This window comes from Salmo salar, chromosome 20 (genome assembly GCF_965601325.2).
Source record: "Salmo salar chromosome 20, fSalSal1, whole genome shotgun sequence".
NCBI lineage: Eukaryota > Metazoa > Chordata > Actinopteri > Salmoniformes > Salmonidae > Salmo > Salmo salar.
Genome location: NC_138310.1, coordinates 58464035 through 58585930, shown reverse-complemented (window position 1 = coordinate 58585930; position 121896 = coordinate 58464035). Strand labels below are relative to the sequence as shown.

At 44.4% G+C, this 121896-nt stretch overlaps 3 protein-coding genes across 9 annotated transcripts; 1 reads left to right on the top strand and 2 right to left on the bottom strand.

The window, feature by feature from the left end:
* Positions 1-7416: 7416 nt before the first annotated feature.
* On the top strand, positions 7417-26954 carry LOC106580943 (uncharacterized). 6 transcript variants are annotated; one of them, XM_045703687.2, is made up of 16 exons: positions 7417-7785; positions 13583-13614; positions 15736-15795; positions 15897-15923; positions 16079-16114; positions 16273-16320; positions 16547-16593; positions 16724-16776; positions 16979-17456; positions 18389-18514; positions 20803-20938; positions 21018-21065; positions 21232-21357; positions 24452-24617; positions 24839-24960; positions 25112-26954. In XM_045703687.2, the coding sequence occupies exons 1-16, from the start codon at positions 7733-7735 to the stop codon at positions 25138-25140; spliced, it is 1587 nt and encodes a 528-aa protein (XP_045559643.1). In that variant the 5' UTR covers positions 7417-7732; the 3' UTR covers positions 25141-26954. The 6 variants fall into 6 exon arrangements, with proteins under 6 accessions (XP_045559643.1, XP_045559646.1, XP_045559642.1 ...); XM_045703690.2 differs by having other exon boundaries at positions 16076-16114; positions 21232-21303; XM_045703686.2 differs by having other exon boundaries at positions 16076-16114.
* Positions 26955-32525: 5571 nt separating this feature from the next.
* il12a (interleukin 12a) lies at positions 32526-34594 on the bottom strand. Its single transcript, XM_045704225.2, has 6 exons — positions 34424-34594; positions 34045-34199; positions 33799-33894; positions 33595-33636; positions 33244-33393; positions 32526-32994 (listed from the first exon to the last, which is right to left on the bottom strand). The coding sequence occupies exons 1-6, from the start codon at positions 34443-34445 to the stop codon at positions 32854-32856; spliced, it is 606 nt and encodes a 201-aa protein (XP_045560181.1). The 5' UTR covers positions 34446-34594; the 3' UTR covers positions 32526-32853.
* A 1643-nt stretch (positions 34595-36237) lies between these two features.
* LOC106580942 (schwannomin-interacting protein 1) lies at positions 36238-87025 on the bottom strand. Of its 2 annotated transcripts, XM_014162527.3 has the most exons (8): positions 86498-87025; positions 79289-80122; positions 46838-46956; positions 44407-44524; positions 43548-43745; positions 38259-38382; positions 37360-37453; positions 36238-37047 (listed from the first exon to the last, which is right to left on the bottom strand). In XM_014162527.3, exons 1-8 carry the CDS (start codon positions 86501-86503, stop codon positions 36996-36998), a joined length of 1545 nt encoding a protein of 514 aa, XP_014018002.1. In that variant the 5' UTR covers positions 86504-87025; the 3' UTR covers positions 36238-36995. The 2 variants fall into 2 exon arrangements, with proteins under 2 accessions (XP_014018002.1, XP_014018004.1); XM_014162529.3 differs by lacking the exons at positions 79289-80122; positions 86498-87025 and adding an exon at positions 58416-58813.
* Between the last annotated feature and the right edge of the window lie 34871 nt (positions 87026-121896).

Genomic DNA, 121896 nt, shown 5'->3' with positions numbered 1-121896 from the left:
CCCCAACTCACGCCCTGACCAAACCAAAATAGAGACATAAAAAGGAACTCTAAGGTCAGGGCGTGACATGACCTGGTTTATCACATTGGCTAGAACAACGTCTACAGTGTAGGTAGTCCTCTTAGGCTATAGCCTACTGTAATACTATCATATTAAGTGTTGGTAATCTCAGGCTCAGTTGACCGTATTGTGGAATAGGCCTAAATAAATATGAATAATAAATTAGTCTTCAAGTCAAAGAGCCTTAAACATATTAATTTTGTTTAGGATTCCTTGCTTCAAGTTTCTATAGAAGCCAGTTCAAACAAATCTATTTTTGTATTTCTAAAAGACTACTAGCCCACCAGTCCGTTTCTCATAAACAATGGCTAATGCACAATGTGCCAAATTCAATTACTGGAGCATTATGATGTGAATTCAGTGGAAGGTGAACATCAACGAGACTAATTTATGCAGCCTCATATTTCTAGCCGTAACTGGCCTCTATTATGGATATGTGATACCAGGGTCCTCTGCTTTAAACAGATAAACAAATACACAATCAATAGCAGCTTAGTGGCCTGTACAGTCATATCAGGATTAGGCCCTGCTATGACCATTAGAGTAACAATCATACTGTTCCTGGTTCGTCGAGTTACTCATCCAAAACCATAGCTAGATAAAATCGTTGAAATTCCTTAAAATGTTGGCTTGCTTTGTAATTGTCCAAAAAGTGCTTATTCATGAATATCTTAAATTAATCCCACAGAGTATTTTAAATAAATGAAAAAATACCTGCACTTGTCTTTTCCTACTAGCATTGACTTTGCTGCAAACTACTTTTTTGCTATGCCTGAGATATGTAGTTGTGTCACCTAGCTATCTTAAGATGCCTGAGATATGTAGTTGTGTCACCTAGCTATCTTAAGATGACTGCACTAATTGTAAGTCGCTCTGAATAAGAGCGTCTACTAAATGATTAAAATGCAAAATGTCTTGACTTGTCAGAAGTTCACATTTCCCCTCCCCTCTCTCATTTTGCCTCTTATCTATTACTCTTTTACTGTTTCTCCTCCTCTCCATCATCTATCATTTCTACCACTTCCTGCATCAGTCTCGCCCACTCGCTGTCTTTCCCTGAAACCCACCACAAAGTGCTGCATGCTCTTCACCAGTCAGTGTAAATAAATGAGCCCTCAGCTCTCCCCCTCTGTTTCGCTCTCCCACTGACTGTTTCTCTCTCCCCCTGTATGTTTCTCTCCCCGTCTCTACTGTTTCTCTATATTTCTCTCTCCATCTCTGTCTCTAGAGAGCTTTCAACCAACAGATCACACAAATTGGGAACATCAAGTATTTTTTATGAAAAATCAAAAAAAGAGGTACTCTGATGTTAATTTTCTGGAAGTAATTTTTTGGGGGGCTGAATATAGTGTTCCTGGCCTGCACTGAGTAAGAGAGAAAGAGAGAGATAATGTACACACTTGAGAGGTGGGTTGGGGGGCAGAGTAAGTTTAAAGCCGGACTGAGTTCGGGGGGGGGGGGCACCGTTTGGGAACCGCTGGACTATTCTGTCTAATGAGTGAACAGAGAACAAATCACTCCCCTAAACATAAGTGCTATTCATTTGACACAAGGGCCTCTTGTGCTGTACTTGATAATGCAGCCTTACAGGGTCCATTACCCCCATTATTGATGTATAGTCCGCTCCACGTTCCATGGCACGCTTATCACGTCTGCATTAATTATGTGTCTCTCTCTGTTCTAATCCTGCCCATAGGCACAGATCTAGGATCAGCGCATCCTCTCCAAATCCTGACATTAAATCAAGGGGGGAAATGGAAACATGAGTTCAGATCAGTGTCTCAGGACAACATCATCCTACTTCCTTTGGTCAACTGAAGGACCCCAGAATACAGCACTACTCTGGATGAATGGAGTACTGTACTTTACTCTGCTAATGCTTCTGTGTTCACCCTGAGATCTCTGTCAGACGGGCCTGGTGTGTGTGTGAACATGTGTTGAGCATATGTGTAGAGAATCTGTGTTTGTTTAAGATCATTCAACATGCATTATGTGTGTTTATATTGTATGTATCTGTTTCTGTGTTTCATGTGGGTTTGCTTCGCTTGTTCTGTGTGTGTGTGTGTGTGTGTGTGTGTGTGTGTGTGTGTGTGTGTGTGTGTGTGTGTGTGTGTGTGTGTGTGTGTGTGTGTGTGTGTGTGTGTGTGTGTGTGTGTGTGTGTGTGATGTGTGTGTGATGTGTGTGTGATGTCTGTGCTACATTAAGTAAAGAATGGCAGGATGCTGTGTGTGAATACAGCGTTCACGGATTCCCATTAGTTTAGACTGTAATAAATAGGACCTGCATTTAAAAAACACAGAGTAAATTGTGTGAATCCAGAAAGTCCCACACCACAGCTATTTCACACCCACATACTTCCCTATTCTTATCGCCCTGCCGGCTCAGAGCTTTGGGCTGTGTGTACATGTGTGTGTGTGTGTGTGTGTGTGTGTGTGTGTGTGTGTGTGTGTGTGTGTGTGTGCGCGCATGCGCACGTGTGTGTGTGGTGTGTGTTTGTTGCTCTTCCACTCACATTTGTGTGTTTCTTGGCTTGGAGATTAATCAAAGCTTGGCCTTCCTTTGAAGAGAGAAGCTAAACTCTCTCTTTTCATAAAAGAGGAAGCTAAAATCTTGTTATAGAAGTGAGAAGGGGAGGGAGCAGGGGTTCAACTTAGGCAGAGCAGTTGCCACTAGATGCTGATCTAAGTTCAGCTTTGCATTTTACACCAACATGGTGAGGGTTAGGAGTCGGACTAGGGGGAAGTCAACTGATCATTTCTGCTTTGTGATTGGTCTCATCAGAGCTACCATTCATCTGAATGTATGGCTTCATGTTTAGTCATGATTGTGGCAGTTTCCTTACAGTTAGGTATATTGACGACATGTTGTTGTGAGCAGAAGCGATAGCTTGACATTCAGTAAAAGTCTCTCTGCCGCTCTTCCTATATCTCTGTGGTTTCCTTTCTCTTGATCTCTGCTGTAAGATACACTACCATGCTCTCCTCCTAACAGAGCTGTGGAGGGGAAAACCTAGAAGATAAAACTTCCCATGTAAAACACATTTCTCTTTCAATAAAGAACCATTACAGTCTCTCTCTCTCTCTCTCTCTCTCTCTCTCTCTCTCTCTCTCGCACACACGCACACACACATATACACCCTCTATCTCTGTCTACTGGTTTCTCTCTCTTTTAGTGTGACAATTCCCTCTGGCCCACACCCTTCCTATGTTATTCCTTCTCTCTGCCTTCCTGGCACATCTGGCCATTCAGTTTTTACATATACACATACACACTATAACACACACACACACCTGCCACACCTGTCTGTTCTGTCCACCCCTTACTCGCCTCTCTCGCTCCCATTCTCCCTTGTCTCCCAGGTTTGTTTGGGTTGCCAGCACCAGGCAACCAGTGTCTGCCAGGAATCACAGACCAGTTGGGGGAAGACTCTTTGAAGATTTCCTCCCCGATCCACAGAGTACAAGCTCATTGTCTCTCAAACAGGCATTTTTCTGTCAGGGAAAGCTGTTCATTTGGACCCATATTAAACATTGAATAAGTTTGTTTGTAAATGTTGTTTTTTCAATTTGAGAATACTGTACTTTGAATTATTTTCTCACATTTAAAGAAGCAGAACATACTCACAGTAAAATTAAACTCAAAGACAGTCCATGATGGTAAAATAGGTGATTGTGTCTGACCTGATGACATAATCTGTGGTCATGTGTCAAGGATCAAAGGTCATTGTTCCTGCACATTGAATAGGGTAAGATGATGCAATTTCCTACATATCAGCCACCCTATTAGTCTCCTCACTGAGTGGAGAGTCACTACCTAAGGGGAGGGAGGGGGAACACAGGGAGAGAGACATGCTCATCAGGTCTTCTTAATTGCTGAAGCTCTCTCATCCACAGAGTAAGGTAAGACCTACCGGGGGGGATTCCATGGCCTGGAGAAACAATTCACAAACTCACAGACACTAGATTTAGTGGGGGAAAATCCTGTCAGAGGGAGTTGAGTGGGCAGAAGTAGACGCAACCGGCCTGGGGCGTAGAAAGCCCCTAAAACCACCCGAGCACAGGGACACCCTCACCCCCCTGTCAGACACCCTGGCAGTCCATCCACACGCCCAGCTGCAGATGACTCAGTGCTTAGGCTACACACATAATCGCATGCATATATAAACTCTCGCTTACACGCATTCTCTCTGCTGTAGATAGTTACCTTTTGCGTACACTCTAACATATACACACATGCACGAGCGTGCACACACACACAAACACACACACAGCTCTCGCCACAGAGCCAGGTGGTTAAATATAGGATATTCTTCCCCATGTGCTAGGATTCAAGATGGTGTGTGTGTGGGGGTGGTGATAGGGGGGCTGGGGGACTTTTGAACCCCTGCCTACGCTGAGTTAACTCACACATGGAGGGAGGGGGGAGGGGGGGTCCAGGGTGCCAGACTGCGTTCTTCATCCGTGTCTCATCCTCCCAACGCCCACGCCCCATACTGGGACTCATCCCACGGTCGCCTCTGTGAATGCACCAACTTCCCTGAAGGCTCAGAAACATAGAATCAACAACAGAGAGAGAGAGAGAGAGAGATACAGTGGGAAAAAGGGGGAAAAATGTAAGTTGTTTGTGATGGAGGGTGAGAGAGGGGTGAGTTACTCACATCAAAGTTCCCTTGGGACCATGCTGACTTGCATTTCTCTCTTTTTTCTTCCTTCCTAAATTACTGTCTCCATCCTTCCATCCCATTTTTACGGATGCCAAGAGACAGGAAATCTGTTAATATGTGAGAATGCACAACAATTAAAGCCAGTCCTCTGTGGTGGGAGAGAGACTGTTGCCAAAGTCTAGATCTCTCTTTAGTAACAGTGTGTAGGTGTCATATCCACACACACGCAGCCCTTGGGACACACATATAACTGCATGAATGCCACAAGTCAGCCCCATTAACATAAAGTTGACATATGAAAGATAACTTAAAGATGATCTGGGGACCGACTCTGGAATCTCACTTAAAGAGCCCATGCATGGGCCTGCACACTTAAAATGTGTACTGTATCTCTCTCTCTCTCTCTCTCTTTTTCTCTCTCTTTTGTTATGGGGATATTTTAACCGGTAAACTTCAGTACTGTGAGACATGACTCAACGGCTCATCTCTAGACTGAAGAGACTGGATCCTGTCCAGACCCTGTCAGACAGTCTATAGCTAGATGTGTTTAGGGGTGCAGCAGACCTGCATATTTTGTTCACTGTTCTATGATCATTAACCCTGAGCCTATTGAAATGGAACTGAGTTGAGAGGAAACCACATCCCTTGTCTCCACAGTAAGAGGATACCTCGTTATATATAATGCGTGTGTGTGTGTGTGTGTGTGTGTGTGTGTGTGTGTGTGTGTGTGTGTGTGTGTGTGTGTGTGTGTGTGATAATGGGATAGCGGCCCTCACCCCAGAACAACAAGGGTCAAATTAACCCCCTAGAGTAGGTGACATCATTCTTTCCAAACTGGTCTGTCTATCCTAAAAAGCCCTGTCTTACCCACCGCTGCTTTAGCATTCAAACAAAGAAAGGCTTATTCCTTGTTCCAGGGACCCTGTCTCAATGCATTATACTTATCTACTCACATACTTAGTTGTTGGAATCCAGTCCACATGGCCAGGGACAGGGTATGTTGGTATTTTGACATTGATTTACATAAACATTTGCAATCTTACTGTTGTGTTTCACCAGACCAACAGATACTAGGGGTGTCCCCCCAGACAACTGTGACTGTGTGTTTGACAGGTGGATTTCCCTGAGTGAGCATCAGGTGTGGGAGTGGATGAGAACGACTTCACTAGATTAAGACCCAGCCTGTGTGTATAATCCTCTCTCCAGTTCCTCTACACCAGAGGAGAAGTATGAATGGATGAGAGTGCAATTTCAGTGGATTGAGAGTCCTCTCCCCTGCCCCTGTACATCAACACAGATTACAGAGCACTCAGAGGCCTCTTTCTCTCTCTCCCCCAGGTCTCCACTCAGGTCTCCTCTCCTCTCTGGCTTCCCCCAGCACAGCAGCTCAGGCAGGCCTCAGCTCAATGTGTGTCTTGTCCCTGCATTGAGGGGCTGAGTTCTCACTGTAGGGTTGTAGACCTGTATAATTCATCTGTGGTCACCCGGTTTGTCCCAACTCTCTGTCACTGTCTGTTGCCGCACACATATATATACACACACACACAGACACAGACACACACATACACAAACACATCATGCACACCATGTGTAAGTAACTGTAGTCCCGGAGAGGGGGAGATGGGAGACGAGATCCACTCATCCACTCCAAATGAGCACCAGATCGATAGGAAAGCCCTTGATCCTGCACTCATTCCTCTGTCCCTGGACATCACACAGAGAATGACAGGAAAGAGAAATAGCTGGGGAGGGGGGCACCCACACACAGTACACTGTCACTCTGTAGAATAGACTAGAGATAGGCCTATGATTAGTTACTGATGTTCTGATCATCACCATTGACAGCTGTTGACTTATATCAGGCAGAGCGTTTTCATTTCAAGTAAAGATGAACTGGCCAATAGACGTGATCAAGAAATAGTTAACTGGGAACTTCTCTGGCAACAGAACATTGTGGTTTTCTTATTGTAGATTGCGATATCTAGTGGTTGGTTTCGTGTACTGCAGACTTACGGGTTTATATTTTCCCGCTAAAAAATGAACTTTTGACACGAGACCATTGACTTGACCTACTTTGGATACTTTTGGTTATGTAACATTTATTTAACTAGACATTCAGTTAAGAACAAATTCGTACTTACAATGACGACCTACACCGGCCAAATCCGGACGATGCTGGGCCAATTGTGCACCGCCCCATGGGACTCCCAATCACGGCCGGTTGTGATACCCTGGTTCGTATCCAGGCTGTGTCTATAGTGACGCCTCAAGTACTGCGATGCAGTGCATTAGACCGCTGCGCCATTCGGGAGTCCCCTAGATATAGATACAATGTTACAAAGAAAGGGTGAGAAATATCTACAACGTAACGCCTGGATATCAAAAGGTCTGACCATTTAATACAATGTGGCAGCAGTATGACAATTTATTTTAGTATCAGTAGCCGTATTTTAGCATGAAAACTGTAAACTTTAGTCATCTTCAATAATTAAAATCATATTGGCAGCCCAGATAATCTTCCTTATGGTACATATTTTATATCCCCGCCATAGTAATCAGAGTTCTCATTGATCAGAATTGACGGGAAAGAAACCCAGAAGCGCCATGCAGCCAGGCGTCTTGTTTCAATGAAAAAAGCGGACTAGAGTTATGTAAATCATTGGCGGGATAATATACTCCTCCCACTGAGCTGTTCTTGCGCACTTTTATTGCTCCAGGGCTGTGCTTTTGCAGCTATTTGTAAATCATTTGCAATTGTAAACAATGAGACCTCCATTTACCACATGGTAGTCAAATCAGCATATTTTAGCCTAAACTAAACCTATGCCTACTATGGGAGAGTGTATTTGTTTTGAGAGCTTACATCGTCCTATTTGATGTAAAGTCAAGGTATCATTTTAAAAGGAAATGATTTCTGACAGAGAGACGGGCAGGTGCTATCACGGAACATCACGACCGTGAAGCAAAAACGACCAAATCAAAACCTAAGGTGAAAGTTCCTCAGGCACATGATGGTGGCGAGGATGGCGAGCTGCGGAGCCGCTTGTAACCTGGATGAAGGGTAAGCATCTTAAATACATAGCCAAATAATGGCGAGATTTAGTCTTGCACGTAGCCTATATATGCATGAGGTTGCATTCACACTGACAAAGATGTGCGCCGCAATGTTCTGTCGAATCCGGAAAGAGCTGTTCCTTTGTTGTTGCTGCTTGCTACCCTTAGCTGGTAACTTAGTTCTCGATTTATAAAAAAAACATATAAGACCCAAAATAGTTGCAACCATGTATTTTTATTTTATTGAAGACATACCCCAAAAGTGAGAGGGGACGCCATGATCGCTTTGTAACGCACAAGATGCTGTGTTGTTGACTGATCATAACACAAACATGCCCATCGCCCAAGTAATATGGCTATACCGCGAGTTACAACCAAAGAACGATGTTATTCTGTAGGCCAACCCAATGCAACAATACTTTTTGGGTTCTCAATAAAACCGTCTCTTTTAACTTGAAAACGAAACCACTTGCGTGTATCCGTCCTTCACCACTGCATTTTCCACTGCCATAGTTAGGCTATTTTGTCTCAAGATGCATTGTTTCAGCAGTTTAAAAGCGTGCCAGCCAGGTCGTTCTTCATTAGACACCTGCAATGTGAAAGTGCTAGTAAAGGTAAACTAGCTTCGTTGTTATATGTATAAGAGCATCTATGTACCAAATATTATACCATACCATGTATCATATAATCATCTTGAACTAGGCTATTGGGACTTTTTCCCAGTGAAGCTTGATAGTCAAGGACTATTTATTTTTTAACCCATATCACTTCTGTAACCACAGTGTTACTACAATCATGGTAATGTTTTACACATTTTAGTCATTTAGCAGATGCTCTTATCCAGAGCGACTTACAGTAGTGAATGCATACATTTCATACATTTCTTTCTCCATACTGGTCCCCCGTGGGAATCGAACCCACAACCCTGGTGTTGCAAACACCATGCTCTACCAACTGAGCCACACGGGAGCCTGTTATACTGTAAAATGTAGTTGTAGAAATGTAGAAAACGTTCTACATTGTCCCGTTTGTGTAGTAAATAATGAATAGTGTTTGTGTGGTGAGTAACCATGAACCCCAGTGCAGTTAAAGGTGATAGATGGTGACTTATATCCAAGGGGAACACTAGGTCAATAGTTATTGTGGTTTCCTGGTTTTCTATCACACCACAGGCTGCTGGAGAAACAAGACACATTTGGCACCTTGCCACCATGCCACACCCTTTTGCCACTGACTTAAATTATCAAAATTCTGGTTAGACAATTCAACGCTCAAATCACTGAAGAGGCTTGAGTGTCACCGAAGTGCTGACATATATACAGTACCAGTCAAAAGTTTGACACACCAGCTCATTCAAGGGTTTTTCTTTATTTGTACTATTTTCTAGGTTGTAGAATAATAGTTAAGACATCAAAACTATGAAATAACACATGGAATCATGTTGTAACCCAAAAAGTGTTAAACAATGTCACGGATCCCTCTGGAACTTTCATTGCGCACACCTGGCCCCTATTCCCACTGATTGTATTTGTATATACAGTATGTGCCCATTGTTCACCATGGTGCTGTCGATTATTGTTACTATGTCCGTTGGTGCGTGTGAGTACCTGTGCTGTGTGTTTTGCTTTCGTGCCATTGTGGATTGAGCAGATGATTTCGGGTCTCGTCCCGTGTGATAATCATTGTGCGCTAGTGTCATTTATTCGAGGTTCTCTTCGCTCTTTTGTTTGGGTTTCAACCCTGTGTTTTTGTTACGTGTTTGTTTGGTCTTCGTCGCCGTAATTTGGGGCATAATAAAAACCCATATTACGAATTCCTGCGTCTGCCTCCTGAATCATTCATATCAACGTGACAAACAAAAAAATATTTTAGATTCTTCAAAGTAGCCACCCTTTGTCTCGATGATAGCTTTGCACACTCTTGGCATTCTCTCAACCAGCTTCACCTGGAATGCTTTTCCAACTGTCTTGAAGGAGTTCCCTCATATGCTGAGCACTTGATGGCTGCTTTTCCTTCACTCTGAGGTCCAAGTCATTCGAAACCATCTCAATTGGGTTGAGGTCGGGTGATTGTGGAGGCCAGGTCATCTGATGCAGCACTCCATCACACTCCTTCTTGGTCAAATAGCCCTTACACAGCCTGGAGGGGTGTTGGGTCATTGTCCTGTTGAAAAACAATTGATAGTGCAAACCAGATGGGATGGCGTATTGCTGCAGAATGCTGTGGTAGCCATGCTGGTTAAGTGTGCCTTGAATTCTAAATAAATCACTGACAGTGTCACCACCAAAGCAACCCCACACCATCACACCTCCGCCTCCATGCTTCACGGTGGGAACCACACATGTGGAGATCATCCGTTCACCTACTCTGTCTCACAAAGACACAGCGGTTGGAACCATAAATCTCAAATTTGGACTCATCAGACCAAAGGACAGATTTCCACCGGTCTAATGTCCATTGCTCGTGTTTCTTGGCCCAAGTAAGTCTCTTCTTCTCATTGGTGTCCTTTAGTAGTGGTTTCTTGGCAGCAATTTCGACCATGAAGGCCTGATTGACGCAGTCTCCTCTGAACAGTTGATGTTGAGATGTGTCTGTTACTTGAACTCTGTGAAGCATTTATTTGGGCTGCAATTTCTGAGGCTGGTAACTCTAATGAATTTATTTTCTGCAGCAGAGTTAACTCTGGGTCTTCCTTTCCTGTGGCGGTCCTCATGAGAGCCAGTTTCATCATACTGTAGCACTTGATGGTTTTTGCGATTGCACTTGAAGAAACTTTCAAAGTTCTTGAAATGTTCTGTATTGACTGACCTTCCTGTCTTAAAGTAATGATGGACTGTCATTTCTCTTTGCCTATTTGAGCTGTTCTTGGCATAATATGGACTTGGTCTTTTACCAAATAGGGCTATCTTCTGTACTGTAGATATTCAATTATACTGAACAAAAACATAAACGCAACATGTAAAGTGTTGGTCCGATGTTTCATGAGCTGAAAAAAAAGATCCCAGAAATGTTTCATTAACAAAAAAGCTTATTTCTCTCAAAGTTTGTGCACAAATTTGTTTACATCCCTGTTAGAGCATTTCTCCTTTGCCAAGATAATCCATCCACCTGACAGGTGTGGCATATCAAGAAGCCGATTAAACCGCATGATCATTACATAGGTGCACCATGTGCTGGGGACAATAAAAGGCCACTCTAAAATGTGCAGTTTTGTCACACAACACAATGCCACATGTCTCAAGTTTTGAGGGAGTGTGTAATTGGCATGCTGACTGCAGGAATGTCCACCAGAGCTGTTGCCAGAGAATTGAATGTTCATTTCTTTAACATAAGTTGTTTTAGAGAATTTGGCAGTACGGTCAAGCGGCATCACAACTGCAGACCACATGTAGCCAGCCCAGGGCCACCACATCTGCCTTCTTCACCTGCGGGATCATCTGATTGGCTGGGCCTGGATCCCCAGTGGGTGGTCCTTGCAAGCTCCCTGCAGGAATGTCCACCAGAGCTGTTGCCAGAGAATTGAATGTTAATTTCTCTACCATAAGCTGCCTCCAACGTTGTTTTGGAGAATTTGGCAGTATGTCCAACCGGCCTCACAACCGCAGACCTTGTGTAACCACGCCAGCCCAGGACCTCCACATCTGGCTTCTTCACCTGTGGGATCATCTGAGACCAGCCACACGGACAGCTGATGAAACTGAGGAGTATTTCTGTCTGTAATAAAGACCTTTTGTGGGGAAAAACTAATTCTGATTGGCTAGGCCTGTTTCCCCAGTCGGTGGTCCTTGCTCCCGAGTGGGTGGGCCTAAATGTATTTATTTAAATTGACTGATTTCCTTATATGAACTGTAACTCAGTAAAATCGTTGAAATGTTGAGTTTATGTTTTTGTTCAGTATACCTAAAAATACAATGCACAATACCTGCAGAATATATGACCCCTCATGAAGGCATAACGTTTTATCCTCATACTTGACAGTTTAGTGTATCATTAATGTTGTGACTGATGGTGTGTGATATGTTAACCTACTGAGGTACACAAGGCTGAATTGGAGCTGTGACAAAACCTATAGCACTAGAACTAACTGACTATTGCCTATCTCTTGTTCACAGGCTTTCAGTGTGTTCATGTAAGGCTGTAGGAAACATGCTAAAACTGTGGCCTTATCACACCACAGAGACACAGACAGAGAGAGAAGGGGTGAGAGAGACAAGAAAGGAAGGGGAGGGTTTTGTTTTGTATGAGTGGGAGAGAAGAGATGGTGAGAGGCCAGGGTTGAAGAGAGGGCAAAGAGAAAGAATTGACAGAGAAATGGATAGAGGCTGAAAGTATAACAACACAGGGCGAGACCCGGATGCAGACACAGGAGGCAGACGGTTTGAGTCTCTGATATTTATTAAACAACAAGGGGCAGGTCGAGGACAGGCAAAAGTTCATAACCAGGTCAGAGTTCCAAACGGTACAGGGAGGCAGGGAGGCTCAAAGTCAGGGCAGGCAAAAGGTCAGAACCAGGAGGACTAGAAAAACACAGACAAGGAAAAAGCAGAAGCACGGAAAACCACGATGGTTGACTAAACAAGACAAGGTGACCTGACAACAGACAAACAGAACACAGGAATAAATACCCTGGGAATAATGGGGAAAACGTGTGACACCTGGAGGTGGGTGGAGACAATCACAAAGACAGGTGAAACAGATCAGGGCGTGACAGAAAGTCACGGGCAGAGTACATGTGTGAATATGACTGCCATGGAAATGTATAACCGTTGTGTTGTGATACAGAAACCTGTTGGCTGTGTCGAACATTGACCTTGAAAAGTTAACAGTCTTTCCTGTACTCCTGTCTGAGGACAATGAGGATGAGGACCACTAGCTTATCAGGTTTCATTAAATCTAAAAGAGTGACAATATTCTAATGATGTCACGACACAGAACTAGAAATAGCTTATGCATTTTGGTCACCGTTCAATCGTTGTTTCAGGACCTTATCTGCAGGTACCATGCACAGTTATCATGATTAATTACTTTCTTATTATCAAAGAGGTTGTAAACACATGCCAATTTAGTAAAGTGTTTCTACTGTATTCCTAATCTCCTCTGTGGTAAAGGACTAAAGACTACACTTGAGTCAACTCTGGCTTTTGATCACCTAAAGCGCAGTATTTTTACGATGGAGTAAAATAAAAAATAAATACTGTTGACCTAGTTCTCTGTGCATGCTGAACTTGTTCACACAGGTCACAGACTGAATGACCAAGCGGCACGCTTTGTCTGAGGCTGAGAGACAACCTCTGGATGATACACATTATTATGGGTTATATAAACCTGTAACACTGCTAACTGCAAAACCCTTCCCTTTGTGTCTTGATGTTAGATCAACTTTTGATGTTCTTTGATACTGTCTCTTTAAGAACTTACGGTTTATAATCATAAGCACTATTATCGGCCAGTACCTTTCCATGGTTTTGCAGTACCAGCCGTGTTGTGTAAAACTGGGTCAGGATGTAGGGGGTGGGGGTTCCACACCACACTGGAGGATGGGCTGATGTCATGAACGTGAGATTTTGGCAGCTTCTCCACTTCCTGTTTTTGTGCCTCAGTTGAATGAGCGTTTGTGTGTACATCGGAGAGAGGAAGTGAAGACAGAGATGGGTCTGCAGCTGGACAGTTCAGCTCCACCCCCTCTTCTCCACACCCATAATCCCCTCCCCCACTGGTCCTTAAACTGAAGTTGTATTCTCTTAACTCCATTTTGATAACGTCTTGGGATGCCCTTATCATTTCCTTTCTCTTTTAACCCACAGAGATGGAGACATCCCTGCCCCTGACCAGAAGGGTAAGCACCGTTTCGCTCTTTGTTTGATTGTGCATGAAATGTTTTGTTTTGTCTCATGTGGCAAAAAGTTCTGAATTAATGTGATCTTTAATTAGACCAGCAGATGGCAGTCAAAACCAGTTAAAAGGTGTGTGTGTGTGTGTGTGTGTGTGTGTGTGTGTGTGTGTGTGTGTGTGTGTGTGTGTGTGTGTGTGTGTGTGTGTGTGTGTGTGTGTGTGTGTGTGTGTGTGTGTGTGTGTGTGTGTGTGTGTGTGTGTGAGATGTCTGAGTGGATGTTAGATGAGGCAGAGAGCGATTGGAGGCATATGAGGACACAGATGGAGAGATGGGGGGGAAGAGATAAGGGGAGAGGGAGGGAGAACGAGCAAGAGAGAGGGACGTTTGTAGAGCAGAGAGAGAGAGAGAGAGAGACCTGGCTGATTCTCAGTCTGAGATGAGGCTCCCTGCCCCAGAGAGGACAGGCTCCATCTATTAGCTTCCCCTCTGCCAATGCCAGGCTTTCAGCTAGAAGGCCTGACCCAGACTCACTCCTGCTGGGTACAGATACCCCAGGAGCTAGCCATGTCTGTACACCAGGGCACCAGTTCACTTCACTCTATCTTACCAGGTAGGCCGTAGTTTCACTTTAGATTTGGACAATTATTGACAATAACCGTGAACATTTTTTTATTCTTAATACATTAATTTTAAGATGGGGGGGGATTTAACTTTATTTTCAAGTAGATATAGTTTACCCAGTAGCAGTTTTTTTCATTTTTACATGAAAAGGGTAAAGTTGGTAATCATTTTACAATGATTTGGGTGGAGAAGCTTGATTTACAGAAGTTCCAAGAAGTCAAAAACATTTGCTTTTGAGAATTATTTTCGCCAAAGCTGTGTTGTATTCATTAGATATCCCGTAGCTTATTTTCAAAGATGCATTTTGATGCATTACAAAATATATACAAATTCTACAAAAATGACAATCATAACAATAATCGTGACCATTTGCATGGCAATTAATCGTTACACAATCATCACAGCCCTACTTTAGATGCACTTACAGTATGAAGCATACAATTTATAAGTCATTCTGAATTTCTGAAGGAGAATATCTGCTTCTGTAAAGTTACAGCTCTGACACAGGGGCCCTCAGCACTATACATAGAAAAACCACAGACATATCACCGAATTACAATACGCTCATATACATACTGTATCCAGTTTGCATTCATCTACATTAGTGAGGAATCAGAGTGGAAGTTTCAGATGAGCAATGTGGTGTGATGTGAGTGAAGAGGGTATACACTGATGAGCTCATCAGAATGAACTTAGTCACAGTTTGACAACAGAAGTGCAACATTTAGATAATGCTCAGTCAGACAGTAAATAAAAGGCTACAAATCGATAATGTATGATATTCTTTTTCTGCCATTTCTTAGTAATGGGCCTAGGGTAGAGACCCTTCAGAAAACTCTCAGGGGATGGGCTGGAGTTGTTTGGGGCGGGTCCCACAGAGGGCCAGTCCCTTCGTTTTTTTATTTTTTTATTTAGCTAGCCAAGTCAGTTAAGAACAAATTCTTATTTACAATGACGGACTACACGGGGAACAGTGGGTTAACTGCCTTGTTCACAGGTAGAACGGCCAATTTTTACCATGTCAGCTCAGGGATTCCATCCAGCAACCTTTTGGTTCCAAGCCCAACGCTCTAACCACTAGGCTACCTGCTGCCCCAGGTTACTGTAAACCTCTCTGCATTATGGGTAAAGTGGGGTGGAAAGATGGAGAGTTCCTAATTCCATATTAACCCCTTACCCAAGACATCTCTAATCCAAGTTCAGTTGTTACAGATAATCTGACTGAAAATGATAACAGTGGCTCAGGTGGACACACCTTTGCAGTATGTTTGTATTTTCCTCTGTACAGAGTGAGATTTCACTCAAGAGAAATCCCCCCACCCCGTGAACACTACTCAAACAGAACGCTAATGGTCACTGAGCTGCATATAGGCCTCTCAAGTCATGTTTGAACTACCAATCAATTTCCCTCACCCCTCTTTATTTGAAAGTACACTTAGAATGAGAAACGTTTTCAAAGTTCATCCCTCCATGTCCTATGGATTTTTCTGACAAACAATGCAGGGACATCTACAGAGGAGAGTTCTGAAGAAGAGGAGGACGAAGAGGAGGAGGAGGATTCTGGTGAGCGGCTGCTAGAGATCAAAATCTCTCCATCACAGTATGAATCTTCAGGCTTTATCCCACCCTCTAACATAACCTTCTCTCTCTTTGTCTTTCAACAGACGGCTCTGCTGAGAAAGAAGAAGAAGGTGAGAAAAACACAGCCCTTGTTCTCTCAGCTTCATCAAAACAATTTACAATCTGTGATGATACACGGTCACACCAGCACCTGGCTTGTGTCTTTACTCAGTCAGTTAGGATCTTTTTAGAAATAATTGTATTCTTTTTTGGCTTGTCCCAGTAGAATCCAAGGAGCCTGATGTTGAGGGTTCCTGTAATGGTGAGTTGGAACTAAAACGTCAGACACAATGCCTATATCTGCCTTATCCTGCCTCTGAAATACAGATCAATAGCCTCTTCCACCTCAGAATGTCCTGAGTAGAATGATTGCTCCTCTCCCCCAACTTCCTTCATGAGGAGTAACTTCTCTCTCCACAGAGTCAGAGTCGGCTCCTCAACCTGATGCAGAGGTTTCCCTTGCTAAAGGTATCCTCAGTTTGGCAAAAGTCATTCTACTACCAAGTGTTTCGCTTTTTCCACAAAATGTCGGGCTATCCTAGACAAAGGAGATTGTAATGGTTGAAAGGCTAGAGAGAAGATATCTGGGTGCATTCATAGGTTTATGAAAATGTGTCTGCAAATCATAGTCTGAGAGGTAGAGTACTCCCCAAGAGGGAGTGCCTAGTTTGACTTTTGCGATCTCCTTTGTCAGATGTGCCCCCCAAGCCATGCTGTGAAAAATGCAAGGCTGTCCAGTGGGTAAGTACATTTGTTTGATTGTGGAATTGAATGATAGTTGTGTAATAAAGCTTCAGAGACGTACAGTATGGCTGTAGACTCACTAGAGGAACAGGGGCTAATCTTAGTACCATGTCTGTTTCTCTATCAGAGTCAAGGCAATGAACTGGTTACTCCCAGGAGGATCTCTAAAGGACGCCTACAGTGAGTAGGTCTTCTACCTGTAGCCTTGTTCATTCTCTCTCTCTCTTTTCTCCATCTCTAAATCTCTTACTCTCTTGCTTACTTAGTATCTCTACCTCTCTTTTTTAATAAAAAAGAAAATTCCCAAACCACTAATGCCTCTCCTGCTGAGTGTCTGTCTGACTGGTATGAGTCTGTCCATCTCTCTGGTTCTGTGTGTCAGGGTGCAGCTGGAGGGAGAGGGGACATATGAGTGCTCCGTCACCGGCCTGGTGTTTGAGGTGTCGGGGAGAGTCCTGATCCGCTACTCGGTCCTGTCCTGGTCCAAGTTCGGCATGTTTCTCAGGGACTCCTGGAGGTTCGCTGGGCCCATCTTCAATGTGGACTGTGTCAACAGCCCCTCATCCATCCTCACCTCCATCCAGTTCCCTCACTCCCTCTGCCTCGCTGACCCCGACAGTGAAATGACCTTCAGTGTCCTGCATATGAAGGACAGCTGTCCGGTGATCGAGCCCTCGGTAGACCACTCTGGCAGCCATGTAAAGTGGCGTGTGTCGTCCCTGTCCCCAGTGGGGCCCATTGTCCAGAGCAGCAAGCCTGTAGAGCACCACGGTGTGGTCCTGGTGTATAAGGAACTGGCTCTGAACAACTCCTACTCCTTTCGCATCTACCTGGCCACCAACAACTCCTCCGACATTAAGGTGAGAGGGACACGGGGTGTGTGTGTGGATCATTACAGTAACATCTTACTGATTCAGAGCAAAGAGGTGAACATGATCAGAGGGATTGTAATGCCCACTGGCCTGACCTCCTGGCACTCTGACTCACACTGTGGTCTCTACTGAGGGAAATCACATGTCACACTGGAAGTCTGCGGTCTGTTCATTTGTGTGTATGTGTGTGTGGTGATCAAGATGAGTTCATTCATCACTGTATCAGAAGGCATTGGTGCATATTAATGAACAGATGATTTTGTATTGATTTGTTTATCTGTGTCTAGGAACAACTCAGATTGAAACCCCAAACCTCATACATTAGATCTGAATCTAGCCCAGTGGGCAACACTGGTTAAAATGACAATGTTTTTCCAACTGGTAGGTTTATATTGGGATAGTAACACCATGTGATATCAAATATAGACCTCAGTCAATTTTTACTCTGTGATATTACACCGTCTCTTAGGTCACACGTCACCCAGTTCCTGAAATGTGGTTTGAGTGCTGGTAGTGTGTAGAATCAGTGGAGTGTGTATTAGTGTGATAGTAGTATCAGTGGTGAGGGGAATGGCTGAGTGATTGAATGGCTGAGTGATTGAATGCCTGAACTCAGCAGAGACCCACATCAGAGCACTCAGCTTCAGAACAGTCCATTTGACCCTGCCTAACTGGCCAGGGAAAGGAGTTGTTGACCGTTAGTCAACAATAAGAAAGATTTTCCATCACACACCAAATTGACCATGGAAACCATCTCCGTCCACCAGCTCCCAGGTTTCCTGAACAGGGAATAGTCATCCCCGCTATTGTTACCATTATTGGAATCTCTCGCTTACCTATGGTAAATCACTGGTCCACTTCTATCTATTCATTTGTCTCTCTGCCTTTCTTTCTCCTCCTCTACCCCTCCCTCACTCCAGGACATAGGGAAGGAGGTGCGTTGCTCCAAGAGGCGTTACCTGAAGGTAGAGAAGCCTCCCACCTGTAAGCTGGATGAGAGTAGGTACCGCCTCATGAGTGAACCAGAGGGAGACATCAGCCCTGCGGTGAGGGTTCATTCACCCATTACTGCATAACCAGTAAGCACTGACCTACAGTACAGTTGAACTCAGAAGTTTACATACACCTTAGCCAAATACATTTAAACTCAGTTTTTCACAATTCCTGACATTTTAATCCTAGTAAAAATTCCCTGTCTTAGGTCTGTTAGGATCACCACTTTATTTTAAGAATGTGAAATGTCAGAATAATAGTAGAGAGAATGATTTATTTCAGCTTTTATTTCTTTCATCACATTCCCAGTGGGTCAGATGTTTACATACACTCAATTAGTATTTGGTAGCATTGCCTTTAAATTGTTTAACTTGGGTCAAACGTTTCGGGTAGTCTTCCACAAGCTTTCCACAATAAGTTGTGTGAATTTTGGCCCATTCCTCCTGACAGAGCTGGTGTAACTGAGTCAGGTTTGTAGGCCTCCATGCTCGCACACGCTTTTTCAATTCTGCCCACAAATGTTCTATAGGATTGAGGTCAGGGCTTTGTGATGGCCACTCCAATACCTTGACTTTTTTGTCCTTAAGCCATTTTGCCACAACTTTGGAAGTATGCTTGGGGTCATTGTCCATTTGGAAGACTCATTTGCGACCAAGCTTTAACTTCCTGACTGATGTCTTGAGATGTTGCTTCAAAATATCCACATAATTTTCCTGCCTCATTATGCCATCTATTTTGTGAAGTGCACCAGTCCCTCCTGCAGCAAAGCACCCCCACATCATGATGCTGCCACCCCCGTGCTTCACGATTGAGATGGTGTTCTTCAGCTTGCAAGCCTCCCCCTTTTTTCCCCAGACATAACGATGGTTATTATGGCCAAACAGTTCTATTTTTGTTTCATCAGACCAGAGGACATTTCTCCGAAAAGTACAATCTTTGTCCCCATGTGCAGTTGCAAACTGTAGTCTGGCTTTTTTTATAGCGGTTTTGGAGCAGTGGCTTCTTCCTTGCTCAGCGGCCTTTCAGGTTATGTCGATATAGGACTTGTTTTACTGTGGATATAGATACTTTTGTACCTGTTTCCTCCAGCATCTTCACAAGGTCCTTTGCTGTTGTTCTGGGATTGATTTGCACTTTTCGCACCAAAGTACGTTCATCTCTAGGAGACAGAACGTGTCTCCTTCCTGAGCGGTATGACGGCTGCATGGTTCCATGGTGTTTATACTTGTGTACTATTGTTTGCACAGATGAACGTGGCGTTTAGAAATTGCTCCCAAGGATGAACCAGACTAAGGTCTACAAAAAAAGAATTCTGAGGTCTTGGCTGATTTCTTTTGATTTTCCCATGATGTCGAACAAAGAGGCACTGAGTTTGAAGGTAGACATTGAAATACATTCACAGGTACACCTCCAATTGACTCAAATTATGTAAATTAGCCTATCAGAAGCTTCTAAAGCCATGACATAATTTTCGGGAATTTTCCAAGCTGTTTAAAGGCATATTCAACTTTGTGTATGTAAACCTCTGACCCACTGGAATTGTGATTCAGTGAATTATAAATGAAATAATCTGTCTGTAAACAATTGTTGGAAAATGACTTGTGTCATGCACAAAGTAGATGTCCTAACCGACTTGTCAAAACTATAGTTTGTTAAAGTTTGTTAACAAGAAATTTGTGGAGTGGTTGAAAAACGAGTTTTAATGACTGCAACATAAGTGTATGTAAACTTCCAACTTCAACTGTATGTACGGTACATTGAGTGTACAAAACGTTAAGAACACCTTCCTAATATTGAGTTACACCCCCTTTTTACCTCAGAACAACCTGAATTCGTCGAGGCAGGGACTCTACAAGATGTCGATAACGTACCACAGGGATGCTGGTCTATGTTAACTCCAATACTTCCCACAGATGTGTCAAGTTGGCTGGATGTCATTTGGGTGGTTGACCGTTCTTGATACACATGGGAAACTGTTGAGCGTGAAAAACAAGGCAGCATTGCAGTTCTTGACTACTACCATACCCTGTTGAAAGGCACTTAAATATTTTGTCTTGCTCATTCACCCTCTGAATGGTACACATACACAATCCATGTCTCAATTGTCTCTAGGCTGAAAAATCATTCTTTGACCTGTCTCCTCCCCTTCATTTAGACTGATTGAAGTGGATTTAACAAGTGACATCATTAAGGGATCATAGCTTTCACCTAGATTCACCTGGTCACTCTGTGTCATGGAAAAAGCAGGTGTTCTTAATGTTTTGTATACTCAGTGTATGTACAGTATGTACTAAGTGCGTTTATTCATATGTCTGTGTTGTGTGTATTTGGTGTCCTGCAGGACTTGCCGTTCACGCTGGCCGTGACTAAATTGAAGGGATATTTTGAGGTGTTCTTTGAGCAGCCCCCTCCTTTCAAGGTCTCCCTCGTAGAGACAGAGTCTGACCAGACTGTGTGGTCAGCCACCATCAGAGAAGGTACGTACACACCTGCTGTGTGTCTGTCTGTAATGTGTTGTGGGTTAAGGAGCAGGATATTAATTTATCTTCCTCTCAGGTGACTGTGTGGACAGTACAGTTGAAAAGTCAAGGAAACTGACAGATAGTAAGTTTGTCATTTTTGTTTGCCCCTCTCAATATCGGCATCAAGAGTTCACTTTATTCCAGTGTATGTTCTAGATATCAAGTTTTCTGTGCACAAGCACTTTTCATCCAATCATAACAAAGTAGCTTTTGATTGACAAAGTAGCTTTTTTTCTCCTCTTCTGTAGACAGGAAGAGAAGCACCAGCACATCAGAGGAAGAGTTGCCCAAAAAGAGACGTCGATGTGCAGATGAGTCGGGTGATGGTGTGAACACATCCATTGTGTCGTCTGCTGTTAACTTCTCTGGGCTAGGTGGGACGTGACCGTCCCACACTATTCAACAGCCAGTGAAATAGCATGGCGCGAAATACAAAACAGCAAAAATCTCATAATTAGATTTTCTCAGCCAATCAACTATTTTACACCATTTTAAAGATAAGACTCTCGTTAATCTAACCACATTGTCCGATTTCAAAAAGGCTTTAGGGCGAAAGCATAAAATTAGATTATGTTAGGACATAAACTTCACAAGAAAATCCACACAGCCATTTTGGACATGCATCATAAAAACCAAATGTACAGCTAAAATATTCACTAACCTTTGATGATCTTCATCAGATGGCACTCATAGGACTTCATGTTATACAATACATAAATGTTTTGCTCGATAAAGTTCATATTTATATCCAAAAACAGCATTTTACATTGGCGCGTGATGTTCAGAAAATGTATTCCCACCAAACCTCTGGTGAATGTGCACATCAGTTTACAAAAATACTCATCATAAACGTTGATAACATTTACAACAGTTATTGAAAGAATTATAGATACACTACTCCTTGACGCAACCGCTTTGTCAGATTTCAAAATAACTTTACGGAGAAAGCACATTGTTCAATATTCTGAGTACATAGCTCAGCCATCGAAGCAAGCTATACAGCTACCCGCCAAGTTCTGGCATCAACAAAACTCTGAATTAGTATTATAAATATTCTCTTACCTTTGCTGATCTTCGTCAGAATGCACTCCGAGGACTCCTATTTCCACAAGAAATGTTTATTTTGTTCGAAATACTCCATATTTATGTCCAAATACCTCCGTTTTATTCGTGCGTTCAGGTCACTATCCAAAGGCATAACGCGCGAGCGCAGTACCAGAGACGAAAAGTCAAAATGTTCCATTACTGGTTGTAGAAACATGTGAAACGTTGTTTACAATCAATCCTTAGGGTATTTTTAACATAAAATGTCGATAATATTCCAACCGGTCAATAGCGTATTCATTACAGAAGAAAAAGGAGGAGGGGCGCGCTCGCGGGATCACGCATCACCAAGTCCTTTGTCCATAGGCAGTCCACTCATTGACTGAGCTACTATTCTCTGCCCAGTAACAGGAGAAAGATGGAAAAACTTTCTGAAGGCTGTTGGCAGCCAATGGAAGCCTTAGGAAGTGCAACGTGACCCCACAGACACTGTAGTTTCGATAGGGATTCAAAAGAAGAACTATACTGCTCAAAAAAATAAAGGGAACACTTAAACAACACATCCTAGATCTGATTGAAAGAAATAATCTTATTAAATACTTTTTTCTTTACATAGTTGAATGTGCTGACAACAAAATCACACAAAAAGAATCAATGGAAATCCAATTTATAAACCCATGGAGGTCTGGATTTGGAGTCACACTCAAAATTAAAGTGGAAAACCACACTACAGGCTGATCCAACTTTGATGTAATGTCCTTAAAACAAGTCAAAATGAGGCTCATTAGTGTGTGTGGCCTCCACGTGCCTGTATGACCTCCCTACAACGCCTGGGCATGCTCCTGATGAGGTGGCGGATCGTCTCCTGAGTGATCTCCTCCCAGACCAGGACTAAAGCATCCGCCAACTCCTGGACAATCTGTGGTGCAACGTGGCATTGGTGGATGGAGCGAGACATGATGTCCCAAATGTGCTCAATTGGATTCAGGTCTGGGGAACGGGCGGGCCAGTCCATAGCATCAATGCCTTCCTCTTGCAGGAACTGCTGACACACTCCAGCCACATGAGGTCTAGCATTGTCTTGCATTAGGAGGAACCCAGGGCCAACCGCACCAGCATATGGTCTCACAAGGGGTCTGAGGATCTCATCTCGGTACCTAATGGCAGTCAGGCTACCTCTGGCGAGCACATGGAGGGCTGTGCGGCCCCCCAAAGAAATGCCACCCCACACCATGACTGACCCACCGCCAAACCGGTCATGCTGGAGGATGTTGCAGGCAGCAGAACGTTCTCCACGGCGTCTCCAGACTCTGTCACGTCTGTCACGTGCTCAGTGTGAACCTGCTTTCATCTGTGAAGATCACAGGGCGCCAGTGGCGAATTTGCCAATCTTGGTGTTCTCTGGCAAATGCCAAACGTCCTGCACAGTGTTGGGCTGTAAGCACAACCCCCACCTGTGGACGTCGGGCCCTCATACCACCCTCATGGAGTCTGTTTCTGACCATTTGAGCAGACACATGCACATTTGTGGCCTGCTGGAGGTCATTTTGCAGGGCTCTGGCAGTGCTCCTACTGCTCCTCCTTGCACAAAGGCGGAGGTAGCGGTCCTGCTGCTGGGTTGTTGACCTCCTACGGCCTCCTCCACGTCTCCTGATGTACTGGCCTGTCTCCTGGTAGCGCCTCCATGCTCTGGACACTACGCTGACAGACACAGCAAACCTTCTTGCTACAGCTCGCATTGATGTGCCATCCTGGATGAGCTGCACTACCTGAGCCACTTGTGTGGGTTGTAGACTCCGTCTTATGCTACCACTAGAGTGAAAGCACCACCAGCATTCAAAAGTGACCAAAACATCAGCCAGGAAGCATAGGAACTGAGAAGTGGTCTGTGGTCCCCACCTACAGAACCACTCCTTTATTGGGGGTGTCTTGCTAATTGCCTATAATTTCCACCTGTTGTCTATTCCATTTGCACAACAGCATGTGACATTTATTGTCAATCAGTGTTGCTTCCTAAGTGGACAGTTTGATTTCACAGAAGTGTGATTGACTTGGAGTTACATTGTGTTGTTTAAGTGTTCCCTTTATTTTTTTGAGCAGTGTACAATTCTCAGATTTCCAAACTTCCTGGTTGGATATTTCTCAGGTTTTTGCCTGCCATTTGAGTTCTGTTATACTCAGACATCATTCAAACAGTTTTAGAAACTTCAGAGTGTTTTCTATCCGAATCTACTAATACTATGCAAATATTTGACTCTGGGCCCGAGTATTAGGCAGTTTACTCGGCACGCTTTTCATCCGAAATCGAAAATACTGCCCCCTATACCCTAAAAAGTTAATACTGTTGTCTTATTCCTGTTGAGTTGCTGTTCAGTCACCCTGAATAAAACCCTTAAAAGTCTGACATTCCTCTGTTGTCTCCAGACGGAGTGCGGACAGTGCAAGTCCCAGACGTGTCGTCCAAGCAGCTGATGCAGGTGGCTAAGCGGCTGGGGAAGGAGTGGAAGCAGGTGGCTATCGGTTGCCTGGACCTGTCCTCCAAAGAGCTGGACGATATACAGGCCAGTGAGGAGGATGTCATCATGCAGAGGTACAGTAGATAGATATAGTATCTGCACCCTTAAAACTCAACTTTATATTACTTGCCAGCCATTATTTTGGGCATTTCTCATTGAAGCATTCTTGGTACACCGATCATTCAATAATTGTACAGCAACCTACTTTCTTTGATTCATATTTTTGGTGATGATTTCTTTTTCAGATAATGTGACCCTAAATATGACCCTCAACTTGTTTTGTGTTGGGTTTCAGGTTTAAGGCGTTGGAGCGCTGGAAGACTGGCAGGCCAAATGGTCAAGCCACTGTCACTCACCTCTTGATGAGCCTACAGGAGCTGGATGACCTGCCCAACGAGGTCCTCAAGACACTGCAAGGTTAGAGACACACATTAGACTAGAGCGACAAACAGTCATTCACCTGCCTGCACACACATATTTGTACTCATTCTTGTCTCCTACTAACTTACACCAATTTCTGTCTGTCTGTCTCTTTCTGTCTGTCTCTTTCTGTCTGTGTTCTCCTCAGATATGATAGACAATAAAGCTGCCGAATGAGATATCTTTTGCCTCCAAAGGTCCCTGCCTTTCCGCAGCCCAGAGAGACAATGGGAGAGAGACGTTTGAACTCTTGCCTTGAAGACAGAAATCCCTCTGCTTATGCTGTATCGCAGGGGTACTCTTACCCTACGAGGTCCAGAGCCTGCTGGTTTTCTGTTCTACCTGATAATTAATTGCACACACCTGGTGTCCCAGGTTTAAATCAGTCCCTGATTTGAAGGGAACAATGAAAAAATGCAGTGGAACTGGCTTCGAGGTCCAGAGTCGAGTTTGAGGGCTGTATGGAGTAGGATGAAAGTTCCCTCTGGTCCAGGGATGGGCAACTCCAATCCTCAGGGGCCGGAGTGGTGTCACATTTCTTCCCCACCCCTAGCTAACGCAGCTGATTAAGCTAATTGCATTCTAACTAAAGATCATAATTAGTTGATTATTGGAGTCAGGTGTGTTGGCTGGGGCTGGGGCAAAGGTGTGACACCAATCCAGCCCCCGAGGACTGGAGTTGCCCGTCCTTGCTCTATAGGCTGATCTAAGGTCAGCTCTGCATACCTCCTTCATAAATTGAGGATGGTACACTGATCCTAGATCAGAAGCATTATGTGTCTCCTGCCATTGCCTAGGCAGGGCAGGGCCGGTACACCAGCCTAGCACTGTCAGCCCCTTCCAGCCCAAGAGAATTGGGATTCAATTGCCTTCAACTGATATGTTTGATTTCTGCAGGCCTGGATGCTAGATCTAGTGAACTTTGTGCCCTGCCTAGTAGTGATGTTTAGTAGTGGGAAACCCTGGCTTTTCACCCCTCATGTTCTCTCAGGATTACAACAGGAGTTCAACAAAGGCATAGAAAGAGAATTACACCTCAACCTTTAATCTTGAATGGTTATGTTCTTAGACATTCACAAATGGTCCATTAACCTGGAATAATGCAGGCGTTATCAAGCTGTAGCGGTACCCCAAACAGCCAGGAGCTGATGCTACGACCTGTGCAGTGAAGACCTCTTATGTCATAGCTCTGGGAAATAGGTAGCTAATGCGTAGCCAGTAACAGACATGTTGCTGCAGTATGGAAACTGCTAACACACTTACAGGGCTGTTGTCTCAAACGTTGTATATTTTGTGTATTTTGATATTTCTCAATCAAGGCATTGCCACTTGCTTAATCATGGAATTGGAAGAACTACTCAAGGAGTGTAGCTGTACTTTTAATACGGTGTACATATTTTCTGTTTTTTTAACTATACTGTGATTGTTTTTATTTTTGTAGTCTGTGTTTGTTCGTTTTTTATGTGTGTTATGACCAAATTGAGCCGTCAAACTGAGAGTGGGGATAGCTAAGCTTCATCTCAGAGAAAAGATTGGTAATATTTACTTTTGTTTAGCCTGGATCGTGTACATTCTGTAGCCTGGAAATCACGCTCGTGCATTTGAACATGGTGGGATTGACTGAATTCCAGAAACCACTAATGTAGGAGAGTATTTTTTGTTCATAAAAAGGGCTACTAACTCATTTTAAACACCTTTCAATAGGGATGTCACTGTTGCCAATACTGGGACCCAAATACCCCAGGCAGATTAACTGTGACATTATGAATGGGAAAACCATGAGTTAAGTTGTCTATTGGGTATTGGATGCCATTTGCAAGTGTGTACATATTTTTACACAGAGTGATCGCTCCCAAAAGTCCATCATTAATATTCCAGTCCTTACATGTGCACTTCTGTAATGTTACAGCTCAGGAATGGGCCTTCATAGGGCTCTGGGCATGGTGTCTAAGATTACAAATCTTTGACTGAATAAAATACATTTTTGGAAAGATTGATTACATTTTTTTAATTGCAACTCATTTTCAGCTAGTAGATGATGCTAAATGACTTAAATGTAAATGTATGATGGTCTCATGACTGTTAGAATAAATGTTTCATTAAGTCATAGCCTATGTAACCGGTCTGTACCGGTACCTTTCTGCGTTGTGTTCTGGTGAGGTGTATGTGGAAGGGAAGGGAAAGCTCTGAGAACTATTCTGCCGGTTGTCTCTTTATGACTGCATGGAATGGAGACAAATGCAAGGCCAACGTTAATGCTGCCGTCTGGCCTCTAACACATAAGTACATTTTCCACTCCTCATCACGCTTTGAGCAAACTCACATCAACCAAAAAATGCATTGTACAAAATGTACATGTTAATATTTTCAAAAGACTTAACATTTCATTTTATAAACATTGTACACCAATAAAAGTGCTAAATATTTATTTAAGTGTACTATTGTACTATTATACCCAAGGAATACTTGTCCAGAGCAGCAAGCCTGTAGAGCACCACGGTGTGGTCCTGGTGTATAAGGAACTGGCTCTGAACAACTCCTACTCCTTTCGCATCTACCTGGCCACCAACAACTCCTCCGACATTAAGGTGAGAGGGACACGGGGTGTGTGTGTGGATCATTACAGTAACATCTTACTGATTCAGAGCAAAGAGGTGAACATGATCAGAGGGATTGTAATGCCCACTGGCCTGACCTCCTGGCACTCTGACTCACACTGTGGTCTCTACTGAGGGAAATCACATGTCACACTGGAAGTCTGCGGTCTGTTTATTTGTGTGTATGTGTGTGTGGTGATCAAGATGAGTTCATTCATCACTGTATCAGAAGGCATTGGTGCATATTAATGAACAGATGATTTTGTATTGATTTGTTTATCTGTGTCTAGGAACAACTCAGATTGAAACCCCAAACCTCATACATTAGATCTGAATCTAGCCCAGTGGGCAACACTGGTTAAAATGACAATGTTTTTCCAACTGGTAGGTTTATATTGGGATAGTAACACCATGTGATATCAAATATAGACCTCAGTCAATTTTTACTCTGTGATATTACACCGTCTCTTAGGTCACACGTCACCCAGTTCCTGAAATGTGGTTTGAGTGCTGGTAGTGTGTAGAATCAGTGGAGTGTGTATTAGTGTGATAGTAGTATCAGTGGTGAGGGGAATGGCTGAGTGATTGAATGGCTGAGTGATTGAATGCCTGAACTCAGCAGAGACCCACATCAGAGCACTCAGCTTCAGAACAGTCCATTTGACCCTGCCTAACTGGCCAGGGAAAGGAGTTGTTGACCGTTAGTCAAAATTAAGAAAGATTTTCCATCACACACCAAATTGACCATGGAAACCATCTCCGTCCACCAGCTCCCAGGTTTCCTGAACAGGGAAGTTATCATTACTCATTGTGTATTTATTCCTTGTGTTGTTATTTTTCTATGTATTCCTCTTTTCGCATTTTCAATTTTTCTACTATTTCAGTTTTTTTTCTCTGCATTGTTGGGAAGGGCCAGTAAGCATGTGACAAATAACATTTGCCAGTGGTGTAAAGTAACTAAGTAAAAAATACTTTGAAGTATTACTTAAGTAGTTTTCGTGGGTATCTGTACTTTATTTACTATTTATATTTTTGACAACTTCTACTTTTACTCTACTACATTCCTAAAGAAAATATGTACTTTTTACTCCCATACATTTTCCCTGACACCCAAAAGTACTCGTTACATTTCAAATGCTCAGGCAGGACAGCAATATAGTCCTATTCACACACCTATCAATATAACGCGTTGTCATCCTTACTGCCTCTGATTTTGCGGATTCACTAATAACAAATACTGTTTGTAAATTCAGTCAAAGCTGTCTGAGCGAAGTGTGAATTCTATCAACCTCTGCTGTCCATAAACATATAGAAAAACAAGAAAATTGCACGATCTGGTATGCATAATAAAAGGAATTTGATGTACAGCATTTACTTTTACTTTTTACTTCTACTCAGGTATGACAATTTAGTACTTTTTCCACACTATACTTAAGCACATTTAGAACCAGATAGTTTTACTCAAATAGTATTTTACTGGGTGACTTTCAATTTTACTTGAGTCTTTTTCTATTAAGCTATCTTTGCTTTTATTTATTGAGTACTACCATAGAAATAGAATCTCTAGAAGGGCCTTATTTAGACTGGTAAGCTCATGGGTACACTCCATATGGCAATTTGACTGGTAATTTTTATTTATTTAATTTTATTTTTATTTAACCTTTATTTAACTAGGCAAGCCAGTTAAGAACAAATTCTTATTTACACTGATGACCTACCAAAAGGAAAAAGGCCTCCTGCGGGGACGGGGGCTGGGATTAAAAATAAATAAATATAAATACAGGACAAAACACATCACAACAAGAGAGACAACACAACACTACATAAAGAGAGACCTAAGACAACAACATAGCAAGCGAGCAACACATGACAACACAGCATGGTAGAAACACAACATAACAACAACATGGTAGTAGCACACAACATGGTACAAACATAATTGGGCACAGACAACAGCACAAAGGGCAAGAAGGTAGAGACAATAATACATCACTCAAAGCAGCCACAACTGTCAGTAAGACTGTCCATGATTGAGTCTTTGAATGAAGAGATTGAGATAAAACTGTCCAGTTTGAGTGTTTATTGCTGCTCGTTCCAGTCTCTAGCTGCAGCGAACTGAAAAGACGAGTGACCCAGTGATGTGTGTGCTTTGGGGACCTTTAACAGAATGTGACTGGCAGACCGGGTGTTGTATGTGGAGGATGAGGGCTGCAGTAGATATCTCAGATAGTGGGGAGTGAGGCCTAAGAGGGTTTTATAAATAAGCATCAACCAGTGGGTCTTGCGACGGGTATACAGAGATTACCAGTTTACCGAAGAGTATAGAGCGTAGTGATGTGTCCTATACGGTAAAGAACATCTAGCCGCTCGAGAGCACCCTTACCTGCTGATCTATAAATTATGTCTCCGTAATCTAGCATGGGAAGGACGGTCATCTGAATCAGGGTTAGTTTGGCAGCTGGGGTGAAAGAGGAGCGATTACGATAGAGAAAACCAAGTCTAGATTTAACTTTAGCCTGCAGCTTTGATATTTGCTGAGAGAAGGACAGTGTACTGTCTAGCCATACTGCCAAGTACTTGTATGAGGTGACTATCTCAAGCTCTAAACACACAGAGGTAGTAATCACACCGGTGGGGAGAAGGACATTCTTCTTACCAAACCACATGACCTTTGTTTTGGAGGTGTTCAGAATAAGGTTAAGGGTAAAGAAAGCTTGTTGGACACTAAGAAAGCTTTGTTGTAGAACATTTAACACAAAATCCGGGGAGGGTTCAGCTGAGTATAAGACTATCATCTGCATATAAATGGATGAGAGAGCTTCCTACTGCTTGAGCTATGTTGTTGATGCAAATTTAGAAGAGCGTGGGTCCTAGGATTGAGCCTTGGGATACTCCCTTGGTGACAGGCAGTGGCTGAGACAGCAGATTTTCTGACTTTATACACAGCACTCTTTGAGAGAGGTAGTTAGCAAACCAGGCCAAAGACCCCTCAGAGACAGCAATACTCCTTAGCCGGCCAACAAGAATGGAATGGTCTACCGTATCAAAAGCTTTGGCCAAGTCAATAAAAATAGAAGCACAACATTGCTTAGAATCAAGGGCAATGGTAAACTCATGGGTACACTCCATATGGCTGGTATTGTGATGCAGTCATGTCCATGGCAAGTTGGAATGTTCAATCAACTGCTGCTGGATTGCCATGGTAATATAGAATGCTCATTGAAATGATGCTAAGTGATGTGGCTTACAATCAAGTTGTCATCTGAACCTAGATTTATAAATGCACCCTGACCAGCATTACCGCAATATCCACAACTACAGATATCACAAATATCCCAATACTGCACGGAATACTGAAAACTAAGGTAAATACTGACCAGGATGCAGTGCAAAAATAACAATCGAAGGACCTCGGGTCATGAGCTACGGCCATTGGTGTCTGAACCCTCCCTGGACCCGTCAAGACTTTCCCAGGTCCCGGCAGACTGGACCCGCGAGACCTCCGGAGACGTGTGGGAGGACCAGGATGGGCAGTCATTACTATACCTGTCCGTTGCTCACGACCTCCCGGCAGATGACTGAAATCAAAGGCCGACTGGGAGGATTGTGCCTCGAATGACTCCAAGCACGCGGTGGTGCAGTTGACTAATGCAGGCACGGTGATAACACGGACTCTTGCCACCCACAGGGAGACACTGTAGATGGGGCAGAAATGTTCTCATCACCTGAGCCGGATGTGGACGACAAGAGCGACCTGATAACCAAATTCACATACACCAAGAAATGTACCTTACGGAAGCCGCTGAGGTTGCCCAAGAGATAGCCGAGTAGAGGAGAGAAGCTCTGCGTAAAGAAAACATTGGGCCGAAGAACCTGATGAGAAGCCTGAGGATCTCCGTGAAAGACATGGACACTCTCAAGGACATAGTCCTGGAGATGCGTAAATACCTGGAGGAGAGCAACAGCACCACTGCACGGCTGGAGACTCGACGTCTGCAGCTCCAACAGCAGAATGACGCCTTCAGGGATGCGATTGAAAGTCTGAACGTAATCTGTCCACCCTTAAGCACGAGAGAGCTGAGGATAGGGTGAAGTTATGGGATCAGAATGGCTGGCTGTATCGGCCTATTGCAGTCACAAGTCGATGAGGGCCGAATAGCTTTTCTTCACCGGAGGAGTTGATCCAGATGAAAACTTCCCTCATTGAGGAGATGCAGGTAGCCAAGTGGTTAGAGCGTTGGGTCAGTAACTAAAAGGTTGCTGGATCAAATCCCTGAGCTCACAAGGTAAAAATCTATTGTTCTGCCCCTGAACAAGGCAGTTAACCCACTGTTCCTGTCATTGTAAATAAGAATTTGTTCTTAACTGACTTAAATAAAAATAAAAGTTCAAATTAAAAAAATGCAAAGTGCTGTGGCTGAAAGCACATGCCACGACCTGGATTTTCAGGAGAGGGTGCAGGACTTGGAGATGCAAATTACCAGGCATGGTTTCAGGCAATGATTAAATACCAGGCAAGGATTTTCGCCCAGGGTGGCATGGTTTCATTGTGTGTAATGCCTGCCAGTGTGCCCACATGCCAAATTGGACAAAAGGTTCCATGCGGAGACCTGCTTGAAGATGCAGAAAAGGGCTTTTTCAAATCTTATGCCACTATTAATCACACTGCCCTCCCTCCCGTCTGAAGGATATTATATTTCAACATGTTCCATAAAGATTAGTTATTTTTACAACAAACAAAAGCGTATTTAGCCTATTCATGGATAGAATGTTTAAGCCTACAGAGCAACACAGACAACAAAGCTAACATTAACAGCCAGTCAATATAATAAATACATAATCAGTCTCAGTAAGTTTGTAATAAATACTTTATTATAAATATTCCAATAAATAACATCAATAACACATTGTTAAATAAATAAATACATATATTTCATAAATCAAATAAATAAATAAATCCCAGTCCTTAAATATAGAAATAAATAAATAAATAAATTGACCAACATGATCTTCATTTACTGGTTTTGCACTAAACCTACTGTCATTCAGCTCTAACTGAGCCAAAAGAGTTTAGATAGCTCATGTCCCACTCATCTAGGCATTCACAGGGTAGTGCAGTAAGTATTCAACAGTTATGATGGCAAAGTAGTTGATGATGATGTCTGATGATGAAGATGACAATCAGTTTTGCTGATGATTAACTTGTTGATGGTGATGATGATGATGATAAAGATTATCAGCACTTGTTATAGTTGATGAGGATGAGGAATTGGATGGTGTTGAAGATGAGGATTTACTTCCTGTGGTCCCCAGCAGAGATGTATCCCATGGCTCTGCTGATGGTGATGATCCGGAGGTGGAAGCCTTTCAGTACCTTACACAGATGGACCCTCTGGTCCACAGAGTTACCACTAGTCAGCTTAGGGTCTGCAACCTGCAGGGCAAAAGGAAACAAAGCTTAACTTTATAAAAATGCTAACTTTAAGTCCATAGTTGTGTGCGTGCCAATAACATTTGTGCTGTCTCAAACACAGAGGAACACATTTTTTTGTGTACACTTTTGTAATTGTCTATATGAGTTTGTTGTCATTAGAAAACTGAATCAAAAGAAAAAGGAAAATTCAGGGAAGGAAGGAATGTTTTATGACCCAAAAAAATAAAAATTTGAAAAATCAAATCTTACATGTGAGGAAGGATCCCCTTGTGTGGATGGACAATTATTGAGTAGGTTCTTGGTGTCCTGGACAGTGGAGCTGAGGTCGGCCTGTTTGTAAGCCTGTAGTGAGGCAGCATAATGTCCTAGGTCTGCTCGGATGTTCCTCAGACACTCACTCTGTCAGAAGAAAACAAAGATGGACAGAGATCAGACAATCAGACATATAGGAAGCAGTTGAAATGGGTGAGCTAGGAATGGGTGAATTATGTGAAATGCAGTCATTATAAAATCTACAGACTGTCTAAAGATCTAACTGTTTCTTTTTTAAACTGTGGATTTATATACAATGATGCAGTATTGTAAGAACACAATAGTTACCTCACTGAATGTGGTGTTCCGTTGACCAGAGCATCTTGTGTTCTGAGGAAATACAGCAAAAATAATGCATCAATAGACTGATTTATATCACTATTCTGTAAATCCTAATTATTACTTTCAATTAATACTTAAAAGCCCGAGAAAGTATATATATATATATTTTAAATAATGTTAATATGAATCTAGAAAATGACTGTGACTTACCCTGTCCGTGTTGGGTTCGCAGGCTATGACTGTCTGGGTCTTACTGTTTACCTCCACGCGCTGCTCCGAGCAGTTTAAACCCCCAAACAGGTTTTCCTATCAAGGGAAAATGATTCACTTAGTAAGTGGATAAATCAATCACAAACTGTAAGCATATCAACGATACAGACGGACTGACTGACTGAATGAACAATACATTAGATATGAATTAAAAGTTCAAATTCATTAGTTATAATTGTCACTCACGTTGTCCAGGAGCTTTCTAACATTCTTGACGAGCTCTCTGGAGAGGTCAGAGCACTGCCCGCATTTCTCAGTTTCCAAACTCCGCGGCGTGCGCACTGGGGTTCCCATGGAGACTTGGCAGGACAAAGCGAGCAGCAGCACACAGCTGGTAAAGTCTGTGTGGAGGGAGGACACAATCAGTCAGTCAGCACCAACCAATGCATCACCCCAATAATCCTCTAAACAGACCAATAATAAAAACACCCCTGAAAATGTAATTCTTTAACTCCATAAATGAAAACGGAAGACATGTCAAGTTTGAGGCATATCATTTCAGAGGGTTTAGTTGATAAAAAATCCCACATCAATAAAATGATGTACAAATAAAATGAATACTCACATAAATAAAAATTTGGCAGCATGATTCTGAGATCTTTGACTCAAGTGTGGCGTAAACTGATAGGTGTCATCTTTGCTTCATCTGATCATTATATAGCCATGCAGCGCTCCTAGAGGGAATCCCCTGGCCACATTTAAACACTGAATTACATACAGCAAAACAACAAGACCCGCCGAAATGAAAGCGACGCGTCAGTCAAGTGTAATTTCCTGAGTGGTCTCTGTTTACATCTCGGCCAATGAGTGACTCCTTCAAGTGAAACTGGAATTAACATCCAGGGCCTCGTTTCGATTTGCATGAGTAGGCTCAAGAGGAAACCAATGCCTTGAGGTGAATGAATAATACAATACCTATATATATTTTTTACATTATAGTGAGTAATGCAGTGAGTCACATTCTCTTGTGGGCAGCATATCACTCCGTAGCCCAACTCTATCCAGAAACTTTGCAGCAACCACCGATTGTCAAAAAACTACGAGAGACATGCATTCCGATGTCAATGTTTTACTTTTGCTGCTTATTTTCTCTAGCCTATGTAATTGTCAAAACTAGACAGATGACACAAAGAATAATGTTAGAAAGCATTTTCTAAATGATTGTATTATAGGCCTAGAGATGTGGCTGGGTAGTAGCCTTTAGTCTACTTTGACATGAGCCTCTTCTCTAGAAGGCTGATTGTTTTAAACTACATTCATAGTTGTTCTTTTTTTTTCTTGCAAAGCTTTACATGCTTTCAATTATGCATTATAAACATACATTTCGTAAGAACGAAAAACAATGTAAATAGAAAATAGGTTTAATTTCCCAACTTTTGGTTGAGTTCTTCACCACAGGGGTCAAAATAAAGTGGCTTTTGAGAAGTAAGTTGTTAAAAAAGAACAACTTTAGATTTCGCCTAATTTGTATATTCTGTCATAAAGAGCACTTGTTCAACTTAATAAAAAACATGCCCCCCCCAAAAAAAATTGAATATAGCAAATGCCTATTAAGTAACATGGTTGACCATAATAGGGTTGATTAGATGATTTCATCTTAAATCAATCATACATCAATCATACTGTGACAGTGGCATTTGGGAGGGGGGGGGGTCGATTCCCACGGTTGAGCAGTACGAAAATGTATGCACTCCTGTTAAAGTACTCTGGATAAGAGAGTCTACTAAACCATGACTAAAATGTAATGGGATTGCCCATGACCCCTGCACACCTCCACAATTTGAACCCTGGCATTTGAATTTGTTTACCATTGGCCTGTTTAGTTTAGAAAGTACTCCTCTTCCAGTAAAGGCTGACCCTCAGGGTCTGTAGAGAAAGAGAGGCCATGGTGAGTCAACCTGCTGGGGAGAGTTTCACAGAAGTGGATGATGCTTGTGGTTGTGACCATTGATATGAGATCAGACCTTTCAAAACCACAATCACAGTAAAACACAGAGCTATCTTAGGCCTAAGGTTAAAATCATCTACTCTTTAAAATAAGGTGGTTTTGTATGACTGTTCATCGAAAAATATTATTATAAAAAAACTGATGCATTCTTCATACTCTTGTTGCCTCTGAGTAAAATATTCAGCGGAGTGATCAGCTTTTCTCTTCCCAGGTGGCAGTAATGTTGGTATGGTTATTCATTTATGAATTATGTCCAAAATCCTACAATGCACTTGTCAGTATTAGTATTACATAATTATAAAATAGTTATAAATGCACTGTTAATGTATTGTGTTTCGCCATATGGACATACAGTATGTACTTATAATATTTACAATAATATGTCAATCTCTGTCCACTTTTCTTAACAGACTGCACACCAAACCACAATATATGAAACAAAGTTTATTTTTTATTTTACATATCTGTACATAAACATTTCTTCCCTCAAATAAAAATTCTCAATACAATAGGATGTAAATGATATTAACACATTTATTCATTTAAAATGACTCGTGTCAGAAAATCAACATTTACAAAATGTTGAAGACCGATCAGAGTGAATGTATTACCAAAAGTTACAACTCCACTACAAGGCAGGCATGTTTCCTTTACACTCTTTTAGCACCTTCAAATAAACATTTCTCAGTTGAAAACTACCAATTGTGCAGAATAAAAAGAGGTTGACTTTGAAATACTTAAAAATTACCTTTCAACTTAAAATAGTCTGATGTTAGTCGTCATAGTTTTATACAATGTTTCTTATTTTTCTCTTTTAACTGACTTTCTACTAATTTCTCACTATTATTATTTTTTTTCTCCACCATTTTGTATTGACAGTTATAATTTAGTGGCGAATGTAAAAAGTTAAAAATAAACAATAGCGAAGCAAGGCCAATCACTGCACAGGAAGCCGGGACAGTATCCATGACAACACACAATCAGTTTCCTCTTCTCCCAGGAAGCAGGAAATTCTCTGTCTTTAGCGCTGGGACAACCACAGAAGCAAATGAAAGGGTGGCCTTCCTCTGGCTGCTGCCACCATGGGAGAGGGGCAGACAGAGGGGGAGCAGCGAGAGACATGGGGCAGGGCACAGGGACCAAGATGGGGCAGGGGTGGAGTAAAGGGATGGGGTAGGGTCGAGGTGTCTCATTTGGATGGGGTCTTCTCAGCCATGTGTTTCTGCTGGCTCTCAGCATGCCTGAGTAAAAACAAAATGATGATTAGATAAACTACTTTATTAGCTGCAGCTATCTGTCCCAAAGACAGAGTCCCCTAATCATTCCCTGGCCTGTTTGAGGTCCTTGTTCTTCAAGCTGCGTGTGTGTGTGTGTGCTTCTGTATGAAAATCATGCAAATGTATAACCTTTGCTAAACATCTGTCCCAAAGACAGAGTTCCCCCAAACATTCCTGGCCTGTTTGCGGTCATAGCCCTGGGGGCTGTGTGTGTGTGTGTGTGTGTGTGTGTCTCCGTGTGTGTGTGTGTGTGTGTGTGTTAGATAGCACCACCACCTGGTCAGGTCCTCTATGTCCACCAGCATGGCATCCTGCTCCATGTGCAGTTCATCCCTGATCAGCAGCAGCTGCACCAGCTCCTCATTCAGACCTGGAGAAGACAAACATCAGAACAACGTCAGAAAAACATTAGAGCAACAACACACCATTAGAACACTAACATACACCAGGCGCTGGATTCAATCCATATCACAGAAGTATCGCGGAAGATGTGTGTTAAAGGTCATTTCCGATTGAGCCGTCATTTGCAGCGGTTACAGTGAATGCAGTCTCCGCAAACGCAGGAATATTGCTTTTATATATAATTTCAATCGAGCTATAACACGGATCTTCCACGATACGGATTGAATCCAGCCCCAAGTCATACGATACACAGATTTCGAATGGAGCATTTCTTTTTAAACCATGCCACTAAAATACAAGATTCTATAGCAACATTTTTGTGGGGGATTTTTGGGCCTTCTGTGTAAAATGAGGTATTGTACGTCTTTCACCAGTATCATCACACGTGCATCCAACTTACATTGTCTGAAATGACTGTCAATACGAAAGATACCGTCCCTAACTAACAATGTGTGTATGTGCGTGAGTGTGCTTGTGGTCTTGTTCTTCAATCTTCGTGGGGACCTGAAATCCCCTAAAGTCCTCACAAGGATTGTAAAACAAGGAAAATTCTCACTCTTGGGGAAATCTCCCACGTCCCCACAAGGACAAAGGCTATTTTAAGCTTAGGGGCCAATGGTTAGGGTTAGGTTTAGGGGTTAGACAAAAATAGGATTTTAAATGGAAATACATTTTAGGATAGAAAAACGTGTGTGTGTGTGTGTGTGTGTGTGTGTGTGTGTGTGTGTGTGTGTGTGTGTGTGTGTGTGTGTGTGTGTGTGTGTGGTACTCACTCTCTATCTGGGAGTGCAGGTCGTTGACTATAACCTGTAGTTGTCCCAGGGTCATGTCTCTCAGGTCTGTAGGCTTCAGGCTCCTCTTCATCAGACACTCACTGATGTGGGGCATGTGGGGCAGCTAGAGAGAAACGCACATATCACCAGTTACAAATACACACACATTTACAGAAACATACAGCACATCGGAAATGTACAAGTACAAAATATGTACACTCACTGATATGGATCCTTGGGCACTACAGAACCCAACGACACTGCAGTATATGTGAGTGTGAGTGTGTGTAGGCCGATGTGTGTTTGTCTGTACAAGATGGTGCAGATGCTTGAGGAAAGGCGTCATTTCAGTTTAATCTGCATCTCATAAATATATCCAGCTGCTGAAAGCAGCCCCATGCTCCAGGAGCTGCCCAGCTTGAGCACCAGACTGTAATATGATGCAAATCCCAATCTCTCCAGCAGGGGTCAGCCTAGTGACGACTGTCACAGCAATATACAGAACAGCAATGGTCCCAGAACTGACCCTAGTCATAGAGAGCTACAGTAAACAACTCTGTCTCCTTCCTCCTGGCCATAGCTGCGGGAAGTAGGGGTGCTGAAGATGTTGTAGCACCCCCTGAAAGATCAGAATATACACTACCGGTCAAAAGTTTTAGAACACCTACTCATTCAAGGGTTTTTCTTTATTTTTACTGTTTTCTACATTGTATAATAATAGTGAAGACATCAAAACGATTAAATAATACATATGTAATCATGTAGTAACCAAAAAAGTGTTAAACAAATCAAAATATATTTTATATTTGATATTCTTTAAATAGCCACCCTTTGCCTTGATGACAGCTTTGCACACTCTTGGCATTCTCTCAACCAGCTTCATGAGGTAGTCACCTGGAATGCATTTAAATGAACAGGTGTGCCTTCTTAAAAGTGAATTTGTGGAATTTCTTTCCTTCTTAATGCATTTGAGCCAATCAGTTGTGTTGTGACAAGGTAAAAGTTTCTTCAAGGGCAGTTGCAAAAATCCTAAAGTGCTATGATGAAACTGTCTCTCATGAGGATCACCACAGGAAAGGAAGACCCAGAGTTACCTCTGCTACTGAGGATTATTTCATTAGAGTTATCAGCATCAGAAATTGCAGCCCAGTGGAGACTGTGTGAATCAGGCCTTCATGGTCAAATTGCTGCGAAGTGCGGAAGGTAGCCTAGTGGTTAGAGCGTTGGACTAGTAACCGAATGGTTGCAAGATCGAATCCCTGAGCTAACAAGATAGAAAGCTGTCATTCTGCCACTGAACAAGGCCGTTTAACCCACTGCTCCTAGGCTGTCATCAAAAATAAGAATTTGTTCTTAACTGACTTGCCTAGTTAAATAAAGGGGGGGAAAAACACTCCTAAAGGACATTAATAAGAAGAGACTTTCTTGGGCCAAGAAACACAAGCAATGGACATTAAACTGGTGGAAATTTGTCCTTTGGTCTGGAGTCAAATTTTTGATTCCAACAGCCATGTCTTTGTGAGACACAGAGTAGGTGAACGGATGATATCCGCATGTGTAGTTCCCACCAAGAAGCATGGAGGAGGTGGTGTGACGGTGTCGGGGTGCTTTGCTGGTGACACTGTCTGTCATTTATTTAGAATTCAAGGCACACTTAACCAGCATGGCTACCACAGCATTCTGCAGCAATACACCGTCTCATCTGGTTTGGGCTGAGTGGGACTATCATTTGTTTTTCAACAGGACAATGAGCCAACACACCTCCAGGCTGTGTATGGGCTATTTGACCAAGAAGGAGAGTGATGGAGTGCTGCATCAGATGACCTGGCCTCCACAATCATCCGACCTCAACCAAATTAAGATGTGTGCCAAGAGTGTGCAAAGCTGTCATCAAGGCAAAGGGTGGCTATTTGAAGAATCTCAAATATAAAATCTATTTTGATCTGCTTAATACCTTTTTGGTTACTTCATGATTCCATATGTGTTATTTCATAGTTTTGATGTCTTCACTACTATTCTACAATGTAGAAAACAGTAAAAATAGAAACTAGTTTACTGGGCCTTTACTAGTCCTGTATTAGCAGAATGACATAGCCGTCTGTAGTGCGGGCAAGGCATTTTTTTCAGCATCCCCCCAGCCAAAGAATCGGAGCACCCCCACCTCCAAACTACTTCCCGCGGCTATGCTCCTGGCAGTAAGCAACACACTATACGCTCTCTCTTTGTCTTCTTGGATTCTTTGACAGTTTGTTCTTGTCAAATCAACACACAGCCTTTCACTGCTGTCTTTTGTGTTTCCTTAAAGAGTTTCAGTTTCACTTCCTCTCATCCACCTCTTTATCTCTCCCCTTCTCTCTCATTCTGTATGTCACACCTTGTTGGGTTCAACAGGGGCAGGTTTGACATTAACCCTAGATAGTAACCAAGGTGAATCATAAAGCATCATGTTCTTTCTCAGGCTCGCTGGGTATGAGAATTTCCCTCGATCCCTTGTTCAATCTATTTCTATCATCTGTGTGAATCTCCTTTATCTCTCTCCTTAGCTTAGGAGAGAGAGAGAACGTGTCTAAGGGTGAGAAAACATGTGCTCCTTCCATTGCCCTTTTGCTGTATGACTTGTGAGTGTGCGAGATCGCTTAGCTGGTTCTTCTTGTCAGAGTTTCTCACTCCTCTTTCACTTTCACATTGGCACCCATGCAACTGAGCTAGGGGCCATGTTTCCCCTCTGCCATGTGCCACTGTTTCAGTTCGGCGAGGGAGCACGGAAGTCCGTGACACGCAGAGAGGCGGGGGTGTGAGAAAAGAGAGAGAGAGTGAGAGATGCGGGGGGAGAGCCGGCCACCGCGAGTGGTAGTGTTTTGATCACGATATGTGTTTGGGCTTATTGTGTTTGTCTGAGGCGGAGTTTCCTCCCTCAGTTATATTACTGGCTTGTGAAGTTAGTGGCAATACGAATAAGGATACCACCAACAACAATACTCAAGTATTTCATCATATCAGTATTCTCTTAGCATGACATGAATGGGGAAAAACGAAAATAATGTAATTCTCTTGGTGGGAGTGTTGTGTAAATTCTTGTGTAAATTCTTTGGAAGGCCACATGGCTTTAGTGAATTAAAGCGTGGTATCTGGTGTAAAAAAAAAACATCTCCTCACACACATTCCCCTCATTTCTCCTGTCATTATTGGCTTACGCAAGAGCCCCTGGCACTCAACCCCACGGCCACTGGCTTAACAAACTGGCCAGGTGCCAGCCTGCACTCTGACTATGTATTTTTTGGTAGGGCTGAAATCAACTGGTAAAGGTTCACATTCTTGTATATTTCTATAACAAATGTATTGAGAACTTGTACCCAGGAATGAGCATATAGGTGTGAGTCTGCCCACAGCATGGCGCTGCCCCTGTGCTCAGTACAGCAGTGCGTTAGCTTAGCGTCAGGGCCTCATCTGCCCCTGTGCTCAGTACAGCAGTGCGTTAGCTTAGCGTCAGGGCCTCATCTGCCCGTGTTCAGTACAGCAGTGCGTTAGCTTAGCGTCAGGGCCTCATCTGCCCCCGTGTTCAGTACAGCAGTGTGTTAGCTTAGCGTCAGGGCCTCATCTGCCCCCGTGTTCAGTATAGCAGTGCGTTAGCTTAGCATCAGGGCCTCATCTGCCCGTGTTCAGTACAGCAGAGTGTTAGCTTAGCGACAGGGCCTCATCTGCCCCTGTGTTCAATACAGCAGAGTGTTAGCTTAGCGACAGGGCCTCATCTGCCCCTGTGTTCAATACAGCAGTGTGTTAGCTTAGTGACAGGGCCTCATCTGCCCCTGTGTTCAATACAGCAGTGCGTTAGCTTAGTGACAGGGCCTAATCTGCCCCTGTGTTCAGTACACCAGTGTGTTAGCTTAGTGACAGGGCCTAATCTGCCCCTGTGTTCAGTACACTAGTGTGTTAGTTTAGTGACAGGGCCTAATCTGCCCCTGTGTTCAGTACACTAGTGTGTTAGCTTAGTGACAGGGCCTAATCTGCCCCTGTGTTCAGTACACCAGTGTGTTATCTTAGTGACAGGGCCTAATCTGCCCCTGTGTTCAGTACACCAGTGTGTTAGCTTAGTGACAGGGCCTAATCTGCCCCTGTGTTCAGTACACTAGTGTGTTAGTTTAGTGACAGGGCCTAATCTGCCCCTGTGTTCAGTACACTAGTGTGTTATCTTAGTGACAGGGCCTAATCTGCCCCTGTGTTCAGTACACCAGTGTGTTAGCTTAGTGACAGGGCCTAATCTGCCCCTGTGTTCAGTACACCAGTGTGTTAGTTTAGTGACAGGGCCTAATCTGCCCCTGTGTTCAGTACACTAGTGTGTTAGTTTAGTGACAGGGCCTAATCTGCCCCTGTGTTCAGTACACCAGTGTGTTAGCTTAGTGACAGGGCCTAATCTGCCCCTGTGTTCAGTACACTAGTGTGTTAGTTTAGTGACAGGGCCTAATCTGCCCCTGTGTTCAGTACACCAGTGTGTTAGCTTAGTGACAGGGCCTAATCTGCCCCTGTGTTCAGTACACTAGTGTGTTAGTTTAGTGACAGGGCCTAATCTGCCCCTGTGTTCAGTACACTAGTGTGTTAGTTTAGTGACAGGGCCTAATCTGCCCCTGTGTTCAGTACACTAGTGTGTTAGCTTAGTGACCGGGCCTAATCTGCCCCTGTGTTCAGTACACCAGTGTGTTAGCTTAGTGACAGGGCCTAATCTGCCCCTGTGTTCAGTACACCAGTGTGTTAGTTTAGTGACAGGGCCTAATCTGCCCCTGTGTTCAGTACACTAGTGTGTTAGTTTAGTGACAGGGCCTAATCTGCCCCTGTGTTCAGTACACCAGTGTGTTAGCTTAGTGACAGGGCCTCAGATATGACACTCACCTCTTCTGACTGTTGGGCACGACTACATCCCCAAACACGTCACCCAGTCCATTCTGGGATGTTAATAATAGATCGCCCCAACCCAAGCACCCCCTCTTTACTGAATAAGTAACGTCTTCTGCCCAGGTGGAGATATTGGTGTGTGTGTGTGTGTGTATCTGTGTGTGTGTATGTGGGACTTTGTGTGTGTGTGTGCTTGGGGGAGGGCACTGATGCAGATGAGACTGTTAAAATAATCATGGCTGTGGTCGCTGACGGGGCAGAGAAGGGTGGTGTCTACCATGTGACATCATCACAATGTTAAAGAAGACCAGTGTGGATGGTTTGCTCTGAAAAGACCTGGGGTTAGAAACACTGACTAGAGGCTGAGGTTACAGGCCCGTTGCCTATAGCGACGGTACTGACCAGATCTGCCACAGGGGACTTCTTGCGGTTCTGTTTTTCCACCTCCACCTGCATCTTGGCCATGGGTTTGGCCATCGCCAGGGCTAGCTTAGCCTCGGCCTGCAACTTCTTCTGTCTGCTCAGGAAGTCCATGTCCTCCAGAGACTCACTGTCTTCCTCCGTAGTGTCCCGGTCAGAGTAGGACGAACTCTGCTTCGACTGGGGGTAGGGACGTGGAGAGAGTGGAGACAGAAGAATGGGAAATAAGGAAAAGTTAGTGGTTTATTCCCGTTGGGTCTTCGTTCTTCTTGTGTTGTCATTGATAGGTCATTCACTGAACACAGAGGTCAGTCAGACAGGGAAACAGCTCAGAGCTATAACAGATGGTTATAAATACTGGGATTATCTCACTCCCTCTCCCTCTCTCTATTCGCTGTGTCTGTCAGACAGCCTGTGGCCACTCATCCATGTCCTTCAGAGAGCGTGTTCATATTCAACCCTCATTTGTTGCCGGTGTATTGGTTAACGGGCCAGAAAACGTGAGCATGGCCATTCACTCTCCCCCACACGCTAACCCAGGGCTATGGCTCTGATTCATACCGAATCTGTCCCTTTCTGTCGTTGTCTCTTGCTCGCATTCTGTCACAGTCTTACTGAGTGTGCTATCTAGAATACATGAGTCACACAGTAGATCTCTCTAAGAATTTTTATTTCTCTCTCATTCTACCTTTCCCTCTCTCTCTTGCTCTGTCATTCTTCCACACAAGTCCTACTGAGAGCTATCTTTCTGACTCATATAGCAAACTCTGTGTGTGAATCCCCAACAGTGAGAGAAACATATTCACACAGAAATATGAACGTGTGTGTGGTCAGTCTGTACCATGGGGGACAGCGGTGTGTCCAGACTGGTCTCTGTCTTGCTGTCGTCTGCATCGCTGTCCTTGTCGCTGCCGCTGTCGTTGACAAAACAGATCTGCAGGTTCATCCCACTCTGCAGCCTGGAGAGAGGAGAGAGAAAGAAAGAGGAAAGAGGAGAAAGAGAGAGGGGAGAGGATGCGTCATTACTATGGGCTAAGGAAAGTTCTATGGGCTAAGGAAAGTTCTATGGGTTAAGGAAAGTTCGCTCACCAATAATTGCTTGTAGGGTTTTATTGACCCAGATAACATGCACCTAGGCACCGCTGGTGAGAAAGAAACTCAATAACAGTCCCATCTAGCTTTCCACTCAGGCCAAACCCTCCTCTAACTCTCCACCGAGGTCTCAGTGTGTCTGTGATAGGACTGTAATAGCGACTAGCCTTCCATGGCATTATTAAATATGTCTACCCCTTAGCCCTCCCTCTCCTGCTCTAACTTTGGATCGATCCATCCAGGGTGAAGGTTCGATCCAAACAGCTAGACTCCGACGGCTCTCTAGACCTCAGAAGACCGGAGTCCTGTAAGATCTGGATCAAACCATTTTTTAATCAATAATCGGCTTATTTAAAGCAGTAATTACAAACACATGTAGAGAAAACCTGATCGATTACACAGCCTGGACCCAATCGGTCCAGATTTAGTCAGACCAGAGTAATCGATTGGTAGTTTCAGAGGAAGGAGCATCAAAATAATCCTTGGAAATAGTTGAGCAGTTCATGGAAGTACCTGACTTCTCCAGCAGTGTAACCAGTAAATTTCACCCCATAAGATTTTCTTTGGTGAGACATCTAATTTTAATATATCATAGTTTCAGATTCATTAACGTTGTGAGTGCCTTTGTGTGTATGACTGTATGAATGTATGTATCCTGGAATACTGGTTCCAGTAAGGTTGAGGTTGTGTGTAGGAGTGCATTTTGGGAAGTGAGATCCACAGTGCCGGGATGCAGAAAAAGAGAGAGGAAATGTCCCTTACTCTCAACAGTCAACAGAGGTTTCAGAGGGAGAGAGCAGGGGTCTGTTTGTGTGGGGGAGATGGCCCTACAGAGTTCCAGGAGAGTTCCACTTTTACAGGCATTAAGAAAAGGTCAAATCTGACTCTGTTAGAGTCATGTCCAGTAACCTGCAATTTCACTCTAGTGACAGTGCCCACACACATAAAGAGAGTGATGTCATTGCTTCTCAAGAACAGGGACAGGGACTGAGGGTGAAACTGATCTGTGTCTGTATCTGTGTGTCTTTATGTGTGTATGTGTGTATGTATCTGTGTGTGTGTGTGTGTGTGTGTGTGTGTGTGTGTGTGTGTGTGTGTGTGTGTGTGTGTGTGTGTGTGTGTGTGTGTGTGTGTGTGTGTGTGTGTGTGTGTGTGTGTGTGTGTGGGGTAGGGCTGTGATGGTCATGGAATTTTGGATGAAGGTAATTGGCCAGCCAAATGACCGCGGTTACCATAATAAATGTTTGAATGTCCCAAAAAATACGCATAATTTTCTCTTCTCCTCCACTCCTGACTGCAAGTGCTATTATAGAAATAGAATAAATAGAACGGGCATCCCCATTCAAGTCAATGATAGCATAATGGATTTTTTTCAACCTTTATTTAACTAAGCAAGTCAGTTAAGAACAAATTCTTATTTACAATGACGGCCTAACCCGGCAAAACCTGGACAATGCTGGGGCAATTGTGCGCCGCTCTATGGGACTCCCAATCCCAGCCGGATGTGATACAGCCTGGATTCAAACCAGGGACTGTGGTGACATCTCTTGCACTGAGATGCAGTGCCTTAGACCGCTGCGCCACTAGTGACCATTGCGAGTGTACCCATAGGAGCAAAGCAGGAAGTAAAATATGTGCTAAAATATGTGCTGTGATTTGTTGATTCAACTCAACTGACATTACAAACAATACATTCTATTACATGGGCCACATCAGTTAACATCATTTGAAGGAACATTCTACATTACCATGGAAATTACTGCATCACAATACCAGGCAGCCATTGCGAGTATAATCATGAGTTTACCGGTCAAGGTGAGAGCTTCCAAGCCCGTTCTATTCATTCTAATTCTATGTGTGCTGCTGCTGCATTGTGGGGCATTGACTAGTCGACCGAAGACTAATTTGCTTGTTTCAGCAAGGAGTAACAAAGTTTCATCACATTGTCAACCGCACTAACGCCCGGCCGCCCCCATCTTCAGTCAGCTGTTCGCGCCAAACGGCATTTTTAAACGCATATGACGGTTATTTCATTTCATGACGGCATTCATCATTAACCGTTACACGGTTATATGGTAATTGTGCCAGCCCTATGTTTGTGTGTGTATGTAAATGTCTGAGTCTGTGTGTATTGTAGACTTTGTGGGATTGATGTACAGCTGATGATGCATGTCTCTTACCGTGAGGACAGACTGGGCTTGCCGCTCTTGCTGCAGCTGGTATAGATACCCGGCCCATCGTCAAAGAAACTACCCAGGGCCAGCTTCTGCCGGATGGACTCCCTCTCATTCTTTTGGGCCTGGAGGGGAGAGGAGAGGGTTAAGGAGGCTAATAATAGGACTGAAGACGTTGTTAAGCAGTAACCATGTGGTGAGGAGGGGAACTGACAGGCTGTGAAACATGTGGACAGCTCGAGACACCAATAATATTATAATATTCACCACTAGGTGGTGCAGATGTATGAGAGATAGAGAGTCCAACACATTTTCACTGGTCACTCTCTCCACTCATGCAGTCAAACACACACATTCCTAAACCACTGGGCATCCCTGTCTAATAGCACTATAAGCATGCCTGCCTCCTGGGCCTGCTTTCCAGTAGGAATTCCCACTTCTGACCCAGACAGCTTTGGCAGCACCTAACACAGTCACACCCGGAGGAACACTCATATGTGCTAATGGCACCACAGGAGGCTGGTGAGGGGAGGACGGCTCATATGGCTGGAATGGAGTGAATAGTTTGGTGTCAAACACATGGAAACCTTGTGAATGTCACCGTGCACACGCCTGAGAAGAAGTGTGTAGAGACAGGGTTTCTCTCACACTCCCTGTGCTGGGTTATCAGCCACAGTAACCAGGCCTATCAGTAGACAGACAACACAGTGTGAGAGTTTAGACTGTTCAAGGCCGCTACAGGACTGTTTGACTGTTGTTGTTACAGGTGGTGCTGGGAGGTCAAATGGGTACCAGGGTCAGATACAGCGCAGTGTATGTTTTGGTGCCGGGGGGTTGGGAGTCCTCCAGGACGAGGAGTGTTTGGGGGGAAATATTGACCCTCTCTAAAGGCCCAGACAGAGGAAGAAAAAACCCTTTCAGTGCTCACACACATACACACACACAAAGAGCAGGCCTTTCAGACACAGGAGAGAGGGGAGGCGAGAGGTTTAGAGAAAGAGAGAGGAAAGCTTTTAGAGAACGCTTTGGAGGAGAGGGGGAAGGAGGTGAGGGGAATAAGAGCAAAGGAGAAGATGGCAGAAGCCTTGAGTGTTATCCCTCTCTTTAACTCTGTCCTCAACCTTTTTCAATTTCTCTTTCTCCTTACTTCTTTCTCTCTTCCACTAACTCACTCCTTCTCTTCCTTTATCTCAGCCCTTCATTTATTCCTCCCTCCCTCCCTCCCTCCCTCCCTCCCTCCCTCCCTCCCTCCCTCCCTCCCTCCCTCCCTCCCTCCCTCCCTCCCTCCCTCCCTCCCTCCCTCCCTCCCTGCCTCCCTCCCTCCCTCCCTCCCTCCCTCCTCACCATGGCAACATTACCATAATCCCTCTCCACACCAGAGAGCCCAGGAGACACAGCTACTGTTGGCACTGCCAGGACACACTGGCACCCACAAGAGAGGGCTTGGCACAGAAGGGCGTTTGTGTGCGTGTGTGTGTCTGTGACTGAGTGAGAGAAAGAGAGTGTGACCAGGGGTACTGGGTGAGGCAAGATGATTACATTTAACAGCATCACTTTACCACTTCTCAGACACTAACAATCACACACACACACACACACACACACACACACACACACACACACACACACACACACACACACACACACACACACACACACACACACACACACACACACACACACACACACACACACACACACACACACACACACACCACTTCTAGCTCCCTGTGTCATAACACTGAGTGGCTGACCAGCAGGTGTCAGTGCTGAGTAGTGGCGCTCCTGAGTTGTTGCTGTAATTACCATAATAACAGACAAGGACTGTTGTGTCACAACAGAGAGGTGTTAGTGACAGTAGCCATTGTTAAGTTAGCATCATGGGTGGTGGGGGTACTTATGTTAGGTGGTCTTTGTATTGGAATGTCAGGTTGTAATGTTTGGGGTGATGTGGCAGTGTGTGTGTGTGTGGTTTAGTGTGTGTGTGTGTTGTGTTTGCATAGGGTTAGCCTGCATTCCTACATTCATCACCATTCTTACTAGGTGTATTATTGTAAACAGCCCTAAATTGCTTCTAAAACGCCCCTAAAGGCTTCTGCATACTAAGTTCGATTGGCTCCTAGCAGAACTCGGCTAGGCGAAGTGAACATCTGTGCCTCACATACTCCCTTAAAAGACCTTCGTTTGAAAAATGAGAAAAAAGTGGCAATACTACTGTTTGTCCCTCTTGAGACGCGGTAGCCAGTATATACACTTCCTCAAGATAGTCAGAATTAATCGAAGATAACTCATGAAATGTGTCATTCATTTTGACGTACATGCCGAGGATGTCTTGGTCGTGCAATTTGACATCTAACTAAGATGTTTGTGGCAGTATTTCTCAAGTGAAAAAATGTGCATGAAAACGAGGCATCTCGTTCAATGCTGTCTTAATGCTCATTTGAAGGAACATTCTCCATTATGATGGAAATGATTGCACTTAATTGAAGAAACCCTACTGCCGAAAAAACACGCCGGATATCAAAACGAACAAAAACGTCACAATATACGTCATAATATATGCATAAACTGTTTCGGATGAGAAGCATGCGGACGCTTTTAGGCAGAACCCAACACAACCATAATCCTCTACCTAACACAGCTACCATAGTCTTCCAACAGGACTACCTTCCTTCACGTTAAGCCCCTAACTAACTAGTTAACTTATGAAACGGCTGCTGGATGGAGGTGTGAGAGAGAACGGGCTCAGATCTCATCATGGGCAGCATTATAAAACCCTCAAAGAGGTGGTGAGTACGCCACATAGATGTCTGTGACTGTGGGGATAGCAAATGGACCCATCTCTCTCACTTTAACTTCTCTCCTTTCCTCGCCACAATAGTCATGCCATTCATTTAAGATTTGTCACAGAGCTTTCCTCTCCTTTTCCTCCCAACAAACATTCCCTGTGTTATTACCACAATTCCTTGTGTGCCAAGCCTCTGCTCCGAAAAGTTTGACATTGTGTGTGTGTATATCAGAGAGACATACGCGCCCCCAGTCAACAAAGTTCTGATAAATGACTTCATTTCCTGGTCCTGTGAAAAGTGCTGTAGCTCCTAAATTAGATTTTGAGAAACGCCACTGTGCTGAATTGTGTTTATCCTCAAATTTCAGAAGCAATTTTCTCTTGTGAAAACCCTCATTGATAAGACATGTTCTTCTCCTCCCCTGCTCTCCCCTCCGTCTCTACCGTCCTCTCCTCCCCTGCTCTCCCCTCCGTCTCTACCGTCCTCTCCTCTCCTGCTCTCCCCTCCGTCTCTACCGCCCTCTCCTCCCCTGCTCCTCCCTCCCTCTCTACCGTCCTCTCCTCTCCTGCTCTCCCCTCCGTCTCTACCGTCCTCTCCTCCCCTGCTCTCCCCTCCGTCTCTACCGTCCTCTCCTCCCCTGCTCTCCCCTCCGTCTCTACCGTCCTCTCCTCCCCTGCTCTCCCCTCCGTCTCTACCGTCCTCTCCTCTCCTGCTCTCCCCTCCGTCTCTACCGTCCTCTCCTCCCCTGCTCTCCCCTCCGTCTCTACCGTCCTCTCCTCCCCTGCTCTCCCCTCCGTCTCTACCGTCCTCTCCTCCCCTGCTCTCCCCTCCATCTCTACCGTCCTCTCCTCTCCTGCTCCTCCCTCCCTCTCTACCGTCCTCTCCTCCCCTGCTCTCCCCTCCGTCTCTACCGTCCTCTCCTCCCCTGCTCTCCCCTCCGTCTCTACCGTCCTCTCCTCCCCTGCTCTCCCCTCCCTCTCTACCGTCTCTCCTCTCCTCTCCTGCTCCTCCCTCCCTCTCTACCGTCCTCTCCTCCCCTGCTCTCCCCTCCGTCTCTACCGTCCTCTCCTCCCCTGCTCTCCCCTCCGTCTCTACCGTCCTCTCCTCTCCTGCTCTCCCCTCCGTCTCTACCGTCCTCTCCTCTCCTGCTCTCCCCTCCGTCTCTACCGTCCTCTCCTCTCCTGCTCTCCCCTCCGTCTCTACCGTCCTCTCCTCTCCTGCTCTCCCCTCCGTCTCTACCGTCCTCTCCTCTCCTGCTCTCCCCTCCGTCTCTACCGTCCTCTCCTCTCCTCCTTTCCTTCATTCTTCCGCCACAGCGCTCCCTCACTCTGAACAATGGAGGCCTTTCATTGGAGGAGAGAAGGGGTTGCCATTGACCTCGCACCATGGTCTGAGGAACCGTCTGTTCACCCACACAGGCCAGATCCCGTGAGCACGAGGGTGTGAGGGAGCGTGTGTGAGTGTCGGACAGAAAATAAACAAAAACTACAAAAATACAGCGAGAATATGGAAACGCTTAAAAGAAAGTTGTTGGTGTGAGTGAAAGAGAAAGCGACAAAGTGAGTGTATGTGTGAGAGAAAGATTATGACAGATTGTGTGTAATGCAGTTTCAACCTGTGCGGTAGTGTTGTTGGGTCAGCAACGAGGACGGACTCACTATGAGCAGTTTCCCAGGTGTGAGCGCTGACCTCACACATAAACACACAAGTCAGTATGTCCACTGTGTGTGAGTGTGATCTTAAACTTTATGGTGCTTAGTTACTTAGGGAAACCATTGTTTTTTTATCAGCCTTCATCACAAGTTGTTGTCCTATGGACTTACAAGAGACCTTGAGTATCTACAGTTTCCCCATAAATAACCCTTCAGATGTGCGTGTGTGTGTATGTGCATGTCTCTGTGTGTGTGTGTGTGTGTTTTTGCACCCTCCCCAGGTCTGCTATCTGAGGCGTGAGACCTGCTGGTTTATGCAGCGGTGCATTCCTCTCCTGATAAGGGACTTGACCTCTGAACCCTGGTACAGTTCAAACACAGGTCACAGTCAGGCTGGCCCTGTTACTCTGAACAGACCGCAGCAGGAGAAGCGAGAGAAGGTGAGAGAGATGAGTGGAGGGGTGTTGAAGGGACTGTTTGCTAGAGTGGATTTGGCTAGGACAATAACCCTGAGAGTCACATGGGAGCTGGTGTGTGTGTGCGTGTCTGACCTGAGAATACAATGAGAGCACGCCTCAACACGAAGCTACAGGAATCTGAGAGCAAAGACTTAAAAGGGCAACACTGCCTCCTGCTGAGGGCTGTATATTGGTAAACACTGAACCCTTCTGAACCCTCTACATCATGAACTGAGGACGCCCAGGTTCTGTGGCCCATTAGTGAGGCTGACCTCATACTAGTGGTGATAGCACCTCATCGCTGACTCAAAGAGGGGGAGGGAGTTAGAGGGGGAAGGTGGTAGAGGGGGAAGGAGGTAGAGGGGGAGGGATGGACAGGGAGAGGGAGGTAGAGGGGGAGGGATGGACAGGGAGAGGGAGGTAGAGGGGGAGGGAGAGGGAGGTAGAGGGGGAGGGAGAGACAGGGGGAGGGAGGTAGAGGGGGAGGGAGAGGGAGGTAGAGGGGGAGGGAGAGACAGGGGGAGGGAGGTAGAGGGGGAGGGAGAGGGAGGTAGAGGGGGAGGGAGAGACAGGGGAGGGAGGTAGAGGGGGAGGGGGAGGGAGGTAGAGGGGGAGGGGGAGGGAGGTAGAGGGGGAGGGGGAGGCAGGTAGAGGGGGAGGGAGGGACAGGGGGAGGGGGAGGGAGGGAGAGGGGGAGGGGGAGGGAGGTAGAGGGGGAGGGGGAGGGAGGTAGAGGGGGAGGGGGAGGGGGAGGGAGGTAGAGGGGGAGGGGGAGGGAGGTAGACGGGGAACTGGGGAGGGACAGGGGGAGGGGGAGGGAGGGAGAGGGGGAGGGGGAGGGAGGTAGAGGGGGAACTGGGGAGGGACAGGGGGAGGGGGAGGGAGGGAGAGGGGAGGGGGAGGGAGGTAGAGGGGGAGGAAGGGAGAGGGGGAGGGGGAGGGAGGTAGAGGGGGAACTGGGGAGGGACAGGGGGAGGAAGACAAAGGTAACACAGGGACGATCGTGACTAGAAAGGATAAACACACAGATCACACACAGATTATACTCCCATTACGTCAGTCTCAGCTCAAGGTCAAAGCATTCTCTCTCCTCCAGGACAACATAGATAGAGCAACAGAATGAATAGAAGAAGACATCAAAGAACATAGACACATCTAGTGAATGGCTGACAACCCACAGAGAGATACAAGGCCAGGGTCTTCCTCTAAACGTTACTATTTCTGCTGTTGACAATGTTTCAATTGTGAGGTCATCTGAGCTAGAGAGGAAGAGAGAGAGAGAAAGAGAAGTTCATTGTTCCAGTAGAATAGAGGGGACTGTGGGAGAGAAGGCTTCTGGCACCTACAGTAGGCCTGGGATCCAAGTTTACAGCCATAGAGGAGATGGCAACGTGTGTGTGTGTGTGTGAGAGACTTTATTGCCCCACATTTCCAAGTTGAATTTAAAGTATGACCACAACAAGAAAGACTGATCTGTTTTTATTTTGGGACAGGGAGAAAAGAATGCTGCTGTCATAGCAACCCAGTGCATTTCTCCATGGCAATGGCCTGTGTTCCAAACAAATTGGGTTGGAAAAAGGAGCAGGGGCCCAGTGGGAAGTCTGTTAACAAACATCCCCACACACACACACAAGGGTGTGTGTGTCTCTTGTGTATGACTGTGTGAGAGTAACTGCAGCGTTCTCTTTCTAGTCTGAGACCCAGTATCTTCCCCATCATAGACGATCTACTATCAGTGTAGTGAGATTCAATGGTGTTATCTCCTCATCATTACTAATTCATCAGCCATCAGCCCACACAGTGGAACACACACCGCAGACAACGTTTCATATGAGCTGCTCTACAGTATACAATACGTAGCTCTTTCTCTCTCTCTCGCTCACAAACACATGCACACACACATACACCAGGCACACACACACCCTGCAGTCAGGACTGAGATGATCTGAATCAATCAAAGAGCTCTCTGATCCCACACACACACGCAGAGACAGTGCTGTTACCCAGGGAGCTGGCCCAGTAGATTGGGTAACCGGAGCTCCAGGGCACTTGGCTCCGGTCGTGAGGCCCAGGACGGCACCCTGACGCTGGGGTGATTAATCTCCCCATCACCCCCTGCCCTGGAGCTACTGCTGGGAGAAACATGGTCTCACAGCTAGCCTGATCCACCCTGCTCACTGGGGCGTTTCACACACACACAAACACACACACATACACACACACAAACATACACACACAATAATTAAGGCCAAGGGACTTATTATTATTATTACTGAGTATCCGTATGTGGGTGTGTATGTGTGTGTGAAGAAGGGAGTTGCATGGGGTATGGAGGCTGCAGATGTGGTATCTCCATTCCCCCATTACTGCCTTGACCTGACAGATATGTAATCGATGACACTTATTGGCTAACCGTGCGTCAGTAACTTCATTGGTTACCTGCAGATCAGTGTGTGATCCTATTAGCTAATGGCCCCTGACATTGTAAAGGAACTTCCTCCTTGTACAGTGAGATAAATCCAGAACAAAAGCAGACATAAAAAACATTGCAGGGGAGCACAACAATCGCCCCAGACAAAGACCCACAGGACACATGCTGCTATCGCCCTCCTCCCCCTCCAAAACACAACACAACCACAGCCAAAACAGAAGGAGATGAAAGGATGGGAAGAATAAAGGATTCCCCCTCCGAGAACCACACCTTAGACACCACCACCACCACCATCACCATCACCACCACCATCACCACCACCACCACCATCCCCCCCACCATCCTCACCACCACCACCACCACCATCCCCACCACCACCACCACCACCACCACCATCCCCATCACCATCCCCACCACCACCCCCCCCACCACCACCACCACTACCACTACCATCCCCATCACCACCATCAGCACCACCACCACCACCATCCCCACCACCACCACCACCACCACCATCACCATCACCACCACCATCACCACCACCACCACCATCCCCCCCACCATCCTCACCACCACCACCACCACCATCCCCACCACCACCACCACCACCACCACCACCATCCCCACCCCCATCACCATCCCCACCACCACCCCCCCCACCACCACCACCACCACCACTACCATCCCCATCACCACCATCAGCACCACCACCACCACCATCCCCACCACCACCACCACCACCACCACCACCATCCCCACCCCCATCACCATCCCCACCACCACCCCCCCCACCACCACCACCACCACCACTACCATCCCCATCACCACCATCCCCACCACCACCACCACCACCACCACCACTACCATCCCCATCACCACCATCAGCACCACCACCACCACCATCCCCACCACCACCACCACCACCACCACCACCACCACCACCACCCCCCCCACCACCACCACCACCACCACTACCATCCCCATCACCACCATCCCCACCACCACCACCACCACCACCACCATCCCCACCACCACCACCACCACCATCCCCACCACCACCATCACCACCATCCCCACCACCACCACCACCATCCCCACCACCACCACCATCACCACCATCCCCACCACCACCACCACCACCATCCCCACCACCACCACCACCACCAACCAAACAGAGACAGACACAAGAGAAGAGACAACCACTCCCTGTCCCCTCTGTCTCTACCCGCGTCCCCTCTCCTCTTCCTTCCTCTCCTATGTCCTCTTCCCTCTTTCTCTCATCTACCCTCTCATACCATCTCCCTTTTCCCCTTCTCCACCCTCTCCTCCTCTCTCTCTCTCTCCAGTGTGTGTGTGATGGGGCTAGTGAGAGGGGTGCTGGCGGTTGCCTGGTAACCAGTCTAATTGAGGGGTCTCCAGAGAGTTAGTGTTATCAGAGCTTGGGTCCCCTGTTCTGTTCCAGACTGCCTTCTCTTTCTATTCTATCACTCATTCGCTCTTTCTCTCTAACACTTCCTCTATCCCTCTCTTCCCCTGTCCATATATTTTTTATTTAACTTTTATTTAATCACGGGAGCCCAATTGAGACTAGAGCCTCATTCTAAATGGTTCCCTGAGAACAAACAATTCACAAATCAACACGATAATTCAATAAAACAGAACAACATAAACGACTAGATATAGCAGTTACAGATACACTACATTTCACCAACACCAATCAATTATTACTATCAACCAAAACACTTGTAAAGCTCAGTGAATTCCTCCCTCATTAGCGTTCTAAACGGCCCTATTGGCACCACGGACTCAAGACGGCGGCGGTAAAACTAAAGGCTGATTTACAAAGGTCAGTAGAGACACGAGGGACCTCGAGAGTTAACCTGTGAGTGGGTTTGGTGCTTCGTATTTTGATACTTTAGGAGGGAAGTGAGATATGTTGGGATATGAAGCTTTGTAAACAAAAAAGGAGAAATCTACAGGAATTTATAGAGTTCCAGCCAACCGGCCATTAAAGGATGCAGTGATGAGTATTAAACCTGTCACCTATGATAAAGCAAAGCGCGATATGGTCCACTGCCTCCAAGGGTTTTAGAGTTTTAGAGTGGTTGCTGCATTCTGATAAATGTGTCACCTGTACAACCTGCTTCCTGTTGTTGGATAGACAGTATCTCTCCTTTCCATCCCTCTTTCTTTCTGTCTCACCATTAGTCCTCTTGATATACAGCACCTCTCTTTCTCGATCAGTCTCTCTCTCTTTTTCTGCTCTCCATCGCTCTTTATTTCTGTTTTGATCATTTTTTAATCGTGTGCCACTCTCATCTCTCGTTTTTAATCTTGCTCTCTGCCTATTCCTCCTATTCTGTTTCTTGTTCATGTTTTTCTGTTTTTACTCTGCAGTCTTCTCTTGTCTCTGTTCCCCTCCATTTATTAATCTATCTTTTATTTCCAAATAAACATGGCGTACTTACTGAGGAAATCCTTATCCCATTATACAACACACACGCACGTACGCACACACACACACACACACACACACACACACACACACACACACACACACACCCCTGTGATGTGAGCCACATGGGGGATTAACAATGCATAACAGATAAATATGCCATGTTAGAAGCAGTGCGTCTGTTCACTGCTCTAAGGATAAAACCCCCCTAAAACCCCCATAGGCAGCTAAACTGACTGTGGACCAGCTCTTAGCTCAGTGTGTAACGTCATGTAATGATCAATAGAGCAGATCAGAGCAGCTGTGGACGGGCATTCACTGGCCAGTATGGTTTCTTACAATACCAGGGACATTCAGAGGAGAGGTCCACACACACACACACACACACACACACACACACACACACACACACACACACACACACACACACACACACACACACACACACACACACACACACACACACACACACACACACACACACACACAGCTCTTCATCTATACTCTCTTCCTCCTCCCTCTCTACTCCTTCCTCTCCTTCTATTCCCCCTTCTCCCCCTCCTTCTCTGAATATCTTTCTCTTCTAAAACTATCTTGTTTTTAACCACCATCTCATTCCTTTCTCCACCTCCTCTATTCTTCCTCCCTCACATTCTCCTCTTTTTCAAATCCTCCTCTTCCTCCCTTTTTCCTCTCCCTTCATCCAAGACCCACCTTCTCCCCCTCTACTCCTCCTGTTTCATCTCCTTCATTGCTGCACCCCACTCCATCGTCTCCATTTGATTTTTCCATCTACGTCCTTTCCTCCTCCACCTCCTCCTCCTCCTCCTCCTCCCCTCTCTCCCCTGCATTACAACAGCCATGTTGTCTATATTCTTGCTATGAGGAGAGTAAACCTCTGTGATGTACTGCACTACTTTAACGCTGCACTCGTCTAATCATTCCTCCCATTACTCATTAAGTAAAGTGGGACACTTCTGTCGCAGTCTGGAGGTGCCATTTCCAACCCACCCACCCACCCACCCACGCACTCTCACATCACACACACACACACACACACACACACACACACACACACACACACACACACACACACACACACACACAGACAGACAGACAGACAGACAGACAGACAGACAGACAGACAGACAGACAGACAGACAGACAGACAGACAGACAGACAGACAGACAGACAGACAGACAGACAGACAGACAGACAGACAGACAGACAGACAGACAGACAGACAGACAGACAGACAGACCAGACAGACAGACAGACAGACAGACAGACAGACAGACAGACAGACAGACAGACAGACACAGACACAGAAACAGCTCACCCTTCCCAGACATCTATTGATCAGGCTCAGCCCAGGGGAAAGGGGGGAGAAGGAGGGACATTATTCCCTGAAGTCAAATGTGCGCTTAGCAACCGCCCTAGACATCCAATTCCCAGACCCATCCCATAATACAAACACCAAACCCCACTGGGATGTGCCTGACAGCCATGACAAACAAACCTCTGCAAGATACGACGACCACTAATGACAGTCAGTCAGTATTACATGATGGAAACCTTTGGGAATACACACATGCATACCAGTCCTACTGCAATATCTTCTCCCCTGGAGGGGCAAGCTCAACCCCAGAGCAGCAAAGCCCTGACCTGCCTGCCTGCTCCACAACAGCTAACATAACACATCCTCTACTATACTAACAGCTTTCTGTCTAGCCTCAGCGCTAGCCCCAGCTAGCCTCAGCGCTAGCCCCAGCTAGCCTCAGTCAGAGTCCTGTCTTACCTGGTGAGAACAGTTTTCCTGGTGAACCATCCTTCACAGCATCCTAGACAGGTGCAGGCTGGCTGCGCCTCGGGGAATGACAACGGGAATGGGATTGGGTGAGGATTCCCAAAACTGCTGCAGTTTTCTGGCAAGGAGAGGGGGGGAGAGATCCAGCCCAGTCCCAATCCGGACAGAGAGACCAGAGAGAGAGAGAGACTGACTGTATGTCTGTGTTCTGGTCTCACTCTCTACTGATCCTGCTGCTACTGATATAGCTGCTCCTCTCCTCTGTAGTGTCCTCTCTTTTTCTCTCTTTCACTCTGTCTGTCTGTCTGTCTGTCTGTCTGAGAGAAGGGTAGGATCTGATCACTTCTTTTCCAAAAGAGAGGGAAAGGTAGGGTGGGAGCGAACAAAAAAAAGGGAGGGGAGTGAGAAAGAGGAGGAGAAACAGAAAGGAGAGTGAATCTGTGGCCGTCTCTCTCCCTGCCGGAACGGGGGAGGGGCAGAGTGAATCATTACAGACACAGTCAGCCAATGGGGTGGTAGAACAGGGAGGGGGGAGACAGGGGGGCGGGGTGCGGGATCAGAGGGGGAGGTGACCTTCCGCTGGTCTACAGAGGTGGAAACGTCCCACAGAGAGAGAAAAAAAGGTGGAGGAGGGGGTGAGAAAAGAAGAAAGGGGGAAGAGGAAAGGTGAGAGAGGGGAGGAAGAGAAGTGACTCCCATACCAAAAACCTTTCATCTTCATCTCTAAATCTTCTCTAAGTGCTATGACACTATCTTAATACTGTTATCTATGACCTAATTACAGTATTTGGGGAATATCAAAAGTCTGCATGGTGCCTTTAAAAACAGAAAACTGTTTGAATGTATGGCTAATGGCAAACAGCACATCATATTCACAGCTTTTCACTACTTGTGAATAGTTGACTATTTCCTCAGCGTTGGTGTGTATGACCATAACAGGATATATGTGTCTGTTTGGGTGTAGCTCCTTTCCTCTCTGTCCCTCTCCGTCCTTCTCCCTCTTCCGGTCCCCCTGTGGTACAGGATTATAATCTGTCTGGAACAGATGGCCTCTCTATAATCCACCAGCAGGGAAGGCCACCCTGGATGAACTCTCCTCTTTCTACCGTTCCCTCTATCCCTCCAAAATGACATAACAATAACGAGGCTATATACAGCAGGTACCGGTACTGAGTCAGTGTGCGGGGGGGTACAGGTTAGTCGAGGTCATTTGTACATGTAGGTAGGGGTAAAGTGACTATGCATAGATAATAAACAGCGAGTAGTAGCAGTCAATGTAAATAGTCTGGGTGGCCATTTGATGAATTATTCAGCAGTCTTATGTCTTGGGGGTAGAAGCTGTTAAGGAGCCTTTTGAACCTAGACTTGGCGCTCCTGTACTGCTTGCCGTGCAGTAGCAGAGAAAACAGTCTATGACTTGGTTGACTGGAGTCTTTCACCATTTTTTGGGGCCTTCCTCTGACACTGCCTAGTATATAAGTCCTGGATGTCAGGAAGCTTGGTCCCAGTGATGTATTGGGCCGTACGGACTACCTGTAGCCATACCAGGCAGTGATGCAACCGGTCAGGATGCTCTCGATGGTGTAGCTGTAGAACTTTTGGAGGATCTGGGGACTCATGCCAAATCTTTTTAGTCTCCAGAGGGGGAAAAGGTGTTGTCGTGCCCTCTTCACAACTGTCTTGGTATGTTTGGACCATGAGAGTTTGTTGGTGATGTGGACACCAAGGAACTTGAAACTCTCGACCGCTCCACTAAAGCCCCGATGATGTTTATGGGGGCCTGTTCGGCCCTCCTTTCCTGTAGTCCACAATCATCTCCTTTGTCTTGCTCACATTGAGGGAGAGGTTGTTGTCCTGGGACCGGACAACGCTGGGCCACTTGTGCGCCACCCTATGGGACTACATCAGGCGAGCAATACCTTAAGACTTCTTTAATATTAGACATCGCGCACCATCAGATATTGACAAATAGACACACACCCCCACCCCTCGTCTTACCAGACGTAGCTGCTCTGTCCTGCCAAAAACCCAGCCAGCTCTATATTATCCATGTCGTCGCTCAGCCACGACTCGGTGAAACCTAAGATATTACCGTTTTTAATGTCCTGTTGGTAGGATAGTCTCGACCGTAGATCATCCAGTTTATTTTCCAGTAATTGCACGCTGGCCAATAGAACCAATGGTAGTGGTGATTTACTCAAACCTCACAAGGCCCCCTGACCTTCTCCCTCTGTATCTCCACTTTTTATTCACACAAATGACAGGGATTTGTGCCTGGTCTCTGGAAAGCAGTATATCCTTCGCATCGGACTCATTAAAGAAGAACTCTTCGTCCAGTTCGAGGTGAGTAATCGCTGCTCTGATGTCCAGAAGCTTTTTTTGGTCATAAGAGATGGTAGCAGCAACTTTATGTACAAAATAACTTACAAACAATGCAAAAAACCAAACAAAATAGCCATTATCGTCGCCTTTATCTTCGCCACTATTTTGCAGAGTATTCAACAAACCTTCTAGATCAAAGTATATTGTTTTGTATTGGTAGTCCATGATGAAATGATAGCTTGGCTACTGTGCGGAAGGACAGAACACTCTCTCCATCCATCCAATGATCTCTCTCTCTCCCTCCCTCCATCCTCTCTCCAGTCAGAGATAGACAGATGTCTCCCACACCGTATGCCCTCGCCAGTATGTGATTGAGAGATCGCTCATTCTGTCTGTTATTGATCTCTGTTAGGTAATGGTGCCGTTTCCCGATAAGCCCAGTCCAGGGTTTAATAACCTGGAAGTAGATCGATGTTGTTCCTGGTCTGATCTGAGTGGCCAGGCTCTGGATCGTTGACTCTGGTCTGGAAGTGTCAACAGGGTTAACAGTGGCCCTCTGGGCTTACAGTAGAAAGTCCAGTAAGACAGAGTAGAGAGGAACACTACACACTACAGCTGCTTCAGTAGCACTAACAGTGTTTCAGTAGCACTAACCATCAGCATTTTACTACTTCAAAAGGCTCACTGCTCCCTTTCTAGAATACCTATACTACACTAATAAAACACAGTAGGAATACGAATCCTAAACACACACACACACACACACACCCACACCCACACCCACACCCACACCCACACACACACACACACACACACACACACACACACACACACACACACACACACACACACACACCCACACACACCCACACACACACACACAGACACACACACACACACACACAAATATCCAAAGATCTGATTATCTACTATACCTATTGGCAGCAGATTACGGCCCAACCCATCCCAAACCAACAGGGAGTAGCCTAGATAGAGGTTCTAATCTAGAGACTACAATCTGTAGATTCTGACTCAAACTGCTACAGAATGTCTGCACTCTGCACTGTAAGTGTTTTAGAGTATGTTGTAATCTCTTTGAGAGTGTGTGTACATCTATATGTGTGTGTGTGTCCCCGCATAATGCAGTGGAGTCAGTGTTGGAGTAGTTCCAAGGAGCAGGCCCAGCCCTCTGCCTCTCTCCTCTCATCCCTCCTCTATCTCCTCCTCCTCCTCCTCCACCTCCTCCTCCACCTCCTCCACCTCCTTGTTTCTGAGGGTGCGGAACAGATACACACATGCAAGTGGAAATAAGAAATAGCCCCAATCTGATCTGACCTGATCGATGGCCCTATGACATAAAACTGTGGACCAGATGAGAGGACAGAGCCAGTTGGCTCTAGCTGAACCCAGGTCTGATCTGACCTGATCGATGGCCCTATGACATAAAACTGTGGACCAGATGAGAGGACAGAGCCAGTTGGCTCTAGCTGATCCCAGGTCTGATCTGACCTGATCGATGGCCCTATGACATAAAACTGTGGACCAGATGAGAGGACAGAGCCAGTTGGCTCTAGCTGATCCCAGGTCTGATCTGACCTGATCGATGGCCCTATGACATAAAACTGTGGACCAGATGAGAGGACAGAGCCAGTTGGCTCTAGCTGATCCCAGGTCTGATCTGACCTGATCGATGGCCCTATGACATAAAACTGTGGACCAGATGAGAGGACAGAGCCAGTTGGCTCTAGCTGATCCCAGGTCTGATCTGACCTGATCGATGGCCCTATGACATAGAACTGTGGACCAGATGAGAGGACAGAGCCAGTTGGCTCTAGCTGATCCCAGGTCTGATCTGACCTGATCGATGGCCCTATGACATAGAACTGTGGACCAGATGAGAGGACAGAGCCAGTTGGCTCTAGCTGATCCCAGGTCTGATCTGATCTAATGGTTCCAGTTAGGTTTGGGAGTCAGTAGGGTAATGATCATAACTAGGCTATCACTGTGCTGTTCCAATATTAAAACACATAACATAATGGAGAGAACATCTAATTCATTTATTGAACGAAGTTTCCTCTCTCTCTGTTTATCTCCTTCTGCATCTTCTTGCACGCACACCATCCCTCCATCCCACCCTTGCTCTAACCCACCTTCCCTCCACCCCACCCACCCAGCCACCCACCCACCCACCCACCCACCCACCCACCCACCCACCCTCCCTCCACCCTCACTTCCTCCCTCCCTCCATCCTTCCTCACAGCTGGATGAGAGGAGCACAGATGCCTTGAGAGAGCTGACATTTTCTGTCAGCGTAAAAAACACTGAATATTTAACAAGTGAGTCACAGCAGGAGGCGAGGAGCCTGACTGAGACTCCCCTCAGTAATGAGCTCTCTCCCTCGTTCCCCCTCTCTCTCTGATCGTGTGGCTTCAGTTACAGCCTGGCTAGGACTACAGAGCGGAGAACATTGATCTCAATGTGTATGTCTCTGGAAGAGTCACTCTACATGGAGGTTTCACAATTGGACACATAACAGAGGATTCTCCATCTCATAATAGAATAGAAACTATTTTCTGGCTCGTGGGTTCGTTATGTTGTTAGTAGTGGGCTACAGTGATTGCTTTGGGAGATTCTCTTTTGGGCAAAAGACCGTCCTCTCCTCAACTCCTCTGTCCTCTTTCCTCTGTGACCCGAAAACCGATAAATGGTTGAGTGGTCGAGGAGAGTGTTTTGATCACTTTACACATTTATTTGGGGATTCCACCCCTGTAAATGTCATTTGCCCGATGACGTGTGTGTGGAGCGGGAGAGTCTCATTTCATACAAGTGCATTTGTTTCCACGTTTCCTCTCCTCCCCTCCTCTTCTCAATAAAGAGGGAAGATGGGGACAGAGGAGTTAGCAAAACCAATTGAGAATCTCCCATGGTCCCTGTGAGCTCCCTGTTTAGTCAGGTTTTGGGGAGTAAGGGTCAGAGTGGTCTTGTAAGTCTTGGTAATTAAAGGTTAAAGCAAGTAGTCTGTGGTGAAGTTATGGTCAAGCTGTATAGTCAGTCTGTATAGCCTGGGTGCCAGTCTGTCAGAATGTCTCTTTCCGGTCAACAGGCTGTATAGCCATGTTGAGGGTGTGTCATGGCTACAGTGCATCTGCTCTGTGTGTTCAGTGTGGCAGTGACAGATGAAGCTCTCCCTATGACCTGGCTACCACCCTCATATACATGCTGTCACACACATGGAGGGAGAGGACGAAAGAACAGACACAGTCACAGAGAGAGAGAGATAGAGAGAGAGAGAGCGAGAGAAATAGATAGAGATTTGAAAAGGGCCTGAAAACGTCAATATAAGCCTTCGTCGGGGCTCGCAACAAACAAAAAAGATTGCCCAGCACTGGGCGCGAACGCAGAGCATGCTGCTTCCAGTAGCTCACTGCGCCACCACAGTTCACAATGCTCTAGCAATCCATGAGAATACTTGATGATAGTTGATGGAAACAGCATGCTGTTTTGAATTATTTGGTTTTAAGCCTTCCCCAAACCATAGCCCTAACCTTAACCACTCGGAATTAATACCTAACCATAACCACTCGGGATTAATACCTAACCTTAACCACTCGGAATTAGTACCTAACCTTAACCACTCGGAATTAATACCTAACCTTAACCACTCGGAATTAATACCTAACCTTATCCTCTCGGAATTAATACCTAACCTTAACCACTCTGAATTAATACCTAACCTTAACCACTCGGAATTAATACCTAACCATATCCTCTCGGAATTAATACCTAACCTTATCCTCTCGGAATTAATACCTAACCTTAACCACTCTGAATTAATACCTAACCTTAACCACTCTGAATTAATACCTAACCTTAACCACTCGGAATTAATACCTAACCATATCCTCTCGGAATTAATACCTAACCTTATCCTCTCGGAATTAATACCTAACCTTAACCACTCTGAATTAATACCTAACCTTAACCACTCTGAATTAATACCTAACCTTAACCACTCTGAATTAATACCTAACCTTAACCACTCAGAATTAATACCTAACCTTAACCACTCAGAATTAATACCTAACCTTAACCACTCTGAATTAATACCTAACCTTAACCACTCTGAATTAATACCTAACCTTAACCACTCGGAATTAGTACCTAACCTTAACCACTCGGAATGAATACCTAACCTTAACCACTCGGAATTAATACCTAACCTTATCCTCTTGGAATTAATACCTAACCTTAACCACTCTGAATTAATACCTAACCTTAACCACTCGGAATTAATACCTAACCATATCCTCTCGGAATTAATACCTAACCTTATCCTCTCGGAATTAATACCTAACCTTAACCACTCCGAATTAATACCTAACCTTAACCACTCTGAATTAATACCTAACCTTAACCACTCTGAATTAATACCTAACCTTAACCACTCTGAATTAATACCTAACCTTAACCACTCTGAATTAATACCTAACCTTAACCACTCAGAATTAATACCTAACCTTAACCACTCAGAATTAATACCTCAACTTAACCCTTTCAGTAGTTTTTTTATTTGGGGGACTAAACTATTTTTTATTATTCAAATGTTTCTTTATTATTCCAAATATTTTTGTAAGTATTTTTTTTGTTACAAGGAGACTTCTTTTATTTATTTGTATTATTTTGGTTTATTGGTGGGTATTTCTTTCCTTGTCTTTTTTCCCCAATTGTTTTCAATCATAGGCATGTAATACCATTGACAGCCATTACAAATAGCCATCCCACAATAGGGAAGTGGGAGCTTAAAGGTTCATGGTCTCCCAGACTAACCGCCACACCTCCCCCAGAACACCCTTTGAGTTGTTTCTGTTTTAACCCTGTAACCATGCGGAATTAACCCTGTAACCACGCGGAATTAACCCTGTAACCACGCGGAATTAACCCTGTAACCACGCGGAATAAATGCGTAACAAATAGACGTTCATCCATTATGCGTCAAATTTCAAAGGGAAACCAAGAGATCTTGTTGAGAGAGAGAGATATACAGAAAGACATAGAGATAGAAAACATCTCCTGAGTTTGTGTGTAAAAAAAGAACACCGTCTCTTTAAAGAGTTGCCCTGCGTTAGCAAGGAATTCTGGCAGGGATAGAGTCTGTGTGTGTGTGTGTCTGCTCTGAACAGGACTTTTATTTTTAGCCTGGTATAAACAGACCCAGTTGGGAGCCCCTGCCTAGTGCCTGGTTCTCAGGCCACCTCAGCTCAGCTCAGAGACACACACACACACACACACACACACACACACACACACACACACACACACACACACACACACACACACACACACACACACACACACACACACACACACACACACACACAATGCACTCTGTAATCTAACACAGACAACCCCACCAATTCACCAGCACCGCAGCGATCCACCCATGGCTGCTCATAGAGGAGGGAGGGAAAGAGAGACAGAGACTATGACTGACCCAAACTTAAGGAAAGCTTTTATTATGTACAGACTCAGTGAGCATAGCCTTGCTATTGAGAAAGACCGCCGTAGGCAGACCTGGCTCTCAAGAGAAGACAGGCTATGTGCACACTGCCCACAAAATGAGGTGGAAAGTGAGCTGCACTTCCTAACCTCCTTCCAAATGTATGACCATATTAGAGACACATATTTCCCTCAGATTACACAGACCCACAAAGAATTCTAAAACAAACCCGATTTTGATAAACTCCCATATCTACTCGGTGAACAAGCACACTGAGCCATCACAGCAGCAAGATTTGTGACCTGTTGCCAGAAGAAAAGGTCAACCAGTGAAGAACAAACACCATTGTAATTACAACCCATATTTATGCTTATTTATTTTCCCTTGTGTACTTTAACAATTTGTACATCGTTACAACACTGCATATATACGTAATATGACATTTGTAATGTTTTTATTCTTTTGGAACTTATGTGAGTGTAATGTTTACTGTTCATTTTTATTGTTTACTTCACTTTTGTATATTATCAATGTTAACATATGTTTCCCATACCAATAAAGGCCTTAAATTGAATTGAGATGGGGGGGGGGGGGGGGGGGGGGGGGGGGGGGCAGAGAGAGAGAACAAACATACACAAACCACTGTGCCTGATTCTGCCCTTTGTTCTAGTGTAATACCCACTGACAGCAAGGTGATGGATGGCTGTTTCAACTCTCTCTTTGAGCTAAAACCATGCTGCTATTCTCTCCCTCTGCTTTGCTCTTTCATTTCCCATGCTATAAAGCTATAGGGCCTTGCTCTTTCTCTCTTTCATATTTTGTGATGTTAATCTATGGTACCTCCCTCTCTTTCAAGCTGTAAAACAGTACTCTCTCCCTCTCTCTCTCTCTCTCTCCCTCCCTCTCTTTCACTCTCTCCCTCTTTGGTTTGCAGTGACTGTGCAGAAAGTTGGGTGATACAGAGCTATAAATCAGCTCTTAACAGCAACATAAATCCCCATTTCCTCCGCACTATGCTCTGCCACTCACAGCCCCTCCACCCTTTCATCCTCCCAGCCCACATTTTCTTAAGGGGAGAGGGGGAGGCGGGAGATGCAGAGAAAATGGTCTCCTGCTGTATTCTGCTTGTTCTGAGAACAGTGGGCCGTAATGTACTCTGACAGCTTGAGGAAAAATACAATTAGCCATTAACAGGACTGGGAGAAAGGGGGAGACAGGGAGGGCAGAGAACCAGGTGGAAAACAGTACACTTGGCTGTCCCCGTAGGAGAACCCGTTTTGGTTTCAGGTAGAACCCTTTCTGGTTCCAGGTAGAACTGTTTTGGGTTCCATGTAGAGCCCTCTGTGAAAAGGGTTCTACCCTTTTCACAGAGGGTTCTACCTTGAACCAAAAGTGTTTTACCTGGAACCAAAAATGGTTCTTCATAGGGTTCTCCTATGGGGACAGCCAAATAACCCTTACTGGTTCTAGAGATAACCTTTTTTTCTAAGAGTGTAGGGTGGAACTGGAGAGAAAGTGGGGGCCGGGGTAACGGTATTTGGCTGGAGGGAGAGTATACAGTAGGGTGGAACTGGAGAGAAAGTGGGGGCCGGGGTAACGGTATTTGGCTGGAGGGAGAGTATACAGTAGGGTGGAACTGGAGAGAAAGTGGGGGCCGGGGTAACGGTATTTGGCTGGAGGGAGAGTTTACAGTAGGGTGGAACTGGAGAGAAAGTGGGGGCCGGGGTAACGGTATTTGGCTGGAGGGAGAGTATACAGTAGGGTGGAACTGGAGAGAAAGTGGGGGCCGGGGTAACGGTATTTGGCTGGAGGGAGAGTATACAGTAGGGTGGAACTGGAGAGAAAGTGGGGGCCGGGGTAACGGTATTTGGCTGGAGGGAGAGTTTACAGTAGGGTGGAACTGGAGAGAAAGTGGGGGCCGGGGTAACGGTATTTGGCTGGAGGGAGAGTATACAGTAGGGTGGAACTGGAGAGAAAGTGGGGGCCGGGGTAACGGTATTTGGCTGGAGGGAGAGTATACAGTAGGGTGGAACTGGAGAGAAAGTGGGGCCGGGGTAACGGTATTTGGCTGGAGGGAGAGTATACAGTAGGGTGGATGATCTAGTTACAATACATTCGGTCAAGGGTAGGTGAGTGGTTAGTAAAAAGGTACGCATTTCTCTGTTGGGTATGCTGCTAGGTTGTACTGTATATCTACATTTAGACTTAGACGTGAAGAGCTCCACACCTCTCTGCTCTCTCTAGGAGCTCAGTGACTCACAGTGACTAAATCAGAGGAAGGGTGTGAGTGTGTGTGTATGCGCACGCTGAGAGACGTTGATGGAATGTGTAGCTCTGGGCTATCCTGTTCCAGCACAGTCATTGCTGTCCGTCCATCTCTACCCACACTCCCCATGTCTCCAGCGTTGCAATCTCCCTCCACACCGCCCGGGCCTCCGCACTGCAGCTGGCTCGCCTTGATGACGTCACACCATCATCCACACAGGAGAGGACATACCATTCCTCTCAGGGTCAGGTGTAGGGATTGTCCTGCTCTACCCTGACCTTCAACCCTACGCTGTATGTCTGGTCACAGACATCTGGTAGGGTCAGAGACTACACAGCTAGACTCAGCTCTATAGGTGGCCTAGACTTGGGTCTAACTGCTTATCCAGGTGATATAACCATTCATCTCTCTATGTGGTGTACACTGAACTGATTCCCCAGGAGATAGATTGAATGTAGAAGGAAGGGAAGACCAGTCAAGCTGTGTGAGTGTGTGTCATTAATAGGTGGGGTCATCGAGACCGCCACTGATAGTACTGCACTTTTAAATCTATTGGGAGCAGTTGTGATTGTGTGTGTGTTTCCTGTGCCAGTCCTGTCTAGCCGCTTACACCAGACCCAAACCTGATGACTCTGCAACTTTCCTGCAACTTTTTGGTTTCCATGTGTTGTTCTATTTGTGTGGTGTGTGTGTGTGTGTGTGTGTGTGTGTGTGTGTGTGTGTGTGTGTGTGTGTGTGTGTGTGTGTGTGTGTGTGTGTGTGTGTGTGTGTGTGTGTGTGTGTGTGTGTGTGTGTGTGTGTTTGTATGGGTGTGTGTGTGTGTGTACAGTATTCTCTCCCTCTCTCTGCGGTGTATGTGAAGGGGGTTATACTATATATTGTATCAGTGAAAGTTTGTATGTAAATGTCAGGTCCAGATGTGTGGCTGTGATGTCAGATACATGGTCATGTTAGAACAGCTGGACCACAGCACAGATCCCCACCCACTGACTCCAACACTCTTTGACCACACACAGAGCTGACCACACACGGTTCGAGAGCCAACGTCATTAGCACCAGACAAACCAAGTCATTGGGACACAGTCTAAGTCTGTGAGGTAGCTGGCCAGGTGGTTTAGTCCTCAAGCACATTTCCTCCACCACAAGAAAACACTGCTCCAGGCCAACAGCTAAATCAGACCCCTCGCTGAACAGAACAAACCTCTGATTGTGTCCACTGCAAAGTCACGACTGTCAGGCAGACAGAACAGAGAAGAGAGGACAGAGCCTGACTGACTATATTACCACAGTTACAACATATTGGTTCAAACTGCATCTTAGTCAGGTCAAACCCTCTCAGATGGAAACATCCCATGGTAGTAATGTAGTCGTAATATAGCGCAGGCAGGTATGATGGGATTAGACAGAGAGAGAGAACAGTCTGAGTCCCAGCTAGTAATACCACATCATGGCTGGGATCATCCCCCTCTCCTCCGCTCCAGACCAGAACACACCTGCTCTTTGTTAGACGCCACATAGCAGACAGTCCTGGAGAAGAAAAGACACCCCTCTGGCTACTGAAAGGCATGTGGTCTTTCTCTGTGCTGGGTCTACAGTGAAACACACAGGTTCACTCTGTGTTTGTACTATGGAAAGCTGGGCTGTATCATCACTGAAGTGGGTCTATGAGAGAGAAATACCTGCAGTCCTTTACAAAGAAACTGTATGGAAAAATCCATATTCTTGTACACAAATTTCTAAAGAACAAGTTATAACCCAAAGTACAACATTTATAGGCCTTTTGCCTTTTGGTAGGCCGTCATTGTACATAAGAATGTTTTCTAATCTGACTTGCATAGTTAAATAAAGGTTATATATATAGTAAGTTGAGCACCCCTGATATGAGAGGTGGACATGTTCCTTTACCTGAGTGCACTGCCCTGAGTGTACTGCCCTGAGTGTACTGCCCTGAGTGTACTGTGTTTACCTGAGTGTACTGTGTTTACCTGAGTGTACTGTGTTTACCTGAGTGTACTGTGTTTACCTGAGTGTACTGTGTTTACCTGAGTGTACTGTGTTTACCTGAGTGTACTGCCCAACTTGCTGTGTGGAATCCAAGATTGAGCTGTAAACTCCTCCACTAATAAAAAACAATCTTCCCAGCCGCTGGTGATCTCTCAGAGGAAAGGTAGAGAAAAAGCAGAACCTTGAAGCAGTAAGATAAACATCTGTAGAGCAACAGCAGGAGAGAGAGAAAACGGTCCGACTTTAAAGCCTGGACAGCGCTGTCTGCTCACAGCGCGAGTGTGTGAGGAGTGTGTGTGAGAGCTGTGTAGGAGGCCGGGCGTGCTGGAGCGGGTACTGACACACACAGGCGGGTTAGGTAGAGTCCCAGACGCTTGGGGGCTGAACCAGTCACCGGAACCCAAGCACCTGGTCATGGCCCTGCCCACCCCTAACCCCCCTAGTCCTCCCCTGGTCTGGACCTATCCCTCCTTCCCACCCTCCCCCTGATCCTAGCCTATCCACACACTGCTGCCCTACCTCCCTATACCACTTCATCTCTCTCTATCAGTTTAACCCTGACTGCTTGTGGTTCTATATATCCTCTATGACTGCTTGTGGTTCTATATATCCTCTATGACTGCTTGTGGTTCTATATATCCTCTATGACTGCTTGTGGTTCTATATATCGTCTATGACTGCTTGTGATTCTATATATCCTCTATGACTGCTTGTGGTTCTATATATCCTCTATGACTGCTTGTGGTTCTATATATCGTCTATGACTGCTTGTGGTTCTATATATCCTCTATGACTGCTTGTGGTTCTATATATCCTCTATGACTGCTTGTGGTTCTATATATCCTCTATGACTGCTTGTGGTTCTATATATCCTCCATGACTGCTTATGGTTCTATATATCCTCTATGACTGCTTGTGGTTCTATATATCCTCCATGACTGCTTGTGGTTCTATATATCGTCTATGACTGCTTGTGGTTCTATATATCGTCTATGACTGCTTGTGATTCTATATATCCTCTATGACTGCTTGTGGTTCTATATATCGTCTATGACTGCTTGTGGTTCTATATATCCTCTATGACTGCTTGTGGTTCTGTATATCGTCTATGACTGCTTGTGGTTCTATATATCCTCTATGACTGCTTGTGATTCTATATATCGTCTATGACTGCTTGTGGTTCTATATATCCTCTATGACTGCTTGTGGTTCTATATGTCCTCTATGACTGCTTGTGGTTCTATATATCGTCTATGACTGCTTGTGGTTCTATATATCGTCTATGACTGCTTGTGGTTCTATATATCCTCTATGACTGCTTGTGGTTCTATATATCCTCTATGACTGCTTGTGGTTCTATATATCCTCCATGACTGCTTGTGGTTCTATATATCGTCTATGACTGCTTGTGGTTCTATATATCGTCTATGACTGCTTGTGATTCTATATATCCTCTATGACTGCTTGTGGTTCTATATATCGTCTATGACTGCTTGTGGTTCTATATATCCTCTATGACTGCTTGTGGTTCTGTATATCGTCTATGACTGCTTGTGGTTCTATATATCCTCTATGACTGCTTGTGATTCTATATATCGTCTATGACTGCTTGTGGTTCTATATATCCTCTATGACTGCTTGTGGTTCTATATGTCCTCTATGACTGCTTGTGGTTCTATATATCGTCTATGACTGCTTGTGGTTCTATATATCGTCTATGACTGCTTGTGGTTCTATATATCCTCTATGACTGCTTGTGGTTCTATATATCCTCTATGACTGCTTGTGGTTCTATATATCCTCCATGACTGCTTATGGTTCTATATATCCTCTATGACTGCTTGTGGTTCTATATATCCTCCATGACTGCTTGTGGTTCTATATATCGTCTATGACTGCTTGTGGTTCTATATATCGTCTATGACTGCTTGTGATTCTATATATCCTCTATGACTGCTTGTGGTTCTATATATCGTCTATGACTGCTGTGGTTCTATATATCCTCTATGACTGCTTGTGGTTCTGTATATCGTCTATGACTGCTTGTGGTTCTATATATCCTCTATGACTGCTTGTGATTCTATATATCGTCTATGACTGCTTGTGGTTCTATATATCCTCTATGACTGCTTGTGGTTCTATATGTCCTCTATGACTGCTTGTGGTTCTATATATCCTCTATGACTGCTTGTGGTTCTGTATATCGTCTATGACTGCTTGTGGTTCTATATATCCTCTATGACTGCTTGTGATTCTATATATCGTCTATGACTGCTTGTGGTTCTATATATCCTCTATGACTGCTTGTGGTTCTATATGTCCTCTATGACTGCTTGTGGTTCTATATATCGTCTATGACTGCTTGTGGTTCTATATATCGTCTATGACTGCTTGTGATTCTATATATCCTCTATGACTGCTTGTGGTTCTATATATCGTCTATGACTGCTTGTGGTTCTATATATCGTCTATGACTGCTTGTGATTCTATATATCCTCTATGACTGCTTGTGGTTCTATATATCGTCTATGACTGCTTGTGGTTCTATATATCCTCTATGACTGCTTGTGGTTCTATATATCCTCTATGACTGCTTGTGGTTCTATATATCGTCTATGACTGCTTGTGGTTCTATATATCCTCTATGACTGCTTGTGGTTCTATATATCCTCTATGACTGCTTGTGGTTCTATATATCCTCTATGACTGCTTGTGGTTCTATATATCCTCTATGACTGCTTATGGTTCTATATATCCTCTATGACTGCTTGTGGTTCTATATATCCTCTATGACTGCTTGTGGTTCTATATATCCTCTATGACTGCTTATGGTTCTATATATCCTCTATGACTGCTTGTGATTCTATATATCCTCTATGACTGCTTGCACTAGAAACCTCTCTTACCCTACAATCTTCTCCCCCCGCCTCTCTCTCTCTCTCTCTCTCTCTCTCTCTCTCTCTTTCTCTCTCTCAACGTGGCACAGGGCTGACTGCAGTCTGAGGGTAGTGGTTAGTACTGGAGTGCTCAGGGCAGGGTTCAGACACAAAACAACTACCACATAATCACAGTTTCCAAACAGAGAGGGAGAGATAGGAAGAGACAGACAAAAAGATGGAGAGAAGGCAAGCCCTTCAAGTCTCTCTCCCTTCCACGGCTCTATTCTCCACCTCTCTCTCTTCCCTTGCTTCAACACGCTATCTCTGTCACATACTTCGGTTTCCTCAGCCATGTGAGCTTATCTAGGACAGCTTGTTCCACTCTTCCTCTGTTGATTCAGGCTGTGTTTCTCCTGCATGCTGGTAGATAGCGACAGCTTGAAGAAAATGTCCCTGTAATGTTGTCTTTCCATTACTTTACTCAGCCACAGGCAGCTGATCTAACAGGGTCAATGGTAAATGCTGGTGTTTTTATCTCTCCTCTGATCCTGACATAAAACCTGATAGGGAAACATACTCATGCTGCCTGCCCTGCCAGATAAATGTGTGTCCGTGCATGTGGGTAGATGTGTGTGGTGTGTTGTCAAGTCAATGTGCATTTATTTTTAACACTCAACTGGATGCATTAGTCAGTACAAATGCGTGTGCATATTCATTTCTTTGGTGTGTGCTGACCTGATATGGATGTGAGTCCTGTGAGACATGTTGCTACACATGCAGAGATACAAACAGACATAAACGTGTGTTTGCATGTTGAACAGTTGCTGTGTGTTTTTATCTATGTGCTAGCCTCATGCTGATACTTGCAATACATGCTGAGGGATTTAGCGCAAAGGCACATTCATTGGAAAATATGTACAAGTGTGATTGTGTGTATGTGTTTATGTGTGTATGTGTGTGTCACACAAAACTGAGGTTAGAACACATGCTGAGCCATGTGTTGCACAGAATACATTACATGTGTGTGCGTGCAGACTTGCATATATGGTGTACACTACTGGTCCAAAGTTTTACAGCACCTACTCATTCAAGGGTTTTTCATTATTTTTACTTTTTCTACATTGTAGAATAATAGTGAAGACATGTTCTCCAGGCAAAGGGTGGCTATTTGAAGAATCTCAAATCTAAAATATATTTTGATTTGTTTAACACTTTTTTTGGTTACTATGTGATTCCATATGTGTTATTTCATAGATTTGATGTCTTCACTGTTATTCTACAATGTAGAAAATAGTCAAAATAAAGAAAAACCGTTGAATGAGAAGGTGTTCTAAAACGTTTGACTGGTAGTGTATGTGTGTGTATATATTAATATAGCTTCAGGCTGAGCTCCTCCCTCCCTATCACTCTGCTCCTCCATTGGTATGTGAGTGATGGGAGGGGTGCTGCATGTCACAACAAAGCTTCTCTACTGAGCACACCGTCTACCCACAGGGCATGACTGGATCTCTGTGTGTGTGCACGTGTGTCTGAATAAATGTATATCTTTTCTCAGACATGAGTGTCCCATAGGCCTTCACAAATGTAAATGTAGTGTTAAATATAGATGTGTGTATTAAAGTACCTTTCCTATGAGGTAAATGATTTCACAGCCTCTGAATCTTTCACCTCGGCCCTGGTTATGAAGGATAACATTATTGTTTTGGTTTGGGGGCCCCTAACTGCCACGTGCCTCCAGAGCCTGTTAGGCCTTCATTATATAAAGGTCACCTCACCCCTCGACCTCCTCACCGCAAATTCTTTCTAACCAAGATCCAGAGGGAAGAGGGAGATGTTAGAGAGTGGAAACACTACCCCTGGTCTCCTGTAACTAAACACAGTGGTTCATAGTTCCAATAGTACAGTCACACAGAAACAGACCGACTGGCTCTGTGGTGTACGGGCAGCAGGCAGGCTGGCACACTGATCGGTGGCCATACCGTAGCAGCACACACAGCTCTACACAGCCAGTCCCATTAATCAACACTTCCTCTCCCAGCCAGCCGGCAAAACACTGTGGAGAAAGTTGCCATGACAACGGCAGACCGGCTAGCAGGAAGAGGACACACCTAAGGGAACGGTGTGTGTGTGTGGCCCAGGGTCTGGTCTTACTATCGTAGCTGAGGTTCAGTACAAGTAGCTGGCATATGCAGATGTGGCAAACTGTAGATAACACATCAAAATGCATATCGTCTATCTGCATGAATAATATGTACACCCCTACCTCCACTCCTCCTAAAAGCCCAGCTCTTTCGGAGGATCTTCTGAGGTGTAAAACCACAGAGGACCCCAAACCCATCCATGCCGGCCTCCCCCACCCCTCTCCCTCCTCCGTCTGGCTGGTGGTTCGCCTGAGTGGATGTCAAAAAATGTAACAACATGTTAGAAGCCCTCTCCCATCCCCTTTCCTTCCCACCAGACATTCCCTCTAATAAAGACATGCTGTCTTCATCCTCTCACAGTATCCTGGATCTGTGTATCCCACCAGACATTCCCTCTAATAAAGACATGCTGTCTTCATCCTCTCACAGTATCCTGGATCTGTGTATCCCACCAGACATTCCCTCTAATAAAGACATGCTGTCTTCATCCTCTCACAGTATCCTGGATCTGTGTATCCCAATGACATTCCCATGTTGGGAAATGGCAGAAGTGCTCCGGATGTTGAAATTCAAACAGGAAATGAGCTTGTTTAAGTCCAACCCTCGTCTCCACTCTGATATCTCTCCTCGGAGCTCAGTCAGGATTTCACAGCTATTTCCTATTCCTTATCTACGCAGAGACATCACAATTCCAATGCCTACTATACTAAGTCTAGGGAGAAGGTCTAGGAACTGTAGGTGTTATCAGTAGGCCCTGTGTTACTAAACCTTATGCAAACCAAGTGTGCGTGTGTGTGTGTGTGTGTGTGTGTGTGTGTGTGTGTGTGTGTGTGTGTGTGTGTGTGTGTGTGTGTGTGTGTGTGTGTGTGTGTGTGTGTGTGTGTGTGTGTGTGTGTGTGTGTGTGTGTCTGTGTATCAAATCAAATCAAATGTATTTATATAGCCCTTCTTACATCAGCTGATATCTCAAAGTGCTGTACAGAAACCCAGCCTAAAACCCCAAACAGCAAGCAATGCAGGTGTAGAAGCACGGTGGCTAGGAAAAACTCCCTAGAACCTAGGAAGAAACCTAGAGAGGAACCAGGCTATGAGGGGTGGCCAGTCCTCTTCTGGCTGTGCCAGGTGGAGATTATAACAGAACATGGCCAAGATGTTCAAATGTTCATAAATGACCAGCATGGTCAAATAATAATAATCACAGTTGTCGAGGGTGCAACAGGGTGCAACAGCATGCAGAACAGTTGAAACTGGAGCAGCAGCACGGCCAGGTGGACTGGGGACAGCAAGGAGTCATCATGTCCTAGGGCTCAGGTCCTCCGAGAGAGAGATATACTGTACGTTTTGAACGGTCATGCAACTCGGAATTCCAAGTCAGGAACTCTGGCCTCTTTCTAGAGCTCCGACACTAAGAACTCCGAACAGAGTTCCCAGTTGTCTTGAAAGGACCATAATTCCAGAGAATGTCAGACTTTGATGACAAAGTATGCCCACAAGAAGGATCACCGTGACACCTTCAAGTGAGCACAGCATAACAGCAGTGAGTACAAAAAAATGCCTTGTATGCTGCAGCATAAATGATGTGGCGATCTCAGTGCAAGATGCGTCACTACAGTTCCTGGTTCGAATCCAGGCTATATCACATCAGGCCGTGATTGGGAGTCCCATAGGGCGGTGCATAATTGGCCCAGCGTCGTCCGGGTTTGGCCGGTGTAGGCCGTCATTGTAAATAAGAATTTGTTCTTAACTGACTTTCCCTGTTAAATAAAGGTTAAAAATAAAAATAGAAATAAAATAGTTTTAGTAATAGACCCATGTAATTCTAGTTGATATTGCGAGGGTTGTTTTGTTTGTGCAATGCGCTGTCTATGCGTCGATATATTGTCTATAAAAGTGGATCCTCGTGATTGTATTTTCCGTCCTTTTTAGACCACATAGGTCTAATAAAATAATAAATTATGTGTAGTGGCTTTGCTGGCATGCATCTAAACAAATTGGTTGACTTTGCCCCACCAAGATTTACATGCTAAAATCACCACTGACAACCACTACTATCCTCTCAGTACTATGGCATTCTTACCCCCTTATCCCAAAGAGAGAGAGTTAGGTGGAGAGAGGCAGACTTCTCCCATAGAAGGCCTTTACAATACCATGAGCTGACCAGGTAATGAATATTGACACAAGCGGATTACCCATACGGTAGATACAGCATGGTACTGGAGATACCATCTCTCAACCTTTCTTCCTCTCTGTCCTCCCCCTCTCCTTCCCACATTCCAGACATGCCTTAGGGAGATAAAGAGGCCTCCAGGACGGTCACACAAAGACAGCAGCAGCAGCTATTGTCTGTCAGGACTGAGAGGAGAGGGCTGGACTCTCAGCCCTCTGCTAAAGGAGACAACCCCAGTGCTCTCCGGCTCTCAGACCACGCACGCATGCACGCACACACACACACACACACACACACACACACACACACACACACACACACACACACACGCAACAGACAAATAGACAAACTCAAGCACACACAAATTTAAACAAGAGTGATTCAAAAGTGCTGACCTCAATAGGCAACAAACAGTGTGTGGGTCAGATTTGACAAGATTCCAGCATACTCTATAACCACATCACTCCAGCCCTCTTCACACCTACCCACAAGCTGACAATCAACCATAAAACATTCATCCGAAGGAACCTTCTCTATGCCTGGTTGGCGTCATGCAAAAAATAACTCCAATATGCAGCCTGTCAACCTGCCAGTGCCAGACCAGGATGTAGCCTGTGGATCTGAAATCCTGCAGCGGCGATCCATAAGACACTGCAACACCACCCTCTGCTGGGAGAAACACAAAATCACCAAAACAAATGATCCATCTCATAGGCATGACTTGTTTCCTGCCACATCCTCATACTTACAGGCCGTAGACCAGGGGAGGACAACAGGGCCTTCAGGGTTTTATTTTGCTCCAGCCCAACACACCTGATTAAACGTATCAACTAATCAGGGTCTTCAATTTAGCTGTGTTAGTGCTGGTCCCTCCCAGACTGGAGTTGCCCAGCCCTGCAGTGTTTTTCCATGCTCCTCCAGCAGCAGACTGGAAGCTGAGACGGAGTCAGGAGTCAGGACTCCAGTCTGCAGCACATAGCTAGCAGCAGCACATACCTAGCAGCAGCACATATAGCTTAGAGCCACACTAATCTCTCCTTATCCCAGCATTCCTGCACACACATAATATTCCCCAAGTTCACCTGACACAGATAACTGTTGGATTACCACATGACGAAATCCTCAGGGATCACAGAGAAAGCAGGAAAACATGACAGTGAACATCTTCAACAACCCCCCACACACAGCAGGGTGGGAGTCCTATAGAACCTGGAGTCTGGAGATATATTGTGCTGTTGCAATTATTGCCCGTATAAATACCAGCTTTCTATTATCTGTGAAAACAACAATAGCACAGGCCTAGTGACCCACAACCTCTTTCTATGTCTGAGGGATCTTCAAGCACCACTCCATACATTATCTGGCTTGATTTGTCCCACCATGACTGACATCCACACAACTGACATGCTTCCATGCTTCATCCTACACCATCCAACACAAAACAAGTCACAGAAATCGCACACACATACACACACACACACGCACGCACGCACGCACACGCACGCACGCACGCACGCACGCACACACACGCACACACACGCACACACACACGCACGCACACACACAGACAAGTGAAGTCTCCACTCACTGAGGTGTAGGCGGTCTTTCCCAGGCTGTGGTTGTGATTGAGGTTCTGGTTCTCCTGCTCTCTGCTCTGCAGCCCCGCCAGGTGTCTCTCTAGAGCGGCCCAGTCCATGGTGGGCAGGGACTCTTCCTCCACAATCTCCTCCTCTCTGTATCCCCCCATCCGTCCTCCTATTCCCCCTCCTCCACCACCACCCCCTCCTCCAATGCCACCTCTGCCCCGGCTGGAGCGCCTGTGGCTGGGCTTGGTGGCCCCCGTGCCCCTGGGTAGGGGCCTGGTAGGGGAGTGGGGCAGGATCAGGTTGCCATTCTGTTTCAGTTCCTCAGGCACGGCAGCAGCGAAGGTGGCTGTGTGTCCACTGTGAGTAGGAAGGGGTGGAGGCTTCACATCCTGGAACTCCTCGGCCAGGCTGCGGCTGTTCACTGGCTTCCTGAAGCCTCCGCCAGGCGTCCCTATCCCCCCCACAACTCCACCCTCCTCCTGGCCACGGGGCTGCTGGGAGCTGTAGTCGTCCCCGTACTCGCTCTTCCATTCCTCGATCACCTTCTTCTTGTACTCCTGGTAGTCCTCATCCTCCTCATAGTCCTCATCCTCCAGGGTTGCCAGATCCAGGGAGGGAGAGGATTTGTAGTCCTCTTCTAAGGTTGCCAGTTCCAAAGATGGGGACGATTTGTAGTCATCCAGGGTTGCCAGTTCCAGGGATGGGGAGGACTTGTAGTCTTCCAGGCATGCCAGGTCTAAGGAGGGAGAACAGGGTGTCACCTTGTTGGAGTTGGACTCGGAGCTGGAGCGACTGGAGGCGTCGCTCCCCAAGTCCATGCCATCCTCCCGGTAGTCCTGCAACAGAGGGAGAAAGAGGGATGGAGAGAAAGGCGGGAGAGAGAAGGAATGGAGAAAAATAGATCAAAATATAAGAAGAAAGAATGAGAGTTGGAAAGAGAAATTATAATAGTGAGATAAAGATAGAGGTTGAAAGAGAGAGGGGGGAGAGGAAGAGAAAGACACACAAACAGAGAATTTAGGGAAGTGTGCACACAGAGATTACTGTTGTGGTTTGAGACCAACAACCACAAAACACTTCCTGGTAGAACTTCCTTCCTCTACATTCATTTCCTTGGCACCGTTTCAGTCCCTCTCTGACGCACTCTCTTCTCTCCTCCCCGTGACAACCTCTCCTCCCAGACTGACTCTCTACTTCTTCTGTTTATTCATGTCTGAGGTTTGCATTGTAACAGTTGAACCAGAGAGAGAGAGAGAGAGAGAGCAGTGATTTATCCTATCATCACACATTACACACATCTTCTCAAAGTTTTCCATTTCAGATTGTTAATCAGAAGCAGATGCTGCCACAATGTATTTGTAAGTCATGTAAGTCATCCCAACAATATTGGTCAATGTGAGTATTACCAATCTCTTTCTCCAATCGTCCAGAGGTGAATGACACTGGCTGACATTGTGCCATGGCTCTATATATAGTATACATTGCAGTGGCTGTAAGTGACTTAAACAGATGAGTCCAGGGTGGCTGTCTGACCTTGACTGTCTGCAGTGTGAGGCCACAGTGTGTGTTGCTGTTGTTGTCCAGTGCCAGAGCAATCACTGTCTGATTGATTACCAACTTAATGAAAATGCCCGTCTTGTTTATGGGCCTCCACAAATCTCAGCGTGACCTGAATCTCTTTGAGTGTTTTCACCTCTTTTTTCATCGGCTGCATTAACATAGTGCCTGGCATCACTTAAAAAAGTTAATGAAAAACAAGCTTATTCAGAGTCACAACCGGAAAAACACATCGTTGTGCATCCAACACACTAAGAGTTATTGATTGATGATGATTATTGTCCATCAAGAGGATTTTTTTTTCTTGTGGCCAGTTAGTTTTGAAATACACCAAAGAATGGGATTCATAAAGTGTTGATTAAATGAGTGTCATACATTTGAATATAATTTGCAAACCCAGACATTAAAAACAATCAATGCAACCACCAACATAGACAAACACCTCACCAGTAACACTTTTTTCCCAACCACATTCGGTAAAGATTTATCTTAATTAAAGGGATACTTAGCATGCTTAGCAGACACCCATAGATTTCCAATCATTGCGCTAACGCTAGCTAGCATTGACTCGCGAAACTACCGCTAACTTCCTTCATACTGGACACAAGGACATAAAAATGGTATCCACAAGTTAATCTTAAATATCAGTTTATAAATATATAATAACAGTTAATATGCAGTTTAAATGCAGACCTGCATATGAAATGATACATGTAATCCGTTACACGTAAGGAATTACAAAAAAAGGATAAATGCAATCCGTTAAATTAACAACAAAAATATTGTAATCAGATTACAGATACTTTTGAAAAACTAGATGATTACTTCGAGGATTACATTAAATTCAGAAAGGATGTTGGGGAAACTTCTCTGTTTTCTCAATGACATTCAAATCAGCTTTGAAAAAAGGAGCAAATCTAAATTTGTTCAATGTGAGCGAGTCTGACCATAAATCAGAGACCACTATGATGACACACCAAATGTGTTTGATGGATCGCGGGAAAAGAGCTGAAATAGGCTTTTATAGACTACAGTCCAATCTATGTGTTCCAATGGCGCGACTGCTGTCGGCATCCAAAGACTATCCAACTTGAATAAACGCTTGGAGGTAAGGATGACAGCAGTATCTACGGCGATACGGATTTCACTTATCATTGATATCTACATAGCGCATTGATGTAAATCACACTGCTACTCTCTCATTTATCTATTTGCGCCTTACGAATTGTGGTTGTTGTGGATGGCTGTTCACAAATCTAAATGTGTATTTGAACCCAATAATGGTTGAATTCAAGGAGTTTAAACTGCCTATCAACCATTGTTTTCGAAACCAGTGGACAACAACTGAAAAATGTGCTCTTGCAACATCTACATAGTGCGGATCCCAGCCTATAGAATAAAAGTTAGGCTTTAAAAAAGGTGGAATCTGTAGTTGTTACATCCATTTTTGGATGACACACTACCGTTCAAAAGTTTGGGGTCACTTAGACATTTCCTTGTTTTCCATGAAAACATACATGAAATTAGTTGCAAAATGAATAGGAAATATAGTCAAGATGTTGACAAGGTTATAAATAATGATTTTTAATTTAAGTAATAATTGTGTCCTTCAAACTTTGCTTTCATCAAAGAATCCTCAATTTGCAGCAATTACAGCCTTGCAGACATTTGGCATTCTAGTTGTCAATTTGTTGAGGTAATCTGAAGAGATTTCACCCCATGCTTCCTGAAGCACCTCCCACAAACTGGAATGGCTTGATGGGCACTTCTTACGTAGCATATGGTCAAGCTGCTCCCACAACAGCTCAATAAGGTTGAGATCCGGTGACTCTGCTGGCCACTCCATTATAGACAGAATACCAGCTGACTGCTTCTTCCCTAAATAGTTATTGCATAGTTTGGAGCTGTGCTTTGGGTCATTGTCCTGTTGTAAGAGGAAATTGGCTCCAATTAAGCGCCGTCCACAGGGTATGGCATGGCGTTGCAAAATGGAGTGATAGCCTTCCTTCATCAAGATCCCTTTTACCCTGTACAAATCTCCCACTTTACCACCACCAAAGCACCCCTAGACCATCACATTGCCTCCACCATACTTGATAGATGACGTCAAACACTCCTCCAGCATCTTTAATTTTTTCTGCGTCTCATGAATGTTCTTCTTTGTGATCCGAACATCTCAAACTTAGATTTGTCTGTCCATAACACTTTGTTCCTATCTTCCTCTGTCCAGTGTCTGTGTTCTTTTGCCCATCTTAATCTTTTCTTTTTATTGGCCAGTCTGAGATATGGATTTTTCTTTGCAACTCTGCCTAGAAGGCCAGCATCCTAGAGTCAGCTCTTCACTGTTGATGTTGAAACTGATGTTTTGCTGGTACTATTTAATGAAGCTGCCAGTTTAGGACTTGTGAGGCGTCTGTTTCTCAAACTAGACACTCTAATGTACTTGTCCTTTAGCTCAGTTGTGCACCGGGGCTTCCCACTCCTCTTTCTATTCTGGTTAGAGCCAGCTTGCGCTGTTCTGTGAAGGGAGTAGTACACAGCGTTGTACCAGATATTCAGTTTCTTGGCAATTTCTCGCATGGAATAGCCTTAATTTCCCCAGAACAAGAATAGACTGACGAGTTTCAGAAGAAAGTCCTTTGTTTCTGGCCATTTTGAGCCTATAATCGAACCCACAAATGATGATGCTCCAGATACTCAACTAGTCTAAAGAAGGCCAGTGTTATTGCTTCTTTAATCAGATCAACAGTTTTCAGCTGTGCTAACATGATTGCAAAAGGGTTTTCTAATGATCAATTAGCCTTTTAAAATTATAAACTTGGATTAGCTAACACAACATGCCATTGGAACACAGGAGTGATGGTTGCTGATAATGGGCCTCTGTACGCCTATGTAGATATTCCATAACAAAATCTGCCGTTTCCACTTACAATAGTCATTTACAACATTAACAATGTCTACACTGTATTTCTGATCAATTTGATGTTATTTTAATGGACAAAAAATGTGTTTTTCTTTCAAAAACAATGACATTTCTAAGTGACCCCAAACTTTTGAACGGTAGTGTGTATATATATTATATATTATTGTTTTAACCATGTTATGAGGCTATACAGTGTTTGTTTTTCTCCAATGTTTGTAAACATTGTAAATGTAAACAAACACTGTATAGCCTCATAACATGGTTAAAACAATAATTTTGATATCATGGATGATCAGTCCTTGCATCCATAGCTTTGTCTATTAATCTGAGAGGGGTTACATTTATCCAGGCCCATCCCTCAGCTTTTTACCAAAATATTTGTTCATTTGCCCTTTAAACAGCTGCATATTATCAAGATATCAAAGTGTCACCAACAAAAAGGTAAACAATAAGGCCTATAGCAAATGCAGCATATGGCATTCAGTAGTGTTCAAAGCATGCCATTCCATGAGTGCAGCATTTATTTTTCAACTTGAATCAATGAGCCCAATCAGTCCTCCATGACAACAAAATCAGTGCTGGCTAGTCCTTAGATTTGGGATTATGCTCAGGTAAAACAATTGTGCTAATCTATATTTTCATATTTCCAAGTCCTATTCTTGATGATTGAGGGGTATAACATTTATTGGAATGACTGGAATCCTGATTGACTTTGGTTTTTAATGTAAAGATATAATTTAATCATATTATTATATGTAGTAGAAAGTGATGGGTTAGAAGAAGCCTACATAACCAACCCATAAAGTAAAATGTAACATCCATATGGCCAGCTATGTAAACTTTAACATTGATTTATCCTGCAATATATTGTTCAATTGGTAACATACATTTTGTCTCCTTCTAATGCCTCTTAAGGGGAAAGTAATCTAAAAGTAACGGAATGTAATTATTTAATTTCTTCTCACAGACCCAGACAAACCAGTATAATCTGGAGGGGGTCAGGCTGGCAACAGTCGAGCTGTTGGCAACAGTGGCTCACTCTAACTCGCACTCTCGCAAGATGGCAATGTTTCGTTACATTGATGTTATATTTTACATGTGGACTATTTTAATAAGGACAACATCTGAAAAGGGGGTTGACACACCGATTCATAGTTTGCACGTAGTGTCAATGTCGTAGTAGGCTAGTTGACGTCTAGGTGGGGGGCATAAACGCGCGTGCGTCCAGCACCTCCCCTCATATATCCGAGTCCAGTCACGTTTATGATTAAGATTCGAGATCAGCATGTTGTCTAGCCTACATATGACATATCGCCTACATGAAGTCACGAATCCTTGCGCAGACTTTCAAAGAGTGGTGCGTTCGTTACAATTTGCTACAATGTAGCAAACCTTACCAACATGTTCATCAAAAACACCGGCACTGTCAGTGATCCATCCGGCCGCTGTTATTCGAAATTCCTCCTGCCATTCCACGATTATTCAAGGACGATTTTATAATAGCCTACTCTGCACATTATAACTAAGAAGATGGATAAGGGATCATGGCGTCCTTACTTTAATCTCCAGCCATTGAAGTAGGCTACCACCGTAGCCTATAGTAGGGAAACCGTGGGAATCCGTTTTAAATCTCAACCTGCGAGTCCTTAAAAGGGCAACGGCTCCATTGGTGGAAAAGAGCGTAGCGTAGCCTCTATAACTATTCTACAAGAAAATGAACCGGATCTAGGCCTATCAAACACGTCGGAATTAAAGTGACGCTTCCAGTTCCTGTATTATCATATTAACAAAATGTTGGGCTTCGGTTCATTTGAGTCAGTGTAAAATGTGTAGCCTTATTATTTAAAGTGATTAAGAAGGCGAGAAATCCCGTCAGACAGCTGGGCGGGGGAGCGGTGGGGCCCGCTTTGGTTGATCCTCTCTGCGATTAACTTCGCAGGCTACACACTGGGTGGATTTGGTCACACAATACATGCAAATTGACAGCTGCGCGGAACCCCACCCCGCAAGCGAGGCGAGAGTTTTGGGTTTAATTATTGTATTGGAGAGGACACTGGCCACAATAATAAACCCCTGTCATGTTTATGTAATTGTGAATAATCTACGCATTACATTTAACGCCCTTGCCTCTTTTCCCCAAATCAGAGTGTCATTTAGGCTACCCAAAACACTGCTCTGTGCAATAGCCCGTGTTCAGCTTATGCCAATTAATACAAACCTTTAATGCAGGTAAATATCAACTTCATAAACAGGTAGAGCGCATATAGCCATATGCTGAGTCATTCATCCTCAAATGATGTAATGTTCCTAAAAAAAAGTCACGGGAGAAACCTCACTTCCCCCGGCAACAGCGGTGACAGAACCGCCCAATTTCACAACGCAGATGACAACCAAAATAACGACAGCACACTGACGACAGGGTTCCTATCAATAGACCACACTGCACTACATATCAATAACAACGGTTTATCCCTCCATGGTTAGGCTGCTATAGGCTATTGAATAAGACAGCCTATATCCTAAAATAAACCAGCCCAGGCACACACTGTACTAATGATAGCCTACTAACCTGCAAACGCCCTATAGTAAAATGCCCGAATGACAGAAAACAGCATATTCTAAATACATCTATTTTGACCGAAGACCTATAGAAGACATGAAAGAAGGTAATGCAAATAGCCCTGCCTATGGGTTCCTTAGTCATAACAACAAACGCATCACCAATACTTACTGTCATTTTCTCTGTAAAATGTCTTGTCTCAAGACATCTTAAAGTCAATACCAGACAACAATTGTATCTTTATTTGTCAGTATAACTCGGTAGTTAGTGAGGATATTATCCGCTACCCGGAGATATTACAGAAAGCCGGTAAATTGTTGAGAACGTATGCCAGTCCAGTCATTGCTATGTGTGTATCCGCCGCGGAACTCGAGCACTCCCGAGGCTGGGTAAAAAAAACACGCGTTAAAAAATCTAAAATAGATGCGTTAAACAAATCCCCGATTTTGCGAGCGCCCTGGTCGCCGCTCCTCTCTTCTCTCCCGGTACAGATGTCAAACGTCGCTTCTACCGTTCAGTGCATGCACACACAGGCTCACACAATGATTGGCGAGAGAATGTGAATGTGAATCTCCCTCTGCGCGTTTTTATCGTCCGCACAAGTCAGCCTCACACATACTGTATCTCTGCTTTCCAGTGCACTCAACTAAACGCTCCCACACATGCAAAGGAGCTCCCTGCCACAGCGGCGTCTCAACTTCACAGCGCTCTATCGCAGCAGGCTGCTCTGAGGACAAACTGATGACAGAACAGTAGCCCTGCCTTCTGCACTCACTGACCTTGCGAATTGTATATTGAGGTAAAATGATAGACAGAGAGAGAGAGAGAAAGAGAGAGGAAGAGAGAGAGAGAAAGTGAGAGATAAAAAAAGAGCCCAACACTATATCTAGTTGAATAATTCAAGATGCCCTGGTGTTCTGAGTAGGTTTGGAACAGTTTCTGTCACACCGTGACTACATAAGCTGTAAGCACCCTTGGACATCTCAAGGAATCTGCTGTCATGTCCTTTGTAATTGAAGTCACTTGACTTTTCACAAGTGATTGAAGGCTTGTTAGTGCTATGTTGATGATCAAAAATATAAATCAAGTCTTCTGGGCAGAGCGTGTTTTGGCCCAGAGGGTTTTGGTCTGTTTTGTTACCAAGCTCTGGTTAGTCTCAGTCTTTTGGCCAGACTGCCATGCGGTAGGGTGGCACTGGGCAGCACTGTCCACAGAATTCACTGGGTGTGTCTCAAATCACACCCTATTCCATATAGTGCACTACTTTTGGCTAGAGACCTCTGACATCTCATTCTCCGTCTCACTTTTGGCCAAGGCCTATTCTCCATATAGTGCACTACTATCCAAAAGTAGTGCAGAATACCCACTGAACAAAAACTGGTTGAATCAACAACAAAAAATCGAAGTAATTTCAACCCCCCAAATCTATGTGATCACGTTGAATCAACGTGGAAAACTAATTGGATTTGCAAAAAGTTCTCAACGTAAAGGCATTTTGTCTTTTTTCCACCAAACGTTTAACCTAGATCCAATGACATTGTGAAATGTTTTGTTGAGTTCACGTTGAGTTCACTTTAGTTGACAACTCAGTATACTTTTTTAAACATATATTTTTATTCAAGTTTTACCAAATGTACATCAATGTAAATACAAAGATTTTACCATATCCCTCCCTCCCTCCCTCCCTCCCTCCCTCCCTCCCTCCCTCCCTCCCTCCCTCCCTCCCTCCCTCCCTCCCTCCCTCCCTCCCTCCCTCCCTCCCTCCCTCCCTCCCTCCCTCCACACAACACATCTACCCCCCAACCCCTTCGGTACCTCTCCGCCCTACCTCAGTTCCCCCACCTCGATTCCCTCTCTCCCAACCACCCACCCCAATCACCCCATATACCCAACCCACCCCACACTCTCCCTCAGTTCGGTCGTAGGAAACAACAATTCTACAGAGATGTCACAACAAATAAACAAACAAACAAGAACACAGGAAAAAAGTAAAAATGGTCTCACATACAAACAACTCAATACAGATTCAAGATAGAAAAAGTGGCGCAACAAAAACAGAAATAAATATGTAAATAAATGATCAGTAAACCTTAGACAAAGCTGCTTGGACTGGATAGCATTATATTGATGACTGTACCTATTTTGTAATGACTACTGGTAATGCCTACTGGGAAACCTTAAAGCATCTCATCAGAGGGGAGCCTCTGCAAGCCATTAAAGTATGATATAAATCGTTGCCATTTTCTAACAAATGTATCATTGGAATCCCTAAGAGAATTTTCATTTTCTCAAGCTTTAGGAAGAACATAAAATCGTTGAGCCATTGAGAAGTAGAGGGGGGCTGAGCAGACTTCCAATGGAGAAGAATTCTATGTCGAGCTAATAAGGATGTAAATGCAACAATATCGGCATTTTTGGGGTCCAAGGAGAACAAGTCTTCTGGAATACCCAAAACAGCTATCAAGGGACATGGCTGCAGGTTCATTTCAAGCATCTCAGATAAACATTTTAAAATAGAATCCCAGTAATATTGTAGTTTAGAGCATTGAATGAACATGTGACTAAGGTCACATGGTGAGACATGACATCTATCACACTATCATTTACATCTGGATATATTTCAGACAATCTGGATTTGGAAAAATACACCCTATGTAAAACCTTAAAGTGCATGAGACCAAGACGAGCACAAGATGTAGTGGAGCGTACTCTATCAATCACCTCATCCCACCACTCCTTCATAAATTCAACACCCATTTCCCGTTCCCAAGCAGATTTAGTTTTGTTGGTGGCGTGTTTGTCCAATGACACAATACACAGATCTGAGAAATTACTGCTTTCTGTTGAGGTAATAGAGTCAATATGCCATCCCTGGGTTGGCAAGGGGGTGGAGCAGGGAAGCCAGAAAATTGGGAGAAGACACAGTGCCTAATTTGAAGGTAACGGAAAAAGTGAGATGGAGGCAAAGAGTAGTTAGAGGCCAGGATGGGAAAACTTGATTTTTTTAAATGTACATATAAGTCTTGGAAGGACTTAACACCTTTCCTTGTCCAATGAGAGAAACCATTATCTATTAAGGAAGCGGGGAATAAGTGATTCTTATCAATAGGACCCATAGTAGATGCAGAGGAGAATTTAAAATGCTGTCGAAACCGGTACCAAATCTTAAGTGTAGAAAGCACTACAGGATTGCCAGTTTAGTGAGAGGGGGGTGCTGGGAGAGAAGAGCAAAGCAAAGCAGGAAGAGAAGCAGAAATACAATATGCCTCTAGGTGGCACCATGGGGTATCTGGAGCATGTAACCAGAATGGCAATTTCTGAAAGTTGGCTGTCCAGTAATAATATAAAAAGTTGGCTAATGCAAGCCCTCCACTAAACTTGCATCTCTGAAGTAAATATCTACTGACCAGATAAATGTGATAACAGCCTGATTGATTGACTTGGGATAGATTGAAATAGATAAAGGAATTTGGGTAAACTGTTTATTTTCAGTGAAGAGGCGACTCCGGGACACTGGCCTTTTAGGCAGAGTTGCAAAGATAAAGCCATATCTCAGACTGGCCAATAAAAAGAAAAGATTAAGATGGGCAAAAGAACACAGACACTGGACAGAGGAACTCTGCCTAGAAGGCCAGCATCCCGGAGTCGCCTCTTCACTGTTGACATTGAGACTGGTTGTTTTGCAGGTACTATTTAATAAAGCTGCCAGTTGAGGACTTGTGAGGTGTCTGTTTCTCAAACTAGACACTCTAATGTACTTGTCCTCTTGCTCAGTTGTGCACCGGGGCCTCCCAATCCTTTTTCTATTCTGGTTAGAGCCAGTTTGCGCTGTTCTGTGAAGGGAGTAGTACACAGCGTTGTACCAGATCTTCAGTTTCTTGGCAATTTCTCGCATGGAATAGCCTTAATTTCCCAGAACAAGAATAGACTGATGAGTTTCAGAAGAAAGTCTTTGTTTCTGGCCATTTTGAGCCTGTAATCGAACCCACAAATGCTGATGCTCCAGATACTCAACTAGTCTAAAGAAGGCCAGTGTTATTGCTTCTTTAATAAGGACAACATTTTGCAGCTATGCTAACATAATTGCAAAAGGGTTTTCTAATGATCAATTAGCCTTTTAAAATGATAAACTTGGATTACCTAACACAATGTGCCATTGGAACACAGGTGTGATGGTTGCTGATAATGGGCCTCTGTACACCTATGTAGATATTCCATAAAATAAATCTGCCGTTTCTAGCTACAATAGTCATTACCAACAATAGCAATGTCTACACTGTAGTTATGATCAATTTGATGTTATTTTAATGGACAAAAATGTGCTTTTCTTTCAAAAACAAGGACATTTCTAGTTAAATAAAGGTTAAATAAAAAATAAAAAAACATTTCTAAGTGACCCCAAACTTTTGAACGGTAGTGTAAGTTGACTCCAAGGTATTTGAAACCAGAGCCAAGTCTATCTGCTGGAGCTGTAGCACTGCTGGATTGATTGGGAAGCACTAACTTTTCTGGAGATTCAGCCTGTAACCAGAAAAGGAGCCAAAGTTCTCCAAAATAGAAAGGATAGAAGGTAAACAGGTTACAGGATGCCCGTAAAACTACTGAAAGGGGCTCAATGGCAACCGCAAATAATAAAGAGGACAATGGGCAGCCTTGGCGTGTCCCAAGTTCCAGGGCAAAATAATCAGAACAGGTGTCATTGGTACAGACACTGCCCTGGGGAGATGTATACAAGAGACGGATCCATGAGCTAAGTTTGGCCCCCAATTTTTTTTTTTTAAGAATAGCAAATAGGTATTCCCATTCAATTCCTTTTCTGCATTTAGGGAGATTACCATCTCAGGGGAGTTGGACAATTGTTTAGAATAAATAATGTTGAACACCATCCAAATATAAAAAATGAATATCTGTCCTGTATAAATGTGGTTTGTTCCTGTGATATGAGTCCTGTTAAGACTACTTCCAGACGCCTCGCTATCACCTTCGCCAGCACATTTACATCCACATTAAAAAGGTTTAGGGGCCTAAATGAAGAACAGGAAGTGGGGTCTTTCCCCGTTGGTAGGGAGAAACGCTATTGAAGCATGTGTTAGGTGGCAGTGAGCCACGTTCAAGTGACTCATTATACAGAGATAAAAGTAAAGGGGCTAACTTGGTATAGAATTTCTTAAAGAACTCAGTTGGAAACCCATCAGGCTCTGGAGCTTTGCTGCTCTGCATTGACTTGATAGACTGAATAACTTCTTCAAGGCTGAGAGGAGAATCAAGGTCATCTGCAGTTTCAGCCTCAACTGTGGGAGTTTCCAGTTCACCCAAAAATGTAGCCATATTGGCAATATCTGATGGAAATTCAGAGATATACAGGGAGGAATAGAAAGATTTGAAGGTGTCATTGGTCCCTATAGGGTCAGAAATCAAGCTATGAGAGGAATCTTTAATTTAGGGAATCAGACGGGTAGAAGCACTGCGTTATAATTGGTGTGCGAGCAGACAACTTGCCCTGTCACCATGTTCATAGTATGTACCACGTTAATGCAAAAGTAACCTTTCTGCATCTGTAGTGGACAAGAGATTGAATTCAGATTGTAAATTCAAGTGTTGCTTATATAGCTCTGGAGATGGTGTCAAGACATATTGGTGGTCTAAGTCAAGGATGGCTTTAGAGAGTTCTTCTAGTTCAGCTTACCGAGTTTTGTTTAAATGAGAATAAGAAATAATTTATCCTCTAAGATAGGCCTTAAGTGATTCCCATAAGAGAGAATGAGAGGTTGAGCTTGTCTGATTTGAAAAAAGAAAATGATCAATAGAAGTGGAGATAACGTTACAGACGTCTACATCAGACAGGAGAAGAGAATTGAATCTCCAACAGAGAGGAGTACGAGTTTGTCCTGATAGGACTATGTCGAGGGCTAAAGGTCCATGGTCAGAAATTACAATGGGTGAATATTCAGAAGAGGTGACATTTGGAAGTAACTTTAGATCAATAAAGAAATAGTCAATACGAGATAAAGAATGGTGTACATGTGAAAAGAAAGAATATTCTATTTCCTGGGGATTCTGAAATCTCCAGTGATCTGTACACCCATTCTGAACCATACCATCTGAGAAGGACTTTGACATAGCAGGAGACATCGGTCTGGGGTTGGAGCGGTCTAAAGCCGGGCTAATAACACAATTCAGATCCCCGCCAAATATCAAGATGGGTGTTCAGAGAAGGAATTTCCCCCAGCAACCCATTGGCAAATTCATCAAAATTGGCAGCATATACATTGACCAATACTACAGGTGTGTGCCAAATGGTGCCAGTTATGATTAAATATCTCCCATTACTGTCTTAAATATCCCATTACTGTCTGAAATGTATTATTTTACTAAGCAAAATTGCAACCCCTCTGGCTTTGGAGTTAAAGTCTGAATGGAAAACCTGGCGGAACCTGGAGTTTTGTAGCCTTGGGTGATCTTTAATGCGTAAATGGTAAAAATACCACATCTGCTTTTAGCTTTTTCGAATGAGAGAACACCCGAGAACTCTTGACAGGATTATTCATTGTCTTAGTATTCCAAGATAAAAACTTTATAGGATTAGGCCTACCTATTCCAATAATACTATTATTAGCATTGTTTGCCATCTAAAATTTTGAAAGGAAAAAGGTGTGAAAGCAGACCAAGCATTTGCAAAGATAAAAGAGAAAACGGATGAAAAAAAAGCAATAAAATAAAATATAAAATAGGACCAAAAAAGGTCATGGTAGGCTAGGCTATGCATGCTACCTGGCAAAAGAGTAGGTCATAGATCCAATATACGGCTCAGAAGTGACAGTGAAAACAACACTGGGCGTCCTCGTGTGAGTCGAACTGTAGCTTCCCCCAGCATGTTCAACGTGAAGACGAGCAGGGAAGCGGAGTGAGAATTTCAATTTCTTCTCATGAAGGTTATGTTTCACATCAAGGAATTTAGCTCTTTTCTTGGCGACATTCGAGCTGAGGTCAGGAAAGATTAACACCTTGCGTCTGCAGAAGTGTAGCTGGTCTCTGCCCTGCCTCTGGAGGATGCGCTCCTTGTCACTGTAGTTGTGAAAACGGACGATAAATACTCTAGGCTTGGAGTTGTCATCTCCACCCGCTGGGGAGGGGCCAATGCAGTGGGCTCTGTCCAGCTTCGGGGGTGATGGAACGATGGCCGGACCCAGCACCTCCGCGAACAAGTCTGACATGAACTTAACTGAGTCTCCTCCTTCAAATTCTCTGGTATGCCAACAACCCAAAGATTGCAACGGCGAGAACGGGATTCCAGGGGAACGGTCTTGTCAATCAGCTTCTGGATTTCAGCGCTCAGATGGGCGACCGTTTTCTTAAGGGGTACTATGCGGTTACTGTTAGTTACAGGTCTTCTGCTCCTCAGATCGTGTGACATTTGAATCAAAAAGGTAACTTTCAAATCTGATATGTAAGAAAGTGAAATGCAAAGTAAAAATGTGGCAAAATAAACTAAACTAAACTTAACTAACTAAAGCCCGGCAACTCAGTAGTTTTACTGGCGTCTGTGCCCAGTGGGAAGGATGTAATCTGAGATTTACCACTGTTGAATTCACCCCATGCACATGTGGACAGCTGCACTCACAGGGTTGAGACAGGGTTAACACAAACATGTTATTCCTCTGACATGTTTTCTGATTGGAACAGCTGGTAGTGTAACATTTTTAGATGAGTATGAAGCTAACACTTACAGCATTACAACCACCTACAGCACATGTAGGCCGCCACATGTCTGCTGTAAGCTGCACGGCCTAGAAGGAGGATGGGAGAGGAGCGGTCTACAGATATATACATATATAATAGCAGCACAAAGGATTACGTCCTGATAATGAAAGAGCACTACTTCAAAGACCCCTCACTGAGACACTCTCCTCACTACAGAGGGGACACCACCATCAGGGATCTCCCCAAAGAGATAGGCCCTATCCCTATCTCCCCCTCACACCCCCCATTCCCATATTTCCCGCTTCCCCCATTTCTCATCAGACAAATCCCCCAAACACCAATTGGTCACAGAGGCAGAGTGAGCTACCAGATAGTTAAATGCCTTTAGGGAAGCTGGGACACTTCTGGGTTCCTCATCTAGGGAGGAACGTGACGTGGGTGAGTTAACACTCTCACCAGGCAATTAGCTTGTCAACAGGAGGCTAAGGTAGTGTGTTTTAGTCTCCTACGTACCTCTACTCTCCCCCATCTACACCCACACACCCTCCACTGTGGTACCCAACATTTTTGAAGTTCCTTTATTACCTTCCTTCAAGTAAAGGCCACAGCAATACTTTGATCCAAAATTCCTCTCCACCCTTTACAAATTGGACCAGAAAACATCTGTGAAGCGTCAGAGAAGATCTCAAATGACATGACAGAGATGTCCATGTCATTTCACTCAGAAGGCTTTTGATCGGTCTTCAACCAACCTACAAAAGAAGACCGTACTGCAGATTACTTTTACTGTAATTTTTGATTTAGGACAGGTGGTCAATGGAAGTTCACCAGTCAACATCATACAGTACAGTTCACCCCAGGCACCTTCAATCAATAAACCCTGTTGTGTTTCTCTCACTGTGCCCTGCAGTGCCAATGAACAGTGAGGTGGCTATGAAATTGCCAGCCAACAGGCCTCACTCGTCATATGGGCGCTCGGTGGGGCACAAAACTAATCCCAGATCTACCTGGAACTGCCTATCTGCCAATCACCCAGAGCTGGGCTGCATGGTGAAATGATCTATCTGACAGATATCACTGAGGTCCTATTACTGACAGAGAGATAACGGATAGAAAAAACCCTTTCAGATAATACTGGAAAAACAGGGAACATATCCCTCTGCTTATTTCCACCTCACAGGCTCTTAAAAAACAGGCCGCAGGAGGAATAAAAAGAACACACTTGAAATAAGACTTGAGTTGAACCACACAACAGAAAATGAACTGTCAAAAACAGGACTGGACATGGCTGTGGTACAACCCACAAGCCTTGAGTGGGGGAAATGACCTGTTAGGTTAGGAGACACTAAATCCCACATGGGGACTCTAACAACCCTCTCCCCTCAGGTCACCATCTCCTGCCATGTCTTGTCAGGTAGATGGGTAAAAAAGATCCAGACCTGAGACTGCTACCAGATACCAACTTCCTGTACGCCAAGATACCAAATACCAAAATCCTGTGGGAGCATTGGGAGAGGGAGACAGGCTGTCATTGATGAATAGGGATGTCAGATGTCCACAATGGAGATCTGACCTTTGACTGGCTGAATGACTCACTGGTACTGAATATCAACAGGGTATGTGAATGGGAAAGACAGGTATTCAGCCTAACAATGTAGTATGACAATTGCCTATGTGTCAAAACCATGTGAGTTTAGAGAAAGCGGTTAGAGTGTGTGTGTGTTTCACGTTGTTTCATGCAGAATGGGTTAACTGAGGAAAGCTGCTTACATTTAGGTTGATGATTAACACCTGATTCTATCATTGTACCCTTTGATATGATGAAGAACGTTAGCCGTTAACGAAGTGTGAAATGAGTTGCTAGAAAAACATCAAGTCACATGTTTTTTTTTCCTGAACAGTGTAGAAAGCCATTCATTAGATTCATTTTGATGACAAGCACATCAGACTCCCAACTGGAGCCTATCTGTGGAGTGTTATTTCCTGGGTGAAATATAATTGGAATGCTGAGTTTGTGTAATGTGTCTGTTTTAATGGGAGTGAATCAGTCACTCAGCTGCAGATAGAGCCATTCACACTGCTCCACATTTATCATGTGTCTGCAGACCTTATAAACCCATTATAGAATGGACATGTCTATCTGCAGTTCTGCACTGTCACCAGCCTACAGAGGACAGATATGAGATAATACAAGGGTTGGAAGGAGTAGAATGAATGTGAAATGATGAAGATGAGACAAGCATGATCTTCATTGAAAATAAATGGTACATTTCAATTTTTGAATTGTAATTTCAGTTTATCTCCTCAATTGACTGAACGGAAATCGAATTTACCTTTACCCTGTTCCGTAGGGATACAGCCGGTGAAGTTTTAGCGACTTTGCTTATTAACTTGATGAGTTACAATTATAAGTTGTGACCAAAGTCATCAGTGTGACAAGAGAGATCAGGATCGCTGTAGGAGCAGAAGACGGAAGTCCACTTCAGGCTGATTACATGAAACTGAAAGCTACCGCTAATTAGAGGGAAGGCAGGAGATGGTGATCAACTAAATTAGCCTAGCCAGGAGAGGCCTCCTGTGCGAGGGGGACAATTTTTGGCCCAGGTTCGATGGTTTCTTACCTTGAATGCTCGATGGTTTCTTACCTTGAAAGTAGTCTATGGACCAGTAGAGACTGTAATCCATGGTTCAGTTTTTTAAACAGCCATTACAAACTTCAGCTAACTTCAGCTAACCATGTGTGCTTGTGAGCAGGGGTTGTGAAAGAGAGCTTTCAATTTTGTATTGAACACTTACTGTTGAACGCGGAACGAGGGAGAGCTCGGTTTGTTGTTTTGAAAAGTGTGTTGTTTTGAAAGTGTATTGGAAAGTTTCTTAGTGGCTAGCTAACTTTTTACTTTGGATCCCGCGACGCATTTGGCATCAGTTGCTGGGACGGCTACTCTCTGTCCAGTGATCCTGCCGACCAAAGCCGGGTCTGAGGAGCTATTTGATGTAGCATCTAGCTTAGCTGCTAGCTAGCTGCCTATCAAGCTAGCGGGGTTTCTTGAGGGCTTGAACGCAGCCCGCGATGTGGTTAGACATCGTGGCTGGGACCGCGGATTGTCCCGGGTTTGTGGCTGTCTAGATCCCTGCTGTTTGTTTTCTTCAATCTTCGTTGTGGCCTGCCCTGTCTGGAACTGCGAGGAGGTACTGCATAACCTACGTTGCTAGCTACCATGACAAAGACCAAAGCCGGCGGGAATACCGTTGAGGACAATGGTGTCTCTCTATCACAGGTGAAGGATCTTTTAAATTAACAAAAATAGTTCTACAAGCAGTTGCTACAACAACAAGAAAATAGCTTCAAGTGTTTTGTCCAAATACTGGTCGATTCAACTAATAAAAGAATGGATGACCTGACCAGAGAGGTTCAGGACTTGAAGATCAGTTTGCAGTTCTCTTGCAGTTCTCCCAGGGTCAGCTCGATGAGGTGAAACAGGAGAACGGCAAGATGACAGCAATCTGTAAGTCATTGAGAGAGGACATCAGTTCTGACATCAGTTCAATCAAGGCGGAACAACATGGTTGTGGACGGAATTGCAGAATCCCCGCATGAGACCTGGACGGAGTCTGAGGACAAAGCGAGAGAAATGATTTCTGAGAAATTGAAGATGGACTACCTGTCACGCCCTGGTCTGTTTCAAATCAAATCAAAGTTTATTTGTCACGTGCGCCGAATACAACAGGTGTAGACCTTACAGTGAAATGCTTACTTACAGGCTCTAACCAATAGTGCGAAAAAAAAGGTATATGTGTGTGTGTGTGTGTGTGTGTGTGTGTGTAGGTAAGTAAAGAAATAAAACAACAGTAAAAAGACATTCGAAAATAACAGTAGCAAGGCTATATACAGACACCGGTTAGTCAGGCTTATTGAGGTAGTGTGTACATGTGGGTATGGTTAAAGTGACTATGCATATATGAGGAACAGAGAGTAGCAGTAGCGTAAAAAGAGGTGTTGGCGGATGGTGGGACACAATGCAGATAGCCCGGCTAGCCAATGTGCGGGAGCACTGGTTGGTCAGGCCAACTGAGGTAGTATGTACATGAATGTATAGTTAAAGTTACTATGCATATATGATAACCAGAGAGTAGCAGCAGCCTAAAAGAGGGGTTGGGGGGCACACAATGCAAATAGTCCGGGTAACCATTTGGTTACCTGTTCAGGAGTCTTATGGCTTTGGGGTAAAAACTGTTGAGAAGCCTTTTTGTTCTAGACTTGGCACTCCGGTACCACTTGCCGTGCGGTAGCAGAGAGAACAGTCTATGTCTAGGGTGGCTGGAGTCTTTGACAATTTTTAGGGCCTTCCTATGACACCGCCTCATATAGAGGTCCTGGATGGCAGGAAGCTTGGCCCCAGCGATGTACTGGGCCGTATGTACTACCCTCTGTAGTGCCTTGCGGTCGGAGGCCGAGCAGTTGCCGGGCCGAGCAGTTGCCGTACCAGGCAGTGATGCAACCGGTCAGGATGCTCTCAATATTGCAGCTGTAGAACCTTTTGAGGATCTCAGGACCCATGCCAAATCTTGTGTTCTTGTGATTGTCTCCACCCCCTCCAGGCGTCGCTTATTTTCCCCGGTGTATTTATCCCTGTGTTTCCTGTCTCTGTGCCAGTTCGTCTTGTCTGTTCAAGTCAACCAGCGTGTTTTTCCCGTGCTCCTGCTTTTTCTATTCTCTTTTGCTGGTCCTCCCGGTTTTGACCCTTGCCTGTTTCTGAACTCTGTACCCGCCTGCCTGACCATTCTGCCTGCCCTGACCTCGAGCCTGCCTGCCACACTGTACCTCCTGGACTCTGAACTGGTTTTGACCTTTTGCCTGTCCACGACCATTCTCTTGCCTACCCTTTTGGAGTATAATAAATATCAAAGACTCAAACCATCTGCCTCCCGTGTCTGCATCTGGGTCTGGCCTTGTGCCCTTATACTACCAGGTTCAAGGAGAAGGAAGCTGTTCTGGAAAGAGCCAAGAACTTGAGAGGAACGTATATCTTCTTCAACGAGGACTATCCTAAAGCTGTGCGCCAGAAGATAAAATAACTTATCCCAGTCATGAAAGCTGCCAGAGTACATGGGGCCATTGCTTACATCCGCCATGACAGGCTCATTGTCCACCCTCCTTCCCAGAAGCCTGGAAGAGACGAGTGAGCCAAACCTATGGGTTCGCAGCTTCAACCCCGCAGCACACAAACATACACACACTAATTGATTAATGGACTGCTGAATGTATCTTTTTTTTTATCTTGCTTTGTCTGCTCTTTTCCATATTATGTCTATCTCTGATAAGCTACTCAGGAAAGGGCTGAAAATAACCCATATTAATATATGCAGCCTTATAAATAAGGTTAATGAAATCAATAACTTGCTAACATCTGATAACATTAATATATTAGCCATTTCTGAGACTTAGATAATTAATTTGATGATACAGCAGTAGCAATACAAGGATATAACGTTCCGGAACTCCAATTTGAGCAGCAGCAGCTGAAAAATGAGCTCCTACAAATATTGAAATTTACATGGTTTTTAGAGTGAAGTACATCGGAAAAAAGCAAAAGAAAACTGCAAGACTGAATCGGAGAAAAAACAAGCAACAAACAAAGAAGATAGGCTTTTGAAAAATAACTATTTTTCATAAAATTCTAGTTATCTTAACAAGCTGAATTGTTTACCAGTTGCTAAGCAGTTGCTAGGGACTCTTTTGGAAGAAGCTAGCTAGCTAACGAAGAACAACAAAGAATATCTAGTTAACAGAAGAAAAGAAAGAGAAAATCAGGACAGAAGAAAAAGGATATCAAAGTGAAACAGTTCTCTAAAGACACAGGAGACAATAATACAAGAAACAACACTTCTGTAGCTTGTCAACTATGTGTCTGTCTATCCCTGTTCTCTCCTCTCTGCACAGGCCATACAAACGCTTCACACCGCGTGGCCGCTGCCACTCTAACCTGGTGGTCCCAGCGCGCACGACCCACGTGGAGTTCCAGGTCTCCGGCAGCCTCTGGAACTGCCGGTCTGCAGCCAACAAGGCTGAGTTCATCTCAGCCTATGCTACCCTCCAGTCCCTAGACTTCCTGGCGCTGACGGAAACATGGATTACCACAGATAACACTGCTACTCCTACTGCTCTCTCTTCGTCTGCCCACGTGTTCTCGCATACCCCTAGAGCATCAAGCCAGCGGGGTGGTGGCACTGGAATCCTCATCTCTCCCAAGTGGACATTCTCTCTTTCTCCCCTGACCCATCTGTCTATCTCCTCATTTGAATTCCATGCTGTCACAGTTACCAGCCCTTTCAAGCTTAACATCCTTATCATTTATCGCCCTCCAGGTTCCCTTGGAGAGTTCATCAATGAGCTTGACGCCTTGATAAGTTCCTTTCCTGAGGATGGCTCACCTCTCACAGTTCTGGGTGACTTTAACCTCCCCACGTCTACCTTTGACTCATTCCTCTCTGCCTCCTTCTTTCCACTCCTCTCCTCTTTTGACCTCACCCTCTCACCTTCCCCCCCTACTCACAAGGCAGGCAATACGCTTGACCTCATCTTTACTAGATGCTGTTCTTCCACTAATCTCATTGCAACTCCCCTCCAAATCTCCGACCACTACCTTGTATCCTTTTCCCTCTTGCTCTCATCCAACACTTCTCACTCTGCCCCTACTCGGATGGTATTGCGCCATCCCAACCTTCGCTCTCTCTCTCCCGCTACTCTCTCCTCTTCCATCCTATCATCTCTTCCCTCTGCTCAAACCTTCTCCAACCTATCTCCTGATTCTGCCTCCTCAACCCTCCTCTCCTCCCTTTCTGCATCCTTTGATTTTCTCTGTCCCCTATCCTCCAGGCCGGCTCGGTCCTCCCCTCCTGCTCCGTGGCTCGACGACTCACTACGAGCTCACAGAACAAGGCTCCGGGCAGCCGAGCGGAAATGGAGGAAAACTCGCCTCCCTGCGGACCTGGCATCCTTTCACTCACTCCTCTCTACATTCTCCTCTTCTGTCTCTGCTGCTAAAGCCACTTTCTACCACTCTAAATTCCAAGCATCTGCCTCTAACCCTAGGAAGCTCTTTGCTACCTTCTCCTCCCTCCTGAATCCTCCTCCCCCTCCCCCCCCTCCTCCCTCTCTGCGGATGACTTCGTCAACCATTTTGAAAAGAAGGTTGACGATATCCGATCCTCGTTTGCTAAGTCAAACGACACCGCTGGTCCTGCTCACACTGCCCTACCCTGTGCTTTGACCTCTTTCTCCCCTCTCTCTCCAGATGAAATCTCGCGTCTTGTGACGGCCGGCCGCCCAACAACCTGCCCACTTGACCCTATCCCCTCCTCTCTTCTCCAGACCATTTCCGGAGACCTTCTCCCCTTCCTCACCTCGCTCATCAACTCATCCTTGACCGCTGGCTACGTCCCTTCCGTCTTCAAGAGAGCGAGAGTTGCACCCCTTCTGAAAAAACCTACACTCGATCCCTCCGATGTCAACAACTACAGACCAGTATCCCTTCTTTCTTTTCTCTCCAAAACTCTTGAACGTGCCGTCCTTGGCCAGCTCTCCTGCTATCTCTCTCAGAATGACCTTCTTGATCCTAATCAGTCAGGTTTCAAGACTGGGCATTCAACTGAGACTGCTCTTCTCTGTGTCACGGAGGCTCTCCGCACTGCTAAAGCTAACTCTCTCGCCTCTGCTCTCATCCTTCTAGACCTATCTGCTGCCTTTGATACTGTGAACCATCAGATCCTCCTCTCCACCCTCTCCGAGTTGGGCATCTCCGGCGCGGCCCACGCTTGGATTGCGTCCTACCTGACAGGTCACTCCTACCAGGTGGCGTGGCGAGAATCTGTCTCCGCACCATGCGCTCTCACCACTGGTGTCCCCCAGGGCTCTGTTCTAGGCCCTCTCCTATTCTCGCTTGTCAGACATATCAGTGTGGATGACGGATCACCAGCTCAAGCTGAACCTCGGCAAGACGGAGCTGCTCTTCCTCCCGGGGAAGGACTGCCCGTTCCATGATCTCGCCATCACGGTTGACAACTCCCTTGTGTCCTCCTCCCAGAGTGCTAAGAACCTTGGCGTGATCCTGGACAACACCCTGTCGTTCTCCACTAACATCAAGGCGGTGACCCGATCCTGTAGGTTCATGCTCTACAACATTCGCAGAGTACGACCCTGCCTCACACAGGAAGCGGCGCAGGTCCTAATCCAGGCACTTGTCATCTCCCATCTGGATTACTGCAACTCGCTGTTGGCTGGGCTCCCTGCCTGTGCCATTAAACCCCTACAACTCATCCAGAACGCCGCAGCCCGTCTGGTGTTCAACCTTCCCAAGTTCTCTCACGTCACCCCGCTCCTCCGCTCTCTCCACTGGCTTCCAGTTGAAGCTCGCATCCGCTACAAGACCATGGTGATTGCCTACGGAGCTGTGAAGGGAACGGCACCTCCATACCTTCAGGCTCTGATCAGGCCCTACACCCAAACAAGGGCACTGCGTTCATCCACCACTGGCCTGCTGGCCCCCCTACCTCTGAGGAAGCACAGTTCCCGCTCAGCCCAGTCAAAACTGTTCGCTGCTCTGCCACCCCAATGGTGGAACAAGCTCCCTCACGACGCCAGGACAGCGGAGTCAATCACCACCTTCCGGAGACACCTGAAACCCCACCTCTTTAAGGAATACCTAGGATAGGATAAAGTAATCCTTCTAACCCCCCCCCCCCCTTAAAAGATTTAGATGCACTATTGTAAAGTGGTTGTTCCACTGGATATCATAAGGTGAATGCACCATTTTGTAAGTCGCTCTGGATAAGAGCGTCTGCTAAATGACTTAAATGTAAATGTAATATAAGATCTATAGAAGAGACATAAATGCTTACGGTGGAGGTGTTGCTGTATATATTCAGAGCCATATCCCTGTAATGCTTAGAAAATATCTGTGTTATTGAAGTGTTGTGGTTGCAGGTTCACTTGGCACATCTAAAGCCTTTTCTTTTGGGCTCTTGCTATAGGCCACCAAGTGCTAACAGTCAGAATCTAAATAATATGTGTGAAATGCTTGATGTGATGTACTTTCTTGGGGACCTGAATATTGACTGGTTTTCATCAAGCTGTCTGCTCGAGAGGAAGCTTCTCACTGTAACCAGTGTCTGTAATCTGGTTCAGGTTATTAATCAACCTACCAGGGTGTTTACAAACACAACAGGGACAAGATCATCCACATGTATCGATCCCATTTTTACCAATACTGAAGCCGGAGAAGAAGGCTGACGTTTTACGTGTCCCCAAACGATTGTATTTTTTTGTTTGTTTATTTGTGTTGTTTGTACTTCTTTTTTAACTTATTTTGTACATAATGTTGCAGCTACCGTCTAATATGACCAAAAATAACTTCTGGACATCAGGACTGCGATTACACACCACGGACTGGCAGAACCCTTTTTTTTCTTTAACGAGTATGATGAGTCAGACGCGAATGATATACTGCTTTCTCAGGAACAGGCCCAGATCCCCATGATTTGCGTGAAGAGGAGGCAGAGAAAAATGGTCCAGAAGGCGAGTTGCCTTCTGAGAATTTGTAGGCAATCAAATAAACCCCCACTTCCTTCCATTCTGCTAGCAAACGGGAAATCTTTGGAGAATAAAATCGATGACCTACGCGTAACTTTAAACTACAAATGGGATATTCAAAACTGTAATATCTTATGCTTCACGGAGTCGTGGCTGAATGACGACACTATCAACATACAGCTGGCTGGTTATACGGCGTACCGGCAGGATAGAACAGCGGCGTCTGGTAAGACAAGGGGCGGCGGACTATGTGTTTTTGTAAATAACAACCGGTGCACGATATCTAAGGAAGTGTCAAGGTTTTGCTCGCCTGAGGTAGAGTATCTCATGATAAGCTGTAGACCACACTGTCTACCTAGAGAGTTTTCATCTGTATTTTTCGTAGCTGTTTACATGCCACCACAGACTGAGGCTGGCTCTAAGACAGAATTAAATGAGCTATATTTCGACCATAAGGAAACAAGAAAACGCTCACCCAGAACACGCTCACCTCACTCCTAGTAGCCGGGGACTTTAATTCAGGGAAACATAAATCCGTTTTACCAAATTTCTATCAGCATGTTAAATGTGCAATCAGAGGGAAAAAAATTATCTGGACCACCTTTACTCCACACACAGAGACACATACAAAGCACTCCCTCACCCTCCATTTGGCAAATCTGACCATAATTCTATCCTCCTAATTCCTGTTTACAAGCAAAAATGAAAGCAGGAAGCACCAGTGACTAGATCAATGAAAAGTGGTCAAATGAAGCAGATGCTTAGCTACAGGACTGTTTTGCTAGCACAGACTGGAATATATTCTGGGTTTCCTCCGATGGCATTGAGGAGTACACCGCATCAGTTATTGGCTTCATCAATAAGTGCTTCAATGACATCGTCCCCACAGTGACCGTACATACATACCCCAACCAGAATCCATGGATTACAGGCAACATCCGCACTGAGCTAAAGGCTAGAGCTGCCGCTTTCAAGGAGCGTGACTCTAACCCGGAAGATTCTAAGAAATCCTGCAATGCCCTCTGACAAACCATCAAACAGGCAAAGCCTCAGTACAGGACTAAGATCGAATTGTACTACACCGGCTCTGAAGCTCGTCGGATGTGGCAGTGCTTGCAAACCATTACAGACTACAAAGGGAAGCACAGCCGAGAGCTGCCCAGTGACACGAGCCTACCAGACGAGCTAAACTACTTCTATGCTCGCTTCGAGGCAAATAACATTGAAACACGCATGAGAGCACCAGCTGTTCCAGAAGACTGTGTGATCACGATCTTCTCAGCCAATGTGAGTAAGACATTTAAACAGGTCAACATCCACAAGGCCGCAGGGCCAGATGGATTACCAGGACGTGTACTGCGAGCATGCCCTGACCAATTGGCAAGTGTCTTCACTTACATTTTCAACCTCTCCCTGTCAGAGTCTGTAATACCAACATGTTTTAAGCATGTTTGTATTACAGACCACCATAGTGCCTGTGCCAAAGAACACTAAGGTAACCTGCCTAAATGACTACCGACACGTAGCAATCACGTCTGTAGCCATGAAGTGCTTTGAAAGGCATATTATGGCTCACATCAACGCCATTATCCCTTGAAACCCTAGACCCACTCCAATTGACATACCGCCCCAACAGATCCACTGATGATGCAATCTCTATTGCACTTCACACTGCCCTTTCCCACCTGGAAAAAAGGAACACCTATGTGAGAATGCTATTCATTGACTACAGCTCAGCGTTCAACACCATAGTGCCCTCAAAGCTCATCAATAAGCTAAGGACCCTGGGACTAAACACCTCCCTCTGCAAATGGATCCTGGACTTCCTGACGGGCCAACCCCAGGTGATAAGGGTACATAACAACACATCCGCCACGCTGATCCTCAACACAGGGGCCCCTCAGGGGTGAATGCTCATTCCTCTCCTGTACTCCCTGTTCACTCATGACTGCACGGCCAGGCACGACGCCAACACCATCATTAAGTTTGCCGATGACACATCAGTGGTAGGCCTGATCACTGACAACGACGAGACAGCCTATAGGGACGAGGTCAGAGACCTGGCCGTGTGGTGCCAGGACAACAACCTCTCCCTCAACGTGATCAAGACAAAGGAGATGATTGTGGACTACAGGAAAAAGAGGATCGGGCACGCCCCCATTCTCATCAACGGGGCTGCAGTGGAGCAGGTTGAGAGCTTCAAGTTCATTAGTGTCCACATAGCCAACAAACTAACATGGTCCAAGCACACCAAGACAGTCGTGAAGAGGGCACGAGAAAACCTATTCCCTCAGGAGACTGAAAACATTTGTCATGGGTCCTCAGATCCTCAAAAGGTTCTACAGCTGCACCATCGACAGCATCCTGACTGGTTGCATCACTGCCTGGTATGGCAACTGCTCGGCCTCTGACCACAAGGCACTACAGAGGGTAGTACATACGGCCCAGTACATCGCTGGGGCCAAGCTTCCTCCCATCCAGGACCTCTATACCAGGCGGTGTCAGAGGAAGGCCCTAAAAATTGTCATAGACTCCAGCCACCCTAGACATAGACTGTTCTCTCTGATACCGCACGGCAAGCGGTACCGGAGTGCCAAGTCTAGGACCAAGAGGCTTCTAAACAGCTTCTATCCCCAATCCATAAGACTCCTAAACTTCTAATCAAATGGCTACCCAGACTATTTGCATTCACCCCCTTCGTCCCCCTCTTTTACACCGCTGCTACTCTCTATTGTTATCATCTATGCATAATCACTTTAATAACTACCTACATGTACATATTACCTCAACTAACCGGTGCCCCCGCACATTGACTCTGTACCGGTACCCCCCTGTATATAGTGTCGCTATTGTTATTTTACTGCTGCTCTTTAATTACTTGTTACTTGTCTTTCTTATTCTTATCCATATTTTTTTTAACTGCATTGTTGGTTAGGGACTCATAAGTAAGCATTTCACTGTAAGGTTGTATTCGGCGCATGTGACTATTAACATTTGATTTGATTAGATTTGAAAGCTACTGAAGAACTTTCTTCTGAAGCTGTATCCATACCCATTGGATGCAGTGATCACAATATTGTGGCTCTATCCAGGAAAGACAAAGTTCCTAAAGCTGAGCCTAAAATAGTGTATAAGAGATCATACAAACAATTTAGCTTTGACTGTGAATGATGTTAAAAATATTTGTTAGTCTCATGTGATTAGTAAGGAGCATCCAGACGCTGCACTTGATGAATTTATGAAATTGCTTCTTCCAATTATTGATAAACATGCACTTGTTAAGAAAATCACTGCTAGAAATTTTAAGGCTATGTGGATTGATAAGGAATTGTAAAACTGCATGGTTGAAAGAGATGGGGCAAAAGGAGTGGCCAATAAGTCTGGCTGCACATCTGACTGGCTGATTTACTGCAAATTGAGAAATTATGTGACTAAACTCAACAAAAAAAGAAGGAACTGTATTATGAAGCCATGATCAATGATATAAAGAATGAGTACTTTAAATTAAATTGTGGTCTCCATCTTTTATCGAATCAGATAGCTTATTCATCACAAAACCATTTGATGTTGCCAATTATTTTAATGATTACTTCATTGGCAAAGTGGGCAAACTTAGGCAGGAAATGCCAACAATGAACAGTGAGCCATTGTATTCATGCATAAAAAAGCTAATAATGAAAGAAAAGCATTGCAAGTTTGGATTTTGTAAAGTTAGTGTGGGGGGGGGGGGGGGGGGTGGAAAAATTATTGTTAATGATTAATAATGATAAACCTCTTGGCATTGACAACTTAGATGGAAAGCTACTGAGGATGGCAGCTGACTCTATAGCCACTAATATCTGTCATATCTAACATCTGAGCCAGAGGAAAGTACTTGTCCTCAGGCCTGGAGGGAAGCCAAAGTACATTAATTCCGCTATCCAAGAGTGGTAAAGCGGCCTTTATTGGTTCTAACAGCAGACCTATAAGCTTGCTGCCAGCTCTTAGCAAACTGTTGGAAAGCATTGTGGTTGACCAAATCCAATTCTATTTCTCTGTAAACAAATTAACAACAGACTTTCAGCATGCTAATAGAGAAGGGCAGTCAACATGTACTGCATTGACACAAATGACTGATGATTGGTTGAAAGAAATTGATAATAAGAAGATTGTAGGAGTTGTACTGTTAGATTTCAGTGCAGCCTTTGATATTATTGACCATAACCTGTATGTGTTATGACAACCTCTGCCATATCGTGGATTCAGACCTATCTATCTAATAGATCTCAAAGGTATTTCTTTAATGGAAGCTTCTTTAATGTCAAACATGTAAAGTGTGGTGTACCGCAGGGCAGCTCTCTAGGACGTCTACTCCTTTCTATTTTTACCAATTACCTGCCACTGGCATTAAACAAAGCATGTGTGTCCATGTATGCTGATGATTCAACCATATACGCATCAGCAACCACAGCTAATGAATTCACTGAAACCTGAATTCATGGAGAGGAGACTTACTTACTTGGCGTTACCTTAGATTGTAAACGGTCATGGTCAAAATGGGGCGGCAGGTACTCTAGCGGTTAGAGCGTTGGGCCAGTAACTGAAAGGTTGCTAGATCGAATCCCCGAGCTGAAAAGGTCAAACTCTGTCGTTCTGCACCTAAACAAGGCAGTTAACCCACTAGGCTGTCATTGTAAGTAAGAATTTGTTCTTAACTGACTTGCCTAGTTAAATAAAAGGTTAAATTAAAATTAAAAAACATACAGATTCAATGGTTGTAAAGATGGGGACAGGTCTGTCTGTAATAAAGAGATGCTCTGCTTTTTTGACACCACACTCCAAAAAGCAAGTTCTACAGGCTCTAGTTTTGTCTTATCTTGATTATTGTCCAGTCGTGTGGTCGAGTGCTGCAAGGAAAGACCTAGTTAAGTTGCAGCTGGCCCAGAACAGAGCGGCACGTCTTGCTCTTCATTGTAATGAAAGGGCTGATATAAATACTATGCATGCCAGTCTCTTTTGGCTAAGAGTGCATTACTTCTTCTTTTTATAAGAAACATTAATGTGTTGAAAATCCCAAGTTGTTTGCATAGTCAACTTACACACAGCACTGACGCACACTCTTACCCCACCAGACATGCCACCAGGGGTATTTTCACATTCCCCAAATCTAGAACAAATTCAAGAAAGCGTAAAGTATTATATAGAGCCATTATTGCATGGAACACCGTTCCATCTCATATTGCTCAAATGAACAGCAAACCTGGTTTAAAAAAACAGATAAAGCAACACCTCACGGCACAACGCCTCTCCCCTATTTGACCTAGATAGTTTGTGTGTATGTATTGGTATTGATATGTAGGCTACATTTGCCTTTTTTAAATACATTTTTTAATGAATGTAGTTCTAACCTTGAGCTGTTCTTGTCTATTAATGTTCTGTGTTATGTCATGTTTCATGTTTTGTGTGGACCCCAGGACGAGTAGCTGCTGCTTTTGCAACAGCTGTTGGGGATTCTAATAAAATACCCAATACCAGATATGGGATATACATTAAAAAAAATAAAGATTAAGATATTAACAATGTCTACACTGTATTTCAGATAAATTTGATGTTATTTAAATGGACAAAAAATGTGCTTTTCTTATAAAAACAAGGACATTTCTAAGTGACCCCAAACTATATTTTTTGATATATAGAAATGCAAATTGAGGTGAGGGCGATGGAAATGCTTTTGGCATTTGATCTGCTTCTGTTCTGTGGGTGGCACTGTGTGCTCTTTTCGAAGTAAGGGTCCCGGGCGGCCCTGGGATCTGGGGGGATTGGGGTGGTCTGCCTGTCACTGGGACGACAACCCAACTTGGGATGGGGAGGGTTTTTAGCGGGTGGAATAGTGGGGAACAATTGGAGGTTTACTTAGTAGCACTGCAAATATCATGGTATAGCTATGGACACTCAATCAATATGGTACTTTTTAATGGTGAGTTTACAAACATATATTATGATAGATATAATTGAAACTTGTATCTCATTACGGTAAATGGTGAAATAAGTATAGCCAGTTATAATTGTAATGGCTTAGCAGATAAGATAATACGATCAGTATTTACCTGGCTAAAAGAGTAGGAATACAGGAAACCCATTCAACAATTTTAGATGAAGTCATGTGGAAAAGGACTGGGGGAGCAAAATGAATTTCTCCCATCGGCAAAGAAATTGAAAAGGGGTGATGATATTAATGAACAGTAATTTTGATCCAAATGTGCAAATTGTCCAAACAGATCCTCAAGGCAGATGGATGATTTTAAATATGTTATTGGACCATAAACAGATATGGCTCATTAATCTATACGGTCCAAATAATGATGATCCACGCTTCTTTGAAAATATATATAATAATTTATCAACCCTACAAGCAATACAAGACTATTATTATGGTGGGAGATTATAATATGGTTTTAAATACCTCTATGGACCGTAAAGGAAATCACACTGCAAAGTATTACTATCATGCACTTCACAAACAACCATCTTTGCAGCACTCCACCCATCAGGCCTTTATTGTAGAGTAGCCAGACGGAAGCCACTTCTCAGTTAAAGGCACATGACAGCCCGCTTAGAGTTTGCCAAAAGGCACCTAAAGACTCTCAGACCATGAGAAACAAGATTCTCTATTCTGATGAAACCAAGATTGAACTCTTTGGCCTTTCTAGGTAGTTTTTCCTAGCCACCGTGCTTCTATATCTGCATTGCTTGCTGTTTGAGGTTTTAGGCTGGGTTTCTGTATAGCACTTTGTGAAATCGGCTGATGTAAAAAGGGCTTTATAAATACATTTGATTGATTGATTGATTGGAGGAAACCTGGCACCATCCCTATGGTGAAGCATGTGGGTGGCAGCATCATGTTGTGAGGATGTTTTTCAATGACAGGGACTGGGAGACGAGTCAGGATCTAGGCAAAGATGAACAGAGCAAAGTACAGAGAGATCCTTGATGAAAACCTGCTCCAGAACGCTCAGGACCTCAGACTGGGGCAAAGGTTCACCTTCCAGCAGGTCAGCGACCCTAAGCACACAGCCAAGACAAGGCAGGAGTGGCTTCGGGAAAAGTCTCTGAATGTTCTTGAGTGGCCCAGCCAGAACCTGGACTTGAACCCGATCGAACATCTCTGGAGAGACATGAAAAGAGCTGTGAAGCATCGCTCCACATCCAACCTGACCAAGTTTGAGAGGATCTGCAGAGAAGAATGGGAGAAACTCCCCAAATACAGGTGTGCCAAGCTTGTAGTGTCATACCCAAGAAGACTCGAGGCTGTAATCGCTGCCAAAGGTGCTTCAACAAAGTAATGGGTAAAGGGTCTGAGTACTTATGTAAATGTGTTATTTCAGTTGATTCATCTCCTGTTTTTCAAAAATCCTGTTTTTGCTTTGTCATTATGTGGTATTGTGTGTAGATTGATAATTTAATACATTTTAGAATAAGGCTGTAACGTAACAAAATGTGGAAAACATCAAGGGGTCTGAATACTTTCTGAAGGCACTGTAGATACAGCAGATCCCCTTATTGATGGGACACTTTTAAATGTGCCTTTAGAGGCCATGCAATTCAGAACTCATCTCTTAAACAAAAACAATTTAGGTCAAAATAGTTCATATTAACAAAGGAAATTGAAGTACTAACAGTAGAGATAGAGAGCAAAAAAAAACTGTACCATAGAGGCTCAGAATAAGTTAGAGGAAAAACAAAAAGAAATGGAGGAACTTAATCAAGAAAGATCAAGTGTAATATATTATAAAAATAAAGCAAACTGGATGGAATATGGGTAAAATGCACCAAATTCTGTTTTAATCTTCAACATAGAAATGCTACCAAAAACAATTTACTACAACTTCTTACAAATAACGGAGTCTCCCATGATTCATCAACCAATATTTTGAAAGAGGATGTAAAGTAGTTTATGCATATGTTTTAGTTTCAGTCTCCTCCATCTCCACTAACCGAAGCTAATTGTATGGATTATTTCTATTAATAATGTAAAATTAACAGGTGTACAGAAATACTCATGTGAAGGCCAAATTACAGAGGCCAAATTACGGAGGAAGAGCTTCTTCAGCATGGCGCCGACAGAGATGGTCCCTCGCTTATAGTTCTTAGGAAACTATGCAGTATTTACATTTACATTACATTTAAGTCATTTAGCAGACGCTCTTATCCAGAGCGACTTACAGTAGTGAATACATACATTTCATGCATTTTTTAAATGTTTAAAAAAAGGTTTTTACTGTATTTAGTTTTTTTATGTATTATTTCTTACATTGTTACCCCAGTAAATCTTTAGTCTTATTACATATAGCCGGGAAGAACTATTGGATATAAGAGCAATATCAACTTACCAACATTACGACCAGGAATACGACTTTCCCGAAGTGGATCCTCTGTTCGGACCACCACCCAGGACAATGGAGCTAATTCCAGTAGGCGATCCAAAACAACAACGCTGCAGAAGGGGCAGACGAAGTGAACACCTGGCCAGGCTCATGCACATCGCACAACGCTCCCGAGTATACTACTAGCCAATGTCCAGTTTTTTTACAACAAGGTAGACGAAATTCCACGAAGGCTTGTTTCCAGAGAGACATCAGAGATTGTAACATTCTCTGTTTCACGGAAACATGGCTCTCTCGGGATATGTTGTCGGAATCGGTTCAGCCACCGGGCTTCTCTATGCATCGCGCCGACAGAGATAAACACCTCTCTGGGAAAAGGAAGGGCGGGGGGTGTATGCTTTATGATTAACGACTCATGGTGTAATCATAACAACATACAGGAACTCAAGTCCTTCTGCTCACCCGATCTAGAATTCCTTACAATCAAGTGCCGGCCATTTTACCTACCAAGAGAATTCTCGTCAGTTATAGTCACAGCTGTGTATGTTCCCCCTCAAGCAGACACCAAGATGACCATCAAGGAACTTCATTGGACTACATGCAAACTGGAAACCATACATCCCGAGGCTGCATTTATTGGAGCTGTAGATTTTAAGAAAGCAAATTTGAGAACAAGTCTACCTAAATTCTTCCAGCATATTGATTGCACTACACGCATGCGCAATACCCTCGAGCACTACTCTAACTTCCGCAATGCATACAAAGCCCTCCCCTGCCCTCCCTTCAGCAAATCCAACCACAACACCATCTTGCTCTTTCCGTCTTATAGGCAGAAACTCAAACAGGATGTACCGGTGATGAGAACCATTCAAAGCTGGTCCGACCAATCAGAAGCCATGCTTCAAGATTGTTTTGATCACGCGGACTGGAATATGTTCCGGTCAGCTCAAAGAACAAGATCGACCATATGCTGACTCGGTGACTGCATTTATAAAGAAGTGCATTGGAGATGTTGTACCCACTGTGACTATTAAAACCTACCCTAACCAGAAACCGTGGATGGATAGCGGCATTTGCGCAAAACTGAAAGCTCGATCCACCGCATTTAACCATGGAAAGAGGTCTGGGAATATGTATGAATATAAACAGTGTAGCTATTCCCTCTGCAAGGCAATCAAACAAGCGAAATGCCAGCACAGGGACAAGGTGGAGTCGCAATTCAACGGCTCAGACACAAATCAAATTTGATTGGTCACATGCAGATGTTAATGCGAATGTAGCAAAATGCTTGTGCTTCTAGTTCCGACTATGCAGTAATATCTAACAAGTAATCAAACAAATTCACAACAACTACCTTATACACACAGATACACACAAATGTAAAAGGATGAATAGAATATGTACAGATAAATATATAGATGAGCGATGGCCATGCGGCATAGGCAAGATGCAGTAGATGGTATAGAATACAGTATATACATATGATATGAGTAATGTAGGATATGTAAACATTATTAACTTTTTAAGGTATAGGGGGCAGTATTTTCATTTTCGGATGAAAAGCGTGCCCAGAGTAAACTGCCTAATACTCGGGCCCAGAGTCAAATATTGTTATTGTTGTTATTAGTAGATTTGGATAGAAAACACTCTGAAGTTTCTAAAACTGTTTGAATGATGTCTGTGAGTATAACAGAACTCATATGGCAGGCAAAAACCTGAGAAAAGTCCAACCAGATTTTGAAGAAATTTGGCTTGTCACCCAAAATCCTGACAAACCTTTACAGATGCACAATCGAGAGCATCCTGTCAGGCTGTATCACAGCCTGGTATGGCAACTGCACTGCCCTCAACCGCAAGGCTCTCCAGAGGGTGGTGCAGTCTGCACAACGCATCACCGGGGGCAAACTACCTGCCCTCCATGACACCTACAGCAACCGATTTCAAAGGAAGGCCAAAAAGATCATCAAGGACATCAACCACCCAAGCCACTGCCTGTTCACACCGCTACCATCCGGAAGGTGAGGTCAGTACAGGTGCATCAAAGCTGGGGACTAGAGACTGAAAAACAGCTTCTATCTCAAGGCCATCAGACTGCTAAACAGCAATCACTAACTCAGAGCGGCTGCTGCCTATGTTGAGACCCAATCGCTGGCCACTTTAATAAATGGATCACTAGTCACTTTATACAATGCACTATAAATAATGCCACTTTAATAATGTTTACATATCTTACAATACTCATATCACATGTATATACTGTATTTTATACCATCTATTGCACCTTCGCTATCACTCATCCATATACTCACATGTACATATTCTCCTTCACTCTTTTAGATTTGTGTGTATTAGGTAGTTGTTGGGGAATTGTTAGATTACTTGTTAGATATTACCGTTAGATATTGTTGTTAGATATTACTGCACTGTCGGAACTAGATGTACAAGCATTTTGCTACACTCGCATTAACATCTGCTAACCATGTGTATGTGACAAATAAAATGTTATTTGATTTGACGCAATTAAAGCCTTTAAGTCCGGGAAAACTCCAGGGTTGGATGGCATACCAGTGGAGGTATACCAAACCTTTTTTGATATTGTCACGTCCTGATCAGTTAAGGGTTATTTGTTGTTGGAGTTTGGTCAGGATGTGGCAGAGGGTATTTGTTTTATATGGTTTGAGGTGGTGGTGTAGGTAGTAGGTTGTTTTATTTCTGTATTCCGGGGGTTTTGGGCACTGCTCTGTGTTTATGTATTTCTAGGTTTAGTTAGTTAGTTGTGGGTATAGGTTCTAGGTTTGTTTTCTATGTAGAGTTAATTGGGATTGGACTCCCAATTGAAGGCAGGTGTGTTGAGTTGCCTTTGATTGGGAGTCCTATATTAGTAGGGTGTGTTTGTCTGTGTGTTTGTGGGTAATTGTTTGTGAGCACTGCTTGTTTAGCCTGCCACACTGTTTGGTCGTGAGTATCGTTTATTGTTTGGTTTTTCCTGTGGATGCTTTGTGTTTTTTCATTAAAAGAATGAGTATCCACATACCCGCTGCAGTTTGGTCAATTCAACACGACACTTTTTGTGACAGATATACACAGAGGACCATTATTAGCATGTTTTAATCGTTCCTATATTAATGGTAGATTATCAGACGCTCAACAATTGATTAATTCATTATTGATTTCATTACTACTGAACGAGGATCCAAGTGGTAAATATAAAGATCCAGTCCATTTAAAGAATTGGAGGCCTCTTACACTTCAGTGTTGTGATGCAAAATGCATAGTGCATAGAATGAAAAAGGTATTGTTGGATATTATCAATCCTAATCAGACAGGTTTTTTACATGGACGATACATTGGAGATAATATTAGACAAGTACTGGAAACAATAGAACACTATGAACAATCTGGGAAACCAGGTCTGGTATTCAAAGCTGGCTTTGAAAAGGCTATTGATAAAGTACAACTGGAGTTTATATATCAATTCCTGGAATATTTCAATTGTGGAGAATCTCTTATAAAATGGGTTAAAGTTATGTATAGTAACCCTAGGTGTAAAACAGTAAATAATGGCTACTTCTCAGGAAGTTTTAAACTGTCAAGAGGAGTAAAACAAGGTTGTCCAATATCAACATATCTATTTATTATTGCCATCGAAATGTTAGTTGTTAAGATTAGATCCAACAATTATATCCAGGGGTTAGAAATCCAGGGCTTAAAAATGTGTCATTGTAAACTGATGATTCATGTTTTATTTTAAATCCACAATTAAGATCCCTCCACAGCCTCATAGAGGATCTAGATACTTGTTCTAACCTCTCTGGATTACAACCAAATTATAATAAGTGTACGATATTACGTATTGGATCACAAAGAAATACTGCTTTTACTTTACCGTGTAGTTTACCAATAAAATGGTCTGATGATGTGGACATACTTGGTTTACATATCCCGAACGAAATAAATGATCTCACTCCAATACATTTTTATAGAAAGTTAGCAAAAATATATAAGGTCTTTCTGCCATGGAAAGGAAAATACCTGTCTATTTGTGGGAAAACCACTCTGATTAACTCTTTAGTCATATCCAAGTTTACATATTTGCTTATGGTCTTGCCTAAACCTGTCACGACTTCCGCCGAAGTCTCCTCTTCCTTGTTCAGGCGGCGTTCGGCCGGCGACGTCACTGGCTTTCTAGCCATCGCCACTCCATTTTTCATGTATCCATTTGTTTTGTCTTGTTCCCTGCACACCCGGTTTTCATTCCCCAATCAATCTACATGTATTTATTCCTCTGTTCCCCATCATGTCTTTGTGAAAGATTGTTTGTGTTACGTGTTATTTGTTGACGCGCCAGACTGTTTTTTTTTCGTGGTATTTCACGAAGATGTTTATTGTTAAACATAATTCTTGTGACTGTTTTGCGCGTTTTGCACTTTTGCCTCAATAAAGTGTGCGCCTGTTCACAAATAATCTCTGCTCTCTTGCACCTGACTTCGCTACCAGTACGCACACACATGACAAAACCTAGCGACCTGTTTTTTTAATTATATGAGCAAAAAATATTCAATTTTATTTGGAATGGCAAGTCAGACAAAATTAAAAGTGCCTATTTAATTGATGAACATGAATTCGAAGGGCAGAAATGATTAAATATTAAAGCATTAGACCTCTCACTAAAGATGTCAGTCATACAAAAGTTACACTTAAATCCAAACTGGTTCTCTAGCAAATTAATAAGAATGTCTCACCCCATGTTCAAGAATGGACTTTTCAGATTCAGATTACAACCTCTCACTTTTGCTTATTTGAAAATGAAATAGTCTCCAAAATATCGTTATTTTTAAAACAAGGGGGAGATCAGCTTTAATATTGCAGATAGATTGTAGCTTCCATCAATGTAATTGTTTGCATCACTTCTACTTCCCCATATATATTTTTGCAAATATACATTACCAGTCAAAAGTTTGGACACACCTACCAGCACCATCACTCAGTGTCACAGGACACCATCACCAACTTACCTCAAGTCGGCTCAACTTACCCTGTCACTTAGCTAAATTTACCATATACCCGGGGTATATTGTGCCAAGAGACCACTTTTTTGAGACAAGCCAAATCAGGCAATAAAAACAGCAGCATGCTCACATGCCCCCATCACTTCCATAGATTTTTAGCTAGAGTTGGCTAAAGTTAGTCATGTTTTTTTTAAAGAAAACTGAACCATGAATTACAGTTTCTCCTGGCCATAGATTACTTTGAGGGTGAGGAACCATCAAACTTCAAGTTGGAAAATAGTGAATTACTCCTTTAAGTCAGAGAGAGCAACTGTGAGATTAAGACTGTGTCTGGTCCCTCAGCTGGTTGGGCTGGCACACCTCCATGCCTGTCTCTGACTCTGCCTTGTCAGCACAACAGCTAGCGAGAGACGCAGATGCTTGCCCGACGTACAGACAATTTATTGCCCACACCAAATTGGAACACGTCTCAGGTGCTTTAAGCATGCAACGCACCTGCTCTTCTCCACCTTCGCCGTAAACAACTAAATGCAGATAGCACGGGGGGAGAGGAAGAGGAGATTGATTTAGAGGGAAGATGGAGAGAGAGAGAGATAAACATGGAGGGGGAGGAGCAGAGGAAGGCAGTCAGTGTCTGCGACTGAGGTCTGTTGTCACTCTACATTGACGTTCCCCCCTGAACACAGATCTAGAATCAGAGTACCATCCCAACAATCCTAACATGAACCACACACAGCTGACTTCAGATCATAGATGACAACTCCATTATACCTGAGTGGATGAAGGAGGTGACAGGCTGTAGACAAGGTTTGTGCGACATAATGACAACAGCAGTGTGTGTGTGTGTGTGTGTGTGTGTGTGTGTGTGTGTGTGTGTGTGTGTGTGTGTGTGTGTGTGTGTGTGTGTGTGTGTGTGTGTGTGTGTGTGTGTGTGTGTGTGTGTGGGAGTGGGGGACGGGGACGGGGACTCAGGGGCCTTGGAAGGTGGCAGAACGCTGTCCAGACCAATTATGCATTTTCTGGAGCCGCCAGACACCACTCTGTCCTGCTTAACACACTCACACACATCCTCATAACTCAACTACACAGAAGCGAGATGGAGGGAAGAGAGAGAGAGGAGGGGAGGATAGAAAATGAGAAGAAAATAAAGAGAGCTGAAGAGTGAAAGAAGGGAAGACAAGAAAGAGAGGGAAGAAGAATAAGAGAGAGTGAGGAATGGAGGAACACTGTATCAGGGTACTTGGCTATAGGCCACATGATGACAACAGAGGGCTGGTGGGATGATTGCATTATGAGCCCTGCATCTACCCTCAATCATTATTCATATTCAGATATACATTGATGCTTATGTTATTATACTGTATTGATGCTTATGTTATTGTACTGTAACAATAGCGCCGAAGAAGAAGGCTGATGTTTTACGTGTCCCCAACCGATTGTGTTTTTGTTCGTTTATTTGCATTGTTTGTAACTTATTTTGTTACGTATTTTATACATAATGTTGCCGCTACCATCTCTTATGACCGAAAATAACTTCTAGACATCAGGACTGCGATTACTCACCACTGACTGGCAGACTCCTTTTTTTCCTTTAACGAGACTGACGACCCCGACACAAATGATATACTACTTTCTCTGGAACAGGCCCAGATCCCTGTGATTTGCGTGAAGAGGAGGCGGAGAAAAAGGGGCCAGAGGGGGGGCTGCCTTCTGAGAATTCTTAGGCAATCAAATAAACCCCCACTTCCTTCCATTCTGCTAGCAAATGTGCAATCTTTGGAGAATAAAATCAATGACCTACGCGGAACTTTAAATTACCAACAGGACATTCAAAACTGTAATATCTTATGCTTCATGGAGTCGTGGCTGAACGCCTACAATATCAACATACAGCTGGCTGGTTATACGCTGTACCGGCAGGATAGAACAGCGGCGTCTGGTAAGACAAGGGGCGGCGGACTATGTGTTTTTGTAAATAACAGCTGGTTGCCAATATCCAAGGAAGTCTCGAGCTATTGCTCGCCTGAGTTAGAGTATCTCATGATAAGCTGTAGACCACACTATCTACCTAGAGAGTTTTCATCTGTATTTTTCGTAGCTGTTTACATACCACCACAGTCTGAGGCTGGCACTAAGACAGCATTGAATTAGCTGTATTCCGCCACAAGCAAACAAGAAAACACTCACCCAGAGGTGGTGCTCCTAGTAGCCGGGGACTTTAATGTAGGGAACTTAAATCCGTTTTACCAAATTTCTATCAGCATGTTAAATGTGCAACCAGAGGGAAAAAAAACTCTGGACCACCTTTACTCCACACACAGAGACACATACAAAGCTCTCCCTTGCCCTCCATTTGGGAAATCTGACCATAATTCTATCCTCCTGATTCCTTCTTACAAGCAAAGATGAAAGCAGGAAGTACAATTGACTAGATCAATAGAAAAGTGGTCAGATGAAGCAGATGCTAAGCTACAGGACTGTTTTGCTAGCACAGACTGGAATATGTTCCGGGATTCCTCTGATGGCATTGAGGAGTACACCACATCAATCATTGGCTTCATCAATAAGTGCATCGATGGTGTTGTCCCCACAGTGACCGTACGTACATACCCCAACCAGAATCCATGGATTACAGGCAACATCCGCACTGAGCTAAAGGCTAGAGCTGCTGCTTTCAAGAAGCGTGACTCTAACCCGGAAGTTTATATGAAATCCCGCTATGCCCTCCGACGAACCATCTAACAGGCAAAGCCTCAATACAGGACTAAGATCAAATTGTACTACACCGCTCGTTGGATGTGGCAGGGCTTGCAAACCATTACAGACTACAGAGGGAAGCACAGCCGAGAGCTGCCCAGTGACACGAACCTACCAGGCGAGCTAAACTACTTCTATGCTCGCTTCGAGGAAAATAACACTGAAACATGCATGAGAGCACCAGCTGTTCCGGAAGACTGTGTTCACGCTCTCCGCAGCCGATGTGAGCAAGACTTTTAAACAGGTCAACATTCACAAGGCAGCAGGGCCAGACGGATTACCAGGATGTGTACCGTGAGAATGCGCTGACCAACTGGTAAGTGTCTTCACTGACATTTACAACCTCTCCCTGTCCAAGTCTGTAATACCAACATGTTTTAAGCAGACCACCATAGTCCCTGTTCCCAAGAACACTAAGGAAACCTGCCTAAATGACTACTGACCTGTAGCACACTGTACCCATGAAGTGCTTTGAAAGGCTGGTCATGGCTCACATCAACACCATTATCCCAGAAACCCTAGACCCACTCCAATTTGCATACCGCCACAACAGATCCACAGATGATGCATTCTCTATTACACTCCACACTGCCCTTTCCCACCTGGACAAAAGGAACACCTATGTGAGAATACTATTCATTGACCTGGCTGTGTGGTGCCAGGACAACAACCTCCCCCTCAACATGATCAAGACAAAGGAGATGATTGTGGACTACAGGAAAAAGAGGACCGAGCACACCCCCATTCTCATCGACGGGGCTGCAGTGGAGCAGGTTGAGAGCTTCAAGGTCCTTGGTGTCCACATCACCAACAAACTAACATGGTCCAGGCACATTAAGACAGTCGTGAAGAGGGCACGACAAAACCTATTCTCCCTCAGGAGACTGAAAAGATTTGGCATGGTTCCTCAGATCCTCAAAAGTTTCTACAGCTGCACCATCGAGAGCATCCGGACTGGTTGCATCACTGCCTGGTATGGCAACTGCTCGGCCTCCAACCGCAAGGCACTACAGAGGGTAGTGTGAACATTCCATACATCACTGGGGCCAAGCTTCCTGCCATCCAGGACCTCTATAGCAGGCAGTGTCAGAGGAAGGCCCTAAAAATGTTCATAGACTCAAGCCACCCTTGTCATAGACTGTTGTCTCTACTACCACATGGCAAGCGGTACCGGAGCGCCAAGTCTAGGTCCAAGAGGCTTCTAAACAGCTTTTATCCCCAAGCCATAAGACTCCTGAATATCTAATCAAATGGCTACCCAGACTATTCGCATTGCCCCCCCCCTTACATCGCTGCTACTCTCTGTTGTTATCATCTATGCATAGTCACTTTAATAACTTTACCTTCAGGTACATATTACCTCAACTAACCGGTGCCCCCGCACATTGACTCTGTACCGGTACCCCCCTGTATATAGTCTCGCTACTGTTATTTTACTGCTGGTCTTTAATTACTTTTATTTCTTATTCTTATCTGTATTTTTTTAAAACTGCATTGCTGGTTAGGGGCTCGTAAGTAAGCATTTCACTGTAAGGTCTACAACTGTTGTATTCAGCGCATGTGACTAATAACGTTTGATTTGATTTGATATTACAGTAGGTGCATGCAAGACAGCACACAAAACAGAATAGCAATGAGGCCAATAGAGCCTGAAATTAAGACTAATCAAAAACAACATGCAGAAAATAAGAGCCCCTAGAGGACTTATAAAAGAGTAGCAGAAATCTATTTTCTATAAAGCTCTCTGCATTATTGTTTATTCTGACAGGTACTGAAGACAGGCAGCAGAAGTGTGACGCTTTGAGTTGTACAGAAACTGTTTGTGATGTGAGGGAGCACTTTAGTTTAAACAATTCAGGAGAGAAAAAAATAAGTGAGCGCTGGTTAGTAGAACAAACGCATTTAGAGGAACGGCACTCAAGTCCTTTAGCAAGAGCGAGGGGAAGTCGGGAAGATATTAAACGTCGCACTTCAAGGACGGAGACAATGGGAAATAGTCTCGTAGGTGTTTGAAAAAAAGACAAAACAAGGATGGAAGGGCCTTTTGCTGTCTGCTGTGATCTGCATTTTTGGAGCACTCCGTGGACTACATCCCTTTTCATAGTGATTACCGTTAAAGAATCCTTCACAGTGGAAAGAGGGGTGTGGGTT

Coding starts and splice junctions, on each gene's coding strand:
- il12a (XM_045704225.2), bottom strand. CDS start 34,445: ATGCTGCCAAATTTTTATTTAT. Junction 33,637..33,798: donor GCGAACCCAACACGGACAGG/GTAAGTCACAGT, acceptor GTATTTCCTCAG/AACACAAGATGCTCTGGTCA. Junction 33,394..33,594: donor GGAACACCACATTCAGTGAG/GTAACTATTGTG, acceptor TTCTTCTGACAG/AGTGAGTGTCTGAGGAACAT.
- LOC106580943 (XM_045703686.2), top strand. CDS start 7,733: ATGATGGTGGCGAGGATGGCGAGCTGCGGAGCCGCTTGTAACCTGGAT. Junction 15,924..16,075: donor TGCTGAGAAAGAAGAAGAAG/GTGAGAAAAACA, acceptor GGCTTGTCCCAG/TAGAATCCAAGGAGCCTGAT. Junction 16,115..16,272: donor TGTTGAGGGTTCCTGTAATG/GTGAGTTGGAAC, acceptor CTCTCTCCACAG/AGTCAGAGTCGGCTCCTCAA.
- LOC106580942 (XM_014162527.3), bottom strand. Junction 43,746..44,406: donor ACACACCGCTGTCCCCCATG/GTACAGACTGAC, acceptor CCCTACCCCCAG/TCGAAGCAGAGTTCGTCCTA. Junction 37,454..38,258: donor CCTGCACTCCCAGATAGAGA/GTGAGTACCACA, acceptor TGTCTTCTCCAG/GTCTGAATGAGGAGCTGGTG.